The sequence below is a fragment of the Diceros bicornis genome, chromosome 32, assembly GCF_020826845.1.
Source record: "Diceros bicornis minor isolate mBicDic1 chromosome 32, mDicBic1.mat.cur, whole genome shotgun sequence".
Lineage (NCBI taxonomy): Eukaryota > Metazoa > Chordata > Mammalia > Perissodactyla > Rhinocerotidae > Diceros > Diceros bicornis.
The window spans coordinates 9299031-9420623 of record NC_080771.1 but is presented as its reverse complement, the minus strand read 5'-3'; the positions used below and the strand labels follow the sequence as shown (position 1 = coordinate 9420623).

Genomic DNA, 121593 nt, shown 5'->3' with positions numbered 1-121593 from the left:
CTCCTCCCAGTAATGTACGCTCTGCATCCTTACCAGTATTTGATATGGTTAGTTTTTTCTTTTTTCTTTTTAGCCATTTTGGCGAGTATGTAATAGTACTCACTGTGGTTTTGGTCACATTACCCTGATGGCCAATGATATTGAGCACCCTTTGATGTGTTTATTAGCTATTTAGATAGCTTCATTTGTAAACTGCCAGCTCAAGTCTTTTGCCCACTTTTAATTATGTTTTTGTCTTTTTATTGTTGAAGTGTGAGAATTCTTATGTATTCCAGATACGATGCCTTTGTCAGATATAGGTATTGTGGATGTTTTCTTCCAGTCTGTGGCTTGTCTTCTTGCCTTCTTAATGGCGTCTCTTGATGAGCAGATGTTTTTAATTTTGATGAAGTCCAATTTATCAATTTTTTTTCTTTTCTGATTAGTGCCTTTGTATTCTTTCTCAGAAACCTTTGCCTATCCTAATACGGAAATATTCTCCTATGTTTTCTTCTGGAAGCTCTATAGTCTAGTTTTCACATTTAGGTTTTGATCTCTCCTAAATTTACTTTTGTGTATGTAGAGGTAGGGGTCAAGGTACCATTATGGTAAGTATTGATATTTGGTATATAAGACCTCCAACAATTTTCAAGGTCCTTTGGTTTTCTACATAAGTTTTAGAATCAGCATTTCGATTTAAACCAAAAAAAAAAAAAAAGCCTGCTGGAGTTTTCATATGTATTGAATTCATTTTATAGATCAGTTCGTGGAGACTTGATATCATAATAATATTGAGTCCTTGAATCCATGAACATGGTCTATCCCTCCATTTATTTATATCTTCTTTAATTTCTCTTAGGAATGTTTTGTAGTTTTTAAGTCACAGTTCTTCAAATCTTGCATTAAGTGTATCCATGAGTATTTTGTTTTTTGATGCTATTATAATCATTTAAAATCATATTTTCTGTTTTTTTGTTAGTAGAGAAAAATTTATTTTTTCATGTTAGAAATAAACACGTCCTCACAGACTGATTGTTCTGTAGCGATGGTAACAATTAGCCACTAGAGCTGGTTTTAAACTTGTTCATTTGCTCAGTTACAACTTGTTTCAGGGAACATACGTTTGTAAATCACCAAATTAATTCTTAGCCCTTTGCTTCTGAAAATCAGCTCATCAGGGACAAACTCACTTTAATAAACACACTTCTGAGTGCCAACCAAATAATAATAGTCTCACCTGAGTAACCATGCTTCTACAGGTGATGTCAATCCACTTATGTTATCCGCAAGTCCATCAATCTTTTCACTTCAGCCAGAGGAACTCCTTTTAACATTTCTTGTAGAGTAGATATAATAGACAACTTGACTTAGTTTTTATTTTTCTGGGAATGTCTTAATTTTTCTCTCATTTTTGAAGCATAATTTTGTTGGATGTAGAATTCTTAGTTCACAGGTTTCATTTTTGTCTTTCAGTACTTAGAATATGTCATTCCACTGCCTCCATGGTATCTGATAAGAATTCAGAATCAGCGATTAATCTTATGGAACACCGCTTGTATTTAATGAGTTGCTTCTCTCTGGTTGCTTTCAGGATTCTCTCTTTGTGTTTGCCTTGAGTGAATACTTTTTGGGGCTTGTTGAATTTCTTAGATGTGTAGATTCATGTCTTTCATCAAATTCATGAGGTTTTTGGCCATTATTTTTTCAATTATTCTTTCTATCTTTTTCTCTCTCCTTTCTTTCTGAGATTCCTACTATATATTGTATATTGGGATGCTTGATGATATCACACAGTGTAGACTTTGTTTACTTTTTCTTCATTCTTTTTTCTTTCTGCTCCTTGAATTGGGTAATATTAGTTGACCTATACCAAGTTCACTTATTCGTCTGCCTGTTCAAATCTGCTGTTGAACCCGTCTAGTAAATTTTTCATTTCAGTTATTATACTTTTCAACTCCAGAATTTCTATTATATTCTTTGTAAAAATTTCTATCTCTTCATTGCTATTCTGTATTCGATGAGACGTCTTTCTTATGGTCCACTTTAGTGCTTTGTACAGTTGTGCAGAATAGTTTCCTTTAGTTCTTGCCCATATTTAAAATAGTTATTTAAAGTCTTTTTCTAGTAAATCCAATGTCTACACTTCCTCAGGGACAGTTTTTATTAATTCTTTTCTTCCCCCAATATATGGGCCCTACTTTCTTGTTTCTTTTCATGTCTCGTAGTTTTTTGTTGAAAATTGGTGATTTTGAATATTATAATGTGGCAACTCTGGAAATCACATGCATCTCTCTCCCTAGGGTTTGTTGTTGCTTCTTATGGTTGGTATTGTTTGTTTTTGTGACATTTATGAAGTAATTTTTTAAAGTCTGTATTGTTTGTTGTGTGTGGCCACCAAAGTCTTTGGTTAACTTAATGGTCAGCTTGTGATTTGATAGAGATTTCTTTAAATTCCTAGAACAATAAAAACCGCACTCTCTCCACAATGAAACCTCCTAGGTTTTGCTGATGTTCTCTCTTTTGGGGCCTATGTCTTCAACACTCAGCTGGGCAATTTTCAACTCTCTCTTAGCCTTCATATTTGCTTGGACAGAGCCTGAAGGACAGACATATGTGAGAGCTTAGGGTTCTTACAGGTCTCTTCTGAGTATGCTCCCCACCCATGACACGCACATGACCTTTTTAGATTCCCAAGGTGGGAGCTTTCGAAATCCTTATTTTCCAAAGCATCTCACTCACTAGCTTTCCCTCCCAAACTTTTCTGAGTGTCTACTGTTTGCCCCAACTAGTTTCCCTTGTCCTAGGTGACAACAGCTAAAACATTTGTCTTTACATATTTCTGACAAAAGCCCTCTGGTCAGTCACCTCTCCATACTGGGAAAGTTCTGAGTTAGGCTCAATAAGAGCAAGTCTTTTGAGCTCCTCCAGGATCCACCAGATTGCCATGACAATGGGGATGGGGAGAGTGGCAAAGTTGGTTAAAATGCCACAAAGCTCTCCTACCAAGACTCAGGCACCTTTTTCTAGATTCAGTGTTTTCCTGGTTATGTAAAGCTTGGACTCATTTCCAGAGTTCAGATAAAGTTGAGTTTGACAGTTTTTTACCAGTGTATTCACTGTTTTCGTGGAACGATGGGCCCTTGGAATACCCCATGGTGCCATTTTCTCTGATGTCACCCCACATCTTCTGAAGAACATCCTTCAGTCTTTCTTGCAGCATGGGCCTACTAGTAGCATATTCTCTCAGCATATTTTTTTCATGAATATGTCTGCATTTCTTCTTCTTTCTTGAAAGATATTTTCTTGCATAAAACGTTTTGGATGGACAGTGCTTTTTCTTTCATCATTCTGTTATCTTCTGCCTTCCATTGTTTCTAATAAAACTAGCTATCATTTTTATTATTTTCCTCTAAAATCCAATGTGTATTTTACTCTGCAATGACTATTTAGATTTTTTTTTTCAATTTGGTTTTCAGCAATTGATTATGATGTGCTAAGGTGTAATTTTTTTTCTTTGTATTTATCCATTTGGGATTTGTTGAGATTCTGAGATATGTGGGATTATGTTTTTCATCAGTTTTTTAACCAATATTTCTCAATTAGTTCTTCTGCTTCATTCTGCTTCTCCTCTCCTCTGGACTCCAATTATGCATATGTTAGAGCTTTTATATTGTACCTCAGGTTATTGATGCTCATTTTTCTTCCTTTTTTTCCACTTGTGCTTCAGTTTGGATACTTATCATTACTCAGTCTTTATGTTCACTAATTTTTTCTTCAGCTTTCTTCAGTTTTCTGTGGAGACCATTCAATTAATTCTATATTTCATATGCTGCATTTTTCAGCTCTAGGATTTCCATTTCTCTCTTTGTAGAGTTTTCATTTCTCTACTTAAATTCTAAATCTTTTCACTAATTTTGTCCAATTTGTCCTCTAAAATCTTTAATGTATTTATGATATTCATTTACCTTCGATACATTTACTTCCTTCTCAGCTTGATAGAATATATAGAGGAAGCCTAGCATTCTCAGGTGCTTACAGGACCCTCTACAGACTCAGCTTATGCTGCTACCGGAGGCACCCAAATGAATTTCCTTTAGTGAGAGTGATTCTGATTCATTCTCAGCTACAAGGTCACTATGACTTGGTCTTGAGATCGAATTGAAAAGTTCTGTTTGTGAGGAGTTTCCATTTTAAGTCTAGTCCATGAAATCCAATTTAGGCTCTTTATAGTCTTCATAGGAGTCAGATTTGCATATTTTCCTGGGTTTGGGTCATTCTAGGCCACATTTAGTAAAACTCCCCCTTAACTATCAAATTGTAGGAGAAGCACATTTACAATTTTTATATTTAACATTTGTTAAAATCTTACTCTGTCAGCCTCTACACTGGTCATTGAGGGTAAAGATAAATCCAAAATGTCCTTGCTCTCATGCAGTCCATACCCTGGTGGAAGGAAAATATCTGAGCCTATGTAAAAATCTGCAAACCATTGAAAGGAAAGGTGACTGGGTCCCTAGGAAGAAGGCTGTGCAACATTATGGCAAGTATATATTGTGATGATTTCCCTAGTGTTCTTTCAAAAAGATCTATGGATATTTACTTGGGTGATTGTGTACTGAGCAAACATTTCCAGGACTATTGGACACAGAGTTTGAATTGACATTAATGTCTGGAGACCCAAAGTGTCATCATGACCCCCTGTTAGAGTGGGGCCCTGAAGTCACCAGCTGATAAATGGAGTCTTAGCTAAAGTCTAGCTCATAATGGATCCACTGGCTCAACGGATCCCACCCAGTGGTCATTTCTCCAGTGCTCTAGTTCATAAATTGGGATTGATATACTTGGCAATAAGAGCAATCCCTTGTAGGATAAGGTACAGTGTGGAACTTATGTCAAGCTCCAGTGGGAGAATCATGGTATAGGCCCCTGGAATTCTGGAGTAAGGCCATGTTAATTGCAACAGAGAATTGCGTGCCCTCTGAGAAGCATCTCCTAGTATGTTACTGAGTCCTGGTAGAGAAGAAATGCTAGACCATGGACACCAAGTAACCATGCATCTGGAACTTCCCATATGTGTCCTGGCTAGAAACCCCTTTAGGGAAGGTTTAGGGGAATGTTTATCGTATATATTTGTGTAACATTGCATAGTTCTTCCTTCAGGGACCCAGCATCTTTTAATCAATGGACTCAGTAGGTTTGAGACGTGGTTTAGAAAGATCTGGTAAGGGATTGTGATTTTTCATTGTTATGGCTGACACAAAACTTCTGCTCATCAGCTCTTGACTTTTTCTGGTTTTACCAGTTAAACAAAGTTTAAGTTGTCTGCTCACCTATCTTATTTCTAGGAATACCATGGTCCATTGCTCACCGTCATAGATCTCTGTGGACAAGGCACCCTGGTTGCCACTGTTTTTGTTGCTCATTAAGGTAATTATTTCCACCTTATCTCTGAGGGTAAAGTAGCACTACCCAATTTCTGCTATTCCAGATTCATTCACACTGAATCTGAATTAAGCCTATTTTCATGGTAGCATTGTCTACTGTCAACCCTGATGTAACAAGAACTGTCAGCATCGGGATTCTCGAAGATGCTGGTGCCCTCTGCACTAGTGCATTCCTTACTGTCCTTGTGAAGAGACCTCCTGGGACCTCCTGATAAATGTCATCAGGTAGTAGGTTCCCTCACTATAGGAAATAAATTTCTTCTAACAGACCCACATCCCCAAACCTTCTGATCTCTTCATCAACACTCTTCCATGGAGATTCTAGCATCTCTATCTCACTTGCTGTAAGTTTTCATCATGTCCAAGTTTCAAAGAGCCATTCCTGCAGGATTGTTAGACCAGCCCAAGGCGTTCTTTCAGGACAATAAATTATGAGTCATGAGAATGTGCTCTTGTATTCATTAATTCTCTCCTACCCGGTCTTATCTTCTGCCCCAGCCCTCAGGTCCACCACCCTCAGGATTCACTCCCACACATGTTTTCTCAGTTCCTACCAGGACATATTAGCCACATCATGCAATTAATTCAGTGAGAAAGCCATTTTCTCCCAGAGAAGGGACTATATTTCCTTGTTCAGGCTATGCTGAGACCTGACGCTGCTTCTTGGCCTGGGGCAATGCATGGAGTAGGGTGATCTCGATGAGGCAGAGCATTTTCATGTGAGACACATGTCACAGATCAAGTCTGCTCTCCTCTAGTAAGAAGGAGAGGGCTGGTCTTAGAGAGTGTAGGAGAATCTGGGTGTTCATGGTTCTCAAATGCATCCATCTACATGTCTCTACCCCATGTCTCAGGTCCCAGTCATTCCTTCTCTGTGCCCTGACTTTAATATAAGAGATATTTCAGTCTCCTCTGTAGTTCTTCACTCTTGTGGTTAAATCTCGGGTCCAATTTTCAGCATGGTCTACCTACGATTCTAGGAGATAAGATTACCTTTAAAAGCTGCCAGGAGGCCTTCTAATTTTCACAGCATTCTCTGTGTTGAGAGCTGATTGAAATCAGTCTGTCATTTTCTTCCAGGTTCCTGAGGTAGCCAACAAAATCTAGCCAACACCACAATCCTTACAATTACCACTGCCTCTATACCTTAGAGGTGCTGGGTTAACGCATACCTCAGCTCTGCCCCTCCAGTGGGACCACATCCCAACCAACCTCTGAGAGTCTTAGTGACACGATGCTGTCTGACTGGTGGGTGATCCGGTTACAGAAACTCACTGAAGGTCTGCTTTCTAGGTCTCCTTCTAGTACCAATTGACTTAGTTGGTTCCCGGAGAGCAGAGCCTGAGGCAGGGAAAGGAGGAGGAAAAGACAAGAGAAGGGTGTATTATTGAGGCTGCTGCTCTGAGCAGTGAGAGCCCAATTAGGCTGTATGCTTTCCTGCCTCCTGAGCAGCGTACAGAATGCCCCCAGATCTGGAACACATATCTCCCAGGTGTCCTGATCCTTTGTTGATGGTTTATTGTGGGCACTTTGTCCTGTAATTTCAGTCTCACTTGAGCAAAGACAGAGGGGAATTTTGTGATGAGGAGAAGGCCCTGAATCTACAGAAAGTAGATCTAGAGGATATGGGAGGGACAACTGGGGAGTGACTGTTTAATGGTTTGGGGTTTCTGTTTGGGGCGCTGAAAATCTTCTGGATCTAGATAATGGTGATGGTTGCACAATATTCTGAATGTACTGAAAGCCACTGATTTACACACCTCGAAATGGTGAATTTTATGTTATGTGTACTCTACCTAAAAAACCCCAGTGCTGTTAAGAAAATGAAAAGGCAAGACACAAACTGGAAGAAAATATTCACAGTACAATTGTCTGACAAAACCTTCATATCTAGAATGGAAGAACACTTATACTTCAATAATGAAAGACAAACAGTCCCATTACTAATGGGTAGAAGTCTTGAAAAGACACTTCACAAAAGAAGATACGTGAAAGCCTAAAAGCACATGAAAAGGTGCTCAACCTTGTTAGTCAGCAGAGAAAGGCAAAATAAACCCTGAATGAGGAAACCATTTACACCTAGTAGAATGGCTAATGTTAAAAACACAAATCATACTGAGAAGTATTGCCAAGGATGAGGAATGTTCAGAACTATCATGTACTTCTGTGGGGAGGGTAAAATTGTACAACCATTCTGGAAAGCTGTCAATTTCTTATAAGATTAAATGTATACCTACCCTATTACTCAATGATTCTACTCTTACATGTTCACGGAAGAGGAGTGAAAGCATTTGTCCACAGAAAAGACTTGTCTATGGATATCCATAGCAGCTTGATTATAATAGCCTCAAACTAGAAAGAACTCAAATGTCTATCATCAGATGAATGGATAAATAAATTGTAGTATGTTCATGGACTATGTGGAGATAAATGGGAGTCAACTATTGATACATGCAGCAGCATGGATGAATCTCAAAAACATTATGCAAAAGAAGCGAGACACCAAAGAGTCCATATTGTGTTATTCCATTTATGTGGAGGTCAAGAACTGACAAGATTGATCTACGGTGATAGGAATGAAAACAGTGATTATCTCTTGATAGAGTGACTAGAAGGAGACCCAAGGGAACTTTCTGCGGTGATGGAAATGCTCTGTCTCCTGACTGGGGAGGTGGTTACATGAAGGTGTATACATTTGTAAAAACTTATCAAACCGCACACTTAAAATCTGTGCTGTTTATTGTCCATAAATGATACTTGAATTCAAAGAGAGACAGAAAGAATGAGAGGAGAGGAAGGATAGGTAGTGAGTATAAACAGCTGTATTGTGGGGTCTTCCTAGAAGGGATTTAGAGAACTAAGTCAGGAACTGGAGGGGAAGCTGAGACTATGTGTGTTCCCATGTGTGTGCCTGTGTGTATGTTCCCATGTATGTGTAAGTGTATTTGTGTGTGAGGTGTATGTTCGTGTGTGTGCCTTAATGGGAGACTTTGTAAGCACATTTTCTACCGATGGTAGAGGAAAACTGATGATGCAGAATAAGAGAGAGGAAATTACAGGGAAAGACCTTTAGTAAAAGAGAGGTGAAGGAATGCAAGATGCATGGAGCATCTTGGAAGCAGAGAATAGCTTTGTCATGTTTGTCTCCAGACAGCTGAACTGGAGTCAGTGAGAGGAAGACACGAGGAGGTAGATCTTGGCTCAATATGAAAGGTTTCTTAGAGAAGTAGAACTATCGCCCTCTCAGGTTGCCTGAGGGGTTAGCTCTTCATCACCAGGGGTGTGAGTGCTGCTGTAGCAGGAAACAGTAGCCTCAAAGGAGGAAGAAGAAAGTTAGTTTGGTTCGGGTCGCCTCTTGTCTCTGGGCTGTCCTGCCCATGGGTCTGTGAACCCAGGACTAGGTAGATGGGGATGCCAGGCCAGACCCTGCTCCACCCTGCATGCCTGCCAGAGTCCTCTCCTACTTTCTACAGATGCTGGTGCACTTGTCTACTTCTAGGAGTTTCAGCACTGACCCACTGCTTATAGGACGTGAAGCCGGCTTTTGTCGAAGCCGATCACTCTGATGAAAATTTGTTTTATCTTTAGAGGTGACTTCCTGAAGGGCGACATTGTCATGTTCAGTAAGGAACTGGCCTCAGGGGCTCCTGCTCTTGCAGGAACTCGAGCTTGGGATGAGCTGGGGAGAAGACACGACTCCACACTGAGGATGAAGCCCCTCACCCGCCCCAACACTATGCAAGAGCCCAGGAGGACTGTGGGTTGAGATCAAGTCCTGGATAACAGTCACAATCTTTCTCTGGTAAATGCCCCCCACTCACGTTTTTAGAAACAAGATGGAAAAGAGCTGCAGACTTTTCCTTGATGAGTGTTTCTCTACGTACTAAAGCCCACAGGGGTGGGCACTTGGGGGCACTCATGCATCTAATGTTTTTGAAAACTAGAGCCACTTTCTTTCTTCTCTCAGACCACTGGTCTCACCCGCCCTGCACATTTGAGAACTCCCAAGAGGCTACTGCCCAGGGCTTTAAAAGGCAAGAACCATGTTTTTCATAATTCCAGCCCAAAGTGGTCTGGATCCAGATAATCTAACGTAAATGCTGTGAACTGTCACTAGTGAGGTTAGCTCATTTATTCCTGGCTTTATGACCTGTTCTGTGCCTAAAATAGGAAGTCAATCAGTTGGGGTTATCAATAGAAAAATTACAGGAACTGCACACAGGAGAGATCACTAAAATATTTAGCTAAAAAATTACACAAAACGGGCTCTTACACGATTCACGCTGGCCTCTTGATGATGAGGACAGAGCCTCTCACATGGAGTGTGTCTATAGGCTTTTATGCAACAATGTGGAACTATCTCCTAGATACAATTTTAGTAAAAAGAGAAAGAGGCAGAATATGTGTCCATATTATACCCAGTGTGTTAAAAGGTATTTACTTAAACCCTTGCACATGTCTCATCCGCCTGCAGAAGGCACTCACGAAGCTGGTATCAATGGTTGCTTCAGAGGCTGGTAGCTGGGTGTCTGGAGGGAAGCAATGTGAGGGAAACCTTTCCTGCACTATGGATTTTGTACTTTGAGCAAGTATTACTTTTTCAAGTAAAGAAATGCAATAATTAATTAATTGTCTGAGAGAGATGGAGACATGGTCTCTGTCCCAAGGCATTGCAGCCTCATGGGAATGGCCAGAAGAACGTTGGTTGGACAGGGAAGATGTGGGTTCAGCCTCTGCCCTTTGGAAGCCAGGATTCCTTGGGCAAGTCAGGGCTGCTCTGAGCCTCAGTATCCGCATGTACAGAATGAGCACAGTGACTTGGTAGGCTGGTGAGGATCCAAGGGGGGGAGAGTGTGAAAGTGACTCATCAAATGTGAGGCAGCTTGGGGTCTGGGAATCATTGTGAGAGCCGGGTTTTGTGATTATCTCCTTCAGAAGGAACCACAGAGGAGGAGAAAGTGCTGAGCAGGAAGATGAGAAGATACTGGGCTAACTTTGCTCGGACCGGGTAAGTAAACCTCCCAGCTTCCCCCACAACCAGGTATCTGAGGGTGAGAACCTCACCCCTGTTCCTGCTCTCACTTCCAGCGATCCTAACGGGGAAGGTCTGCCTCTGTGGCCGGCCTATAATCAGACCGAGCAGTACCTGCAGCTGGACTTGAACATGAGCGTGGGACAGAATCTGAAGGAGCTGGAGGTGGAGTTTTGGGCGGATACCCTCCCCCTGATAATGTCCACTTCTGGAGCGCTCCTCTGTCCTCTTTCCTCCTTGATTCTCCTTGCTCTGCTCCTGCCTGTCTTTTTCACTTTTTCTCCTTGAGAAGTTATCTCTGTGTGATTGTGGTTTTCCTTCTCCTGCAGCAATTTCTCCTGCAATCATTAGCTTCATTCTGTGTTGGCTACTTCGTGGAATCAGCTGCTTTTGATGTTGTTTAATAGACTTGGGGATGATTTTTAGAGAATTCTTTTCAACATCAAAAAATGCAGTTTGCCTTGGATAGCTACCAGATCTCTTCAATAAATCTGCAGGAGGGCTGGCCTATTGGTGGGCATAATAATGACCTTTTTACTCATATGAAATAAAATCAGAATGTCAAATCTGCACAGGGAACAGAATTTAATTTTGGGCTGAATACTCTCCCACCACGCCATCCCCAACATCCGGGATGAAGTGGACTTTCTATCAGAGAAGGGGTCTGTGTGTTACCTGAAACATGAGTCCTCCAACCCCAATATAGGTGGGTTTCAACCACGAGGCAAGCATGGACATCCTGAACATCACTGGCTTGAGCTGGGTCTCTTCTTGGGCACAGGAGACAGGTGGCAGAGGGGGGCGTGCTGGAGATCCTCCTTCTCAGCAGTAGAAGCCAGATGTCCTCCAAAGTCAGGAACTGAGAAGTAAAACGCCAGGCAGCAAGGTCAGGTCAGGTCAGGGACAAGAAGGAGAAAAGATGTTTCCCTGATGGGGTCAATGTTAATCCATCATTCAATAAATCTACATTGGGTGTCTGATACGTACCAGGCATATCCCCCCTGGGGATACAATGATGAGTAAATAAATATTCTCCACCAAATGGTGAGCAAACAAACAGTGAGGAAACATTCACACAAGTGAATATCTTGTGATGTAAAATTGATAAGTTCACTCAGGAAATGTAAGGTGTTTTGAGAAAGTATAACATGGGAACCTAATTTAGATTGTAGTCTTAGGAGATTCTCTCTGGAGAAACAACATTTATATTTAGAAAGGTTGAACTAAAGTTAAGCAGATGATAGGTAGGGAGAATGTAGTATGTACCATCATTCAAAGGATGCACTTTTACTTCTTATATCCGTAGAATCCTTATTATATCCAAATAATCCCTATTATAACCATATAATCCTTTGTATATCCATACAATCACTATTATATCCATATAATCCCTATTATTTCCATATCATCCCTATCATATCCATATCTTCCCTATTATATCCTTAAAATCCCTATTATATCAATATCATCCATATTATATCCATGTAATATACCAGGGAAATTAGTTTTTCTTTGTGATTGCTTCCAGGTTATACGTGAGGTACATAGAATAGGAGAGTTTGTGAGTTGTTTTGTGGGTCAGAGTTCTCCAACTCATAGCCTGAATCTGGCCCCCAGAAGTGTTTTTTTAGCCCACACAATGTCAAAGAACGCTTTGGAATTAGTTTCCAGCTAATTTTAAATTAGGAGAATTTCATATTATAAGCCATATTTCTAGCTTCTCCAGAGAAAAAAAAAAAGATCTGGCAATATTGGAGCTGCATTCTCACATGGTAACCAGGGCTTCTGACAGCCCATCCAGCACCTTTGTGCGATTAGAAGGTATCTTTTCCTCAAAACTCTCTATAGACATCTTCCAGGAAACTGTCATTGATAAATACCTACATCTATGACGTGAATGACACCTTCTCTGACGTATTGCCCTTGTGCAGTGCACAACCTGCTTAACTGTTCTCAATCACCCTGATGGAACCGTCTGCAGGAACTGAGTGGTGGCTACCCCCTCTACAAAGACATGAGCTCTCAACTTTCCACAGTCCTCACTGTTCCTGTTTGTCTTGTGCCTGGCCTGTTTCACTCACTGATATTTCCTTACCCTGAAGGTGTTTGAGTTTGGACCCCTGACCTCTCATTTTACAGTAATCTGTGGAGTGGTGAAGGAAGCCACCCAACATCACGCGGTGAGTCAGCAGCCAGTCACAGCCAGGCCCTGAGTCTCTTGTCTCTCCAGAGCAGGACTCTTCCTGCTCTGTGGCCTGCCTCACTCAGCAGATGGCCAAGGCTGTTGGGTTGTCTCTGGTTTAGGTGGTTGTGGGAGGTGGGTCACAGTGTGTCGTCACTTTATGGCTCTAGGAAGAGGGACTGAGCCACATGCGAGGAAGCTGGGAATTCAGTTTCTTCTGCAGCTGCGGGAGGCAGATGTCCACATTGATATTTGGCAAAACTAATAGCTAGAAATCACCACTCAACTCATTTTTTAAAATACAGTCATATTAAAATGCATTACATACAATATTTATATACTGCTCGCAGACCCAGCACACTGAAATATGGTTCTAATTTTGGTGGGTGTGTTGCAAGAGAGAGCATATTTCCAAGCCATCCAGATACAGGGCCCTCTTCCCTCCTTGTTCCTGTCCACATGCAATCAGGTGTTTTATCGAGTTTAAGTTGAACTATAAACGCCCTGTGGTATTTTGCTTTTTTTCATTTAATTCAGGATTTTCTATAGGGTGTAAGTAGAAGTCTCACCAGAGGGCTTTTCCTAAATTCCAATGCCCAGGCCACTCCTCAGTCCAGCTGAAGCAGAATCTCTTTGGATCGGACCTGGAAATCTTCCATTTCAGTTTTTAGGCATTTGATGTACACCCCTGATTAAGAACTGCTGAGTGTGAATGGTGTGGCATATGTATTTTCCACTTTGCTGGAGGATCTTTCAAAAAATCAGCTTTCTTATCTGCCTGATGTGGATCCATCACAGTCTCTTTAGCCACCAGCTGCTCCTGGACATTCATGGGCAAAATTTGATGAGCAACTTTGGGAATGAGTACTTTTACTTTTAAAATTATTTCTGGCATCTGGATTTGCAGGAGGAGACAGACCAGGTCAAAGGCCGTGCCCTTTTTAAACTGTCTCCTTGTGATCTACACATTCATTTCCCTAAAGGGTCACATCACCTCATCCTCCTCAGCAACACAGGTACATGTAGTTCACAGTCACCTCTGCTTTTGCATTGTTGTGAAAACATAAAAGATTTAATTACTTTTCTATTGTAAATTAAACAATTTACTTTTTTACAGAAATTACTTTTTTTTCCCCCAATCTTGGACCTAAAGCACAAAATCGATTTGAAACCAAACTTTGGAGACAACACAAATCAATCTTCACCTGTGATTTTTCCCAATGTTTGGCAGAAGGCAGCATTACAACAGGGGAAAAAAACCTGCCCCCCTCCATCTGAGGTTCCTAGGGTGCTGGTGATGTGATGCTGTAGAACTTGGAAGGAAAAGAAAACTAAACAATATAGTTAAATTACAAACCAATACCATTTACTGTTGTTTCTTTTCCCTGTAACATTTGGAAAGGGGAAACACAATCCCTTACCTGAGAAGTCTGACTGAAATGACTAAATTCACAGACAGAACAGAGTTTGGGGCCAGCAGTGTTTTTCTTTCCTAATTTTCTTACCTAATTTCTTTCTGAATTTATCTGCCCAACCCCGAGGCCCAATTCTCCTCCCTCTCAGCCTCTGGCCCTAGCTGCAAGTTAGGGGTTTCCCTCTGGGCTGAAGTGAGGAGAGGTGGGAGGCAGGCTCAGGCCCTGCATCTGGGAAGCTGCTCTGTCTGGCGCTGCCCCAGGCAACACATCTACATGATGAGCCTCCCTTCCCACAGCTGAGACAGATCCATTTGGTCATAGCCCTTGTGCTCTGCTGAAAGTTTGTGCTAAGACTGCACCTCATTTTATCACTCAGGAAAGGAAGCGTGGGGGAGAGAACCTACCTTGTCACTCGATTGTGTCAAAATACAAGAGAATTCTTTGGCAAAGAGATTGCTGTTCCCTATGGAAGGATAGGGGCTCAAGTTGGGACTGAAAGACTGGATAGGAGGATAAAGGCCAGCAAAAACGTGGTGGCAGCATGGCCATGAATGTGCAGTGGTGGCGAGCGGGCCAGCTCAGCAGGCAGCATGGCTGGTATTGGCAAGGTCTCTGGACACACATTGGAGGCCTAAAGGAACAGATTTTATACCTTGACCTGTAGGAAACAGATTTCTTTCTTTACAGGGGATGATTGATAAAAGATGAATTCATCTACCAATCTAGCTATCTGTCCATCCATCCATCCACGCATACATCCACCCATCCATCCACCCATCCATGCATCCATCCATGCATGCATCCATCCATCCATCCATCCATCCATCCATCCATCCATCCATCCATCTATTCATCCGTCTATCTTCTATTGTTCATCAATCCATCCATGCATCTATCATCTATCTATCTATCTATCTATCTATCTATCTATCTATCTATCTATCTATCTATCTATCTATCTATCTATCCATCGATCCATCTATCATCAGTATACCTGGGCCCCTAGTATACCAGTATACCTGGACCTCCTAGACTTATCACATACAAGAGCCAATGTATTCAATATATACTTTAGGTAAGTTTAAGTAGGATTTATGTTAGTACATACAATAGAGTCCTGAGTCAAATAATTGCAGATTTGACTATTTATATCTATTCTATTTCTTATATAGTCCTCAGTAATTTTATCTATAACATCTTCTCTCCTCTATTAAATAATAAATTCTTAAGACCTGGTACAGATTTTTGAGCTTTTAAAGTTAGCATAATATGCAAACAAAAAAAATATATATGTGTATATATCCCCTGTGTTTTTGATTGGAGCATTTAGTCTGTTCACATTTAAAGTAATTATTGATAGGTATGTACTTATGGCCATTTTCTTAGTTGTTTCTTGTTTTTGTAGTTCTTCTCTGTTCCTTTCTTCTTCTCTTGGTCTGTTCCCTTGTGGTTTGTTTTTTTTTAGTGTTATGTTTGAGTTCTTTTCTCTTTATTTTTTGTGTATCTATTATAGGTTTGTGGTTACCATGAAGTTCACATATATTGACCTATATATATATAGCAATCCATTTTAATATAATAGTTGCTTAAGTTTGAATGCATTCTAAAAGCACTACATTTTTACTCCCCCCACCATGTTTTATGTTTTTGATAGCATATTTTACATCATTTTATTTTGTGTCTCCCTTAACTACTCATTGTAGTTATAGTTGGTTTTACTACTTTTGTCTTTTAACCTTCATACTAACTTTTTAAATGGCTGATCCATTGCCTTTACTAAATATTTGCTTTTAACGGTGAGATTTTTTTTCTTTCATATATTTTCTTATTTCTAGTTATGGCCTTTTCTTTTCCACTTAAAGAAGAGCCTTCAACATTTCTGGTAAGACCACTTTAGTAGTGATGAACTCCTTTAGTTTTTGCTTGTTTTGGAAACTCTTTTTCTTTCCTTCAATTCTGAATGTAACTTCACCAGGTAGAGTATTCTTGGTTGTAAGTTTTTTCCTTTCAGCACATTAAATAGATCATGCCACTCCCTTCTAACCTGCAAAGTTGCTGCTTAAAAATCAGCTGATAGTCTTAGGGGGGTTCCATTGTATCCAACTTGTTTTTGTTCTCTTGCTGCCTTTAAGATTCTCTTTAACTTTTGCCATTTTAATGACTATATGTCTTGGTGTGGATCTCTTTGGGTTCATCTTGTTTGGGACTTTCTGTGCTTCCTGGACTTGGACATCTGTTTCCTTCTCCAGGTTAGGGAAATTTTCAGCCATTATTTCTTCAAATATGTTTTCTGTCCCTTTCTCTCTCTTTTCCCTTCTGAGACACCTATTATGCAAACGTTATATGCTTGATATTGTCCCAGAGGTTCCTTAAACTATCATCATTTTTAAAAATTCTATTCTCTTTTTGCATTTTTGATTGAGTGATTCAATTATTTTGTCTTCCAGATCACTGATCTGTTCTTCCGTATCATCCGATCTCCTGTTGATTCCCTCTAGTGTATTTTTCAATTCAGTTATTGTATTCTTCATCTCTCATTGGTTCTTTCTTGTATTTTCTGATTATTTGCTGAAGTTCTCACTCTGTTCCTCCATTCTTCTCGCAAGTTGGTGAGCATCTTTATGACCATTACTTAGAACTCTTTATCAGATAAATTACTTATCTCTGTTTCATTAGGGTTTTTTTTAAATAGGGTTTTATCTTGTTCTTTCATTTGGAACATATTCATTTGTCTCCTCATTTTGTTTAACCTTCTGTGTTTCTTTCTATGAATTAGGCAAAACATCTACCTCTCTCAGTCTTGAAGGAGTGGCCTTGTGTAGGAGCATCGCCTGTGTAGACTAAGTGAGCCAGGTGGCTTTGAAAGGCTACCTGGAGCTGAAGTGGGTGTGGGTTGGGGGGTGTTGGGGTGCGCTGCACCAGAGTCACCCTAATGGGATGGCTGAAGCTGGAATGGGCACAGCTTTGGTGGATCATGGGGTGCAGTGCACCAGGGCCACCTTTGTGGGATGGCTGGAGCTGCGGTGGGAGTGGGTAGGGGAGCCTGAGGCTCGCTGCTTGAGGCTGCCTTGGGAGATGTTGGAGCAGGTGTAGTCAGTGGTCCAGGGCTGGGGAACCCTTAAGTGCCTGCACTTTGCTCCTACTTGTGCTGTCAAGGTGGAGCAGGAATGCAAAAAATTGTGCTAAGATGGGCCTCCATCCCTGGTGAGATTTCTAGCAGTTCCCTTCCAGTTTGGCAGATGCTCTAGAGTTAGAAAATGGATTTCCTTCTCGTATAGTCTAAGTGCCCTTTAAACCGCTGTTTTTCATATGTCTCAAGATGTGCAAGCCTGCACATGGGCCCCTCAGTGATATTTCTCCCTGCTGCAGGTCACTGCATCAGAGGTGGGTGTCCCATTGATTCCTTGTCTCCATCTTTTCTACGCATCTCTATGTGGTCCCTCTGTCGCGTGTTGTGAAGAAGCTGTTCAATCAGCCCTCAGTTCTTCTTGAGGAGCATTTGCTCTATATGTAGCTGTAGATTCAATGTGTCCATGGAAGTAGGTGATTGCAGGGTCTTCCCATGCTACTGTCTCCGACCCTCTGTCCTCATTGCTGTATATTTCTTGGCTTACTTTTACTGTAGGCAACAATTGATTTACAAAATTGCATTCCTGAAAATAAGTTACTCAATGGGAAAAGTGGACCGTTGGCGGTCAGTTAGTACTATAAGTGCAGGGACAACCATGTCCACCATCGTGTCCACTAATTAAGTGACCAGGCATTGGCTTCATCAAGTCTCACTGTCACTACAGCCATTTCCTTGAACTTCAGGAAACTTCTTGTTGGCACTCAGATCTCTGGACAGAAAACACATGATGTTGATGCTGCCAAGGCCCTTCTGATGCTCTGTTGTATTTGGGTGATCATATTCCCCAGATTCATTCCAATTCTAGGACTGGCAGAGGCAGAGCATCTGTGGGGAAATTGGCCTTGCGGCAGATCTCAGAGGGAAGAGCTGCCCTCCTCATGGGCAAAGGTGGGGGATATCTGCATCCCACTTTCACAGGTGCTGCCTTCATTTTGAATCCATGTATCTGGGGGCTCCCTCCTCCCTCTGCATTGACTTTCACTCTCTCTGCTCAACAGGCAGTTGTCATTGCTCTGTCCATCTTCAGCTTCCAAAATGCTTCCATTCTATTTATCCATGTGGGCTTGTGCCTTTAAAGACTTTATTTTACTGCCCTTTTAGAATAATTTGGGGAGGGAGTGGAAATAATGAAAGTGTCTAATCCTTCTTCCTTAATAGGAAGTGGCAAACTGTTTTTTTTAACGAACATTAAAAAACAATGTTATATACGTTTCTTCATTTTTGAAAGCTACATAGCATCCCATAGTAGGAATACTTAACAAATTATTTAACCATTTACTATTGTTGGTCACTGAGGTTTTTTCATAGATTTTACTAGTGTCAATATCACTGAGGTGAACCATCTGGTACATAAATCTTTCAGAATTAGTCTTAGAAAGAGAATAGCTAGGACAACAGAGATACCCTTCTTAAGTGTTTGGATAGATTTGCCCAATTGTCCCCACAAAATTTGTACCAGTTTATCTCCACATCAGTGGTGAAAGTTATTGTTTTTCCATACTCTTGCCAATACTTGGCATGACCACTAAAATAATAATTGTACAAATCATTGCCAATTTGATAGGATAGGTGCATTGAGCATCTGGTTTTAATTTCTGCCTCTTAATGTTCTGTCTTATTGGTATGTTGAAATGACATTTTATATGTGTGTAGCTTGAAAGGCCCTTGAACCTGGGTGATGGGATTGGGGGACAATGGACTGACTTGTCCTCCCACACACACTCCTGTGCCCTCCCCCAATGTGCTGCTTCCACAGAAGGACACGTAGGCACAGAACAATGACTGAGGGGATCTCAGAGGGGTACAACTTCCTGGTGGCTTCCGTGACCTTCTAAGGTGAGAACCGGGGGCCGGCATCAATAGATCCTGGGACTTAGCAAACCTTTATTCAGTCCGGCTTTTTGAAAATGCTGATGTCATTATTCTTGCTGAGGCCTGTGGGAGCCCAAAAGGCCAAGCTTTCACATGCAGAGAACTTAGTCGTCTTTGGAAAGGAGAGCTCACCTTCCACCCTTGCAGTGAGTGCTTGGGAGTTTCCTTTTCAGAGTAACCCTCTTGGCTTCTCCAGTGGTTTGCCCGCTTCTGCCAGATTCTACTTTCAGAAATGCCCTTTTAATCTCATATTTATGTTATTCCCAGGATTAAGCCTTTCAATGGCTCCCCATTGTCTGGGGTGAAAGCAGGCTCTCCTTAGCTTGGCATTCACACCCTCCATCCTCTATTCATCCTTCCAGATCAGATGACTTCCCCAAGAAGCCCCCAAACCCACCTTGTACCACTGCTAATGTCCTCTCTTCTCTGTTCCTCTGAATCCTGCTCACCTGTTAATGCCCAGTACAATCAAGAGAAGTCACAGAGAGTTTGGGACATTAATATATATAAATTTTCAGGGTAAGAGAACACACAAACAAAATCTAGTTGAGGTCCCTGTATTCACCCAGATGTCTATAACAATAATTTGAGTTTGCTTAGCCCTTTCCAGAATATAATTCAATCTTAACTTTTTTGGGCCTAAATTTTTACCTGTATTTCTGATTCACCCATTTATGTTTTTTTCTCATAAAAACCTGAATAAAACCTTTAGAGAGTAGCCCTAGCAAATAGAGACTGGGTTTACAATCAGGCTCAGAATTTAAATCAAGAAATACAAAAGCTCAGTGTTTACCAAAATGTAGTACACTTATTCCCAGAGTTTTGCAAGATCATTTTAGATGGTGTGAAAACCAACTTTAAAGCATTTATATAGTGGTTTTGCATTTGTATTGCTGTGTATTAGAAAAAAAATCCCTAATATCAAATCCATGATTTAATGGGTATTATTTGTGACAGGAGCTGCTAGCTTTCCATTAGAGTATGTCCTACCTTCTTTGAGAAACACATTTCCCAGCCTTCCTTGCAATTAGATTGGCCGTGTGGCTAAGTTCTTTCCAGTGGAATGTGAGTGGAAGTGAGGAGTGCCACATCCAGGGCTGGTCCAAAATGCTACCCCCCTCCCCAGCCCCACCACGTTCACTTCTTTATGCTCCTCCCCACTGGAGCTGACTGGAATCAACACCCATAATAACATTAGAAACCATGAGTTAAAGTCAGCAAAGCTGCCACGGTCTAGACCAGTGGTCTGCAAACTCTGTCCTATGGGTCATATCTGGCCTGCCATCTGTTTTTCAAATGAAGTTTTATTGAAACACAGCCATGCCCGTTTGCGTAGGCATTGTCTATGCTGCTTTTGCTACAGCAGCAGAGTTGAGAAGGTGCCACAGAGACCATATGACTCTTAAAGCCTAAAATATTTAGTATCTGGCCCTTTACAGAATAAATTTGCTACCCCCTGGTTAGATCCCTGAATAAGCATATAGAGGACAGCCACTCTGTTGACCTGAACAGCAACCCAGTTCTTTACATAAGCAAGAAATAAGCCCCTGAAATTGTGGGCCCATTTGCTACCATAGTTTTCCCTTCTCTCACAATACATTCTTACTCAGCAGGAGATAAACTAGGCAGTCCCACGTGATTGCCTGATGTAGATGACCCGATTGCCAGGTGTTAGTGCCATGCAGGATGACCACTATGACCATGGGACAGCACTCCCCTCTAGGCCCCACCCCCAGGCCAAAATTTCCCCCAGGTGCTCTCCCTCACTCTGTCCTAGGACCAGATTGACCCCAGGGAGTGTGACCACCTAATTACAGCCCAGCATCAAGGGCCTTGACAGGGGTAAATATAATGAGATTTCTGCTCAATGATCTGAGTGTCCAAAGGAAGAAGGTCCTTGAAGCTCAAGGAAATGGCTGCAGTAATGATGACCCTTCATGAAACCAATTCCTGGTTACCTAACTTGTAGTCATGATGGTAGACAAGGTTATCACTGCCCTTATATTGCTAAGTGACCATCAGTGGTCCACTTTTCCTGTTGAGCTACTTGTTTTTGGTTATATGCTTTTTTAAATCAGTTAGAGAGTTTATTACTTATATTTCTTTATTTACCTCTTATTTTTACCATCATTTTAATTTTTAAAAATATGACACATTTTCCATGTTTGCCTTTAATTCATGGTAAGTAATATCAATCATCCATTTATGGATATGGTGTAAAATTTCCTTTTTGAATGAGTGTGTTAAAGTAAGAAGACTTAACCCATTTAAGAAAAACTGCTAATAATAGTACAGATGGTATGCTGATATGGTGAAAAACATGATGTTAGTATGAGAATAAATGAGGTCTCAGAAATGCTGTTTATGTCTAGGCTGCATTGGGAAATTTCATAGGATTCTAGATTCAGAGAATATTGATCCAGGGTGGATTTTGCAGGAGAAATCACCAACCCATAGCCACTCCTGCCTCTCACCTCCCCATTTCCAGAAAGGACTCCCAGAAGTCACCCAGTGGGGTTCCCAGACCTCTGGTCTCCCAGTGCCGTGTTCCCCACCATGAAGGCTCTGCCTGATTAATCCCATGATTAATAGACGAAGTCAAGTGAGGGGCCCAGTAGGAGAGGGGCTCCTACTAGCTCAGTGCTTGTTCTAGCATGTGCTCTCCTTATATCTGTGGCGTAAATTGATAGAGAGGGAGAGGTTTGGGGTGCTAATTTGGAGCCCCCAGAGGTGTCTTCTTTCCTAAGACCTGCCCAACCACTTGGGAGTTAAGGCCAGTTCCTAGGAGTTTACTCTTCAGACCATCTAGTTCCACACGGGAAACCTCAGGGAGTTCTCCGAGGGAAAAGCGATAATCCCAGTCAACTGCCACTGAAGGAAGAAGAGCTGTATCTCTTATGGCTAATGTGATGCAGGGATATTATACACATTAACCAAAACTGAGGTCTGACTTTAGGCTTCATAGACTCCAGCCTCACCCATCACTTCTGCAGAGTCCTCATGAGCCAGGAATGGGCTTCCCAGCTGCAGCCAGACATGTCAAGGTCTGGGAGTGGATGCCTCTGTTTGTGGAATTGGTTGATGTCACAAGGGGGTGTGTGATTGAACAAGGGAATTGGGAGAATAATTCATCCGTGCCTTTTTTATTTTGCTAAGTCAGCACCCTGCAATCTTCATAGTCTAAGAGTCAGGGCTGTGCTCCCAGGTTGCAAAGGCCAGCTTGTGAGGGTAAAAGGCAGGATGGTTATGCCTTAACAGGTGTGTGTGTGAGTGTGCTTGTGTGTGTGTGTGTGGTGTGCTAAATGATTAGAAGCAGTCTTGTTGTTTCTTATGCTGCTTATGAGACCACCCAGATTGTCCCCTGTCGATAGAGATAGGAGTGCTTTTTATTAGGGTGCTGTTTATGACTTGGGTTTCTTTCCTGGATAAAAGTAAGAGAGAAACTCCAGCTCAGGTCAATCTTTGCAGAAGCAATCACCTCTGGGGACTGACTCTAACAGTGTCACAAAGTCCTCACCCTGCCATAAGGCTCCTCCTCTTTGGCCTGTCACAGTGTCTAGAATTAGTATCAGTGAGCATCCATTTTTGAATTCGGGTCTCCAGAAACTTTGTTTCAGCTTTTAATAAACAAAATTCAACTGAGTATATTTTAATGTTCTTATTGGCTTTATTCAACAGTCCATGAATTGAGCAGCATCTCAGGTAGCAGATAGAAAGTAGCTCTGAAGAGCTGTACAAAACCAAAGACTTTTATAGGCAGAAGGGTGTGGGACAAGTAAGTTACTAGCAAAGAGCAGATCATTTGGAGCAAGTTCACCTTTCTTTAGGGGAAGGCTGGGGTCTGTCAGGCAAATTACCTGGCTAGTGCTGACCAGGTGATTCCTGATTGACTGGTTTATGATACCACCCCTGGGAGAGGTTGTAACTGTAATTAAGTTAGATATTAAGTCTTGGTCAATTTGATGACTTGGGCTTGGCACAAGTGATTTCATTTTGTGCCTGTCGTGTCTTTTTTAGCAATGCTCCCCTTTCGGTCAGACTCTCAGCCTAAATGAGAGATGTGATCAATATCTAAGGCTTTGGCACGACTCTCAGCTACTGCTCTCAAGTTCTCCATTTTTTGCAGTTCTCTGTGTGGTGGTTACAGGTCATGATGTCTTTTTACTGAATCTCTGCATTATTTACAGGTCACGACTTTAGGTTCACATTTTTTTTAAGTTGGTCATTATTTTCATTTATTTTCTGATATTCCCATCTTAGGGAGAGCATTTGCCTGGTGGTGAGCAGCTGCAAACATGCATTTAAAGCCTTTGAGAAATCTGGTACACCAGGGAGACTACTATGTTTATCATAAGCAGCATAATTCCTAGGGGTGGAGTGCACTTCAAAGCCATGGTCCCCAAGACCCAAACCAATCAAAATCAAATAAATGAAAGAAAGACCCCATTGAAGGAGATGTGTTCTTAAACCAAATGCCTTCTTCAGTAATCCTATGTAGCTGAGTTCCAGCTTCTCCAGAAGTGGAATCCAGGGACAGCAAATGGTGTTGTACATAGCACAGACACCTCCTTGTTCAGCTTAAAAACAATCAAGGCTATTCCGTTATCAAGAACAATCTTGGCCAGTGAGTCCAAGGATTTTTTTTTTTTTGTAGAACTATTGCTTTAGCAGCAGATTCTGCAATAGTTTCAATAGTTAATGAAAAGTTTCTGATCATGGCTTCATTTTCACTCACTCCTAACCAGAGAAGTAGGGCTCTGACAAAGGAAGTGAATGTTGAATCATGAATGCCTCCTGGTAGGTCCTTCTTAACTCGACGATGTAAACGCAGGGGAGTTGACCAGCGAGGTGTCTCAGTTGGTTTGTAAACAGTTAGGGGCGCAGTTAGACAACCTAAGAGGCATTGTCTGGTTATGCACCAGCCATCTAGGCATTCTTAGGACCAAGGAGAATGATAACCATGACAAAGAAATACCTGTCAGGGTCAAACCACTCTTGATAAGGTGGCACTGTTAATGATTCCATTCAAAGGGATTGTTGCATTTGCCTGTTCAAACCTGGGGTAAGTTAGGTTTGTGGTGCATTTAGGAAGTAAATCTCCTAGGCTGAAATAAAAGATTTTTCTAAATTCCTTGTCAATTTAGGTATTGCTGGTGAGACTTTTTCATGATTGAGGGCAGATCTGATTTAGATAATGATAAGAATGTGGCAGTGCAAATGTCATGACAGATTGGAGTTTTTGTTGACCAATCCAGCAGTCTGATAGGTTATCTCCCTTCACAATGGCAATGGAGGTATGGATGATGGTGTTATCTTTCCAGCCAATGTCCGAGTAAAGGAAAGAAAGACAAGAAGAAAGGGTTTCATGTTTAATTAAAGTAAGAAGTCTTGATTGATTGTCTTGGGTGGAAGCAGTCTACCTCAATGTCAGACACTTCTCTTCCAAAGAGAAGAGTGACTTAGCCAGTGTGACTTGGAGGTCTCCGGAATTTGCACAGGACCAGTGTCAGGTGCAGCCCTCTTCAGCTGTGAGATGTGTACCCAAGGTTCGATGTCTTCTAGTTTTGTGGCAGTGTCAGTGGTCAGGAGCACTTGGTAAGTTCCTTTCAATGAGCCTCAATTTTGTGAAAACATCAGAGAGAAATAATAGCTGTCTGTAAATGATGGAAGACTTAAAAAATGCCCATTGTTAAAGATCAGATGAGAGCTCGTTCGATAAGGAAATGTAGTTATTTCTGTGACATGCAATATTTTAAGATAATAACTGGAGTTATGATTGATACAATTATACCAGGACATATCAGATTTCTAGATATGTAGAACATACACTTTCTAGAACATTTATATTAATAGCATGTATTCATATAAATATAACATAGTTATCATTTCCTATTTGACAGTGCTTCCATGTAATTTAACATATCAAATAAGTCTAATAGTTTAATGTCTCTCTTTTCATAAGGAGAGAAAATAAATCTTTTGAGATGTTCCAGGGGTCCTCTGGAAAAATCCCAAATTTACTTTCAGGTCAAAAAGACATCATTTAGAATTTGATTTTTGGGAATTTTGTCAAAAATATCAAAAAAATTTTAAACACTTGGTCAAATAGGATCATAAGTCACTGTAAAACAATACTTAGTTATCTGTTTAACCCTAGAGACAGTTAAAGACTTTAGGCAAATATAGAAAGCTAAATAGTTTTAAAATCCCTTAGCTCTATTAATAGAGATGACTTAGTGTCTTAAATAATCAGGGACCTGATAAAGACAACGTAAAACACAAGAAATTATTTTTATAAAACACAGAATCTTTGTTTTCTAGGCAGATTAATTTAAAAGGAAAACAAAAACCTTTCTCAATCTCTTATTAAGAGTAGACCAATAGTCCCAGAAAACTTTGTTCTTTTATCAGAGAGAAGACCAATTCTAATTTTGTCCAGTGTACTTTTGATATTAAAATTCATTCATTCTTTTTTTAAAGAAAGTTAGATATATTCCAATCTTAGCCAGCTTGACCACACATAAAATTCTTTTCCCAAGATTATTTTTCCACAAACCTTCTATAATTTTGTCCTATATATTTTTTTTTCATTTTCCTCATTTTGAAATAACCAGCCTCACTTTAGGAGAAAATCACTTTCTTTTACCTCAACAAAAATGCATCTTCATTCCTCACACTTTCTCTTACTGAAAACACACATCTTACTTTCTTTGCATACAGAGATGTTTCCCTGATTATTTCTAGTAGGTTTAATTACATATATGAAAATTCTTAATCCTTAGAAACCTTAATTTCTAGTGAAAATTAAGAAGTAAATAATTGTGGACTGTCTGTTCCACCCCCAATTGTTAGATTGGCAAATTTATTAATACAGTTCTGTGATGCATCACAACATTTTATTCAATGACAGACTGCATATATGATGGTGGCCCCATAAGATTATGATGGTGCTGAAAAATTCCTCTTCCTAGTGACATCATAGTCATTGTAATGTCATAGCACAATGCATTACTCATGTGTTTGTGGTGATGCTGGTTTAAACAAACCTACTGTGCTGCCAGTCATATAAAAGTAAGGCACATACAATTATATACAGTACATAATATTTTATAATGATAATAAATGACTATGTTACTAGTTTATGAATTTACTGTTCTATAATTTTTATCATTATTTTAGAGTGTACTCTTTCTACTTATTAAAAAAATTACTATAAAATAGTATGCCGTGTTATGCCAGCAGCACCTTCATATGTCTTGTGTTTACCGCATCTCTTGTTTGCATCATTCCTCTTGTGCTTGATTTTGTCTCATGCTTTTTGCTTATCAAGACCCCTAAGCATACAAAATCCATAGCTAATGTTTCAAGTAAGAGGCCACACTGAGTGACTGACCTGAAAACCAAATTAAAAGTAATTATGGACTAGAAAGGTAGAAAATTATTGATAGTTATTGTTCGCCAGTCAGGCATGTCCCATTCCACCACAGCTATGATTTTGAAGAAGAAGAACAAAGTGATGGAAGCTGTTAAAGGATCTGCTTCACTGAAGGCAATGAGAGTAACACAATTTCAAGAAGGGCCTGTATCCGACATGGAGAAACTTCTGCCTGATGAATTGAAAACCAGATACAGAAGCGTATCCCTTTCAGCACAATGATGATCACAGCCAAGGCAAAAAATCTATTCAAATAGTGAAAGAAAAGGCCGGACCTGATGTATATTAAATTAACTGCTAGCTCTGAGTGGTTTAAACAATTCAAGAATTGGTATTCCTTACAAAATGTGAAAGTGAGTGATGAGTCTGCAAATGATGATGTGAAGGCAGCTGAAGAATTTTGGGAAATTCTTGATAAGATGATTATGGAGGAAAATTACTTGTCACAGCAAATATTCAATATGGATGAAAGCTCCCTGTTGTGGAAATGGGTACCTGAAAGGACCTTCTTCCATAAGGAGGCCAAGTCAATGCCAGATTTCAAGGCTTTTAGGAGAGGATAATAATCCTGCTTGAGGGCAATGTTTCAGGCTACAAATTGAGACCCTTTGTGATCTGGCACAGTGAGAACCCAGGGCATTCAAGCATATTAGTAAGCACACACTGCCAGTGTACTACAGGAGCAGCAAGAAGTCAAGTAACCAAAAAAATTTGGGGAGACTATTTGTTACTATTTAAGTATTATATGGTATACTTAAGTATTAAGTATTAAGTATATCATATAACATAATTATTGCTGAGAAGTTCTCCTAAAAACTCTTATCCCCCTTACATGTATCTAAATCACTTGCTCCCAGAAATTATGTTTGGAGTAACCACAAAAACTTCATGAGATATTAGACAAAGTAAGCCATCATCCTAAGTTATTTTTCCTGATGAAGAATTTTGTAACAGAGATAACGCGAGCTTATTTGACTAGTAAACCCAGGTAGAATAAAAGTTGTATGTCTGCATTATATTTAATGCTGATAACTCTGCAGACATGTCTATTTTAATTAAACCAACAAACTTAAAATAGCTTTAATACCCAATATTTTCCCAGATCAAATGACCTCAAAAGCCCTTGGGTTAATTCCTATTGTATTTCTGTGAACATAGGGAATACTTAATTTATATAAGTACTTGTTTGTTTTTAAGCCAATTAAATAGAGCTCTTTTACAAATTAATTTTAGGAATACCATCTGGAGTTAGAAAAATATCACACATCTATAACAGACATAGACATACATAAACATTCAGACCTTATAGCTTTTGTCTTAAAATTTTATCCATGATACAGGTATGATAATACAAAACTCACTAGTTATAAAGGAGGTTGGATCCAAATTTTGTTTCTGGCAGATGGAATAAATTAAGTTTTCCTGCTCAAATAGCTAAAGCTTTTTACAAATATCTGTGGAGAAGATATTTAACATTTTTCATTTTTCTAAGTTCCACATAACTTTTCCCCTTTTTGTTTTCTTTCTGACAAGAATCTCCCCCCTGAAGTTTGTATTTCAAAAACATGGTCTAGATAAGAGTTCCTGGAGAACACCAGGTAGAATATTTATATCTCCAAGGCACAGGAAAAGAAAACAAGTTCCTCCAAGAAGGATTACTGCAATAAACAAAAAATTAAAAAAAAATAAAAATAAAAAACAAAAAAATAAAAATTAAAAAAAAGAAGGACTTTTGTTTTCTGAGGCCAGAATTTTTACACTACTTCAAGCCTTTTGAGATAAATAGGGGAGGTTTTGGGATTGGTAAAAAGGATAAGTAGACTTTGAATTGTTCCTAGAGCTGCATTTCTGGTTTTGCAAAGATTTGTAAGAGAAGAACAGTTGCTTTTAATTCCTCAAAGAATTGGGTTGCAGCCTCAAAGATATCAAGGGGCTGATCTACCTGTCCAACCACCTTATCTTCAAATTCCTTTTTTTTTTAATATCTGAAAGAAGATTTCCAAGAAAGATGAATATCAAAAGATTTTTATGATCTGGATTTAGAACTTTGTTTTTGGAATGCTTTTCTTTCCCTTTTGGTACTTTTAGCTTAGGAGATGAATCCTAGAAAAAATTTCTATCAGGTTCCGAATATCAACTTTAGTTTTGGCCAACTTCTGATGTTAGAGATACTTAAAAAATCCTTTCAAATATCTTACCAATTTTCAGCTGGGACAAACAGTAAGTGTTTCTGGCTGTATTGAAAAACCCCAGGGTCCAAGAGGCATGCCCATAGAGGGTGCAAAAGAACCAATGGGTCGGTATTTGGACAAGAAAGTGCAACATGAAATTTTATTTTTCTCTCTCGACTGGGCACTACAGACAGAGATTCAGGAGAGCTGACCCTGGTAAGAATTCTTGCCCTTTATTGGCTTCTGTCAGTTTTCCCAGGATCCCATCTGCAGGCTCTGGTATCTACTAGAATTTAGCAAAGTTTTCTACAATTTTAATTTTAGTTTCCCTTGGCTGTTTAAGGGAATAATGTAGCAGTTTACCAGAAAATCCGTGAGAGTTCCGTCAACTCTGGGAGGCATCCTTATGGAGGCCTTCCTACAAGGGTAGATATAGGGTTGTCTATAAGGCCACTAACTTGGTGGACTTTCATTTATGGTCGTATAGTCTCTTCAGAGTGGAAAGAAAGTTCAGAGAGAGGATTAGTAGACTCTCAGTAGTAGAGTGCTCAGTTGAAGGAGGATAGAGGCGAGCGTAGGAGCCACACCTGTCTTACTATTTTGTTTTATGTACCCCTCGTGTCTTTAATTTTTCATAAGTCTTTTGTAATGAATCTTTCAATGAAATTTTTTTGGAATCTTGAGGCCTTTTGGGTGCTTCTGTATACCAATTAAAATAGTTATCCAATTTTGTTTTTTGATTTGAGAGCACGTGCTTTCAAATGCACTTCTTAAGTGAACAATCTTGTCTAATTGCAACCTTCCCCATAATGGTCATTGTAATTTTAGGTTGAGGGCTGGCAGCAATTTGGTAGGACCCTAGCTACAAGTGAAGTTCAACCCGCATTTCTGTCTGCAAATATATCTGGCTATATTTTGGGCCCCCAACTTGACAGTTATCAAGCAAAGTTCTCTGGACATAAAACAAGCTTAGTAATATTTTGCCATTTTTATAGATATCTACAGCTTCCAGGAAGGCAGTTCTTAGACATAAAATCAGCAGTTGTCCTGGAAGGTGGTGTACTCAAGTCTTTAAAACTAAAAGGTCCTATTTATTTAGCTAAGGCTAGGGTCCCTCAGAGCCAAAATGAACACCTAAGAGTGATGAGCTCCTGTGTTGGAGATTGTGTGGTGTTTTACAGCATATTTCGTTGCATGGAAATTTTCTTGAGGTTGGCAGGTGACCCAGTATCAATATAACCATTCATGACTGACTTATCCTAACAAGGGAGTCTTAGCGTTAGGTGGCAAGTGCTCTAACAGCTTTTACATGCTTGACCCATACCCACCAATTTTGTAGCTTTTGGCCTCCAAGATTCCCATTAGCAATAGACTTTACCTACACAAAAGAAGACAAAGAAATATGTGCATATTAACACACCAGTGGTAAACCAAAGAGATATTCCTGATGACTGGCCAAAATAAAAGAGAAGAGTTCTTAGGTGCACACCATCAGTTCTCTATATGGAACTAAGAACTGAAGCAGGAGACAACAACAAATGAAGACCGTGGACTTAACCAAGGTCTAAACTCTCAGGTTCTGGGTAGAACAATTTACCAACTCAAGATGACTCACTGAACACTGGACTGGGATCATCAACTATCCAGAAGAGTCTAACAAATGGGGACTGCAGAATAAACAAGGGCTACGGACTCAGGTTCCAGGTGGAACCACTTGCGAGCTCAAGCTGATCTACTAAACCCTGAACTGGAAAGCCAATTAGATCTGAAGCTTGATGCAAAGAGAGCAGAGCTCAGAACCAAAAGGAACTTGTAGCCTTTGGAAACGATGTGAGAGACAGAGAACTCAAATGATTTGTGGGCACCAGGACAGTGTTTCTCATTGTCCACAAAGCTGTCAAAAGGGTCATTTGCGTCCCATTACTGCCACCAAATCTGTGAAAAAACAAAATTCAACTGAGTAAATTTTACAGACCTTATTGGCTTCATTCAAAGAGTCATGAATTGGGCAGCATCCCATCTAGCAGACAGAAATGAGCTCTGAAGAGCTGTACAAAATGAAAGGCTTTTATTGGCAGAAGGGTGAGTGGGACAAAGAAGTTACTAGCAAAGAGTGGATTGTTGGTGGCAAAGTCACCTTCCTTTAAGGGACAGCAAGGGTCTATCAGGCAGATCACCTCAGTAGTGCTGACCACGTAATTTCAGATTAACTAGTTTAAGATTCCACTCCCAGGAGAGGTTGAAACTGTAATTAAGTTAGGTATTAGGTCCTGGTTTGGCCATGTGGTCTTAGCACAGGTGACTCCATTTTGGGCCTGTTGTCCCTTTTTTTTACACAGATATAACCTACGGCCTTGGCTTTTCTAGGATTGTTATGAGTTTTATGGCTGCTGGTTGCCCAGTTCTCCCTGGCGTCAATATTGGTCTGGTCTGGACAAGGGCAGGCTTGCCAATGACACTGGGAGAACAGTGTGAGCGTGGAGAAGGCACAACTGCCTCTTCACTGCCCTGGCCTGGAGACAACCCTGCTTCACGTCTGCCCCCTCTGCACTGACAAGAATGAATCTCATGACTCCAGTTAATGCGAGGGGGATGGGGGCATGCGTTCCTGGCTAGGCAGCACCTTCTCAGTGACAGGTCCACACTGGGAGAGGGGACCACGAAGTTAGAGCCATCAGTGAGCACCTCCGCCACCTGGTCAATACCTCTCTCAGGAACCCCAGCACCCCTGTTTCCAACCATCCTTCCAGACAGCCCAAGGACCCAGGAGGGGTCAGCAGGAAAGCACAGCACATAGGGGCAGGGGTGGAGGAGATCTCAGAAGAGAGAGGCCACCTGAGCTCACCCACAGGGGAACCAAGCATGTGCTTAGAGCACCAACAAAGTCAGTTTTTCAAAAAGTTTTTGACACCACAGCAGACTGGTTGAGAGTATGGGCTGTAATGTTATGCAGCTTTTGTTCAATCCTCAGTTCTTCCTCATGCTTGATGTGTGATTGTGTGCCAGTTCCTGACCCAGCTGAGCCCTGGGAGATAATAGTATCCATTTTTGGGGTTATTTGAGGTCTAAGTGAGATCCTACAAACAAAACACTCAGCACAGCGTTTGCCACACAGTGAACTCTCAGTAAATATTTGTCAAATGAAAGTCTGAATGAATAAAAGTGGAAAATACAATAAGTATAACCCTTACTATACTACAGCCGAGAAATTGTTGTTATAATACTTACCAGATGTATAACCTTCCAGAATTTTTCCTGTGGAACTAAAGATATATATTTTCACTGAAGTGGGATATTATACATGGCTGAATTTTTTAAAGAACATTTCATTATTTTTTTGAAATATAATTCATGTATCATAAAATTCATCTTTTGAAAATGTACAATTCAGTGGTATTAGTATATTCTCAAAGTTGTGTTACCATCACCACTATCTAATCCCAGAACATTTCCATCACTCCTAAAAGAAACCTCATGACCGTTTCTGTCTTTTCTCATTCTCTCCTTCCCCAGCCCCCAGCAACCTCTAATCTACTTTCTATCTCTGGATTTGCTTATTCTGGACATGTCATATAAACAGAATCATACCATATGTGGCCTTTTGTGTCTGGCCTCTTTCATTAGCATAATATTGTCAAGGTTCATCAATGTTATAGCAAGTATCTAAATTCATTTCTTTTTATGGCTGCATAATATTCCATCATTTGGATAGATCACATTTTATTTGTTGATTCACTAGTTGATGGTTATTTAGGTTGCTTCCACTTTGGGTTTTTATGAATAACACTGCTATTTGTGTACAAGTTTTTGTATGGATGTGTTTTCTTTGTTTTCTTGGGAAGATTTGCCCTGAGCTAACATCTGTGCCAATCTTCCTCTATTTTGTATGTGGTTTGCTGCCACCGATGAGTGGTGTAGGTCTGTGCCCTGGGAACCGAACCCAGCTTGCTGAAGCAGAGCGCACCGAACTTAACCACTAGGCCATGGGGCCAGCCCCCAGATGTGTTTTCAATTATCTTGGGTACACACCTAGGAGTGATTGCTACAAAATATGGCAATTCTAACTTTAATTTTTTTGAGAAACTGTCAAACTGTTTGCCAAAGCAGCCATAACTATTGTATACTCTGTTTTTTTTTTCCCTTCACAACAGGTCATGACTGTCTTTCCTTGTGAATAAATAGAGATGTGCATCCCTAGTTTTAGTGAATGCACAGTATTTCCTTAGCCAGCTGTACCAGAGTGTATTTAATGAATACCCCGTTGTTGGATATTTAATGAATCTATGAAACAGGCTTTGAGCATCTTCCTTGTGTTCCCAGCAGGTAAAGGACACTTTTCCAGGTGTACCCAGAGCACTTTGTATCCCTCTATTTTGGTGTTTGCACATTGCTTTGCAATTCACACACCTCAACACACACCATCTATCTTACCTACTACACAGTAAGCTCCTTGAGGAGATGGAACATGTCCTGTAACCACCTTTGTAACCTTAACACCTAGCATAATGCCAGGCATTTGGTAAATGTTTGGAGAATGAATGAATAAATGGAATAATGAATAAATGGAAGGATGGATGGATGATTAGAGCCAGGGACCATGGAGAGCTGGAGTTCATTACTGTAGGAACGTTCTATCCAAAGATTCCTGTCTGGACAAGTAGTGAGTTCCCTGACTCTTGAGGTGTGCAACAGGAATTTGAGTCACTTGGCAGGAATATTGTAAAGTTACTTTAGGCATCAGAAGGGAGACTGGATGAAATTTAAGATCCTTCCAAACTGGACAGCATAGAGCTCTATGAAATAGAAGCCCGGGGAAGCTAAGAGATTTGTCCTCAGTTCCCCAATTGAGCAGCTGTTGGGGGGAATTGCTCTAAAAGTTTCTGAAAGAGAAAGCTTGTTCTCAGGACCCCAGATCAAAGCCTCCCCTTGTGTAAGGGCACCTGTCTGCTTGTGCCTCCCTTTGGGAAGCTCTCAGTGCACTCAGGTTAGAGTCCAGGAAGGGAGAAATCTTTGTGTAACAGGTTGTTTAAAAAGTATGTGGCTATCTGCAATCAGAGAGTTTGGTCCAGTCTGTTTACATAAAAGAGGATAATTCTGGGTGAGCATGGCTTAGACGCCCCAACAGACACCCAGAGTGATCTTTGGAAGGGAAAGAGCTTTTCTGTTGTCTCTTGATTAGGCTATATGGCAGCAGGCAGGTGGGGGAGCTGGGAGGGCAGGAGCTGGGGCTCCGGGGCGGAACCACCCAGCTCCTCAGAGAGGCACGTGGGACCTGCAGGCCCAGGAGCTGCTGTCCTTCCATAATGTGGCTTTTTGCTCTGGCCCTGACCTCTCTAGCCACTTCCACAGCTTGGGGTGAGTATTTCTGAAATACAAATAGTGGGGGCACATTTGAAAATCCTTGTCCAGGGATGATGTGGGGAAGAGGCTTATAGGGAACGAAAGGTCTTGTTCCACAGAAGTGTGCTTCCTCCAGACTTGGAGCGTCGGAACCTACCCAGCTCAGGGCTTGACAGAGACAGGGAGGATAAACACCCAGAGGCCTCAGCTGCCTGCCACACGCGCAAGAGGACAACCAGCTAACCTCATGCCTCCAGATGAGGACTTTGGAAGTCTCAGTTTATTTTCCCCCTGATCATTAGTCCGCTTATGGCCAAATCATCAAGAGTAGGTTAGCAGAATATGAATATCGACTCTGGGGCCAAAGTGTGTGGGTTCGAGTCCCAGCTCAGCACTTACTAGCTGTGTGCCCTTAGGCAAGTTGCTTCACTTTTCTGTGCCTCAGTTTCCCCCTCTAAAATGTGGATGAGGACAGTACCTACCTCACTGAGCTGTTGTGAGGAGGAAACGGGTTGTTGTTTCTAAAGAACATAGCTCCTGATATGGAGGAAGTGCAAAAAAATAAAAACATTCATAAGTAAAGGGATTGTTTTAAAATATAGTGTATTAATAGAAATTTGAGATATGGTAAGACCAACAGATCATCAGCTGACTGCCGTTGAAAAGGTAGTCTGTTACTCACAGCTCCCAACGTGGGGGGCACGTCACCCCCATGGTGGGCCACAAGATGAAGCACTGCGGGGTCAGGAGGCAGTGGGAGGAGGAGGAATTGTGGGCGAGAGTCTTTATCATGGTTGCTGGGGGGCAGGAAAAGGTGAGGCAGGATAAGCAGGTTTAGGGTTGGCAAACTAAACAATTTCAACAGGCTCTGGGGCCTTGGGGCTGTCGGCAGTTGGCAGGTACCTGGCCCTGGAGTGCCTAGAGCAGGATGACAGTGACCTGGTGACAGTGACCATGAAGAAGGTGGTTGGGGTATGGGCCCTGGCATGCTGGAAGGACAAACTGATTCCCACCTCTAGGAATGGCTGCCTCTGAGAGGGGCAGTCCCTCCAGGGTCAGCAAGGCCCTGGATGTCAAAGCATCAAGTACAGACACTAAAAGACATGGTTAATACAAGGGTGCAGCAGGGGCCCTCAGAACGCATCTGTGCCATTTGATGGATGGAGAAACTGAGACTCAGACAGGGAAATGTACTTGTCCAGGGTCAACTGGAAAATCATGCTTTGGAATCTCTCTGTGACTCTTGAATCCAGAGCCAGTGCTCTGGCCATCAGTGTCCTGGCAGCCCAGGCCGGATGTGGGTTCTATCTTGTTTCTGGTGGTATGACATTGTGGGAGGCCTGGAACTGAGTGTAAGCGCTGAGTAAGAACAAAATTAGGAGGGATCATTCGTGTGCAGAAGCACACCACTTCAGTAGACATGCTGTGATGGTGGCTCTCATAGAAGAACTAGAAGGACTTACAACTAGAAGACACAACTAAGTACTGGGGCTTTGGAGAGGAAAGAAAAAAGAGAGGAATATTGGCAACAGTTAGAACTTTACTGGTGCCTCTCTCAGGACACTGACCACTTTCTTCCCAGCAGGAGGGTCAAGTATGTGTGTGGCTCATTCTCCCTACAGGGTTCAGAGCTTCTGAGAGGAGGGGCCGCTCTTGTTCATCCTCCCATCCAGCATGCAGCTCAGCGCCAGGATCCTAGTGGATAGTTGTTTCCAGAGGCTCCTGAGAGTGGAAACTCAGTGTCTGTTCACTCCCAGCAGCCCTCCTTCTTGCATTTACATTTACTTGATGCTGTTTTACCTCCAATTCCAATTTGCTCCTTGAGATAGCCCTATGAGTTAGGAAGGATAGTTAACGTCATCTCCCTTTTACATAAGAAGAAACTGAGGCCTAGAGACTTGAGGTCACTCATTCAAGGTCACATGCTTAAAGTGGCAAGACCCACTTGGAATCTAAGTGACCTTCTACCTCTGACACATCCTCATTTCCTCTCGATGTCCAGCATGGCTCCCATCCTTGCTGCCTGTTGTGGACACCATGGAAGGTAAGGTCCTGGGGAAGTAGGTCAGCTTAGAAGGATTTGCACAGCCCGTGGCCGTCTTCCTGGGTGTCCCTTTCGCCAAACCCCCTCTTGGACCCCTGAGGTTTGCTCCACCGCAGCCTACAGAACCATGGCACCTCGTGAAGAACACCACTTCCTAGCCTCCTATGTAAGCCGGGGGGGGCGAGTTTTGGCATCTTAGAGTGGGACGTTTGCCTCAAAGTGGTGCAGGAAGGAGCCAAGGCAATCCTCGGGGTGGCTTATACTGTGTTCTGGAATCCTCAAGATACTGTACATCCTTAAAGACATTCCAGAACTCTCACAGCGTTCTAGAGCCCTTTATTCAACACATAGTTATTGAGCACCTACTCTGTGCCAGGCATGTTCTAGGTTCCTGGGATCAATTAGATAATGGAACTAAGATCCCATCTTCATGAAGCTTACATTCTAGCAGGGGAGACAGATAATACACAACATGCAAATTAATAAATGAATTATGTAATATGTTAGAATATGATAAGTGCTTTGGAAAAAAAGAAAAAGTTGAGCAGATGAAAGGGATCAGAAGTAGTGCTTCTGTTTATAATCCTGTCTTGAACTTTCCATAGTTGGCGTGTGAGGTGAACCAGGCAGTGTGTGGGTGGGGAGTGCTGTGGGGTGTTGGCCAGGCAAGTTCTCAACTCCCAGGTGTGTCTTGCCTGGGAGTTGCTCCTGAGCCCCTGGCCACCCCAAGCTGCCCTGGCTCTGGTTCTGCGCCCACCACACCCCCGACCGTGTGAGCACCCTCCCCCGATCCCAGAGCTACTTCTCTTTGGACTGATTTTAGCCAAAGTTGGCTTCTGTCTCTTGAACATGAAAACCCAGCCTGATACTCTGGTCATAGGCACGTTCCCAGCTGCCACCCATCTGAGACAAACGCAGAGCCAGGGCAGGCTGCCCAGCCTCAAAGGCCTGCGAGATTCATACAGGGCTTGGAGATTTACACTGGGTGGGGCGGGACACCAATGAAAGGGAGTCACTTGCAGAGCAATGGTTGGTGTGTGCTAGTCACCCTGACCAAGTCAGGCAAAGGAGCCTCACAGGCCCTCCCCAAGTCATCTGGATGCCTACGTGCATCCATTCAGACCTTATTCTTCTCAGGAAGGCATTTTTGGGAATTTCTGGGGTCCTGCCTCATGCTGCCTTCTTTTCTTTTCTTTTCTCTACTCTTCTCTCCTTCTTTCTTTCTTTTCTTTTTAAAATAATATCACTTTTTGTCTCCTGATTGAAAGTGTGATACATACTTACTACAGAAAAGTGAGGACATACAGGTAAGTAAAGGTAAGAAAATGAAAATCATATACTATCCCATCCCCTGGAGAGAACTGCCATTCATATTTTAGCTTCTGTTGTTCCAGCTTTTTATTTGTTGCATATTTTCTCCCTTAAAAATAGAATCATATAAGATTCTGCACCCAATTCACGTGTATCTTTCTTTTCCCTCACCAACAAGCAATTCTCTGACACCAACGGAGCCTCCTACAATTCAACTAATTCTGACATAATCCATTCAGAGACAGCAGCAGATTTTACAGGTTGAGGGTTCAGTCTCATAATACTGCCATCTGCTTCAGACGCCAATTGCAAGTCCAAGTTGTTATTTGTGTGACTGACTGACTGATTATATATCAGAATTTCCCATGACCTCTTCTTTGGGTTCCATTAATTTGCTAGAGTGGTTCAGAGAACTGAAGAAACTAGTTTACTCACTAGATGACCAGTTTATTACAAAGGATGTTAAAGGATACGAACCAACAGCCAGATGAAGAGGTACATAGGGTGAGGTCTTGAAGAAAAGAGCTTCTGTCCTTGTGGAGTTCAGGGCCCACACGCTGGCATGTGGAAACACGATTGTTTACCAAACTGGAAGCTCTCTGGACTCCATCCTTCTGGGTTTGTTAAAAAAGAAAATCCACTGAGTAAATTTTAAAGATCTTATTGGCTTTACTGAATGATTCACGAATTGGGCAGCATCTCATCTAGCAGATAGAAAGGAGCTCCAAAGAGCTGTACAGAAGGAAAGACTTTTATAGGCAGAAGGGAGCAGGACAAAGAAGTTACTAGCAAAGATTGTTTGTAGCAAGGCCTCTTCGTTTAGTGGCAGGCAAGGGTCAATCAGGGAAATTACCTCACTAAACCTGACCTGGTAATTCCAGATTGACTGGTTTCAGATTTCACTTGTGGGAGAGGTTGAAACTGTAATTCAGTTAGGCATTAAATCTCACTTTGATGATATAGGTTTAGCACATGTCACTCCAATTTGGGCTGGTTGTCTCTTTTGAACAATTCCCTCCTTTTGATCAGCCTTTGAGCTTAGTTGGGAGATGTAATCAAAACATAAGGCATTAGTGCCACTCCCAGCTCCTGCTCTGAAGTTCTCACAGTTTTTGCTGATCCTCTGTGTGCTATTCGTAGGTCATGATGTTTTTTGCTGAATCTCTATGATATTCACGGGTCCCGACTTTAAGTTCACATTTTTTAAGTCAGTCATTCTCTTCATTCTTTTTCCGACCTTCAAGTGTCAGGGAGATCATCTGTTTGGTGATTAGCAGATGTGAACACGCATTTAAAGCTTTTCAGAGAATACAGCGCACTAGGGAGACTACTATGATTATGAGAAGCAGGATAATTCTCAACGTCTGCAGTGCATTTCAGACCCATGGTCCCCAAGACCCCAACCAATAAAAATCAAGTAAGTTAAAGAAAGACCTCATTGAAGGAGTCACTTTCATAAGCTAGGTGGCTTGTTCAGTGATCTTATGAAGCTGTGTCAACTTTCCCAGAAGAGTTAATTCAGGTGCAGCAAGCAGTGTTTACCAAATCACAGACACCGCCTTGTTCAGCTAAAGGATAATCAAAGGCTATTCTATTCTCAAGAACAATCTTGGTCAGAGAGTCTAGGGGATTTTCTTGGGCAGTTATTGCTTTAGCAGCAGATGCTACAATATCTTCAAGAATTTAGTAGAGGTTCCTGATCATAGCCTCATTTGCTCTTACTCCTAGCCAGGGGAGCAGTGATCTACTAAAGGAAGCTAATTTTGATTCATGAATGCCTCCTGGTAATTCCTGTTTGAATCTGTAGCTCAGGACTGAAAAAGGTGACAGCTATGAAAGCAGTAATATTTAAGGGTCTGTAGACCACACAGGTGATTTTATTCTGATTACCCTTGCTTTGTGTCCCTTTCTTTGGGTAGAGCCTGGACACAAGGTTCCCAAGTTTGGGGTTGTTAACCAGAGACACGGAAAAGGACTCCCAGGCTTAGGAAGTCTGATACAATAGAAAAGGGGCTGATTTTTTTTCAGAGAACATGCACTGGAAATCAGGGGGAATTTTGTGACAGGCAGAACTATAGAATTACCAGAATTGTGGCAAGTCCAACAGTCATTTGGAGGTTGGATTATCCCCCTTTGTAATGATATCATTATCTTTCTAGGCCAGAGCAAGACAAAAGGTTGATGCAAGACTCACAAGGACCTTCATGGTCTAAGAATTAGGAAGAAGATGGTCAGAGAGGGAAGGAGGAAGGGAAGGAATATTCCTGATCTGTAGCCTTGGGGGGAAGTCGTCTACCTTGATATCAGCTACTTCTCTTCCTAGTCAATTTGACTTTGAGTTCTCCAGCTGGTGTGCAGTTCCTAGAGGAAGAGGCCTTTTTTAACTGGGAGATGTGGAGCCCTTTTAATTGGGAGATGTGGACCCAAGGTTCGAGACTCTGAAATTTGGCTGCCATCTGTGTAATAAGGTGGGCCTGGTATAGTCCCTTCCAAGGAGATACAAGGCCAGACTACATTCTTAGTGATTCCAAATAAGAAGGGTGGGAGAAAACTGGAAATATTAGTTTGGAGAGTTGTAGCCAGATAGCTGAGGAAACTAGAAGAATTCAGGATATAGTCCAGCTTACAGGTATATAACAAAAACTCAAAGACTCTATAATCCCCCCAATTTTTTTTTACCAAAGATAATCACAGTAATACTTTTTTTTTTTTTGCATCAAACTTGGTCTGATTATTTACATAACTGCATCAAGAATAGTGATTGACCATATAAGCTCTTTTTAAGACTGCTTTGCTGGAACTTTTCATAAGAAATCTCAGATTTAACTCTTAAAAGCCTCTGTGGTCAGGAAGCCAAACCAAAGACTTGTCATCAGATTTTACCTGCGATGCCTATAGTTTGGGTGAATTCCTCTCTTCTGAGGGTCCTCAAAAATATCGCAAGGGTCCTAGGCCTGCCAGGAAGTGACCTTCCTTACTCACCTGGTAAGGCTGCAGGGACCCCTGTAAGCAAGATATAAGGCCAAATTTTCCAGGAAGTTGCGTGAAGATGTCTGGTCATATCTGAGTCTATGTACATCTGTTTGAAATATGACATTTCAGTAAAAGCCTTGGTAAAAATGCCAATGTTTCCAACCATGTTCTGTTACAGGGAGAACAGATTCTTATTGAACTTATGCAATTAACTGAGTATATTGTTATGAAAAGAATACTCAAGAGTTCCCAAATTCTGGAGGGATCAGGTAGAGAGAAAGTAAATGTTTCATCTTTGTTTACAAAGGTATAGTTTACCAAATTGCTATAAATCATAGATAGCTTAAGAGAAAAGGTTTCCTTAAACCTTAGAAAACAAAGCATTAAGCAACTGGCAATGTTTCAAACAAAAAGTTACAAAAAATTATAATCTTCTTCTTCAATTCATTCAGTCCTGTGTAATTAACACTTGTTCTATTTGAATACTAGTGATGTTGAACTATTTTTCCTTTTTTTGGCTTCCTGTGTGTTGTCTCTCTCACGCTCTGAGTTCTGCTGAACCCGTTTGCAGCATATGGGCCTGGAGTGGTTCCTCCCTGAGGGCCTGTGACTGAGAGTGGTTCCTGGAGAATTCATACATTCATTCTCTCAGCAAATAATTTTGATATAGCCAGACATCTAGCAACCTCCTGATGCTTCTTCTAATGGAGCAGACAGATTAATAATTACATAATCATGTAAATTATAAAATTATAAATGTCAACTGCAAAAAGAACAATAAAGGAGAGGTACCTGACGTCATAACAGAATCCAACAGGAGCAGTTAGTCCAGTGAGGAGGGGGAGGTTATCAGGAAAGGCTTCCTGAAAAAATGATCAATGAGTTGAGATCAGAAGGGTGAAGAGTAATTTATTTAGTGAGAAAGGACCATTCCAGAAAGAGGGAACAGCATGTGCAAATTTCCTGTGGCAGGTGGAAGTAGACAGTAAGTGAGAGAGAATGAGACAGGCGGAAGTGGCCAGAGCAGAAGGAACAGAGGGCACCTGGAGTGAGCTGAGGATGGGAACATTGCAGGGGCCGTGCTGCACAGGACCCTGGTGAGGACTTTGTCTTTATCTGGAGACTGTTAGGAAGCCAAGGAAGAGTGAGCAACAGGAGGCTCTGCTGAGGAGCACCCATTGGAGTCACTGATGTGGAGTGTTTGGTAGGGCTGTGAGAGCTGGTTTCCTGGAGTGGTGGGGGCAGCAGCCAGACTTAAAGGCGCTGGAAAGTAGGGGGAGAGGAAAGGAGGACACAGGAATTTTTACAATTTTTGAGAATGTTTTTCAGAATTCTTTGGTTGTAAACAACAGAAGCCCACTTGACCAGGGTTAAGTGGAGAAGGGGAAATTATTTAAAGGAAACAAAGGTGGCAGAGACGGGGCTGGATTTTACTGTCAAACAGGAACCAGAAATTGGGAAAATGAAGTGTATCCAAGACTCTCATTCTTGTTCTGTCTCTCTCTCTCCCCTCTACTTTTCTCTGTGCCTTTTTATTCATTCAACAAATACATACTGAGCACTGGTTCTGTGTCAGGCACTGGGCTAGGCTCTGGGGAGCCCTGCACACTCTTCACGGCCCCACCGTCATGGAGCCTGCCTTCTGTCCATCTGCGTCTTCTCTTCTGGTCACTTTGTAAGTGACGTGCCTGAGGCCAAACGGCTAGTAAGTGGATGAGCTGAGATTTGAAACCACAGTGTGACTCTCGACTCCATGCTCTTAAGCCCCACTCCATGCTGCCTCTCCTTAGAGATTCAGCTCTGAGATCACTGTGCTCATTTTAACAGAGATAAGTTAACAGGGACGGGGTTGTGTAATTGGCATGACTGGGACCAGGACCCACACCTGCTGGTCTAGAGTATTTTCTGCCACCTCCCTGCTGCCTTTAGAAATTGAGGTCGGGATGGAACACCTCTTTATTGACTGAAGGAAGGAACGGGATTCTTTAATTCTGCCGTCGCCTGTGATCTCTGCACCAAATTGCCATGTTTGCTGGGTATAAAACCATGACCTCTGCTGTCCTTGTTCACTGCCTGCGCCAGAAGACAGGGTACGAGCTCCTGGAGATGTCACAGAAGATGGTAGGTGCATCTGTTCTTGTGGCCTCACAAACCCCCGACACTGTAAACTTGGCGGTAGGCTTCATCATTTCAGCTGTCTCTTTGCCCCAGAAAAACTACCTGGGACAGTGTCTCACCTCTCAGGTGCAGTGTCAGCCTCTGGGTCTGAATGAAGGATTTCTTTTTTTCTTTTTCACTATGAAATATGTAAAATGTTAGCAAACTCCAAAAATAACTTAATGAACAACTGTGTAATAATCCCCTAGCTCTATCAAAACTTACTATTATGCCATTATTGTTTTCAGGTATATTTTTAAGAAATTAAACATTACATATTCCTGAGGTAACTACCATTTTGATGCTAGAGATATTAAGAACAAAGATTTTCAGAAAGATTGCCACAATTTATCTTGGCTAACTTAGAAACTACCTCAATAATAACCAGGGTGTCTCAGTTTTCTGGATTTTCTGAGACTCTGCCTCCATTGTGATTCTAGGATAACCGCACATCCATCCATTCATCCATCCATTTATCATCTTATTTTCCATCTATCCATCCACCAATCTATGAAATTCATCAATATCATTTCATCAATTTAGTATCATTCTATCTATAATTTTCATTCATCTATTATCAATCATCCATGCATCATCCAAACACCATATATCTTCACTCCATCATCCATCCCTCTAAAGTCAATGATCCATCCATCACTGATATGCTAGTTGTCATCCTTCTATTCACTTATCCATCCAATTCACCTGTACTCCATGTATTAACAAACTCCATCCATCCACCCATTCATCCACCCATCCATTCATCTGTGCTAAGTGTATGGATGGGGAAACGGAGAGTTATGCAGACGTGAATTGGATACAGTCCCTGCTCACAAGGAACTATTTAAGGAGAAACACAATCATATATGTCATGGGTTAAGTGTAATGGGAATACAGAGAGGGGAAGCATTCATTATAGTCACAAGTGACTTCATTCACAGTGAAGATGACATTTGAAGATTGGTGGATGGCTATGGCAGTAGGTCATCACAAGGACAGATGCCCAGAGAATACAGCATCTAGGGCTATAGAAACTATTACCTTCGTGAGGGAAGGGTGTGAATGCAAGTCCAGCTGTAACCTGAGCCCCTGGACTCTCTGTCTGGACCCTGGGCTCCTGAGGATACTCCTGGATGCGCAGGGAAAGGTTTCTAGCACTGAACTCTGCTCTATTTCCATGGATTGACTCCACTGTGGCCTTGGGGCTTGGATCCTGGTTTCCCAGGCACAAATAAGGTGACCAATGTGTTCAAAGACTTAAAACACCACTGTTTTCTGATGCCTGGAAAGAGGCAAATTTATTTCAGCAATTCTCCCTGTGGCACAAGAGGAACCAGCTTTTCAGGGGATAGTTGTGACTTTGAGAAAACCCAGAGAACCTAAGGGCCCATGTTATCCTTCTGAGATTGTCTGAGATCATGTGGAAGTGTTTCCATGATTATCCAATCTTCCCAATACACACACACACCCTAAACACATGACTAGTAGGGCTACAACCCATAATAGAGGGACACTTACTGGTCACTTGCTGCATGCTGATCAGCCCTATTACCTACAGTGTAACATTACAATCAGTGTAATGTTGGTGAACACACAATATAGAGAAACGTAGGGTGGCGTGAATTTCCATGAGCTTGTATGACTCAGGACTTTCTAATGCAAGATGAGAAAACTCATTTCAAAGTGCCCAGTAACTAACTGAAAACTAAACTACAGTTAGGAGTAGATGGCTTCAGGCACAGCTGAATCCAGATGCACATATGATACTATTAAGAATCTTCAGCTTTTTACCTCTCCATGTCGGCTTCACTCTTAGGCAGGTTTGTCTCCTGAGAAGCTAAAGACAACAACAGCACTCTAGACTTACATCCCATTGGCTTAGAAACCCTCTTTCCCAATAATTCCAGCAAAAATTTTGGGACAAACTCTATTGGACTGACATGGGCAGGTGCTCATTCCTGAACTAATCTCCATGGTCAGGGAGATGGGGCACAAGGTCACATACAGATGCCTGGATTCATGGAGTAAGAGTGGGGAAGAAGGAGGTCCCCAAAAGGAAAATTAGGGTGTTTTTAGCTGGGGGGAAGAAGAAAGGGAAATGGATGGAGGGCGGGGCAGGCACAAAAACAGACATCCTCTCCAGAGCTCCCCTCCCTGTCCTATACCCACACCCTGTGCTCAGACCCATGGGAGCCAGTGTCCAGCTTTTCTCCCAGGAAGCTTCTCACCCACATCCTCTGCCTTTGTCTTCACAGAAATTTCTCACTGTTGATTTATCTGGAGAACCCAGAGAGGTAAGGACCTTTGGTTTCTTGATTACAGGATTTAAGTCTTGGCATGTTAAGCTGAGGTTAAATATGAATGAAAGAATTCTCCCTGTGGATTCATGGTAACTCCCTGTGCTCATATTGCAGAAGCCCAGAGAGGGGAGATGACTTGTTTGGATAACACAGCCAGGAGGACCAGACATACGACTGAAACCCATTCTCCTGACTCCCAGTCCAGTGCTCCCAGTCCTCAACTCTGTGTCCTCACAGCCCAGCCTATCCCTTCTTCTTGTTTACATCTCTTGCTCCCAAAAATGCCCACAAGGGAGAAGGCTGGGCAAGAAACTTCCACTATGGAGAGGTGGAGATAACTGGATGAGGGGTTTCCTCAGGAGTCTTCCTTGAGGAGCCCAGATCTTCTCCTGGAGGCTGCAGGGTTGATTATCTGTATATGCTGCACTGTCTGCAGGGCTGTCAGGAAGGGAGCCAAGAATCTCAGTCCTGAGGACACCGACCTCCTCCCAGCCACGCAGGAAACTCCAGCGGCTTCCTCTCCATCTCCTTCCTCCTCCCCTCTACCTTCCAAGGTGTTGCCAGATTCAGATGACAGTACCTCTTGAACGTCTACAATCTGTCCCCTCTGCTCTCTCCCTGGGGATAGTAGCACTTACTTTGAAAGGTGTCTTGAGGATTAAATGAGATTCATTCCGTCATTTAGCAAAGATTTAATTAGCACTTACTGTGTGCCAGGACCTGATTCAGGAGCTGGGCATATAGCAGTGAAACAGGCAAAACAGACACTATGCCCTGCCCTCCTGGAGTGAGGGAAGAGTCAATAAACAGACAAGTAAAATACGTAGTGTGTGTGATGATGGTCAGCCTGAGGGAGAAAATTAATTGGGATATGGGTCTAGAGTTTGCTGATGGTATGAATTTACATGGCAGGGTCGGGAACGGTCCATGAGAAGGTCACATTTGAGACGAGTTCTGGAGGAGGAGAGGAAGCCAGCCGTCAGGAACACTGCAGGAAGAGTGTTCCAGGAGGAGGGAAGAGCAACTGCTAAGGCCCTGAGGCAGGAGGCCAGCGTGGCTGGAGTACAGGGAGTGAGGAATAGGTTGAGGCTGAAAAGAGAATGGGAGATGGAGTGTGGTCCTGTAAAGGACTTGGATTCTTACTCCAACTGTGATGGGAAGTCTTGCAAGGGTTTTGAACAGAGTAATAACCTAACATTGGATTTTACAAAGGGGCTGTTTGACCGCTGTGGTGAAACAGAAGGTAGAGGAGGGACAGGGCAGCGCAGATGTCACCAGCTGGGAACCCTCTGGACTGCAATCATCCAGGCAAAGAATCATGGCAGCTTGGACTAGCCCACAGCAGAGAGGGTGGTGAGTTGGGGTTGGCGCCTGGATATTCTTGAAGTGACAGCTGACAGGATTTGCTAATGGACAGGGTGTGGGGTGTAAGGAAAAGAGAAGGGGTGAAGCAGGCCCCTGGGTATATGACCTGAGCCAGGTGATGCACGAGGCCCACCCGGCGCAGCCACTGGCACCCACTCTGGACAGCGGCGATTCCTGCCATTCTCATGGGTGCTGGTGTCACTCAGCCCCCACTGGACACAGCCCTGATCGGGCCCTCGTTGTCTCTCCTGGACTTTCACCTTCCACCTCTACTGTCCCTCCCACTCCCATGCCCCACGGTGCTGCCAGACTCACCCTTGTTGACCCAGGTCAGGGCATGTCCCCCCTTCTTAAAAGGCTGATCTTCCTGACAAGACAAACCCCCTCACCTCCATGGAGCTATCCTTCAAAACACATCTGAGTCCCTGCTCTGTGCAGACATTGTGCAGAGAACATGCTGCACCATCTGCTCTCTCTCTAGTCCACGCCCCACAGCTTCCTCCAAGCCCAGGACTCTCGGGGTCTGAGGTTCCTGGGATTAGTGCTGCACAGTGACACCTCTGTCTCTCTGTTCATGCTGTTCCCACTGTCTGGAATACTGTTCATTCCCCAGAGCCACTGCATATGGCAGGCACCTCCTCCATGTGGCCTGCCCTGTCTCTTCCTTCCAGAAGGAGTTGATCCTCTAGCTGTGTTCCCACAACAACCCTTTCTGAACTTCAGAGCATTTTGAAGAGAGCAGTGGTGGCACTCACATCCTTTGTCCCTATCGTCAGCCATATTGCATTAGGATTTGGGCCTTTGTTCTGCTGAGTCAGATTCACTACTATGAACAGTGAGAACTGACTGTAGATAGAGAGATATATGAAGATATACAAACACTTCAAATTAAAATAAATATACATAGGTATGTATGTGTATATATCTCAATATTTAAATATAAATACATATATATTTATACATATATAAACATATTTAAATATGTGTATATATTTTCCAATTTGAGGGAGACTTGCCCCCATCACCCTACTACTGCTACTCCTGTTCAAAGTTCTGCCCTCTAGGGCCACACGTACTTAGTCTCCTTTGTTGGGACCCTGAATTCTGTGGTTACCACCACAGCCACACAGGCCTATGGTACTGGCCTCTTGCTCAGACAGGTAGAGGGGGGAGGCGGGTGTTTCCTCGAGAGGGGAAGCGCGGACACTATGCTCCCTCTTCCCCAGAGTCATCCCTTCCTGCCCACTGTGGTTGATGGAGTGCTGCTGCCAAAGATGCCTGAAGAGATTCTGGCTGAAAAGACATTCAACACTGTTCTCTATATCGTCGAAATCAACAAGCAAGAGTTTGGCTGGTTTCTTCCAAGGGTGAGAATGTCAGGGCCTTTCAGACTCACCTCCCCTGCCCATCACATCACCGCTCCCATCTCTGCTCACAGGATCTCCTCCTTCTCCTGACCCCCCTCAGGGTCCAGGGCAACTGTCCTTTCCACACAAGTTGACATTTCCATGGAAACCTTCTCTGCGATGGCCCAACTGTCACCTGGGTGTGCTGTCCTGGGGTCACCTGTCCCCAAACTCTCTGTTCTCTATCCGGTAATCCTGAAATGTTGACACTGGGACAGCCAGTAGAGATAATCCCTGGGCAGTTGAGAAAACTGAGGCCTGGAAAGGGGAAGGAGCTGGGGAGTTAAGAGAGGGAGGCCTGGGTTCCTGCAGCCTCTCCCCTTGGGCAGGTGTTTTCATAGTTTCTCCATAAATCCCACACATTCTCCTAGTCATCTAAGTGGAAAGATTCAGAGGAGCTTGCTTCCTCTTGAGTTAACATTGACTGCTAAAAGCTAGGAAGGGATTTCCCTTCTGCCAAATAGAGATAAAATTGATATGAGTTAAGTGGTGAGGACAGGTTTTATTCAGTTATACCACTGCAGTAGGGGAAAGACTCCAGTGTGAACTGCACTCCAGTTTGTGAAACTAAGGTCTGGAGCCTATTTAAAGTCTAGGTGTGCTCAGGGAAAGGCTGCAGGGTGGGAGGGGGTTTGTCCATGTGCCTGGTCCACCTGGATTAGTTAATTGTTAATTGTTTCTCCAGAGGAGAAACAAACTCTCTTGTCTTTATGACAGGAGGCAGTGGTATAAATTGAACCAAGATTTTCACTGCATGTTAGGCCTTTATACTCCCACAGGGACTGAGAGAGCAAGAGTCATCTCCTGAAGGTTTGAATTTCAAATAGATGGAGCTCAGGTCGTTGAGGAAACAGTTTGGGGTGGTTGATTTACATGTCAAAGGACAGAGAAAGGATTTGTAATTGCAAGTTTTCTAAAGGAACTGCTCTGTGAGGGGGTTCAGTGATCCATCAACCTGTCACCAGGTTTTGGCTGAACAAACAGTAAATTCTCCTGGCAGCAGGGAGCTTTTTCAGGAAGGCAATGTAAGGGAAGCTGGGTCTTCCTAAAGACAGGGCCTTTTTAGAAGCCTTTTTTAGAAGTCTGCTAGAAGCCTTGTTAGAGTTTGGTCGAGTCTCTTAGTGCAGAGGTTTGGATGGAGTTATGAGCAGAGTTCTGCAGTTCTCAGTTCAGAACAATTTCAGAGGTTATATTTGTCGATGCAAGTGATCCATAACCAATCTATAAGTCAAAATTGGGGTGAGTTTATTATGAGCCAAATCTGAGGACTAGCCTGGGGCCTTCCTTCCCCAAGGAAGGAAGGGCACGGAAGAAGTGGGGTGTATAGAGTGGTTATATACCATCTCAGAAAAAAGAGCATACTTCACATGTGATAGGAATGTCCCTTTTCCAATTGTCAGGAGATGCTTAGCTAGCACAGGATTTCACACAGCAATTGATGAACACAGCAGGTAGTAGGTCTGTGGTCCCAAGCTTAGCAGGTCAGCAATCAATCCCTAGCCTAGGGAAAGATGCCTATCCTTAAGGAAATGCAGATGTGGGGGAAGTTACATCTTTATCTTAAAGGGCATTGCTCTTTTCTTTGGGACATAGTAAATGCTTAAAGGAGATATACAATGCATGCTCAATAGCCATGTCAGGCCCTTTTGGAAAACAAGGTCAGGCCAAATTAGTCTTACACCAAACAGCTTCCTCATATACTCCAATATATCCTATTGCTTGTCACTTATATATCATACTGAAGGACCAAAGCCATAGTGGCAGGATTTGAGGCTTCTGCAGTCAGCTGAGGCAGGGAGGGTATTTGTGAATCTCTGTCCTCTTCCCAGAGCCCTCCACTTCAACACTAGCCTGGCTTAAACCTTCCCTCTCTGTCTTGATGACCATTGTGGGGACTCTAGCCTGACATATATATGTACACATACATACTGCAAAGGACTGGGACAGCTTCTCATAACACTTACTTCATCCTCTTTGCACTCTGAGTTTCTGGATATAATAAGTCCATTTGATTCATTGATTTTGCCCAACTCAGCAAAGACCCATGCCCATCAAGACACGCCAAGGTGACCTTCAGCCCGCACTGGTTTGGTCAGTTGGTCTGTTTAGTTTTTCTTGCTAATTCCCAATGATTCACAATTGCTTAATCATTGTTGTAACAGATGATGGGCTACCCACTCTCTGAAGGCAATCTGGACGGGAAGACGGCCACGTCACTCTTGTGGAAGTCCTACCCCATGGCTGTAAGAGTTTAGGGAATCACAGGAACTGGCTGAGACCTAGAGAGGGGAGGAGCTTGCCCCAAATCACAGCCCAATTAAATGGCAGAATGAAGACTGGGGCCAGAGGGTTATACTCCCATTTTTCTACCTTTCTCACCCACCACCCAAGGTGGGGGGTGGTTGCACAGAAATCAAGAGGTTCACCATTAACACAAGAACAGAAGCTGTGTCACTCACCACAGGGTGGTGGTCACTTTCACTCTTGATCCATTTCAGAACATCCCTGAGGAACTGACTCCAGTGGCCACTGAGAAGTATTTAGGAGGGACAGACGACCCTGTCAAAAAGAAAGACCTGTTCCTGGATTTGATGGGAGATGTGATGTTTTGTGTCCCATCTGTGGCTGTGGCCCTTCTCCACAGAGGTGAGTCCAAGATGTTGGACAGGAAAGGGTCACTTTCACCACCAGCTTCGCTGTCTATCATGCCCACCCCTCAACGTAGACAGATATGTAGAAACTGATGAGAGTCGAGCCTACAAGGCTGGTTCCATACGGCCTAGGGGGGGATGTTGTCCTATTTTGGTTTCTGCCAGAAGATGACTCTGAGAAAAGGATCTGAATGCAAGTAGTTTATTTGGGAGATGATCCCAGAAAATACCAGTAGAGGAGTGGAGAAGTGAGAGGGGAAGGAGAAGGAAGCCAATCCATGCTCCCTGTCAAGCGAGTATCCACCGTGGATACTGGAGCTGGGGAGCTCTGGGAAACCAGCAGAAGACAGTCTCAGGGTTATCCTGGGTGAGAGGGATGGGAGCTCTGTTATTTATGCTCTAACTCCCATGAGTCATTGATGAAGGCTGCTCTCAAGGAAATGTTAATGCTCTGGTGCTTTGACCTGCTGCACATGTGGACAGAGTGGTCTCTGGTGGCCAAAGACCTCAGGCAAAGAGCTACAGATGCCAGAGATGGAAGTCAGGCTGGCATGCTGAGAAGTAGAGGATATGGTGAGGCAACACAGCATCTGCTACAGGGACTCCTCACCTGAAATTTTTGTGGTGGTGGGGCTAGAGAGCAAATCTTAGAAGACGTGTCTTGGAAGGTTTCTAAGGTCCAGAGCTTCAAATTAATTTAGCTGCTGGAACTGGGGGTAGAGTGAAGCCAAGCAGAAAATCAGGAGGGCTGTCTGGGACCGCGAAAGCCAAAAGAAATGAGTAGTGGGAGGTGAGAAGGTCTGGGGAACGTCCACGTCTGCTGCTGGTTTTTGTCCATCCCGATGTGTGCTGTCAACCACGTGACTCTATGCTTTGACCCAAAGCTGTGTGGGTGGGGTGTGAGATCAGGGTGGATGAGCTCGCCTAGAGAGGATGTGTCCCTTCTGGGTGCCTTTTTGAGGTCCTCATAGGACCCCTCCTTTTCTAGGAGCCCTCCTTCACCTAGTCTGCAAGCCAGGAAATGGTTCTCTGGTCCAGACCTCTCTCTTAACTGTGTGGGAAGGGTTGTAAATTCAGGATGTTATAAGAATGATAAAAAGTATCTACAGCTGACCTACTATGCGCCCAAGCACTCAGGACAGTAATGTACAGGTGCTGGTTACCACTTCCTCCTCCCCAGACCCCTGATGAAATTCCTCAGCCAGGGGCCGCCTGGGGTCAAATCTGTTCTTTCATTAACTCGGCCTTGCCCCTTGCTAGGTGTCTGATTTGTGGTATCCCTTTCTGCGTCATCTCCTGGTCCAGCCACACTGGACTTGAATATTTTATCTGATATCTCATGACTTTGAGTTCAGGGTCTTTTGACAGGATTACCCAGATTTTATCAATGTTATTCTTTCACTTTTGTGTTTGTTTCACTCTCTTCTTCATAAAAAAGATCTTCTCTGAATATAAAATTAATATATAATAATATATAATATCAGAGTTGTAGAAAGTTTTGAAAATATGGGAACACATAAAGAAGAAACCAGGTATCACTCATAACTCCTCCACCTAGAGGTATCTTCTATAAATTTGTGATGTAGTTTCTCCTAATAATCTTTTTATTTCTTACATAGAATTTAAAAATTAAGATTATATTGTGTTTTTGTTCATAGAACACTATATTGTAGCATTTCCTCAATATCAATAAAAACTCATTGAAAACATCCATTATTTCATGGATTAAAATTTAGTTTGGAGCCAGCCTTGAAGGCGTAGTAGTTAAAGTTCAGCGCACTCCACTTTGGCGGCCTGGGTTTGTTTCTTGGGCATGGAACCATACCACTCATCTGTCCATAGCCGTGCTGTGGTGGCAGCTCACATAGAGCTAGAAGCACCTACCGCTAGAACATACAACTAGTACTGGGGCTTTAGGAAGGAAAAAGAAAACAGGAAGATTGGCAACAGATGTTAGCTCAGGGTGAATCTTTCCCAGCCAAAAAAAAAAAAAGGTTCATATCTAAAAAAAAAAAATTTATTTTAGTATTCTTGTCCTATTGGATATTTAGGCTGGCTGCTCATATTTTGATGTAACAAAAAACATTATGCTCAGCCTTGTTTGCATTATATTTAACCTAGTCTCTAATAATTTTCTTAGGATTGGTTTTTAGAAGTGAAATTACTAGGCTGGGACATAGGAGCGTTTTAAAGTTCTCGATGCAGGAGGTGAAATTGGTTTCCAGTGTATGATAGTGTGGATTTCTTAACTCTTTCACCTGAGATATTCAGATTAAAACATAAAAAATAATTCTGCCAATTTCATAAGCCCTTCTTCACCAAAAAAAAAAAACAAAACAAAAACATCACTGTTTTAATTTGCATATTTTTGATTACTAGCTCTCTCTTTGGCTCCGCTTCTCTTGTAATTCCTAATTGTTATTATCCAAATCTGTGCCCTACTTAACTTGGAAGACTTGTGTTGTGATTGTAGAAATTTTATGGTGGTTTAAGGCAGTGGTTTAAGGCAGAAAGTTAAGAAAGGAAAAAAGAAGAATATGTTTTGGGCAGCATCGTGCCAAAAATAAGTTCTCTCATTTGCAAAAGGTCTTTCCTCTGTGGTTGTGTTCTGAACTCTTCTAAAACTTTTGAGTGGGAGAGACAAGATGAAACACCCTCCTTTCAGTGAGTTCTGCTTGACTTTGAAACAGCTGTTTAATAAGTGGATTAAGGAACTACAGAGGATTGCTTCTTGCAAACAACTAGTCTTGCTAAACCAAGGGTACAATGATGGGAGTGAGGGAGGCAGTTAAATAAATTATTCTACTTCCTCATATCAGGATGGAATATATTGTTAAATCATTTTGTGCATGAATATGTAATGATGGGAAGAAATGATTATAATCATTACAAAATAACATATACAACATGGTTCTAATTTTATATACATAAAAGGGACATGTGCTAAAATATTAACAGGTTTCTCCAAGTGGTGGGATTATAAGTGATCTTTTTGTTCATTTTCCTTTTTTCTGCATTTTCTAAATTTGTTACTGTACCCAAGGGGTGAAAAAGTTGTAAAGTTTCTCCACCAGCTGACTTGGGACATGACCCTTAACTCCTCTGTGGGTCTTATGATCCACACAAAGTGCCGATCTCCGTGGCCGGGTGGCCCAGGAGTTAGCCCTGAAGGAGCAGGGACGGCAGCTCTGGGGAAGCATCAGCAGGAAAGCTGACATCTCTGGGGCTTGGAGTGGAGGTGGTGACAGAGGAGGCAGGGGCAGGAGGAGAGGGGCAGGAGAGAGGCAACTTCATCCTTCCTCAGCCCCTCTTCTCTGTTCACCACCTCAACACTCCCCAGGCCAAGCAAGAGGCAAGACTTGTGAGGTGGCAGAGAAATAGGAAAGGCTGAGTTTGTGGTTTCCTGAAACAAAAGAGACAGATTGTCCCCTTACTGCATATGTTTGTATTAAAATATTCATGCTTTCGGACAAGCAACTTGAATTTGCTTCACTCTTCTCAGAATAGTGAGATAAACAGTGGGAACACTCAAAACTGGGAAGGAGAGAAGACACCAATTGGGCTGCAGTGATTCTCCAAAGGAATGAAAACTAGCCTGTTATCAATGAAATACAGTAGTTTAAACTGTATGAATGTAGATGCTCCTGAGTATGAATGCATCAGTAGGCAAAGGAGTTTATGTGAATTGAACCAGTGTCCCTGTAATGATCGTTATTTTGAATGGAGTTACCAAAGGTTTCAAAATTCATTCATTCATTCAATATTCATTCATTCATTCAGCAAACAGCTGGCTCAAATCCAGTTCTGCCTCCAGCAGCTATGAGCCCAAGCAAGTCACGGAACTTTTCTGAAACATTATTTCTCTCTTATGCTGATAACCAGGGGTTTCCTGCAGGACAACACAGTGTCTAGCACACAGTTGGCACTTACAATGGCAGCTGTTATTAATATTGTTGTTGTTGTGTACTCAGGACACAGGTGTGCCACCAATTCCCTGAGTGTTCAGGTCTCCAGAGACTTTGATACTATCCAGGTGTGCGTCAGGTAAAATGAACTGTGCATGAATCCATGTCTTCTCGGATGCCGGAGCCCCCACCTACATGTATGAGTTTCAGTATCGCCCAAGATTCTCATCAGACATGAAACCCAAGACGGTGATAGGAGACCATGGAGATGAGCTCTTCTCAGTCTTCAGGCCCAGCTTCTAAAAGGTGATGGCCCTTTGGTGACTACACACTTGTGATTAGGAGACCTGGGTTCATGTCTTCGTTTGGTGGCTCCTTGTCAAGCTCCTCCTTTTTTCCAGGTCTTAGTTTCTAGAGTTCACCACAACAGGGTTGAATTACAAACATTCCCAACCTTTCTCTTGCTCTCACATGCATGATGGAGAATGTGTATCCATCTGCCCTCATTCACGGTCGCTCTAAATATCCAGGCCTGGCTGTCAATAAGGCAGCTGTGGGGTCACCTGTCAGGCCCTGCTCAAGGGCTAGAACACCACCACCACTTCCACTCACAAGAGCATATCAGAATGTGAGTGAGAGTAAGGTTATAATGGGTGTTGATCTTGAATCAGGGCTAATGTGTGTCTCTCTGAATATCTGCCCAACCATCTATCTATCTTTCTAAGTCACATATCTTTTTAAACTTAATATATTTAACAATACAAAATTTTAAAGAAAACCTTTCACAGATGTCTTCAGTGCCTTAACTATCAACAGTTACAGGGACTTGCGTGTAACCCAGCTCAGGGCTATTTGTGACACTCCAGTGCCTCTAGGCTTTTCCTGGTTGGGTGCCTCCTTAGCACCACGGCAGCTCAGTTATTTTTCAGATTCTATGTATATGTGGGTGGGTGAAGGAGATTGAGAAAAGACCCAAAGGAGAGCAATCTTGGGAGATGGGGTTGCTGTAGTGGAAACCCTGGAGTGTGGCAATGCCACCCTGAAGGGGAGCGGGGCAGGGCTGGTGGGCACCGAAGACAAAGACAGCCCACTCATGGATTGACTGCAGCCCTTCGCTGAGTCCTAGGTCAGTAACTCTCAAGCTTAAAGTGGACATACATTACCCAGGATCTTCTTAAAAGACAGGTTTTGACTCAGGGGGTCTGGGGTAAGGGATCAGATTCTAAATTTCCAACAAGCTCTCAAGTGGTGCTGCTGCTGCGGGCCCATGACCCACACTTTGAGTAGCAAAGGCTTTTTGTCTTCTTCCCCACAGAGGGTGCCTCAGAAGGGGAGCTCAAACTCAGCAGATGGTGATGAAATTCTGGGCCAACTTTCTCTCAATGGGTGAGCTTGATTGCAAAGATGCAACAGGGTTGGGAAGGGGTAGCTTCTAATGTTTGATGGTCAAACTCCTGGTCCTGTGACCTCTGATATAAGCACTCTCTAAAAATGGACAGGCTTCCAAGGAGATGGGAGCTCCTTGTCTCTGAAGTTATATGAACCTCTTGGTAGAGATAATGCCAAGGGGTCCCTGAAAATCTCAGAGGGTCGTTGGGACCACACAGTAGCTTTGGGAAATTTCTGTTTGATTCTGTTCCCGGGAACCCCAGTGGGGAGGGGCTGCCCCATTGGCCAGCATATGACCAGAAGGAAGGGTACCTGCAGATTGGCATCATCACCCAGGCAGCCCAGAAGCTGAAAGACTAGGAAGTGGCTTTGTGGACCGAGTTCCTGGCCAAAGAGGCAGTGGAGAAGCAACATCAGACAGAATATGTTGAGTTCCGAATGGGTGGCCCAGATGGCCTCAGGGGCCTTGGGGAGCTAGTAAGGGGGTATTCAACAGATAGTGTTTATGGACCAAAGAGGCATCTTATTGTGGAGGCTGGGGAATTGTCTGGTGGGAGTAGGCAGGGGCCAGGGTGGGGGAATTTCTGTATATGTGGCCTCAATTTTGGGAGTAAATGTTCTTTTGGAGACCAAGTCAGTGTCTGTGTCTTGGGCTGGAGGTTAAGCCATCATCCTTAGAGAGAGAAGGATCAAGAGAGAGGGCACCATCAGCAGGAAGATGCCTCTGCCCGGTCTGGCTTAGCCTCTAGACCAAGCAGGGTGGGCCCTGGGAGATGTCAGTGGGGACTCTGCATCTGTTCGATATCTCTGGGCCCTCAACAACTTCCAACAACAGGATGTGGGCTGGCCAGCGTGTAATGTCCCTCTCCTCCATGTGGAGCTAAATATAGAGATGGAGGTAGTACAGATTGCGGATGTACCTGGAGTAGGAGAGAGGGAGAGGTGCTCTCGTGACCCTGTGGCACTGTCGTATGGCCCTTACACTTCCACAGGTCGCCAATTCTTTATTCAACATGCACAGTGTCCTCCCAGGTCCTTCCCTGAGGCTGTCTCTTCCAACAACTCATCTGAGCCCCCTCTGCAGCCTGCACCACTTCAGGTCCAAGCAGTGACCAGTTTGGAGTGAGTCCCTGAAGTGTCACCCTAAAACTGCCTCTTTCAGAATCCCTGGGGTGACTTCTGGGTTCTGCTGGGTTGTAGAAAGCTCTAGGGAGTGTCACTCCCACCCTAACAGCAATAAAAAGCTGGATTATCCTCAAAATCATGACTTTAGTGAACCATTCAAGGAGCTGAGGTTGCAGGTGAACAATTCCCCTGAAGTCTCAGGAAGACACGCACTTTGGAAAAGAGATGGGATGTGGAGGCTGACTTATTGTCCGCTACAAGCAGAAGATGGGGTCACCACGGGGGTGAGTAGAATTACCGTAAAATTTCTAATCAAGTGCTAAAGGCCAAGTGCGGGCTAGTAGGAGGGTATAAAATCCTCAGGGGCCTCAGACCCATGGGGGAGTTTACACAGACTCTTCTCCATGGACCTCCATCAGGGGCTCCTGAGAAAGATCGGGAGCAGGAGTAAGACCAGAGAAAGCCTGCCTCAGGGGTGCAGGCATGAAGCCCTGCTCAGACACTTCTCCATTAAGAAACAAAATCCCTAAACCTTTGAGAAAAGGGCAGCAAACCCACCTCCCTCGGGATCCTGGGGAAGACTACTTGACACTGAGGAAAAGAAAAATTTAAAAACCCTCGGCCCCTGGGATTGGGACAGGAGACTGTCCTGAGTCCTGGTCATTAGAGGTATTTTACTGCTGGGCAGGGGCAAAATCACTGAGAAAGTCCCCTCTCCATGACCAAGGGAGACAGGGTCTGCCTAAGGCTGAGGCTGGACCAGGACAGGAGAAACCACTCCTGGATGCACCCTCGAGTTAGCACACACCAAGTACTGCAGAGCGTAAATGTACCACTAGGGGAGGGGAAAGTGTGGACAGAGATCTCTCTGAGGGGCAGGGGCACAGGGCAGGGCTAAAGCTGAGGATGGAACAGGAACATTCAGGGAAAACACTCAGCAAGCAAGCCTTTGCCCAAAGCACAAGGTAACATTAGATTTTTGAAGCAGCTGGTTCACTGAAGATAACCATAGCAACAATGAAACCCAAGCTTTGCCTGACTCCTGATAAATTAACTCAATTCTCCCAACACACACACACACACACACACACACACACACGCACACACCTGTACACACACACACACACATTATCAGTCTAGCAGAAGAAGAGGCATGCCCATTTCCAGTCATAAATATTATTTACTTCAGTTTCTATTCACCTACACATGCTGCTGAGGGGGACTCTGGATCCTTCATCCAAAATTACAAACACACAAAAGCAAGAAAAAAAAATCCCACTAACAAAGTTAGAGAAAATCCAATCGATAGAACTAGAGTCAGAGATAGCCCAGTTGTTAGAACTACCAGACTACGAATCTAAAACAAGTATATGGAAAACTTACGAACAGATGGGTAATTTCAGCAGAGAGATAGAAATGGAAATGTTAGAAATTTTTTTAGACTAGTAGCAGAGATGAGGAACATCTCCAATGGGTTGATCAGTACACTTGACACGGCTGAGGAAAGATTGAGCGAACTTGAAGAGATGTCAATGTAAATTACCCAACTTAAATAAAAAGAGAAAAAGGAGTGGGGAAAAAAAAAACAGTACAGAGGATCTAAGGGATGTGGGACAATATGTCATGGTCCAACATACGCATAACTGGAATCCCAGAAGGAGAATAGAAAAAGAATAAGCAGAAAAAACATTTGTAAAGATAATGGCTGAGAATTTTCCAAAATTAATTAAACACATCAAAGCATAAAGCAAAGAAGATCAGAAAACCCCAAGCAGGATTAAACAACAACATACATGTCTAGACACACAATGAGAAAATATTGAAGGCAACCAGAGGAAAAAGACATGACATGACATAGAAGGGCACCAGGAAGGACACTTGACCACCCCTACATGTGGACAAAGGGAGGCCCAGAGAGGGGAAGGAACAGGCTCAAAGTCATCCAGAGGACATTGAGAAACTACTGGAGACAAACTGAGGCCTCCTTGCCTCAAAGCGGGGGTCTTTCAGCTGCACTGTCTGGCCACTCCCAGACTGACCCCCTCCACACAGGAAGCGCCTTTCCCTCTTGACCACACTCTCCACTCCTTGTCCCTCTGCATCTGCCTACAGCTGCTCCCCCTCCTCGCCCAGCTCCAGGGTGTGAAACTGACTCTGTCAAACACACATTTCTCCCCACCTGGGCAGCTGTAAGAGGCCTGAGGCTTTGTAAGTTCCATCATGGACATTTTTCTTGAAAAATATGACTAACTAATCTTTGTGGGAAATGGTGGCATGAGCTGGTATCTCTTGTAGACCAAATCTTGACCTAAAATAGAGACAGGCCAAGCAGAAAAAGAAAGGAGAAGAAAACTTGAAAAAGAAAGACAAGAGATGAAAAAATGCAAGAAGGACTAAAGAAGCAAAACCTGCAGTGGCTGAAAGAAATCCATTAGATAAGAGTTTCTCCAACCTGGCTGCCCATTGGAATCACCTGCACAGCTTTTAAAAAATGCCATTGCCCAGACCCCATCCTGATTCTGATGCCTTTCATCTGGGGAGATGCCTGGGCATAAGGACTTTTTAAAAGCTCCCTTGGTGAAGATGGTGTGCAGGCAGAGCTGAGAACCACTGATATGCTCAGTTTGTTCCTGAAGGCACAGACCCTTTCTATATGTCTCTGCATATCCAGGGCCCTGTACAGAGGGTGTGCTGAATGCATGCATGCCTGCATGGCTGAATGCATGAGCAGGTGAGTAAAGGAGTTGTTTGCCAGGTTCCTGGAGATTGCAAAAAATGTAGGCCCACCCAGGATTTCTTTAGTGGGTGGGGGTTTGTGGTAAGAATGCAGGAAACAAGAAGGAAAGCAGCTCATTGACTAGGCCTTGTGGAGACAGGAATGTTGTCTGGGAGATGAACCTGAGGAACCTATGACAACAGGGTCATTGTGTCAATTCCCCTGCAGTGGCCCCCACCACCTGCTGACCTGGACATCCCCCTTCATGGCCACTCAGCCCCTCGGATCCTCTGCTTCTACAGCTTCTGCCAATGTCCTCTGGGTCTGTTTGCTCAGGGCTTCTGCTCACTGTCACCTTGCATTACACTCTGTCCCCTCTCCTGACCTCGGGCTTTCTCTGCACAGTTTCAGTTCAAACTTCCTGAGAGAGGAGGTCTGATGGGTTGTCTCAGTCACCCTCCAGTAGAGATCCTCCCTGACCAGGGTGTGGATCCACCCACTAGTCCTTCTTGGTCTGGGGCCTGCCCTGGACTCCTCAGCTGTGCCCACACCCATGGGGTCCAGCAGATCAACCTACATCTCACCCTTCAGAAGGGCACTGTGGGAAGGGTAGCCTTCTGAAGTTGGTCCCTCATAACTGCAGGCCCTGCCCAGAGCTTCACCTGGTCAGTTCAGGAGGTGAGAGGCTAATAAGGGAGTGGACAGTTAGCCTAGGATCAGCAAACGTGGTCCTGTCCATTTAGTCCTTGTGGCCATGAAGTCATTTGTGCTCGTCTGTATATTGGTACCAGGAATAAATACGAAGGCAAGGAAGCTAGTGACCAGAGGATTTCCTGTTAGACTGTGGGCTCTTTGGGGTCAGAACCAAGGTCAGATTCATTCTTATGGTACCCTAGCAAGTGCTTGGCAATGTGTCTAGATGGATGGACTGATAGATGGCCACGCCAATGGATCTTTACAAGATGGAAGTGGACATCAGCCTTCAGTGACTTGTTGATTACATCTTTGAAAAATATAATAACAATAGTAACTAAAAGATATTGAATATTTATTATGTGTCTTCATAATAAAGTACTTTTCATTTTAATTCAAATAATCTTCACAGCAACTCTATGAGGTTAACACAAGACCCAAGTAAACTCAACTAGTAAGTGACAGATGGGACCAGCTAGATAATTAGTTAGGCAAAATAAAAATGTGTAGTTTGCATTATTTTGTTGTGCAGAATAAAAATAATCCTTCATTTTAAAAATTATTAAGAGTTTCAAGATGACGGCAGCGGAGCTGTCCATGGAGGTTAAAGGCCGTCAGAGAGCCGGGCTCTGTGTGACTGCACAGGTCTCATGCCCATGAAGCCGGCCCTGGTGACAGAGCTGGATATGAACCTCTGCAGTCTGGCTTCAGAGACTGAGTACCTAAGTACAAAGCAGTCCTTCCTCATACACAGGACAGTGTTTAGAATCCATGTCTGGGCCTGTCCTCGTCTCCAACTGCATCTCTTGAATCTGGCCAAAGACACTCATTTGGCTGGTGACTCTTTCTGCCCTCTGGTGGGCAGTGTCCATCCAGCCACACCTGCTTAAGGGATGAAGCCAGGACTGCAACATGAGGATAAGACTCACTACCAAGACTCAGTGTGGTGACAATGCCTGAGTTGACACATGCAGACTCAGCATTCAGACTGGTCCCCTGGCTCTTGCAGCCTCTAGATCCTATCCATGCATTGGTGCTTGGGTGGGATGTTCCCAAGTCTTATTCCTCCTTCAAACTGAGATTAAATGCCTTCTGGTCCAGGTGGTCTCTCCAGCCTCCAACACAGAACTAATCCAGTTCCCGGCACCTCAGAAGTGCTCAGGAAGCTCCACTCGCATAGCATTTCTCTGCATAGGATCTATCCTTTGCCTCTCACTGGGGCTGGTCTAAGACTCCTAACTAGTCTCCCTGCCACTATTCTCCACCCTGCAGAGCCAGAGTAATGCATCTGAATGGCCACAACTGTTTTCACCTCTTTGTACATGCACCCTTTTCCACGCGATTCTGCAGGTCCACTCATTCAGAGTCTGGGCTGGCCTCTTGACTTGCTTTGACAGTAAAATAAGGTAGAAGTGATGGTCTGCCAATTCTCAGCTCGGGACTCAAGAAGCCTGGCACATGTCCTCTTGCTCTCTTGAGCCCACTCTCTTGAGTGCCATGTGAACAAGCCCAGGCTAGCCTGCTGGAGAATGAGACACTACATGGAGGGGAGACATCCCAGGACAGGCTATCTAAGACCAGCCAGCCTCCACTGACCCACAGCTGCAGACACATGAGTGAGCCTGATCAAGATCAGCTGAGCCTGGTCCAGATCAGCAGAACTGTGGGAGACAGTTGGACCCCAGACCATGAGCTACATACGTGGTTGTTGTTTTAAGATCTGGGGTGTTGTGTTACCCAGCATTCACTCACTGATACACCATATAACACCTAAGTATGATCACCTCACTGCACCAATCTAAAACTTCTCATGGCTCCCCAGGACCCGTGGAAAAAATTCCATCTCCTTGTCCCAGCATAGGAGGGCCCTCATCTTCTGTATTTTACTTTCGTCTGCAACCCGTCCACTTGGACCTGGCAAATTTCAGCAGACCCTTGTACTGCGCGATCATGCTATTCTCATGACCTGGAATTTCCCTCAAGATCAACTCAAGGGCCATCTGTGACGGGGAGCCCATTCTTATGTCCCTAGGGGGGTTCTGTGCATGATTTCTCTGCCAGGCTGTGAGATGCCCTTGTCTCAATTATCTCTGTAACCCAACTATCCACTGGGCCTGTCCCAAATACTTGTCCAGACACTGGAGATATAAACAGAAGTAAGTGATTGTGTCTCTGGTCCAAAAAGTTGCTGGTTCCCTGAAAGATCATTTCGACAAACTGTGGTAAGTGCAGTGATGGGGGAAGGTTAGGAAAGGCTTTTTTAGGGTGACATTGTGAGGGACAGATAAGAGTTGGCCAATTTCAGAGAGACGGGGAAAAGCCCAGTGATGAGGCCCAAGGGGAGAGGGTGTGCTTGGGGACACAACTGCAGCTAGTCTATGGTGACTGGGGCAGAGAGGTGGGGTGAGATGAGGACGGGGAGGCTGAGGAACTTGGATTCACACTGAAGGCAAAGGGGAGCCACTAGAAGGCTTCAAACAAGCATGCAGTAGGTGCTCAATATATGTTTCCTGATCAGCACACCAGCTGCCTCCTCCATCAGACTGAGAGTTCCTTGAGGAGAGGGTTATTTGATCTTTGTGTTCTCTAGTTCCTGCTTCATAGTAGGACTGGGTATGACTCTGAGCAATGATTGAGTGAATGAGTGAATGAATCCACCCAGGATATAACAGTATGAAACCAAATTGATCTTTTCATCCAGACAAGAACTGCTTTTCTCTCCCTGGTTCAGGGAAGTGTTGAGGGTTCAAATAGGCTCTGAGACTGGTCCAGAGACAAAGATCCCTAGTCTTTCTGTCTTCCCTCAGCTTCTGCTTGGCAGCAGGAGTGTGTGTTATGCCACCTGGCGGCCACAGTACCCATATGCTATTTTAATCAGCTTCCTCTGTTGCTAAGGTGTCCTGTCAGGCCAGAGAAGGGGAGAGGATCTGGAGCGGGGAGAAATGCTCTGCTCAGCATACATACCCATCCATTCAGCCAGCTTAGAGGTGCATCTGTGAATGCCAACCCCAGGTCTATCTGTCCTCACCCTGCAAGACCTGAGTCCTGAGTCCCTGTAACAGGCCCAAGAGAATAATGATGTCAGCCCACGGGACAGAGAAGCCCTTCTCTATGGCTGCTCAGACCACATATTTTCCACATGCCTCCCCGCCCTACCCTCACCTTTCTCAGCAGATGATGGAATCCAGGGTGAGGAAGCCGTGGGAAGAGAGGCAATGACCAGCATCCTCCTTATATCCTTCTTGTCCTCTTCCTAAGAGAACCCAGATTCTGTCCAGAGGAGCAATGTACTCAGTTACAAATTCTTATGCTGCCCCCCAGACTCCCTTACAGCTAGGAGGTGCCATGTTACTTGGATCTGTCCAGTGAAATGTAGACAGACATCCAGGTGGGGTTCTAGAAAAATCTACTCTTCTTCAGTGTCAAGAGGCACAGACTCAGCTGGCCTCTGCCTTTTGCCCTCTCTCTGTGTTTCCCTTCCTCCTGCCTGAAAGGTGGGCAAGATGTCTGCAGGTGGATTAGCCATTTTTTATCCATGAGCATGAGAACCACATGCTACGGATGCTGGAACAGGAAGCTAGAAGGAATCCAAATTCTTGGTGACTTTCTTAAGCATCTTCAGAACCATCCCATGTTTCTGGGTATCTCTAGGGAGAGGCCCTCACTAAAGTCCTTCTCCAGAACCAAGCACACTTCTTCCTCTTCTCCCTAGGAAGAACTCGTCTCTCCCTGACCCATTGCCTCTTTGTTACAAGATAGTAAGAAAACCCCATTTGTTAAGACACCACAGTTAGATCTGTCACATGCTGCCACTCGTCATCCTAACACACATACACTGTATGTGTAATCTTTTTGCTTCTTGACAGTGAGCCCAGATGGAACCTGTGTCTGGCATAAAGAACCAGAGAACACGGACCGGGGTGTGCTTGGAGAAAGCCAGCAAAGGTATTTTCCCTGGGAGACAGGAGAACTCTGTTCAAGATGAACTCTCTCTTACTATGTGACCTACAGTAAGTCATTTCTTCCTATTGTATTATAGACACTTAAATATATACACATTTATATAAAAATTATATACACTTGAATATTTATATATATATAAATTACATATATGTGTACGATTACAAATATGTATATATAAATAAATATATTTATTTTTATATGTATTATATATTTGTAACAAAGAAAGTGTTGGAACCAGTTGAGTGCCCATGTCCCTACCAGCTGGACCATTTTACACCTGTATGGCTGGGGACCAGTGGAGATGGCATATCAGAGTGGTTAAGAGTATAGACTGGAGCCCGACTTCCTGGGTTCAAACCCCAGTCTCACCAACTAGTAAGTTATTTCATCTCTTTATGCCTCAGTTTCCTCCACTCGTAAATGGGGTTAATAATACTACCCCATGGACTCACTAGGAGGATTCGGTGAACTGCAATTTGCAAAGCAATGGGAACAGTAACTGGCCCAGGATAAGCCAACCTGTTTGATACTTAAACTTCAGCTCAGTGCATTGACCTTGTCCACGGTCTGATGCTCCTAAGGTCTCAGTCCTCCTGGGAATCCATGGCTTGTGAGTCTGGGATGGACCCAATTCTCTCTTTTAACAAAGCCAGGTACTCCTTGTGCCATGTTTCCCTTCCAATTCCAAAAGTTCAGTGAGGGGCTCTGTGAGTCTAATTGCCTAGCTAATAATTCTAATCTTGGCTCTGACGCTCCCTGATCTGACTCTGCATCTCATTTGAAATGTCAGAGTTGCAATGTCATTCCTTATCTGTGAAGTGGATGTACATCAAGTATCAGCCCTACCTTCTCACTCTTCTCCGTTGCTGGAGTATTGTTACTACTAAGTGACTGGAGATGGGGGTCAGGGTTCAATGGCAGCTACCAGGGCAGTTTGCAGGGTTGTGGTGCAAGAAAGAATTTTGGCAGGGACCCTGGAATGGGCTCAGGGTGGGAAGCAGGCAGGTGCCCTGTTGTTGGGCTGACCGTGGCCTTCACGTCTGCAACAGGCCCACTGCGGCCAGGGGCTGGGCGTGCCTCAGGTCTCTGCTCTTCTGACTCTGAGTCGGCGCATCTTATGTTGGGACTCTGGACTTGAGCCTGAAGCTGCAGGAGGTGTGGAGGCTGCTCCCAGTGTAATAGCCATTCTTTGCTGCAGAAACAATGGATCTGTGGCTCCTGGATATGTCCATGCCATGGCCCTTGCTGGGGCCTTCTCTGGAGACAGAAGTGGTCTTCTTTGATTTCCTGAAGCCCAGCCCCTTACCTTCATACCCCACTAGTCTGTCCCAGCTGAGCCCCTTCCAGGCCTGAGGCTGACAGAGCTGGTAGCTGATAAGCAGGACACCAGAAGACAGTTAGTTGCCAGCTCTTTCAGGAATCTCTGGTCACCACACTTCTGACTTGAGCATTCACAGATTTTGGTATTCATGAGGAGTCCTGGAACCCATCCCCCATGGATACTGAGGGATGATTGTATTTGAATAGATTTTACAAATTGCCCCCAAGAAAGTGTGCTAGTTTATCTCCCACATCAGTTGTGAAAGTTCCTGTTTTTCCATACTCATTCCAATACTTGGCGTGACCACTAAAACAGCAGTGGTACAAATCCTTGCCAATTTGATAGGGGCAACTTGAGTATCTGTTTTTATTTTGCATGTCTTGATGTTCATAGTTATAGGTATGTTGAAATCACATTTTATATATGTGTATCCTGAAAGGCCCTTGGGACCTGGGTGATGGGACTGGGAGACTGAGGACTGACTCGTCCTCTCACGCACACTCCTGTGCCCTCCCCAATGTGCTCCCGATCTGCTTCCACAGAAGGACATGTAGGCACGGGACAGACAATGATTTGGGGATCTCAGAGGGTTACAACTTTCCCCGTGTTTTGGTGACCTTCTAAAGTGAGAACTGGGGGCCAGCATCAATGGATTATGGGATTTGGTAAAGCTTTGTGCAGTCCAGTATTTTCGAGATGCTTACGTCATTATTCTTGCTGAGGCCTGTGGGAGCCCAAAAGGTCAAGCTTTCACACACAGAAAGCTTAGCCATCTTTGGAAAGGAGAGCTCACCTTCAAATCTCCCAGTGAGTGCTTGGAAGGTTGCTCTTTTGGCCTCTCCAATGGCTTGCCTGCTCTGCCAGATTCTACATTCCAAAAACGCCATTGTTATCTTGTCAGTCCCTGGATTAAATCCTTTCAGTGGCTCCCCATTGTCTGGGGTGAAAGCCGGGTCTCCTTAATTTGGCATTCAAGCCCTCTCTCCTTATTCACCCTTCCTGCCCAAATGACCTCCCCAAGAAGCCTCAAAATACACATTGTAGTACTGCTAATGTCCTGTCTTCTCTGCTCCTCCAAATCCTGCTCACCTGTTAATGCCCAGTATAATCAGGAGAAGTCATCGACAGTTTGGGGCACTAATTATATACAAACTTTCAGGGTAAGAAAACACACAAACAAACTCTAGTTGAGGTCCCTGTATTCACCCAGATGGCTATAATAAAATCTGTAGCAGTAATTTGAGTTTGCTGACCCCTTTCCAGTATATGATTCAATCATAACTTTTCTGGGCCTAAATTTTACCTGTCTTTCTAATTCATCCATTTACATTCTTTACTTGTAAAAGGCTGAAGGAAATCTTTAGAGAGTAGCCCTAGCAAGCAGAGACTGGGTTTATAATCAAGGTTTTAGAATTTAAATCAAAGAAATGCAAAAGCTCAGCAGTTACCAAAGTGTAGTACACTTCTTCCCAGAGTTAAGCAAGATCATTTCAGATGGCATGCAAACAAACTTTAAAGCATTTATATAGTGGTTACATATTTGCTTTGCTGTGTTTTAGAAAAAAAGTCTCTAATATCAAATCCATAATTTAATGGATATTATTTGTGGCAGGAATTGCTAGCTGTCCATTAAAGTATGTCCCACCTTCTTTGCGGCACAACCAGACCACATATCCCAGCCTTCCTTGCAATTAGATCTGCCGTCTGGCTAAGTTCTTTCCAGTGGAATGTGAGTGGAAGTGAGGAGTGCCACATCCAGGGCTGGTCCACAGTGACTCCCCTGCACCATGTTCTCTTCTTCGTGCTCCTCCCCACTGGAGCTGACTGGAATCAACACCCATAACAACATTAGAGACCATGAGTTAAAGATGACAAAGTTGTCATGGTCTAGATCAGTGGTCTGCAAACTCTGCCCTATGGGCCAAATCTGGCCCGCTTTATTTTTAAAATAAAGTTTTATTGAAACACAGCCATGTCCATTTGTCTAGGCATTGTTTATACTGCTTTTGCTACAACAGCAGAGTTGAGTCATTGCCACAGAGACCATATGATGTGCAACGCCTAATGTTTTTACTCTCTGGCCCTTTAGAGAACAGGTTTGCTGACCTCTTGGTTAGATCCCTGAGTGACCATATGGAGGACAGCCACTTTGTTGACCTGAACAGCACCTCAGTTATCTACATAATCAAGAAATAAGCCCCTGTAATTCTGGGCCTATTTGCTCCCATAATTTACTCTACTCTCACAATACATTCTTACTCAGCAGGAGGTGAACTAGGCAGTCACACGAGATTGCCTGATGTAGGTGACCTGACCGCCAGGTGTTAGTGCCATGCAGGATGACCACTTATGCCCATGGGGCAGCACTCCTCTCCAAGACTCACCCCCAGACCAAAATTGCCCCCAGGTGCTCTCCCTCACTCAGTCCTAGGACCAGATTAACCCCAGGGAGTCTGACCCCCTAATTGCAGCTCAGCATCGAGAGCCGTGAGAGGTGTGAACATAATGTCATTTCTCTGCTATGATCTGAGTGCCAAAAGGAAGAAGTTCCCTGAAGTTCAAGGAAATGGCTACAGTAATAATGACCTTTGATGAAGCCAATTCCTGCTCACCTACGTAGTGGTCATGATGGTGGACAAAGTTGTCCCTGCCCTTATGTTACTAATGACCATCAATGGTCCACTTTTCCCATTGAGTGACTTATTTTTGAGTATAAAGTTTTGTATATCAATTGAAGATGTTATTACTTATGTTTCTGTCTTCACTTTTTTTTTTCTTGCTGAGGAAGATTTGCCCTGAGCTAACACCTGTGCCCATCTTCCTCTATTTTGTGTGTGGGTCATCACCACAAGATGGCCGCCGACGAGTGACGTAGGTCTGCCCCCGGGATCCAAACCCCAGCCGCCGGAGCGGAGTGCTCCGAACTTAACCACTAGACTGTGTGGCCAGCCCCTTATATTTCCTTATTGACTTTTTATTTTACCATCATTTTAATTTTGAAAAATACAATGATACATTTTCCATACTTTAATTCACAGCAGGTTATACAGGCCTTCCATTTATGGAAATGATGCAAAATTTCCTTTTTGAATGATTGTATTAAAGTAAAAGTAACTAATCCACTTCAGGAAAACTGCTGATAATAGTACAGATGGTATGCTGGTATGGCAAAAAACGTGGTGTTATTAGGAGAATAACTGAGGTTCCAGAAACACTTCATATGTCTAGGCTGCATTGGAAAAATTCCATATTCACAGAATGTTGATCTAGGTTGGATGGTGCATTAGAGGTTACCACACCCATAGCCACCCCTGCCTCTCATCTCCTCGTTTCTAGAAAGGATCCCTGAATATCACCCAGTGAGGTTCCCAGACCTCTGGTCTCCCAGTGCCGTGTTCCCCACCATGAAGGCTCTGCCTGATTAATCCCGTGATTAATAGACAAAGTCTAGTGAGGGGCCCAGTAGGAGAGGGGCTCCTACTAGCTCAGTGCTTGTTCTAGCATGTGCTCTCCTTATATCTGTGGCGTAAATTGATAGAGAGGGAGAGGTTTGGGGTGCTAATTTGGAGCCCCCAGAGGTGTCTTCTTTCCTAAGACCTGCCCAACCACTTGGGAGTTAAGGCCAGTTCCTAGGAGTTTCCTCTTCAGACCATCTAGTTCCACACGGGAAACCTCAGGGAGTTCTCCGAGGGAAAAGCGATAATCCCAGTCAACTGCCACTGAAGGAAGAAGAGCTGTATCTCTTATGGCTAATGTGATGCAGGGATATTATACACATTAACCAAAACTGAGGTCTGACTTTAGGCTTCATAGACTCCAGCCTCACCCATCACTTCTGCAGAGTCCTCATGAGCCAGGAATGGGCTTCCCAGCTGCAGCCAGACATGTCAAGGTCTGGGAGTGGATGCCTCTGTTTGTGGAATTGGTTGATGTCACAAGGGGGTGTGTGATTGAACAAGGGAATTGGGAGAATAATTCATCCGTGCCTTTTTTATTTTGCTAAGTCAGCACCCTGCAATCTTCATAGTCTAAGAGTCAGGGCTGTGCTCCCAGGTTGCAAAGGCCAGCTTGTGAGGGTAAAAGGCAGGATGGTTATGCCTTAACAGGTGTGTGTGTGAGTGTGCTTGTGTGTGTGTGTGTGGTGTGCTAAATGATTAGAAGCAGTCTTGTTGTTTCTTATGCTGCTTATGAGACCACCCAGATTGTCCCCTGTCGATAGAGATAGGAGTGCTTTTTATTAGGGTGCTGTTTATGACTTGGGTTTCTTTCCTGGATAAAAGTAAGAGAGAAACTCCAGCTCAGGTCAATCTTTGCAGAAGCAATCACCTCTGCGGACTGACTCTAACAGTGTCACAAAGTCCTCACCCTGCCATAAGGCTCCTCCTCTTTGGCCTGTCACAGTGTCTAGAATTAGTATCAGTGAGCATCCATTTTTGAATTCGGGTCTCCAGAAACTTTGTTTCAGCTTTTAATAAACAAAATTCAACTGAGTATATTTTAATGTTCTTATTGGCTTTATTCAACAGTCCTCTTTATTCAACTGGGAGTCCTCTGGTCTCCCAGTGCCGTGTTCCCCACCATGAAGGCTCTGCCTGATTAATCCCGTGATTAATAGACAAAGTCTAGTGAAGGGCCCAATAGGACAGGGGCTCCTACTAGTTCAGAGATTGTTCTAGCATGTGCTCTCCATATATCTATTGAGTGAATTGAATGAGATGTTTGGGGGGGCTAATCTGGAGCCCCCAAAGGTGTCTTCTCTCCTGAGACCTGCCCAACCACTTAGGAGTTAAGGCCAGTTCCTAGGAGTTTACTCTTCAGACCACCTAGTTCCACATGGGAAACCTCAGGCAGTTCCCCGAGGGAACAGCGATAATCCCAGTCAACCGCCACTGAAGGAAGAAGAGCTGGATGGCTTACAGCTAATGTGACGCAGGGAGATTGTACACGATAAGTGAAACTGAGGTCTGGCTTTAGGCTTCATGGACTCCAGCCTCACCCGTCACTTCTGCGGAGTCATCACGAGCCAGGAAGGGGCTTCCAGGCTGCAGCCAGACACGGCGAGGTCCAGGGGTGGCTGCCTCTGTTTGTGGAATTGGTTGGTGTAACAAGCGGGCATGGGATTGAACAGTGGGGCTGGGAGAATAATTCATCCCTGCCTTCCTTATTTTGCTAAGTCAGCATCCTACAGTCTTCATAGGCTAAGAGCCGGTGCTGTGTTCCCAAGTTGTAAAGGCCAGCTGACTGGAGCACAGAGCAGGATGGTTATGCCTTAACGGGGACTGTGCCTGTGTGTTTGAGTGAGTGTGTTTTTGTGTGTGTGTGGTGTGCTAAGTGATTAGAACCAGCCTTGTTGTCTGCTTATGAGGACCACCTATATTGTCCAATGTGGATAGAGATAAGGGTGCTCTTCATTAGGGTGGTCTTCATGACCTGTGTTTCTTTCCTGGATTCAAGGGAGGAAACCCAGGCCAGGTCAGTCTTTGCAGAAGCAATCACCTCTGGGGACTGACTGTAATGCTGTCACAAAGTCCTCGCCCCACCACAGACTCCCTTTACCAGCCTGCAACAGTGTCTAGAACTAGTGCAAATGAGCATCCCTTTTTGAGTTTTGGGTCTCCAGAAGCTTCGTTTCAGCTATAACCTATGGCCATGGCCAAGAACCCTTGAGCTTTTCTAGGATTTTCATGTATTTTATGGCTGCTGGTTGCCCAGTTCTCCCTGATGTCAATATTGGTCTGGCCTGGACAAGGGCAGGCTTGCCAATGACACTGGGAAAACAGTGTGAGCGTGGAGAAGGCACAGCTGTCTCTTTATTGCGCTGACCTGGAGACAACTCTGCTTCATGTCTTCCCCCTCTGCATTGACAAGAACGGATCTCATGACTCCAGCTAATGTGAGGGGGACTGGGGCATGTGTTCCTGGATGGGTAGCACCTTCTCAGCAACAAGTATGCACTGCGAGAGGAGACCATGAAGTGTGAGCCATCAGCGAGCACCTCCACCATGTGGTCCCTACCCCTCCAGGAGCCCCAGCACCCCTGTTTCCAACCATCATTCCAGGCAGCCTAAGGATCCAGGAGGGGTCAGCAGGAAGGTGCGGCACTTTGATGAGGTGGAGGTGGAGGAGATCTTAGAAGAGAGAGGCCACCTGAGCTCACCCTCAGGGGAACCAAGCATGTGCTTAGGGCACCAACAAGCTCAGTTTGTCAAAAAGTTTTTGACATCATAGCAGAGTGGTTGAGAGTATGGGCTGTAATATTATGCACCTTTTGTTCAATCCTCAGCTCTTCCTCGTACTTGATGTGTGACCGTGGGCCAGTTCCTGGACCACGCCAAGCCCTGGGAGATAATAGTATCAATTCACAGGGTTATTTTGAGAACCAAATGAGATCCTGCAAACAAAACAATCAGCACTATGTTTGCCACACAGTTAAATGAACATCTGAAATAATAAAAGTAGAAAATTAAAGAAGTATAAACACTCACAATACTACAGCCAGCAATTGGCTGTTGTGATACTAATTAGATGGATAACTATCCGGACGTTTTCCTATTCAAATAAAGATATATATTTTTACTAAAGTGGGATATTATAGATGACTGGATTTTTTAAAAAATATTTCTTTATTTTACTGAAATATAATTCACAAACCATAAAATTAACCTTTTTAAAGTGTACAGTTCAGTGGTACTATTATATTCACAAAGTTGTGTAGCCATCACCACTATCTAATCCCAGAACATCTCCATCACTCCATAAAGAAACGTCACGCCCATTAGCAGTCATTCCTCATTCTGTCCTCCTGCAGCCCCTAGAAATGCCTAATGTACTTTCTGTCTCTGTGGGTTTGCTTATTCTGGAGATTTCTTATAAATAGAATCATAGAATCTGTGGCCTTTTGTGTCTGGATTCTTCCATTAGCATAATGTTTTCAAGATTCTTCCTGGAAATGAGTGAAACATTCATGTTGTAGTAAGTATCCATATTTCATTACCTTTTATAGCTGAATAATATTGCATTGTGTCGATAGATCACATTTTATTTGCCCATTCATCAGATGATGGACATTTGGGTTGTATCTACTTTTGTCTATTACGAATAATGCTGCTATTTATGTACAAGTTTTTATATGGGTATGTTTTCAATTATCTTGGGTATATACCTAGGAGTGGAATTTCTGGGAAATATTGTAACTCTACGTTTAATTTTCGAGGAACTGCCAAACTGTTTCCCAAAGCAGCCATAACTATTTTATAACCTGTTTTCTTCCCTTCACAACAGATCATGACTGTCTTTCCTTGTTAATAAACAGAGATGTGCATCACTAGTTTGAGTGAATCCATAGTATTTCCTTAGCCAGCTGTACCAGAGTGTATTTAATGAATTCCCTGTTGTTGGACATTTAATGATTCTATGAAACAGGCTTTGAGCATCTTCCTTGTGTCCCCAGCAGGTAAATGACACATTCCCAGGTGTACCCAGAGCATTTTGTATCCCTCTATTTCAGTGCTTTCACATTGCATGTGCAAACCAATCCCCACTCCTACCCCATCTGTCTTGTCTACCACATAGTGAGTTCCTTGAGGAGATGGGTCATGTCTCAAATTCATCTTTGAATTTCTAATGCCTAGCATAGTGCCAGACATTTGGTAAATGTTTCAAAAATGAATGAATAAATGGAATAATGAATAAATGGAAGGATGGATGGAAGATGGGTGAATGGATAGATGAATGAATGAGTAGAGCCAGGGACTATGGAGGGATGCAGTTAGTTATTGTAAGAACTTTCTGCCCAAAGATCCCTGCCTCTAGAGGTAGTGAGTTCCCTGACCTGGGAGGTGTGCGATAGGAAGCTGAGTCACTTGGCAGGAATATTGTAATGTTAATTTACGTATCAGAAGGGAGACTGGATGAAATTTAAGGTGCTTCCTATCCTGACAGCATAGAACTCTATGAAACAGAAGAGCAGAGAAGGTGAGAGATTTGTCCTAGTTCCCCAGCTGAACAGCTTTGCTCTAAAAGTTTTCAAGCATGTTCTGGGGACGCCAGACCAAAGTCTCTCCTTGTCTAAAGGCATCTGTCTGCCTGTGCCTGCCTTTGGGAAGCTCACTCACAGTACTAAGGTTAGAGTCCAGGAAGAGAGAAACCCTTATGTAACAAGTTGTTTAAAGAGTATGTGACTATCTTAACCGGAGAGTTTAGTCCCTGCTTCTCAAATAGAAGAGGGTACACTCTGCGAGGTGTGGCTTAGAGGCTCTGAAAAAGCCCAGAGTGATCTTTGGAAGGGAGAGAGCTTTTCTGCCTGATTGGGCTATTGGCTGGGGGGTTGGGAGCTGGGGGTGGGGCGAGAGCTGGGGCTCTGGGGCCTGACTGCACAGCCCCTCCCAGCGGCTCTGAGATCTGCAGGCCCAGGAGTTGCTGTCCTTCCACGATGTGGCTCTTCACTCTGGTCCTGGTCTCCCTGGCCACTTCCACAGTTTGGGGTGAGTCCTTCTGAAATACAAATAGTGCGGGACATTGGAAATCCTTGTCCAAGGGTGAGGTGAGGGAGACACATTTAGGACAAAGGCGTGACAGTTCTGGTTCCTCAGCAGCGTGCCCTCCAGACTTGGAGCACCCAGCCCAGCCAGCCCCGTCCAGGGGAGAATAAACACCCTGAGACCTCAGCTGCCTCAGCCACGCACAGGAGGGCGCCAGCCAACCTCATGCCTCCAGATGAGGACTTTGGAGAACTCAGTTTATTTCTCCTTGATATTAGTCCAGATACGGCCAAATCCGGGGGAGTGGCTTAGCAGAATATTAATATTGACTCTGGGGCCAGAGTGCGTGGATTCAAGTCCCAGCTCAGCCCTTACTTGCTGTATCCTAGGGCAAGGAACTTCACTTTTCTGTGCCTCGGTTTCCCTCTCTCTGAAATGGGGATGACAACAGTACCTACCTCACTGGGCTGTTGTGAGGAGGAAATGGGTTGTTGTTTATAAAAAGCATAGTGCCTAGTATGAACAGAGGGCAAAATAAGAATTCATGAAAAAAAGGATTGTTTTAAATTATAGCATATTAGTAGAAATTTGAGGCACGGTAAGAACAACAGACCAGGAGCCGACTGCCATTGGAAAGATAGTCTGTTACTCACAGTTCCCAAGGGAAGGGGTCATGTCACCACCATGGTGGGCCACAAGGTGATGCACTGGAGTCAAGAGGCAGAGGGAGGAGGAGGAATTGTGGGACACAGTCTTTATCCTGGTTTCTGGAGGAAGGAAGGGGTGGGGCAGGATAAGCAAGTTTAGGGTGGGCAAACTAAATGATTTCAAGGGGCTCTGGAGCCTCGGGGCTGTCTTCAGATGTCAGCTACCTGGCCCTGGAGGGATAGGGCAGGATCCTGATAAAGAAGGTGATTGGGCTGTGGGCTGTGGCATGCTGGAAGGACAAGCTGATTACAGCTCTAGCAATGGCTGCCTCTGGGAGGGGCAGTCCCTCCAGGGTCAGCAAGGCCCCAGATGTCAGAGCATCAAATATAGACACTAAAAAACATGGTTACTACAAGGGTGCAACAAGGGACCTCAGAACGCATCTGTGCCATTTGATGGATGGAGAAACTGAGACTCAGAGAGGGAAATGGCCTTGTCCAAGGTCAGCTGGAAAATCATGCTCTGGACTCTCTCTGTGACTCTTGAATCCAGAGCCAGTGCTCTGGCCATCACTGTCCCGACAGCCCAGGCCCATCTGTATTCTATCTTCTTTCTGGTGGCATGACACTGTGAGAAGCTTGGAACTGAGTGTAAGGGCCGAATAAGAACCAAATTAGGAGGTATCATTCCTTTACCATTGTTCACCTCCTGGCAAATCCATACCGTTTCCATCTTCAGAAAGTCCATACTGGCTGCCTCCATTTCCTCAGGTTCCACATCTGTAAAATGGGCATATGAACTATTACCTACCAAGGTTTTGTGAAGATTAATTTAACTGACCTGGAATGCATATCTGGCACATAGGAAATGCTCAGTGTATAAACATTTCCTATAACATAAGTGGTAACTGCTGCTCTTACCATTATTGCTGATGCCTTTCATCCCATCACCACTTTTCCACTCTTGACAACCTGGCTTCTGTCCACTTCATCTCTCTTGAAAGATATCCTTGGATATTCTTGTATAAGAAGAAATTTGGATTATTCTTTTCTGTTCTGGCCTCACACTTGGAGGGAGATGTTGACGTTTTGTCTACAGCAAAAGGAGAGCAATTGGGAGGACGAGAGGCTAGAAGTCATTTCCTATGAGGAAGGATTGAACAAACTGAGGATGCACAAGTAAAGACTTGAGGGATGGGCATGATCAAGTGTCTGAAAGGCCACCTGTCCCATGACAGCTCAGGATGGTCCCACAGCAGGTAGAACCAGGGCTGATGGGGAAGCTGCAGGGAGGTGAATTTCAGCTCAGTGAGGAAGCACTGTCTGCTCCACAAGAATGGAACAGAGAGGAATCTGAGCCCCCGTCTCGCCTGCTCTGGATGACCCTGCTCAGAGCCACCGGAAGAACCCTCTTCAAGCTGGTTGTGTCACTCTCTCGCACTCCAGAACTGTTCCCTGCTGCTCATTTACCCGCTAAATAAAGCCCAAACCCTTAGCCTGGCATTCGAGGCCCTCCCAGACATGAACCTCTCTCGTCCCAGGATTCTTTTCCCCTCCCCACAGACTCCCTCTGGCTCAAATGGTCCATCACTCTTCCTCGGGCAGGCCTTGCATTTTGCTGTCTCAGAGCCTCCGCACATTCTCTTCTCTGCTTTATACCTTTATGCCCCCTCTTCCGTCTCCCCTTGCTCAGTCCTCCTTCTGCTGCAAGTCCCAGCTCCAAGGTCACGACCTCCATGATGCCACCAATAGAAGCCCTCGCTCCCTCTTCTAACTCCCGCAGGACCTTACTGGTACCTCTCTCAGGACACTGACCACTTTCTTCCCAGGAGTAGAGTCAAGTATGTGTGTGGCTCGTTCTCTGTGCAAGGTTCAGAGCTTCTGATAAGAGGGGCCGCCTCTTGTTCATCCTCCCATCCAGCATGCAGCTCAGCACAAGGATCCTAGTGGATAATTGTTTCCAGAGGCTCCTGAGAGTAGAAACCCAGTGTCTGTTCACTCCCAGCAGCCCTCCTTCTTGCATTTACTTTTCACTTGATGTTGTTTTACCTCCAATTCCGATTTGCTCCTTAAGATAGCCCGATGAGTTAGGAAGGACAGTTAACCTCATCTCTCTTTTACATAATAAGACATTGAGGCCTAAAGAGTTGAGGTCAGTCATTCAAGGTCACATGCTTAAAGTGGCAAGAGCCATCTAGAATCCAGGTCAAACCTGCCACCCCTCCTTGATGTGTCCTCATTTCCTCTTGATGTCCAGCAGGGCACCCATCCTCGCCACCTGTTGTGGACACTGTGCAGGGCAAGGTCCTGGGGAAGTATGTCAGCTTAGAAGGATTTGCACAGCCCATGGCCGTCTTCCTGGGTGTCCCTTTTGCCAAGCCCCCTCTTGGACCCCTGAGGTTTGCTCCGCCGCAGCCTGCAGAACCATGGCACTTCGTGAAGAACACCACCTCCTACCCTCCCATGTAAGCCGGTGGGCGGGGGGGGCTTGGGCATCTTTCAGTGGGACGTTTGCCTCAAAGTGGTGCAGGAGGGAGCCAAGGCAATCCTCTGAGTGGCTTATACTGTGTTCTGGAATCCTCAAGATATTGTAGATCCCTAAAGACATTCCAGAACTCTCATAGCATTCTAGAGTCCTGTATTCAACAAATATTTATTGAGCACCTACTGTGTGTCAGGCATGTTCTAGGTTCCTGGGAGCCACTAGTGAACAGAACAAAGATATTGTCTTCATGGAGCTTGCATTCTAGGAGCAGAGACAGATAATAAACAGCATCCAAATTAATAAATGAATTATGTAATGTGTTAGAATATGATAACTGCTTTGGGAAAAAAAGAAGTTGACCAGTGAGGGGGATGGGAAGTAATGATTCTATTTATTCTTCTCTCTTGACCTTTGCCAAAGTTAGAAGGTAGGGTGAGCTAGGTAGTGTGTGGGTGGGGAGTGTTTTATGATATTGACTAGGTGGGTCCTCAACTCCCAGGTGTGTCTAGCCACCTAGTGATGAGCAGAGCAGTGGTTGGTGTGTCCTAGTCACTCTGGCCAAGTCGAGCAAAGAAGCCCCTCAGCCTCACCCCACAGGGCGCCTGGATGCCTATGTGCATCAGACCTTATTCATCCCAGCAAGCCATTTCTGGGAATTTCCAGGGTCCTGCCTCTTGCTGCCTTCTTTTCTTTTCTTTCTGTTTTTTTTCCTCTTTTCTACTCTTCTCTCTTTCCTTTATACCTTCCTTTCTTCCTTCTTTAAGGATAATATTCAGTGTTTTTATTTCCTGATTGCATGTGTAATATATATTTATAGAAAAGTGAGGAAGCACAGGTAAGGAAAGGTAAGAAAATGAAATCAAGTATGATTTCATTTAAATCGTATATATCATCTGGAGAGAACCGCTGCTCATAAGTTAGATTGTGTTTTTCTAGTATTTTCTGTCTTCCATATTTTCTCCTTTAGAAATAGAACCAAATAAGATTCTGCACACAATTCAACCTTATGATTTTTTCCCATGCCAGCAAGCAATTCTCAGACACCAGTTGAGTGTGCTACACGTCAACTCAATTCTGACACTATTTACCAGGAGATGGAATCAGATGCCGTAGGTTAAGAGCTCGATCCCACAAGACTGTCTTCTGCTTCAGATGTCAATCACAAGCCCAGGTTGTCACATGTGCATCTGAGGAACCGGCTATAAATCAAAGGTTTCCATGACCCCCTCCTTGGGTTCCATTGCTTTGCTAGAGCAGTTCACAGAACTCAGGAAATTAGTTAACTCACTAGATGGTGGGTTTATTATGAAGAATATTAAGGGATACGAATTAGCAGCCAGATGAGGAGATATGTAGCGAGGTCCTGAAGAAAGGAGCTTCTGCCCTCGTGGAGTTTGGGACCAGGCAAGGTGGCACGTGGAAGCGTTCTGGTTCACCAACCTGGAAGCTCTCTGAATCCCTGTCTTTTTGTGTTTTTATGGAGGTTTCATTATACAGGCATGATCGATTATATCGTTGACCATTGACCATTGATTCAACCTCCAGCCCCTCTCCCTTCCCCAGAGGTGAGGGGGGGAGGGACTGAAAGTTCCAACCCTCTAATCACTGATTGGTTCTCCTGACAACCAGCCCATATCAATTCCAAAAGTCACTTCATCAATATAACAAAAGACACCTTTATAGCTCTCATCGCTTATAAAGTTCCGAGGGTTTTAGGAGCTGTGTGGCAGAAACTGGAGGAAGACCAAATCTTTGTTTCTTATTATCAATACAGTATCACATCACAGGATACAGAAAGTTTGCATACTGCTTTGCTCCCTTATCAGTATGAGCATCATCCTCTGTCATGAAATATCACAGCCTAACATTTAATAACTACATTACCTTCAGTGTGGAATCACAATTTATTTACCCAATCTCTTGTTTGGACTCATTATTTTTGATGTTTTTGATAATAAAAATAGCACCCTGATGAACATCAGGTAGCTAAATCTTTATGCACCTTCACGATAATTTTTGGATGGTTTTAAGAAACGACATTTCTCAGTCAAAGAGTATGTACCTTTTGCTGAATTTCCCTCCAGAAATGTTCCAACTACACTCCTTTCATTAATATACGAAAACCTCCATTCGCCGGCCCTTGGCAATGCTTGGGGTTATTAAAAAATGTTTTTTGGCTAATGGGTTGGCAAAATAATAATTATTATCATCATCATAATTATATACATATATATAATTATGCTATTTATTCTGCATTATTTGAATACTAGCATTGTTCTTTTTTTTTCTTTTTTTCTTTTGTTTTGTGAGGAAGTTCAGCCCTGAGCTAACATCTGATGCTCACCTTCCTCCACTTTATATGGGACGCTGCCACAGCATGGCTTTGAAAAGCAGTGCGTCGGTGCTCGCCCGGGATCCAAACCTGGGAACCCGGCGCCGGCAAAGCGGAGCGCACACACTTAACTGCTTGCGCCACTGGGCCAGCCCCTATTATTCCCTTTTTTGACATCTGAATTTCTTCTTTTATGGATGTTATGCCCCTTGCTCTTAGCGATCCAGCAAAATTTCCCACAGGATGGAGATCAGGAAGTCGTCTTTGCAGGCTCTGTCTCTGACACTTGACAGCTGTGTCATTCAAGCACCTTAGTGCCTCAGTTCCCTCATCTACACACTGGAGCAGTGACGCCTGCCTTCTGGGTACATTGACATCAGGAAATGTTGCTTATAGTGTCCTTGGAAGCATAAGCACTCCACAGTATGAATCTTTCTGGCTGTGTGAAGGAAGGATTTCTAACCTCTCTTTGCCTGTATTTTCTTGTCTATAAACTCTGTACAATAAGAGAACCTATGTCATGGGGCTGGCTTGAGGATTAAATGAGTTAGCCACATAAGGAGTATTTAAAATAACAACTGGCATGCTGGAGGACTCAGCAAATGTTACCAATCATAATCTGTTTTGAATCTTTAAGATCTGTTATTAAGGCAACCAACAGCTGTGGCCTGGGATGAGTGATGATAGAATCTTAGTATGTCAGGACTGCAAGACCCTTATAGAAATAACTCCACTCACCAGGCCCTGGAAGATTGAGGCCCAGAGCAGGGAAAGGATTCAACCAAGGTCACCCAGTATACTAATGGCTAATGCAGGACTAGAACACAGTTCTTTTAATTTTGCCCCACAAATATTTCATCCCTCACCTGTTGTATGCCCTAAATGTCTGCCATTTGAATGACTTCTCCTGGTTTACGGAAGTCTCGCATGGACTAGGACACCTGGTTTACGTGGTGTGAACATGGTCACCCTGCAGCCCACCATACGGAGCCCAGGGGAGCCAGGCTGTGTCCAAGGTATGCAGGAAATGGCCCTCTCCCAGGTGTATTTGCAGCCTCCTCTCCTTGACCCAGGGCATCCTGAAGGTTCCAGAAAGGTGACAGGTGCTAGGCCTTCTCCCTATACACAGTCCTGGAAGACCTTAGTGAGCTCCAGGGCCCCTCACCCAGATTCCCAGACAGCCTCCTGCCCATTCCGGTGTCTGCACTCTGGTAAGAGCAACTCTATTACAGGCCTAACCTCCCGGTCTAAGGTCCAGCCTTACTGCAGGAGACATCTCCTTGCTTAGCTCTGATTGAACTTCAGGAGTTCTTCTTTTCCCTCCTCTCCCAGGTGCTCTCAAATCCCAGTGGTGGGGCAGAAGTCCTCAGGCGTCGATACCAATAGAAAGGCGAACGTTCCTCTCAAGTTTTCTGAAGACTGTCTTTACCTAAATGTTTACACTCCTGCTGACTTGACAAGAAAAGCAGGCTGCCGGTAAACAGGGGGACCCACTGGTCAAGGCTGATGAGTTCCAGCCTCCAGGATCTTCTCGTGGAGACTGGAAGAGGATGAAGGCAGTTTGGGGTGAAGACATCACCTGCCATGGCTGTCTCAGGGGCCCCAGGGCTTTCTTTACCCACCACAGCCAGACCACCTGACCGCAGGAAACGGCAGAGGATAAAAACTTTTCCCTTCTAGGTTCTTTGGCTGGCCTAATAATTAAATTCACATAAGACAGATTAAGAGGAGAAATACAAATTTAATTTTGTACATACAGCAGCTCATAAAAATATGAGACTCAAAAAAGTGACCAAAGCAAGCAGCATTTATACATTTTCGACAAAGAAACAATTATTTGTGAAGATTTGACAAAGCAAATTGGTTTGGGTTGGGGTAACAAGTTAAAGAGGAAGTAACAAAAGTTGTTTATACAGCCTTCTCAGCCTTGAATTCCCTATCTTTGGTGATAAGGATGCCTTTTACCCTCCAGGTGCAGGGAGGGTACCCTTCACATGGGAGACGTATTTCCTGCTTTCAGGAGACAAAAGAGGGTTAGAGTGCCCTTCTTGCATTTGCTGTTTCCTAAGTAATTTTCTTAAGTAAGTTTATTTCAAAATAATCAGTATACCAAAATGGCATATTTTGGGGTGGCATGTTCTGTTCCCTTTCAACCTCAATTTCCCCTGTAACAGACATAGGATCTTCTGGGGAGTTTGCTGTACATTTGTAGTGTATCTTTCAATTTTTCCAAGTTCTCTTCTGCTAATAGAGGAAGAAGTTTGATTATTCTTGGTTCTAGATTAGGGATCTGATACCCAGAGCAGCTAAGACATAATTTCCAGTAAAGTTAGAACTGGAAGGTATCTTAGAACTGGGCCAACAACCTAAATCTTCCTTTACAGATAGAGAAACTGAGGCCCAGAGAGGGGAAGGTGAGGTCACATATAGGGTTGGAAGAACAAGAGTGCGAGTTGTCTGATCTTCACACTAGTGCTCTTTGACACAGACTGGGAAATTAAGCCTGTGTGTGGCCTGTCCTCAGCACACAAAGATCCCTCTCTGAGGTGTCCAGTGAGGGAAGTGTGGGGGCAGAATGTGGGTCAATCCAAGAAACACTTTCCTTTGCCTCTGACCAACTATCTGGGACTTTGCTGTAGGTAATTTCCCTCCCTAACTGTCTTTGGCATGGGCTGATGACCCAGTGAGTCAGCATTTCCTGAACAAAAGGAGGCCCAGAGATGGGGCAGGCTTCCAGACCTGGCTGGAGGGAGAAGGTCTGTTGGAAAAGGAAGGGATCCTGGGGTGGAGAAGGGAGGGTTGTGAGCACCAGCCATCCTCCAGGACACACCTGGCATGATGCCCAGGAGTGGAGGTGGCATCTGTGAACTTGTGACTAGAAGTGGCACTGCGCAAGGTGGGGACAAATGTTCACTCATTCATTCATTTATTCATTCTTCCCTTATGTACTCAGTGCCCCCATATACATAGCTACACTTGCGGGTTAGGAGAAAGGAGGAATATTATACCATTACCACGGATCCTCTGCCTTTGAGGAACTTACTATCTGGGCTCCACAGACAGAGACTAACTTCAGCAAATCACTGCTGACTGGACTTTGGCTCAGCCTTCACTCAGAGATGACTCAAACTCAGTCCCTCCACCTGGAGGTAGGGAGGCATCAGAGGTATGGGAGGAATAGAGACTCTGGGAACCTGGAGGCAGAGAGACCTCACTTATGGACACAGGATCTGGAACAAGAGGCTCCATTTAAATCCTGGTTCTGCCTTTTACTAGCTGAGAGACGTGGCTCTGTTTCTTCAAAATGGGAATAATCACATATGATTATTGAGTGGTGAATATCAAGCTTTATATCAGTGCCTGACAAAGTACACAAGGTGAGCACTCCTGATATGTTAGTTAGAGTTGAAAGTGTTCAAATAAAATAAACAGCCAGTTGTTTTACAAGCAGAACGGGTTTATGCAGCAACAGCAAATAATTGCAATTCAGGACATGCAGTCTATGGCTACCCTTGTGCAAATCTAGAGAAACAAAAGAGAGAAACTTTGTTTTGTGAAGTTGGGAGGGCCTGTTGTAAACACAGAGTCCATTGGAAGAGACTGGGAATTTGAAGTGTAGTGTCTTTCATTGTCTGAGTTATAGCAGTCTTTCATTGGCTGGCTGAGCTCTTGTTGAACAAGGAGTAATTTCTTCTTTTCTTCTGCTGGGGTAGTAAGCAATATCACTTGGTGTCAGAAATGCAAGGTCTGCCTCTTCCTGTTGGGATCTGTAGGGTGGGTTGAGTGGCATGTGCATGAGAGTTCTTTCTTCTGGCCTCCTGGTTCAATTTTAAGTGAGGTTCTTGTTTATTAATTTTCATATTTCCCCTTTGGATCAAGATCTTTCTCTGAAAGCATTTTTGATCAAGAGTCAGGTTTTTCTGGTTTTAATGGCCTTCTGTCCCTTGATGCCAGGAAGGAACTTTCCTGGGTGTAGTGTCCCTCATCAGAGGGAAAGTGAACAGACTGGAAACCTATTGTGGTCTCATTCAAGTAACAAGGAGGTGTGGGAGGGAGACTTCTCAGGCATTTCCCGTCTAAGTCTATATCCTTCTGATAGGCCTGGTCCGGACATCTTGAGAAAGCTGTCTCATCAGAAGTCATCTCCTTCAATTCTGGGAAATCTTTATCTTTAGGTTACCAGACAATATGCAGATTCACTCAGGACTCGGTGCTTTCTTTAGATGTCACACGAATCCAAGAGTCTATTCCCTGGAGTTTGGCAGCACAAGGATTAGTCAGCAGTACCTGATAGGAGCCTTTCCAGCAAGGTTGAAGAGAGTTTCTGGAGTAGTCTTCTCCAACAAACGAAATCTCCAGATTGCAAGGTGTGATGCTTAAGGTCTTCATCTGTGAAAAGACTGCTCTGACAGAACACAGTTATTTTTGATAAAAGCAATTAGGCCTTTACAATATTGAAGTATATCTCCTTTTATCAGCTCCAGATCAAAAGAGTCTGCGACGAGGTGCATTGGGCATCCTGTGACTCTCTCAAAGTGTGAGAGTTTGAATTCCAAAGCCGATGGATCTGAGATTTAGAAGGACCAATGGCAATGCTTTTAGCCAAAGTATTTGGAGGGTCTCTAAAAATTTTGCCAATTGAATCTTAATAATGCTGTTAATGCATTCAACTACACCAGAGGATTCAGGGTATAGTAAGCACAGTGAAAGTGTTGTAAAACCAGCCAAAAAGCAATGACTTGTCAGAGCACCTGACTAGTGAAATGGATTCTCATTCACTATGAAGTTCAAGAGGGGTTCCCCAGGTAGGAATAATATTGTCCAAAAGGACTTTAGCCACAGAAGAGGCAGTAGCCTGTCTACAAGGGAAGGCTTCAGTCCAGTCAGAAAACATGCAGACCATGACTAAAAATATTTATATCCATGAGACAGGAGCAACTGTATGAAATCCAATTACCAAGCCTTGAATGGCCCATTAGGCAATTTAAATTTCTGGGAGCAGTGCAAACAGACTTCTCTGGGTTGTGTTTTGGACAGTGGGACAAGTGAGATAGGTACTTTTTGAAGACTTACTAAGATTTTCCCACCCATATTGATTTGGGAATACTATCATCTTGTCGGTGGAACAATGATTTAATGCATGTACAGTGGTTAGGGATGGGAATTTTAGAGTCTCTGATAGGACTGTGTTGTTATTTGGCCCAAACCAGAGCTTTCTCTTTTTATTAAATGAACAATTGTTGAATTTCCAACCTTGTTTTTCGTTTCCTGGCGCTGATTGTTGGGCTTCTCTGCAGAAAAGAGAGAGGTCCCCAACAAGGCCTGGAGAGCATCAAAACACAGAGAGATACAGCTCAAGATCCAGGAGAAAACTCACCTTCAAACTCCAGGGTAGGTGAGAAAGCAGTAAGCTGAAAGGGCTTTGTGGGTACTGCACCTGTTTACCCACCAGCATCAGAGCTTTTAGGTGTCTTCTCTGGATGCCCATATGGGTCACCAAATACTGTTGACCATAAAAAAATAAACAGCCAGTTATTGTACCAGCAGAATAGGTTTATTCAGGAAGAGCAAAGAATTGCAATTTGGGACATGCGGTCTACGGCAAACTATGTGCGTGACCAAAGAATGAAAGAGGAGAAATGTTCCTTTATGAAGTTGGGAAGGGCTGTTGTAAACTAAGTGTCCATTGTTGGAGACTGGGAGTTTGAAGTGTAGTGGCTTTTTATTGATTGCATTATGGCACTCTTATTGGCTGAGCTGTTGCTGGGCAAGGAGGATTTCTTTCTTTCAGCTGGGCTATTAAGAAATATCACTTACCATTGGAGATGCAAAGTATGTCTCTTCCTGTTGGGGTTTGTAGTGTGAATAGAGTGGCACGTGCATGAGAGTTCTCTCTTCTGGCCTCCCAACTCCATTTTAAATCTAGGTTCTGTTTATTAATTTTCATAAAGGGAAGATCTTACCTCTACCCTAACAGTAGACCTACTGTACCGTGGCCATTGGCTGCCGTGTGCTGGGCGACTCCCCCTGTGGACCCTGGAGCCAGACTGCCTGGGTTCATGTCCTGCTTCTACCACTTATTAGCTGTGTGACCTTCGGCAGATTAAGTGCTTCAGTTTCTCTACCTGTTAAACAGGACAATAGTATTCCCTACTTCATGGGTGGTTTATTTTAGAACTGTACTTGGCACACAGTTCATGTAATGAGTTCTCATTTTTAATTAACAAAATTATTATAATATTATTATTTTAGGTACTCTTCACTTCCCTGCCGCATGAACTCTTTAAATGCAAGAGCCATGAGTCATCAGTTGTTTTGTGCACACTCATCCTCAATTTTTATCACAGTCCCTGGACCTGGTTCTCAGATCATGTTAGTCAAATGATTGAATAATTCTTGGAGGAGGTGGTTTTTAGGCTGGGCTTTGGGAGACCAGTGGGATTTGGTGAAACAGAGGAGGCAGAGGGAAAGAATATAAGAAAGAGTTAACACTGGGGGTATGTGTGCTTCTTGAGATAATCATTCACACACAAGAGAAGTTCAATTCACCATACAAGAGGTAAAAAAGATGAAGCTGATATACAAGGACTGCCCCACGCAGAGAATGCTGCGGTGGGTGAGGGGTCCATGCATATGGATGATGGGAGTGTTGGGGAGAAGATGACACTTTTAGCCTTGGCTGTCCCCATGATAGTGTTCTCAGCATACCCCTCTCAAACAGCATACTCCTAGAAGGAGGTGGCACTGGAGCTGGAGAGATAGGCAGGGCCAGCCAGGGTGCATTGAATGTGGTGGTGGCCTGAGCCCCAGCTGGGAGAGTGGGGGAGGAGAGCCACTGCCTGATCCAACTTTGCTGGGGACTGGTGGACTTCGGGCCTCCTTGAGTCATGGCCAAGAGGCAGGCTACCAAACCACACAACCTCTTGACGTCCTTCCCAGCTCTGCTTCCTACATCCAGTATGTTTTCTTTCTCCCTGTCCAGGTGATGGTGTGGATCCATGGAGGTGGTCTGGTGATAGGCAGGGCATCAAGCAATAATGCGCTGCCCCTCTCTGCTCATGAAAACGTGGTGGTGGTGACCATTCAGTACTGCCTGGGCATCTGGGGATTCTTCAGGTAAGATATTGGACTCCCCTCACTGCACATTGGTACTCAAAGTGAGGGTGCTAGGACCCTGCTCTGTCAGCCCTCAAGGGGATCTTTACTGAATTCTCTAGTGAGGCACCCAAGTCCCTTCATAATTTGGCTCCAGCTACCTTCTCATTCCCCAGCCACATTGGTCTGTTTGCTTGTTTTGCATGTGCTGTTCCTTCTGCCTGGGATGCCCATTCTACCTGATAAACTGCTATTCATTCTGCAAGGTCCAACTCAAATGTTACCTTCTCTGAAATAGTCATCTCCTCCTTTTTACCTGTGCTGCCCCAGCACATTGCACACCTGTAAAATGACAGTTAGCATGCAGCAGTGTAGTTAGAGCAGCCGTTTATACATCTTACCTCTCATGAGAAATAAGGAAAAGCAGACTCATGGCAGGAGGTTGGTAAATGCTAAGGGTGAAGGAATGGCTGGCTGGAACTGGGAGGTTTGTGGGGCATCTGACCCCGGTGGAGAACCCTCCCAGGAGGTATGTCAGATCCACTCACCCCATTTTCTTCTGCACTTGGCACATGCATGAGTCAAGACTAGAGTCTTCTCCATCAAGTCTCCGTGGAAACAGGAACCAGGTTTCCTGCAGGACATAGTTACTGTGAGCCTTTTCTGAATGCACCAGCCCCTGCACCCCTGACTCTAAGATGACTGATGGGTGGGCTAGGGGAGGGATGGGCTTCTCCCTAGAAAGACCAATGGAGCTGTAGGAGGGTTATCACAAGTGAGTAAAGACCCAGGATGTATTGCCTTGGTTAAGACTCTTCATCCCTTTCACCTATTGCCTGTTTTGCTGCTCCTCGTTACAGTAAAACTGCTACATTAGCTCTCCCCAGTTCCTCTCTTCTCAGTCTCTCCTCTACCCATGCAAGTCAAGTATTCACCCCGATGACACCACCAGAGTGTTCTGGTTGAGTTCACCAATGACCCACCCTCTCTTAACCCAACTTTAGAAAACATCCACACATCATCTTTGCAGCATCCACACATGACGTTTCACAACTTTTTGAAATGCTTCCTCTCTTGGCTCCTGGCCGTCTCCTACCTCACAGACTGCTCCTTCTGAGCCCCTTCACTGGATCCTCCTTCTTCTTGTCCTTGGGCCTCTGTGTGTCTCTCCCTCTCCATCTCCACTGCTGCCCTGAGTGACCTCAGGGGGCACTTTCACAGCTGCCTATTTTTAGCCCCAACTTCTCCTTGTACACCCAGATGCACATCATTAACTTCGTCCTTCTACCTCCTGCTGTCTCCCCTGGGCATATGAACGACAGCTTACACCTCACAGGGACAAACTTAACCCTTGACTCCCACTGCCCCTCGCCCAAATTACACTCCTACTTTCCCCACGGTGCCCTCTGCTCAGCTGCTGGCAGCTCCAACCTTCCTGTTGCTCAGGATAAAAGCCTTGTGGTCAGCCTTGACTCTTCTCTTTTTCTCACACCCCACATCTAGTCGACCAGAAAATCCTCTTGGCTCCACCTTTAAGATTCATTCAGAATCCAGACCCTTCTCACCTCCTCCCTTGCACCCACCCTAATCAAAGCTCTCTGTGTCTCTTTCCTGCATTATTGTAACAATAATTTTTATACTTTTATAACTCGGCAACTTTTGTACTGTGTCTGATCTGTAGAGTAGCCAGAGTGATCACATAAGATATAAACGGAGTCATGTCCTTCCCCTGCAGTGACTTCCCTCCTTACTTACAGTGACATCGACATCCTTACCAAGGCCCACAGGGCCCTCTCTAGCTGCATGTCCTACACTCACACTTTGTTCACTGGACTCAGGGGCCTTTGCACTTGCTGTTTCTTTTGCTTGGAATTCCCTTCTTCGGATGTTTAAAAGGCTCTGTGCTCACTCATTCAGGTCTCTACTCAAATGCCACAGCCTCAGAGAGGGCTTCTCTGGTCATGTGATCTGAAATAGGACCCCATGGCCCCACCTCTGCTTTTTCCCTTAGCAGGTTTTATTTTTCCTGAAAGCACTTTCACTACCTGACATTATATTCTATCTGTTTATTTGTTTATGTTCTGTAGAGTGAGCTCTGTGTATACAGAGGTTTGCCTATTTTGTTCTCAGATGTGCTCCTGGCTGTTAGAACAGTGTTTTCACGTGGTAGATGTTCAATAGATAGATGGGGATGAAGGACTTTACAGCCCACAACAGAACAATGCTGCAGGAGAGGAAGGCAGGTGAAGACCCCTGTGTCAGGGCTGTGGAAGCCCTGTCTCATTCCAGAAGGCTCACCTAGAGCCCCATCTATGGTCCTGAGAGCCCTGTCATGACGTCTCTGCTCCCACCCCACCCTGTTCTCTTACTCACAGCACAGGGGATAAGCACAGCCGGGGAAACTGGGGTCACTTGGACCAGGTGGCTGCACTGCGCTGGGTCCAGGAGAACATTGCCAACTTTGGAGGGAACTCAGGCTCCGTGACCATCTTTGGAGTGTCAGCGGGAGGGGAAAGTGTCTCTGTTCTTGTAAGTATTCCTGGCCCTGATGTGGAGACCAGACAATCTAGCGATAGGCACTCTGATTTACAAGACCTGGATTCAAGGCTGACCCCACTCTGCACCCCATCAGATGGTGGAGAGCTAATGGCCAAATTCTCCTAGGCCCCCAGGAAGCTCAGAGCTCAGCTTAGCATCCTGGGACCATAAGAATCTCCAGCTGTGGCTGCAACAATGACATTTCTCCTCTTCTCAATTTGTTGAGCTCTCTCACTCATTCCTAATCATTTTGACATTAGGACTCACATCACTTCTCTTGGGAAGTAGGTATGGGTATCATTTATGAATAAGAAGAGGCAACCATGAGAGTTGGGCAGAGTGTCCTGGTTTGGCTTGAAGCCAGATCTTCATGTCGGGGGACATGAGCACTAGGAGCAAGTCAGGGGCCTCCTCTGAGGTGGTCTGATGACTTGTCCATGTCCAAGAGGGAGGGCAGCAGTCTATGGACTGAGGGATGGAGCTGGGCTGGGGAAGGTGCGTGAGACGGAGTAGGGGTCAGAAGGTGGGATTGAGAGGGATGGGAAAGGGACGTGGGACACAGACATGACCTGGGAGCCTGGTATGGGGAATGGGGCTGGGGGAGACACTGAGGGAAGCAAAGATGGAAAACCAGATTAGAAGGCGTTCGGAGCTGTGGGGAACCCTGCAAGTGCCTCACAGTTGAGCAGAGGGTCAGCACTATTACTGTATTTTTAAAATATGTATTGGTTTCATAGTTGAATACTCAGAGGGAAACGTTTTTGTATCTTATAAAGTGGTGAAAAAAGAAAAGTATAGATAATCCTAAAGAAGAAAAGAGCCATCCATAATCTCATTATACAGGGATACTCATCATGGACATTTTGAGACATATAACATGACTTTTGTCATGTTTGACATGACTCACTCTATCTATCTATCCATCCATCTGTCTATCATCATCTGTCTATCTATCTATCTATCTATCTATCTATCTATCTATCTATCTATCTATCTACCTACCTACCTACCTATCTACCTATCTCTCTGCCTACCTATCTATCTATCCATCTAATTATCTCGGATTTCTTTAAACAAAAAAACCTTCCTTAACATTATAATACAACATAAATATTTCCCTACCCATTAAGCATTCTACCATAATTTTATTTTTTGAAGTTGTGTAGTATTCCATGGTAAGAATGAAAAGTAGCTTATTTACCCCAACTCATAATATTTGATCCTTGGATTATTTCCAATTTTTACTCTTTTAAACAGCAAGAGCATTCTTAGAAACCATTGTGTGCCTCCATGATTATTTGTCTTAGGATATATTCTGAATAATGGAAATACAGAATCAGAACTGTGTCTCTAAAGTGTGGCTGGGAATTGCTAAGTGTGATTCAGATACTTTTATTGTTAAAATTAGTGTGTGCCACATGTGTCCTGTTCTGCCCCTCACTCTGTGCACCTAGGTTCCTCCAGTTCATCCAGGTTTTCTTGTGGAAGCTGGGTCCCAGGGTCAGCCAGGGGAACAGGCCAGGCCCGGTGAGGACGTGTCTTGTCCACTGAGCCCCAGGGTCTCCAGGGGAATGGTCCAGGGCAGAGCTGTGGATGGGGGTAGCCCTTGAAGACCCCTTCCCGTGAGCATAAACTCTCTTCCTCTCCCTCCACTCCCAGGTGTTATCTCCACTGGCCAAGAACCTCTTCCACTGGGCCATCTCTGAGAGTGACGTGGCCCTCATTCCTACCCTGTTTAAGAAGGACTCGAAGGCTGCAGCGCAGGTAGGTCTCACACTGGACCACCCCTGCACCCTTTGCTCTGCTCTCCTGGAGTCTTCAGGGGCCTTTCCTGCCATTGGATCCAGCTGACATCCTCAAAGAATCACAGAAGTGAGAGTGGCTGAGCAGGAAGGACAAGGAGACCCCTCATCCAGTCTCCCAGCTATCCAGCTGAGCAAACTGGGCAGAGAGTGGCAGCAGCTTGTCAAGGTCAGAGAGTGGTGAGGGCAGAGCTGGAACTCAGGGTCATGACTCTGCACTGCCAGCGCAGGGCACTGTCCACTGACCATACTTCCCAACGTGTGCCAAGGGGGGTGCTGGGCCAGACAGTGGGCAGTGGAGTGTCACTGTGTCTTGTCTCGTTCAGGGTCTGAGTTCTGGTGAACCCGCCTCCAGCCTGTGGGCCTGGAGTGGTCCCTCTCTGAGGACCTTGTGACGGGGTGGTTCCTGGAGAATTCATTCACTGGTTCATTTATTTATTCATTCATTCACTCAGCAAATAATTTTGATATAGCCAGACATCTAGCAACCTCATGAAGCTTCCATCCTAATGGAAGAGACAGGTTAATGCTTACATAATCACACAAATTATAAAATTATAAAATGTAGACAGTGACAAGAGCAATAAGGCTGAGGTACCTGAGGTCATAACAGAATCCAAAAGGAACACTTAGTCTAATGAGTAGGGGAAGGTTATCAGGAAAGGCTTCCTGAAAACATGATCAATGAGTTGAAGTCATGGGTATGAACAGTTATTTACTTGGTGAGAAAAGAATATTCTAGAAAGAGGGAACAGCATGTGCATATGTTCTGTGGCAGAAGGAAGTACAGAGTTAGCAAGAGAGAGAAACGCTGATGTGGCCAGAGCAGAAGGAACAGAGGGAACCTGGAGTGAGCTGAGGATGGGGACACTGCAGGGGCCATGCTGCACAGGACCTTGTGAGGACTTTGTCTTTATCTGGAGGCTGTTAGGAAGCCAAGGAAGAGTGAGCAACAGGCGGCTCTGCTGAGGAGCGCCCACTGGAGTCAGTGATGTGGAGTGTTTGGTAGGGCTGTGAGAGCTGGTTTCCTGGAGTGGTGGGGGCATCAGCCAGACTTAGAGCGGCTGGAAAGTAGGAGAGGAAAGGAAGACACCAGCAATTTTTAGAACTTTTGAGAGGGATTTGCAGAATTCTTTGGTTGTAAACAACAAAAGCCCACTTGACAAGACTTAGTTGAGAAGAGGTAATTTATTTAAAGGAAACAGAGGTGGAAGAGATGGGCCTGGATTTCACTATCAAACTGGAACCAGAAATTGCCAAAATTAAGGGAATCTAAGACTCTTATTCTTGCTCCTTCTCTCTCTCTCTCTCCTCTACTTCTCTCTGTGCCTTTCTTTTTTATTCAACAAATACATACTGGGCACTGATTCTGTGTCAGACACTGTCCTAGGCTCTGGGGAGCCCTACACACTCTCCATGGCCCCACCATCATGGAGCCTGCCTTCTCTCCATCTGCATCTTCTCCTCTGGTCACTTTGTAAGTGACTTTCCAGATGCCAAATGGCGAGGAAGTGGATGAGCTGAGATTTGAAACCAGACAGTGTGATTCTGGACTCCATGATTTTAAGCCCCACTCCATGCTGCCTCTCCTTATACGTTCAGCTCTGAGATCACTGTGCCCATTTTAAGAGAAATAAAGTAACAGAGACAGAGGATGTGTAATTGGCATGACCGGGACCAGGACCCACACCTGCTGGTCTAGCACATTTTCTGTCACCTACTCTGCTGCTGTTAGAAATTGAGGTTGGGATGGAACACCTCTTATTGACCAAGGGAAGGGACATGGCTCTTGAATTCTGCTGTCACCTGTGATCTCTGCAGAAAATTGCCATCATTGCTGGGTGTAAAACCACCACTTCGGCTGTCCTTGTTCACTGCCTGCGTCAGAAGACAGAGGAGGAGCTCCTGGAGACAACGCGGAAGATGGTAGGTGCTTCCACTCTCCTGGCCACACAAGACCCCACCCTATAAACTTGGCCCCAGGCTTCATCATTTCAAACTACCTGTGACAGTGTCTCCCCTTGGGAGCACTGTCAGCCTCTGGATCTGAATGGAGAATTTGTTTTGTTGTTGTTATGAAATATCTCAAATGTTAGCTAAGTCAAAAAATAACGTAGTGAACAGTGATGTAATAATCCCCCAGCTCCTCAAAACTTAGTTTTCTCCATTCTTTTTTTCAGAGATTTTTTTTTTTTTTTTGGTGAGGAAGACCAGCCCTGAGCTAACATTCAATGCTAATCTTCCTCTTTTTGCTGACGAAGATTGGCCCTGGGCTAACATCCGTGCCCATCTTACTCCACTTTATATGGGATGCCGCCACAGCATGGCTTGGCAAGCGGTGCATCGGTGCGCGCCCAGGATATGAACCTGCGAACCCCGGGGTGCTGCATGGGAGCGCGCGCACTTTGCTGCGCGCACTTTGCTGCGCTACTGGCCCCTCAGAGATATTTTTAAGAAATTAAAAATTAAAACATTACGTATTCCCAAAGGTAACTACCATACTGAATTTTAGGGATAGGGATATTATGAACAAAGATTTTCAGGACAGTTGTCACAATTTGTCTTAGCTAATTTAGAAACTACCTCGATTATAACCCATGGTGGCTCCATTTTCTAGATTTTCTGAGACTCTACCTCAAGTGTGCTAGAATAACTATATGTCCACCCACTTGTCCATTCAACCAACCATCCATCCATTCATCCATCCTTTCATCATCTTATTATCCCTCTATCCATCTACTTATCCATCCAATTCATCTATATCCTTTCATCAATCTAATGTCAATTCATCCATAACTTTCATTCCTCAACAATCATTCTTGCATCATCCACCCATCATATATTTACTCTGTCATTCATCCTTTCAAATACAATGATCCATCCATCACCTATATGCTAGTTATCATCTACCTATCCATTTATGCATCCAATTCACTCATACTCCATATATTGACCAACTCCATCCATCCGTCCTTTCATCCATCCACCCACCATCCCTCCATACACCATCCATCCATCCATGCTATGTATATGGGGCGGATAACAGGGAAGGTGATGCAGACATGAATTGGATGTAGTCCTTGTGCAAAAAGACCCATCCAAGGAGAAAAACACTATATGCTTAAATGGGCTAAGTGTGGTGGGAGTATAGAGAGGAGAAACAATTATTATAGTCAGCAGGGATGCTTCACACAGAAGGTATCATTTGAGGATTGATGGATGGCTGTGGCAGTGGGTCATCACAGGGACAGACACCCAGAGAATACAGCATCTATGGCCAACAGGAAGTATTCCCTTTGTGGGAGAAGGGTTTGAATGTGAACCCAGGAGTAGCTTGAGCCCCTGGACTCTCTATCTGGACCCTGGGCTCCTGAGGACACTCCTGGATGCCCATGGAAAGGCCTTTAGAAGTGGACTCTGCTCTATTTCCATGGGGTGACTCCAATGTGGCCTGGGGGCTTGGATCCTGGTTTCTCTGGCTCAAATAAAGTGACTAACGTGTTCAAAGAATAAAAACATGACTGTTTTCTGATGCCTGGAAGTGGCAAATTTATTTCACCAATTCTCCATGTGGCACAAGAGGAACCAGCATTTAAGGGGAGAGCTGGTGATTTTGAGAAAACCCAGAGAACATAAGAGCCCATGTTATCCTTCTGAGATTTTCTGAGAACATGTGGAACTGTTTTCATGATTACCCACTGTCCTCAAAACACGCACACACACACACACTGGCTGGTATGGCTGCAACATATAACAGAGGGACCCTTACTGGTCACTTGCTGCATGCTGGTCCGACCTGTTAGCCACAGTGTAACATTGCAATCAGGACAATCTTTGTGAACATACAACATAGAGAAACATAGTGTTGGGTGAACTTCCATGAGCTTGTATGAGTCAGGACTTTCTAATGCAAGAGGATAAAACTCATCTCAAATTGCTTTGAGTAGAAAGAGGAATGCGTTGTAACAGACTCTTCAGGTAACTAAATGAAAACTAAACTACAGTTCAGGAGTAGATGGCTTCAGGCACGGCTAGATCCAGATGTACATATGATATTTTTAAAAATCTGTCTGGCCCCTAGGGAAGTTAAAGACAGCATCAGCCCTCTATATTTAGATCCTATCTGCTTAGTAACGCTGCTTCCCCTAATCCCAGCAAAAGTTTTGGGGTAAAATCTATTGAACTGACATAGGCACATGCTCATCCCTGAACTAATCTCTGTGGTCAGGAGATGGAGCACCCCAGGTCACACATAGATGCCTGGATTCATGGAGTAAGAAGGGAGAAGAGGGAGATCCCCCAAGGAAAATTGGGGTGTCATTACCTGAGGGGAACAAGAAGGGGAGATGGATGGAGGGCAGGGCAGGCACACCCATAAACATCTTCTCCAGAGCTCTCTCACCCGTCCTACATCCACACCCTGTGCTCAGGCCCAGGGGAGCCAGTGTCCAGCTTTTCTGCCAGGAAGCCTTCTCATCACATCCTCTGCCTTTGTCTTCAAAGAAATTTTTCACTCTTGATTTACTTGGAGACCCCAGAGAGGTAAGGACCTTTGGTTTCTGTTTTTGATTTTTGCTGAAGAAGATTCCCTCTGAGCTAACATCTGTGCCAGTCCTCCTCTATTTTGTATGTGGCTCACGGCCACAGCATGGCTGCCTGTGAGTAGTGTAGGTCCATGCCCCAGAATGGCATCCAGGCTGCCGAAGGAGAGCTCGCTAAACTTAACCACTAGGCCACAGGCCCGTCTTAGGACATTTGGTTTCTTGATTACAGGCTTTAAGTCTTGACAACTTTAAGCTCCATTTACATGTGAATGAAAGAATTCCCCCTGTGGACTCACAGTAACTCCCTGTGTTAACATTGCTGAGGCCCAGAGGCGGGCAGTGACTTCCTTGGGTAACACAGCCAAAAGCATCAGACATAGGACTGGAACTCCTTTCCCTGACTCCCAGTCCAGTGCTTCCTGTCACTAACTCTGTGTCCCTGGGCCCAGCCTACTTTGCCCACTTCTTATATACCTTTCCTGCTCCCTAAAATGCCCCAAAGGGAAAAGTCTCGAGTGAAACTTCCACTATCGGGAGGTGGAGATAACTTGATAAGGGGTTTCTTCAGGAGCCTTCATTGAGGGGCCCAGATCTTCCCCTGGAGACTGCAGGGTTGATTATCTGTATAAGCTGCACGGTCTGCAGGGCTGTCAGGAAGGGAGCCCAGAATCTCAGTCCTGAGGACACCACCCTCCTCTCAGCCACGCAGGAAACTCCAGCAGTATCCTCCCTATCTCCTTCCTCCTCCCCTCCTACCTTCCAACACATTTCCACATGCCAATGGCATTACCATCCTACATTCCTGTCCCCTCCCATCTCTCCCTGGAGATGGTAGCACTTATCTTAAGAGGTGTTGTGAGGATTAAGTGAGATTCATTCAGTCATTCATCAAAGATTTAATTAGCACCTACTATGTGCCAGGACCTGATTCAGGAGCTGGGGATATAGCAGCGAAACAGGCTAAACAGAGGCCATCCCTGCCTCCTGGAGTGAGGGAAGGGTCAATAAACAGACAAGTGAAATACGTAGTGTGTGTTGACAGTCAGCATTAAGGAGAAAAAGTAATTGGGAAATGGTGCTAGAGTTAGCCAGTTGTTTGAATTTACATGGCAGGGTCGGGAACGGTCCACGAGAAGGTGACATTTGAGATGAGTTCTGGAGGTGGAGAGGAAGCCAGCTGTCAGGGACACTGCAGGAAGAGTGTTCCAGGCAGAGGGAAGAGAAACTGCAAAGGCCCTGAGGCAGGAGGCCAGCGTGGCTGGAGTGGAGGGAGTGAGGAACAGGCCTAGGGCTGAAAAGGGAACAGGAAGTGGAGGGTGGTCCTTTATAGGATTAGGATTTTTATTCCAAGTGTGATGGGAAATCTTGGGAGGGTTCTGAAGAGAGGAGTGGGTGACCTTGGATTTCACAAATGGGCTGTTTGACTGCTGTGTTGAAATAGAAGGTAGGGAAGGGGCAGAGCAGATGCAGGGACACCAGCTGGGAATCCACTGCACTGCAGTAATCCAGGCAAAGGATCATGGCGGCTTGGACTAGCCCACAGCAGAGGGGGTGGAGAGAAGGGGTTGGTGCCTGGATATTCTTGAAGTGACATTTGAGAGAATTTACTAATGGACAGGATGTGGGGTGTAAGGAAAAGAGAAGGGGTGAAGCAGGCCCCTGGGCTTTTTGTCCTGAGCCAGGTGATGCACGAGGCCCACCCGGGGCAGCCACTGGCACCCACTCTGGACAGAGGCAATTCCTGCCATTCGCACGGGTGCTGGTGTCACTCAGTCCCCACTGGACACAGCCCTGATCGGGCCCTCGTTGTCTCTCCTGGACTTTCACCATCTTCCACCTCTACTGTCCCTCCCACTCCCGTGCCCCACGGTGCTGCCAGACTCACCCTTGTTGACCCAGGTCAGGGAGTGTCCCCCCTTCTTAAAAGGCTGATCTTCTTGACAAGACAAACCCCCTCACCTCCATGGAGTTATCCTTCAATACACATCTGAGTCCCTGCTCTGTGCAGACATTGTGCAGAGAACGTGCTGCACCATCTGCTGTCTCTCTAGTCCACGCCCCACAGCTTCCTCCAAGCCCAGGACTCTCGGGGTCTGAGGTTGCTGGGATTAGTCCTGCACAGTGACACCTCTGTCTCTCTGTTCACACTGTTCCCACTGTCTGGAACACTGTTCACTCCCCAGAGCCCACGGGATGGCAGGCACCTCCTCCATGTGGTCTTCCCTGTGTCCTCCTTCCAGAAGGATTTGTTCCTCTTGCTGGCCTCCTGGAACCCCCCTTTCTGAACTGCACAGCCTTTTGAAGAGAACAGTGGTGGCACCCACATCCTTTGCCCCTATTTTCAGTCACGTTGTGTTAGGATTTGGGCCCTTGTCCTGCTGAGTCAGATCACTTGACAGAACTTCCCCTGTGCAGCCAGAACGGGCTTGTCGTTCACTGATCCTTGGAGAGCAGATGCAGGTCCTGGAATTCACAGGGTCTCAAAGCCTGTGGGTTGCCCAGTTTCACCTGCCATCCAGGTGGGGAACATGGCACATGGAGCTGGTGGCCGTGTGAGGAATCTGTAACAACACTGCTAATGAACAACATCCAATGTTTATCCACCCCTTTCCACCTACCAGGTACTGTGCTGAGCATTTTGCGTGTGTTCAATCATTTAAGCCCCACAGCACTCTATCTTATAGATGAGGAAACTGAGGTACAAACAGGTGAAATTACTTTTCCAAGATACCAGCTAGTAAGTGGCAGAGCCAGGTCTCAAGGCCAGAGAATCTTGCTCCAAAATCCATGCTCTTAACAACTTCTGTGACCAAATATGAAACTTATCTGCCCAGAACCAGCTTCCCAGATGGTGACACATGGGTCAGACTCTGCTGAATCTCTGACATGTAAACATTTTTCATCAAAGGTAAAACCTGAAATGAAGACATTTATCAACACAACGTGAGCCCATCCCTGATTCTTTTTCTCCTGCTCTTCCTCTCTGATGGGGAGTCAGGTCTCGGTTTAAGCCCCTTGAGTGATGAGGAGCTCACGACCTCCTGGAAGCAAACCCCTCATCAAGAATAGCTCATGTTTAAATGCAGATACACAAATATAGTCAGTTGTTTTTAATTGTGATTCTGCATGTGTGAATTCACCTACTCACTGAAGTTTATTTGTTACCCAAAATCAATACTCGGGGCACTTCTGTGGTCATTCGCGGAGGTGTACCGAGGGGCAGAAAGTTTCAGTCGCGCAGTGACACTAACGTTCCCATCTGAGATCAAAGACGGCAATGCTCTGTCTTCCTGCTTCATTTCCCATACTATTAACAAGTTTCCTTTTCACGGTCTACTTAGTGCTACATTTTTCACACTTTTATGCTTTCAGTTGGTAATTTTGCTGTTTAAAATGGCCCCCAGCACAGTGCTGAAGTGCTCTCTAGTGTTCCTCAGCACGAGAAGGCTGTGATGTGCCCAACATGTGAGAAAATCGTGTGTTAGATGAGCTTCATTCAGGCGTGGGTTACAGCGCTGTTGGCTGTGAGTTCAGTGTTAATGCATCAACTGTGCAGCACATCCAGAAAAGGAGGAGGAAATTTGCCCTGAGGCCCCTCTGGAAATGCTGAAGTAACATCTGTAGCTGTGATGAGGCTGTGGAAAAGCGGCTACAGTTGTGGTTTCATGAGATGATGATGATGATAAAAATCGCAGTGGACGGCACTGTCACAAGGCTGAAGGACAGGGAATTCACGGTCACTTCACCCGAGGATGGAAAGTGTGAGCCCTTCTTGGCCAGTGTTTTCTTATAAATAAGAACTACAGATGACTAATTATTTGTAAGGAAGGTGTGTTACGTAAGGAATCTTTAAACACACATAAAACAGGGTTGTTGAAAATGTGACCAGAGGCTCCCAGGAACCTAAGCCTGTATTTCCCCTGGGGACAATGGCTCAGTGTCACTGATTGAAAGTCACAGAGACTTTACAGAACTAAACCACCACGAATAATGAGAAATGACTGTAGAGAGAGAGATACACATAGACATACATGTACTTCAATTTGAAATATACATAAATATGTACATATGTTTATATATCTGAATACTTAAATACATACTTATAAACATATGAAAATATGTATGTATACATATACATATTATGTATGTATGTATGTATATATATTCTGATTTGTTAGAGACTTGCCCCCATCTCCTGACCACTGCTCGCCCTGGGTGAAGTTCTGTCCTCTGGGATTACACAGACTTAGTCCCCTTTGTTGGGACCCTGAGTTCTGTGGTCACCACCCTGGGCACACAGGTCTATGGTTCTGGCCTCTCGCTCAGACAGGTGGAGATAGGGAGGCAGGTGTTCCCTCAAGAGAGCATAGCACAGACACTATGCTTCCTCTTCCCCAGAGTCATCCCTTCCTGCCCACTGTGGTTGATGGAGTGCTGCTGCCAAAGATGCCTGAAGAGATTCTGGCTGAAAAGACATTCAGTACTGTTCCCTACATCGTCGGAATCAACAAGCAAGAGTTTGGCTGGCTTCTTCCAACGGTGAGAGTGTCAGGACCTCTTAGACTCGCCTCCCCTGCCCTTCCTATCACCCTTCCCATCTCTGGTCACAAGAATTCCTCCTTCTCCAGACCCCCTCAGGGTCCAGGGCCGCTGTCCCCTTCACACAAGTTGATGTTTACACAGAAACGTTCTCCGGGATGGCCCGACTGTCACCTGGGTGTGTGGCCCTGGGGACCCCTCTCCCCAAACACTCTTTGATTGTTCTCTATCCAATCATCCTGAAATATTGATGCTGGGGGCCCTGTAGAGACAATCCCTGGGCAGTTAAGAAAACCGAGGCCTGGAAAGGGGAAGGAGCTCGGGTGTTAAGGAGAGTGAGGCCTGGGATCCTGCAGCCTCTCCCCTTGGGCTGGTGCTTTCACAGTTTCTCCATAAATCCCACACATGCTCCTAGTCATCTAAGTGGAAAGATTCAGAGGGGCTTGCTTCCTCTTGAGTTAAAATTGACTGCTAAAAGCTAGGAAGGGCTTTCCCTTCTGCCAAAGATAGACAAAGCTGACACTAGTTGATGTGGTGAGGACAGCTTTTATTCAGTTAACCACTGCAGTAGGGAAAAGAGTCCAGCGTGAACTGAACTCTAGTCCCTGAAACAGATGCTGGAGCCAATTTAAAGGCTGGATGTGATCAGGGAAAGGCTGTGGGGTGGGAGGAGGGTTTGTCCCTGTGACTGGTCCACCTGGATTTGTTAACTGGCACCTATTCAGAGGAGAAATAGACTCCCCTGTCTTCACGACAGGAGGCAGAAGTATAAGTTGAAGCAAGATGTCCAATGAAGTTAGGTCTTTATCCTCCCACAGGAACCGAGGGTGGGGGCGGAAAGAGAGAGAGAGATAGAGAGAGAGAGAGTCATCTCCTGAAGGTTTGCACTTCAAAGAGATGGCTCTCAGGTCCTTGAGGAAACAGTTGGGTGTTGATTTACATATCAAAGGGCAGAGAAAGGATTTGTAATTACAAGATTTCTAAAGGAACTGCTCTAACATGGGGTTCAGGGATCCATCAACCTATCTAGGTTTTGGCTAAAACAAACAGTAAATTCTCCTGGCAGCAGGGACCTTCTCAGGCAGGCAATTTAAAGGAAGCTGGGGGACAGGGTCTTAAGCTGCTAGAAGCCTTGTCAGAGTTTGGATGAGTCCCTTAGTGCAGAGGTTTGGATGGAGTTGTTATGTGCAGAGTTCTGCAGGTCTCACTTCAGAACAATTTCAGAGGTTATACTGAAGGACAAAAGCCATAGGGAAGGATTTGGGATTTCCTCAGTCAGCTGAGACTGGGAGGGCATTTGTGAGTCTGTGTCGTCTGCCCAGAGCCCTCCACTTCCACACTAGTCTGCCTTAAACCTTCCCTCTCTGTCTTGATGACCATTGTGGGGACTCTAGCCCGACACATATATATATACACATACATACTGCAAAGGACTGGGACAGCTTCTCTTAACATTTACTTCATCATCTTTGTACTCCTTGAGTTTCTGGATATAATAAGTCCTTTGATGCACTGATATTGCCCAGCTTATCAAAGACCCAAGACATGACAAGGGGACCTTCAGCCTGCATTGGTTTGGTCGGTAGGTCAGTTTTATTCTTTCTGCTAATTCCCAATGATTCACAATTGATTAACCATTGTTTTAACAGACGATGGGCTACCCGCTCTCTGAAGGCAAGCTGGACGAGAAGACGGCCACGTCACTCTTTTGGAAGTCCTACCCCATGACTGTAAGAATCTACGGAATCACAGCAACTGGCTGAGAACCAAAGAGGAAAGAGGCTTGCCCCAAATCACAGACAATTAAATAGAAGAAAGAAGACTGTTGCTGGTGGGTTGTACCCCCATTTTTCTGTCTTTCTCACTCACCTCCCGAGGTGAGGGGTGGTTGCATGGAATAAGAGGTTCACCATTAACACAAGAACAGAAGCTGTGTCGCTCACCAGAGGGTGGTGGTCACTTTCACTTTTGATCCATTTCAGGACATCCCTGAGGAACTGACTCCAGCAGCCACTGAGAAGTATTTAGGAGGGACCAATGACCCTGTCAAAAAGAAAGACCTGTTCCTGGATTTGATGGGAGATGTGATGTTTTGTGTCCCATCTGTGATTGTGGCCTGCTTCCACAGAGGTGAGTCCCAGAGGTTGGACAACAGACGCTGACCACACCAGCTTTCCTGTTAGTCCTGCCTACCCCTCAGCATAGACAGATATGTGGAAACTGCCAAGATTTAGACCTCTGAGTTCAATTCCATATGGCCTGGAGTGGGACACTGTCCTATTTTCTTTCCCCTGGTAGCAGACTCTGAGAAAAGGATCTGAAAGCAAGTAGTTTATTTGGTAGACAATCCCAGAAAACATCAGTAGAGGAGTGGAGAAGTGACATAGGAAGGAGAATGAAGCCAATCCATGCTGCCCTGTCAAGCTAGTATCCACAGTGGACATTGGAGCTGGGGAACTCTGAGAAACGAGCAGAAGACAGTCTCAGGGTTATCCTGGGTGAGCTGTATGGGAACTGGGGTACTTATCCTCCAACTCCCACTTGTCATTGGTTGAAGACTGTTCCCAAGGTTAACTTGTTCACAGGTCAATTTCCTGGAGCTTTGACCTGCTGCACACACGAGCAGAGTAGTCTTTGGTGGCCAAAGACCTCAAGCAAATAGTTATCAATGCCAGAGACAGCAGTCAGCTTGCCATTTGCACAAGTAGGGGATATGGTGAGGCACAGATAGCATGTGCTACAGGTACTCCTCATCTGAAATTATGATTACAAGGCAAATCTTGGAATGTGTGTCTTGGAAGGTGTTCAAAGTCAGAGCTAGCTGTAAACTAGTCTGTTAACCAGTGGAACTGGGGACAGAGTGAAGCAAAGCATAGGATCAGGAGGGTTGTTGTGGACCAAGAAAGTCAAGAAGAGTGAGCAATGGGAGGGGAGAAGACAGGTGGGCTGGAGAATGTCAGTGTCTCCAGCTGGCTTTTGTCCATCCTGATGTGTGCTGGGTCTACCACAGGACCTTCCACTTTGACCCAAGGGATGTGAGGTCAGGGCTGGATGAGCTCACCTAGAGAGGAGTTGTCCCTTCTGGGTGCCTTTTTGAGGTCCTCACAGGACCGTTCCTTTTCTACAAGCCCTCCTTCTTCTAGTCTGTAAGTCAGGAAATGGTTCTCTAGTCCAGACCTCTCCCTCTAACTGTGCTGGGACAGTTTTAAATTCAGGACCTTATAAGCCTGATAAAAATTAGCTATAGCTGACCTACTATGTGCCCAAGCACTCAGTACAGTAATGTATAGGTGCTGGTTACTGGTTCCTCCTCCCAAGGGTCCTGATGAAACTCTTCAGCCAGGGGCCCCCTGGGGTCAAATCTGTTCTTTCATAAACTTGGTCTTGTTTCTTACTATGTGCCTGAATTGTGGTATCCCTGTCTGCATCATCTCCTGGTCCAGCCGCACTGGAGTTGTGTGTTTTATCTGATATTTCATGACTTTGAGTTCAGGGTCTTTTGACAGGACTACCCAGATTTTATCAATGTTATTCTTTCATTTTTGTGTTTATCTCCCTTTTTGATAAAAAAGAACTTTTCTGAATGTAAAATTAGTATATAATAATATGTAATATCTTACAGTTGTAGAAAGTTTTGAAAATATGGGAACACATAAAGGGAACATAGATATCACTCATAACTCCTCCACCTAGAAGTATCTACTTAAATTTTTTTTTTTTTGAGAAAGACTGGCCCTGCGCTAATATCTGTTGTCAATCTTCCTCTTGTTTTTCTTTTCTTTTTTTATCCCCAAAGCCCCAGTACATAGTTGTGTATCATAGTTGTAGAGTTTTAGCTCTTCTATGTGGGACGCTGCCTCAGCCTGGCTGGATGAGTGGTGAGTACGTCGCGCCCAGGATCCGAACTGGTGAACCCTGGGCCGCAGAAGCGGAATGCGCAAACTTAACACGACACCACCAGGCCGGCCCTGCTATAAATTTTTGATATCTTTTCTTCTAATAATATTTCCATGTCTTACATATAATGTAAATATTAATTTTATATTATGTTTTTATTCCTATAGGCATTTCCTAGCTGTCAATAAAAACTCGTTGGCAAAAGCCATTATTTCATGGATTAAAATTTACTTTCGCATTTCTGTCCTGTTGGATATTTAGGCTGGCAGCTCATGTTTTGATGCCACAAAAACATTATGCTCAACCTTATGTGCATAAATCTTTAACCATGTCTCTAGTAATTTTCTTAGGATTGGTTTTTAGAAGTGAAATTACTAGGCTGTACTGCAGGAGCATTTTAAAGTTTTAAAGCATTTACAGATTGCAAAATTGGTTTCCAGTGTATAAGAGTGTGAGTTTCTTAACCCTTTCACTTGGGATAGTCTGTTTAAAAAATAAAAATAATGCTGCCAATTTCATAAGCCCTACCTCACCAAAAAAAAAAAAAGAACATCACGTTGTTTCAGTTTGCATATTTTTGATTACTGGCTCTCTCTTTGACTCTGCTTCTCTTATTGTTCCCAATTGTCATTGTCCAAGTCTGCGCCCTACTTAACTTTGAAGACTTGTGTTTGATTGTAGGAAGTTTATATATCTCAGAAGTTTAAGGCAGAGAGTTTTTAAAAAAACTTTAAAACATCCTAATGGGCAGCATCCTACACAAAAATAAGTTCTCTCATTCACAAAAGGTCTTTCCTCTATGGTTGTGTTCTGAATTCCTTTCTAAAACTTTTGGGTGGCAGAGGCAAAGATAATCTCATCCTTTTGGTGATTTCTGCTTGCCCTTGAAGCAGCTGTTTAACAAGTGGATTACAGAACCACAGGGGTTTGCTTCTTCCAAACAACTCCTCTTGCTAAACCAAGGGTACAGTGATGGGAGTGAGGGAGGCAATTAAGTAAATTACTCTGCATCTTCATGTCAGGATGGAATATATTGTTAAATCATTCTGTTGATGAATATTGAATCATGTGAAGAAATGATTATAATCATTACAAAATCACATATACAACATTGTCCCTATTTTATATACATAAAAGGGATATGTGCTAAAATATTAACAGATTTCTCTGCGTGGTGGGATTATATGTGATCTTTTTGTTCATTTTCCTTTTCTCTGCATTTTCTGCATTTGTTACTGTACCCAAGGGGTGAAAAAGGTGTCAAATTTCTCCACCACCCTGACTTGGGGCGTGATCATTAACTCCTCTGTGGGTCTTATGATCCACACAAAGTACCCATCTCCATGGCTGGGTAGCCCAGGAGTTAGCCCTGAAGCAGCAGCGATGGCAGCTCTGGGGAAGCATCAGCAGGAAAGCTCACATCTCTGGGGCTTGGAGAGGGAGGTGAGAGAGGAGGCAGGGGGAGGAGGAGAGGGGCAGGAGAGAGGCAGCTTCCTCCTTCCTCAGCCCCTCTTCTCTCTTCACCACCCCAACACTCCCCAGGCCAAGCAGGAGGCAAGACACGTGAGGTGACAGGGAAATAGGAAAGGCTGAGTTTGTGGTTTCCTGAGACACAAGAGACAGATTGTCCCCTTTCTGCATATGTTTGTATTTAAATATCCGCAGTTTCAGACCAGAAACTTGGATTTGCTTCACTCTTCTCAAAATAGTGGGAGAAACGCTGGAAATACTCAAAACTGAGCAGAATAGAAGACCCCAATTGGACTACAGATATTCTCCAAAGGAATGAAAACTAGTTCTCAATGAAATACAATAGTGTAAACTATGTATATAGATGTTGTTGAGCGTCAATGCATCTCTAGGCAAAGTGGTTAATGTGAATTGACCTGGTGCCCTTATAATAGTTATTTTGAACATATCCACCCAGAGTTTCAACATTCATTCATTCATTCATTCAATTTTCATTCATTCATGCAACAAATACCTGGCTCAAATCCAGATCCACCTCCAGCAGCTATACACTCTTAAGAAAGTCACAGAAATTTTCAAAATTATGTCTCTATTATGTTGATAACCCAGAGTTTCCCTCAGTGCCACATGTGTCCAGCACACAGCTGACACTCACAATGGGCAGCTGTTATTAATACTGCTGTTGTTGTGTACTCAGGACCCAGGTGTGCCACCAATTCCCTGAGTGCTCAGGGGACCCGGAGACCTTGATACCATCCAGGTGTGCGTCAGGTAAAATGAACTGTGCATGAATCCATGTCTTCTCAGATGCCGGGGCTGCCACCTACATGTATGAGTTTCAGTATCACCCAAGCTTCTCATCAGACATGAAACCCAAGACGGTGATAGGGGACCATGTGGATGAGGTCTTCTCGGTCTTCGGGGCCCCACTTCTAAAAGGTGATGGCCCTTTCGTGACTACAAACTTGGACTTTTGAGATCTGGGTTCAACTTTTGGTTTGGTGGTCTTGGGAAAGCTCTTCCTTCTCTCCAGGTCTTAGTTTCTGGAATTCGCGATAACAAGCTTGAACTGCAAAAGTTCTCAACCTTTCTCTTGCTCTAAGATGCATGATAGAGAATGTATATCCATGTGCCCTCATTCATGGTAACTCCAAGAATCCCGACCTAGGGGGTCAATGTGACAGGTGGTGGGTCACTAGCTGGCTCTGCTCAAGGGCTAGAATGCCCCCACCCACTTACCACTCACAAGAGCATATCAGAACTTGAGCTTGAATCAGGGCTAACCTGCATCTGTCTGTTTCCAAACATCTATCTATCTATCTATCTATCTATCTATCTATCTATCTATCTATCTATCTATCTATCTACCTACCTACCTACCTACATACCTATCTATCTATCTATCTATCTAAACTCATATCTTATTAAATTTCAAATATTTAGGAATATATTTAAAAAAAAAAACCTTTCACACATGTTTTCAATACCTTAACTATCAACAGTTACAGATGACTTGTACACACCTTGGGGCTATTTGTGACACACCAGTGTCTCTGGTCATTTCTTACCTAGGTGACTCCTGTTTCATTTTTTTTTATTGATATTTTAATGGTTTCTAACATTGTGAAATTTTGGGTTGTACATTTTTGTTTGTCCATCACTAGGTGACTCCTTAGTGCTATTGCAGCTCCATTATTTTTCAGATTCTATGTGTATGTGGGTGGGTGAAAGGGATTGTAAAAAGACCCAAAGGAAAGCAATCCTGGGAGGTTGGGTTGCTATATTTGAAACACCAGGGCGTGGCATTGTGACCCTGAAGACAGCTCATGGATTGACTACAGCCCTTTGCTGAGTTCTACATCAGCAGCTCTCAAGCTTAAAGTGCACATAAATTACATAGACTCTTCTTAAAATATAGCGGTTCACTCAGTAAGTCTGGAGTAAGTGTTCAGATTCTGAATTTCTATTAGGCTCTCAAGAGATGCTATTGCTGCAGGCCCATGAACCACACTTTGAATAGCAAAGACTTTTGTTTTCTTCCCCACAGAGGGTGCCTCAGAAGAGGAGATCAAACTCAGCAAGATAGTGATGAAATTCTGGGCCAACTTTGCTCGCAATGGATAAGTTTGATGGCAAAGATGGAGCAGGGCTGGGAAGGCATAGGGCAGATCTGTTGGGAAGGAGTAGCTTATAATGTTTGATGGTAATAATCCTGGCCCCGTGACCTCTGACATAGGAGCTCTCTAACAATGGACAGGCTGCCAGGAGATGGTGAGCTTCCTATCTCTTACGAGACTCTTGGCCCAGATGACACCAAGGGTTCCCTGAAACTTCAGAGGGTTGTGGGGACCACACAGTAACTTTGGAGAATTTCTATTTGATTCTGTTCCCAGGAACCCCAATGGGGAGGGGCTGCCCCACTGGCCAGCATATGACCAGAAGGAAGGGTACCTGCAGATTGATGTTACCACCCAGGCAGCCCAGAAGCTGAAAGACAAGGAAGTGGCTTTCTGGACCGAACTCCTGGCCAAGGCGGCAGTGGAGAAGCAACACCAGATAGAACATGTTGAGCTTTGAATGGGTGGCCCAGTCGGCCTCAGGTCCTCAGGGAGCCAGCATGGAGGTATTCTATAAAAGGTGTTTATGGGCCAAAGAGGCATCTTAATGAAGAATCTGGGGAATTGTCTGGTGAGAGTGGGCAGAGTCTGGTCAGGGGGAGTTTCTGTATCAGTGGCCTCAATTTTGGGAATAAATGTTCTTTTGGAGACCAAGTTAGTGTCTGTCTCATGGGCTGGAGAATAAGCCATCTTCCTTAAGAGAGAAAGATGAAGAGAGAGGGCACCATCAGCAGGAACGTGCCTCTGGTTGGTCTAGTGTGGCCTCTGGACAAGCAGAGTCCAGCAGGCTGGGCCCTGGGAGCTGCCAAGGGGGACTCTGGATCTGCTCCATGTCTAGGGGCCCACAACAACTTCCAACAACAGGATTTGGGGTGGCCAGAGTACGGTGTCCCTCTCCTCCACGTAGAGCTAAGTGTAGAGAAAGAGGTGGTACAGACTGTGATGTAGCTGGAAACTCAGAGAGGGGGAGGTGCCTCGGTGACCCAGTGGCACTGTTGTGTGGCCATTACTGACCCTTCCACAGGTCTACAATTCTTTCTTCAACTTACACAGTATTCTCCCAGGCCCTTCCCTGATGCCATCTCTTCCAACATCTCATTGGAGCCCATTCTGTAGCCTGGACCACTTCAGGTCCAAGGATTGACCACCTTGGGGTGAGTCCCTGAAGAGTTAGCCTAAAACTGCCTGTTTCAGAATCTCTGGGGTGACTTCTGGGTTCTGCTGGGTTGTAGACAGCTCTAAGAAGTGTCACTCCCACCCTAATAGCAAGAAAAAGCTAGATTATCCTCAAAATCATGACTTTTCCTGCACCATTCAAAGAGCTGAGATTTCAGGTGAACAATTACCCTGAAGTCTCAGGACTACAGGCACTTTGGAGAAAGATGAGCTGTGGATGCTGACTTACTGTCTGCTACAGGTGGAAGATGGAGTCACTACATATGTGCGTACAATTACTCTAAAATTGCCAATCCAGTGCTCAAGGCCACGTTTGGGATAATATGAGGGTATAAAGCCCTCGGGAGCCAGGGACCCGTGGGAGAGTTTACATAGACTCATCTCCATGGACCTCCATCAGGGGCTCTTGTGAAAGATCGGGAACAGGTAGAAAGACGAGAGAACACCTGCTGTAGGCAGACTGTAGGCATAAAGCACTGCTCAGACACTTCTCCCTTAATGCACAAAATCCCTAAACCGTTGAGAAAAGGGCCGCAAACCCACCTCCCTCGGGGCCCTGGGGAAGACCTGCTGAGGGTGAGGAAAGGAGGAAAATTTAAAAATTCTCTCCCACTGGAGACCGTCCTGGGTCCTGGTCTTCAGAGGTCTTTTACTGCTGGGGACGGGCAGAATCACTGAGGAAGCCCCCTCTCCATGACCAAGGGACACAGGGTCTGCCTAAGGCTGCGACTGGACCAGGACAAGAGAAATGACTCTTGGATGCCAGCACCCAGTTTTACAAAGTTGTGTGACCATTTTAACTCCTCCCAGCAATGTACACTCTGCATCTTTGCCAATACTTGATATAGTTAGATTTTTTTATTTTTAGCACTTTTGGTGAGTATGTAATGGTAGTCACTGTGGTTTTAGTCACAGTACCCTGAGGGCTAATGATTGAGCACCCTTTGACATGTTCATTAGCTATTTGGATAGCTTCATTTGTAAAATGCCTGCTGAAGTCTTTTGCCCATTTTTAATTAGATTTTTGTTTTTTTATTATTGAAGTGTGAGAATTCTTTTATATTCCAAATATGATTCCTTTGTGACATATGCATATTCTGAATATTTTTTCCAGTCTGTGGCTTATCTTCTTGCCTTCTTAATGGTGTCTCTTGATGAGCAGATGTTTTTAATTTTGATGAGGTCCAATTTATCAACTTTTTTTCTTTTCTGATTAGTGCCTTTGCATCTTCTCTCAGAAACCTCTGCACATCCTAAAATCGTGAAAATATTCTCCTATCTTTTCTTCTAGAAGCTTTATAGTTTAGTTTTCACGTTTAAATGTATGATCTGTTCTAAATTAATTTTTGTGTATGATGAGGTAGGGGTCAAGGTACCTTTATGGTAAGTGTCAATATTTGGTATGTAAGTCCTCCAATATTTTTCAAGGTCCCTTCATTTTCCATATAAGTTTTATAATCAGATTTTAAATTTATATCAAAAAAAAGATTTGGATTGAATTCACTCTGTTGATCAGTTTGGGGAGAATCGATATCTTAATAATATTGAGTCCTCAAATCCATGAACATGGTTTATCTCTCCATTTATTTAGATCTTCTTTAATTTCTCTTAGCAGTGTTTTGTAGTTTTTAAGTCAGAGGTTTTCACATCTTTCATTAAATGTATCCTTTAGTATTTGATGTGTTTGATACTATTATAATTAGCATTTAAATATTTTATTTTCTCATTTTTTGGTTGGTAGAAACAAATTGATTTTTTCATATTGAAAATAAATGTTTCCACGAACTGAGTAACAGACTGATTGTTCTGTATCCCTGGTAACAAGTAGCCACCAGAACTGGTTCTAAAGTTGTTCAGTTGATCCATGACAAATTGCTTCAGTGAACATACTTTTGAAAATCACCAAATCATTCTTAGCCCCTTGCTTCTGAAAATCAGCTCATCAGAGGCAAACTCCTTTTAATAAACGCACTTCTGAGTGCCAACCAAATAACAACAGTGTCACCTGAGTAACCATGCTCCTACACGTGATGTCAATCCACTTAACTTATCCACAAGTCCACCAATCCCTGAGCTCCGCTGTCTAATTTCCCTTGTGATTTTTTTTTTTTTTTGATCCATGGGTACTTTGAAAGTATATTGCTTAATTTTCAAATGTTTGGAAATTTTCTAATGGTCTATTTGTCATTGATTTCTGCATTGTGATCAGAGAATATATTCTATATTATTTTAATACTTTGCAATTTGTTAAAACTTGTTATATTGTTTATAAGAAACAATATAACATCAGTCCCTTTACCCTGTTTATTGCTATTTTGCCAAATATTTTACTTCTGTGCATCTTAGAACCCCATAAGACATTTGCATTATATTTTATTTATTATTTTCTTTCAGCCTGAAGAACATCCTGTAAAATTGGTAGTAATGTTCCCACTTTCATTACTGATTTTAGTATTTTGAGTCTTTTTTTGTCTTGATCAACCTGGAAAAAGATTTTTTCAATTTTGTTAATCTTTTCAAACAACCAGCTTTTGGTTTCATTGATTCTCTTTATAGCTTTTCTATTCTTTATTTTGTTTTTTTCACACTCCAATATTTGTTACTTCCTTCCTTCTGCTTATTTTGGATTTTGTTTGCCCTTCTTTTTATAGTTCCTTAAAGTGGAAGATTAGGTTATTTACTTGAGATCTTTCTTCTTTTTTAATGTAGGCATTTATAGCCATAAATTTCTCTCTGAGCACTGCTTTCACTGAATCCCATAAGATGTGATATGTTGTGTTTTGGTTTCATTCATCTCAAAGTATTTCTCAATTCTCTTGTTATTTCTTCTTTGACCTATTGGTTGTTTAAGAGTGTCATGTGTAGATTTCACATATTTGTCAATTTTCTGAATTTCCTTTTGTTATTGATTTCTACTTTCATTTAATTATGGTAGACGAAGCTACTTTGTATGCTTTCAAATTTTTAAAATTTTTTAAGACTTGTTTTGTAACCTAACATATGATATACTTTGCAAAATATCCCATGTACACTTGAGAAGAATGTGTATTCTGTTGTTGGATAGAGTGTGCTATATATGTCTGTTAGATCTAGTTGGTTATAGTGTTTTTCAAGTCTTTTATTTCCTTTCCAATCTTCTCTCTAGATGTTCTATCCATTATTGAAAGAGGGATATTGAAGTCTCCGACTATTATTGTGAAACTGTCTCTTTCTCCCTTAAATCCTGTGAGTTTCTGCTTCATATATTTTGGGACTCTGTTGTTAGGTGCAAATATGTTTATAATTGTCATATCTTCCTGGAGAGTTGACCCCTTTATCATTAGATAATGTCCTTCTCTGTCTATTGTAACAATTTTTTACTTCAAGTTCATTTTGTCTGATATTAGTACAAGCACTCAGCTCTGTTTTGGTTACTGTTTGCATAGACTACCTTGTTCCATACTTTTACTTTCCACCTGTTTGTATCCTTGTTTATAACTTGAGTCTCTTGTAGACAGCATGCAGTTGGATCGTGTGTTTTTATCTACTTTACTGATCTTTGTTTTTCACTGCACAGTTTAATATTTTATATAATGTAATATATATTTTATATTATGCATTTAATTTAAAATATTTTATATTTATATTTAATGTAACAACCTACAGGGAAGGATAGACTTCTGCCATTTTGCTATTTGTTTTCTATATGTCTTGAATCTTTTTGATGCTGAATTATTCATTACAAATTCTTTTGTGTGAGAGGTTTCTAGCATATCATTTTTATCCCGTTCTTATTTCTTTTACTATACAGGCATACCTTACAGATATTGTGGGTTTGGCTCCACACCACTACAATAAAATGAATATCAGAATACAGCCAATCACACAACTTTTTTGGTTTCCCACTGCATATAAAAGTTATGTTTACATTATACTGATGTCGATAAAGTGTGCAATAGCATTATGTCTAAAAAAACAATGTACATACCTTAATTAAAAATACTTTATTGCTAAAAAATGCATAACATCATCTGACCCTTCAGTGAGTCATAATTTTTTGGCTAGTGGGTCTTGCCTCAATGTTGATCTGGGTGGTGGTTGTTGAAGGTTGAGGTGCCTGTCACAATTTCTTAAAATAAATCAACAACTAAGTTCGCCTCATCAATTGATTCTTCCTTTCACAAACAATTTCTCTGTAGTGTGCAATGCTGTTTGGTAGCATTCTACTCACAATAGAACTTCCTTCAAAATTGGAGTCAATGCTCTCAAACTCTGTGCTGCTTTATCAAATAAATTTCTATAATATTCTAAATCTTTTGTTGTAATTTCAACAATCTTCAAAGCATCTTCACCAGGAGTAGATTCTGTCTCAAGAAACCACTTTCTTTGCTTGTTCATAAGAAGTAACCCCCTCACCCATTAAAGTTTTATCATGAGATTTCAGCAATTCATTCACATTTTCAGGCTCCACTTCTAATTCTAGTTCCTTTGCTATTTCCACCACATCTACAGTTACTTCCTCCAGTAAGTCTTCAACTCATCAAAGTAATCCATGAAGTTTGGAATCAAATTCTTCCAAACTCTTCCCATGATATTTTGATCTCTTCTCATTAATGTTTTTAATGGCATCTAGAACAGTGAATACTTTCTAGAAGGTTTTCAATTTACTTTGCACAGGTTCATTAGAGGAGCCACCATCAATGGCAGTGATAGCCTTACAAAATGTATATCTTAAATAATAAGACTTGAAAGTCAAAATTACTCCTTGACCCATGGGCTGCAGAATGGATGTTGTGTTAGCAGGCTTGAAAACAACATTAATCTCGTTGTACATCTCCATCAGAGCTCTTGGGTGACCAGGTGTATTGTCAATGAGAAGCAATTTTGAAAGGAATTTTTTTGATCTTTTTGATTAAAAGGAAGGAATCTTTTTCTCTGAGCAGTAAGATCATCAGTGGACTTAAAGTATTTAGTATATCATGTTCTAAACAGATGAGCTGTCATCCAGGCCTTGTTCCGTTTATATGGCAGAAGCATAGTAGATATAGCATAAATCTTAAAGTCCCTAAGGTTTTTGGAATGGTAAATGAGCGTTGGCTTCAACTTAATGTCACCAGCTGCATTAGCCCCTAACAAGAGTCAGCCTGTCCAAGAGTCAGCCTGTCCCTGAAGCTTTGAAGCCAGTCATTGTCTTCTCTCTAGCTATGAAAGTCCTAGATGGCAACTTCTTCCAATATAAGGCTATTTCATCTACATCGAAAATCTCTTGTTTAGTGTAGCCTCTTTCATTAATTATTCTAGCTAGATCTTCTGGGCAATTTGCTGCAGCTTCTACATGGGCACTTGTTGCTTCACCTTGCACTTCTATGTTTTAGCGATGGCTTCTTTCCTTAAACTTCATGAATCAACCTCTGCTAGCTTCACGTTTTTCTTCTGAAGCTTCCTCACCTATCTCAGCCTTCACAGAATTGAAGAGAGTTAGGGCTCTGCTCTGGATTAAGCTTTGCCTTAATGGGAATATTGTGGCTCCTTTGGTCTTCTTTCCAGACCACTAAAACTTTCTCCATTTCAGCAATAAGGCTGTTTGACTTTCTTATCATTCATGTGTTCGCTTGAGTAGCACTTTTAATTTCCTTCAAGAACTTTTCCTTTGCATTCACTACTTGGCTAACTACTTGGTGCAGGAGGCCTAGCTTTCACCCTATCTCAGCTTTTGACATATCTTTGTCACTAAGATTAATCATTTCTAGCTTTTGATTTAAAGTGAGAGATATGTGACTCTTTTTTTCACTTGAACACTTAGAGGTCATTGTAGAGTTATAATTGGCCTAATTTCCATATTGCTGTCTCGCAGGGAGCAGGGAGGGCGAGGAGAAGGAGAGGGACATGGGAACAGCTTGTCAGTGGAGCAGTCAGAACATACATAACATTTATTGATTAAATTCACCATCTTATATGGGGACTGTTCATGACACCCCAAAACAATTACAATAGAAACATCAAACATCACTGATCAGAGATCACCATAACAAATATAGTGATAATGAAAATCTTGAAATATTGCAAGAATTACAAAAATGTGACACAGAGACATGAAGTGAACAAATGCTGTTGGAAAAACCGTGCCAATAGACTTGCTCGATGCAGGGTTGCCACAAACCTTCAATTTGCAAAAAATACAATATCTACAACGTGCAATAAAGCAAAGCACAATAAAATGAGGTAAGCCTGTATATTTTCCCATTAGTTTTTTACTGGTTCCTTTGGGAATTACACTTATTGTCTCAATTTATAACAATTTAGTTTGGATTAATACCAACTTAGTTGCAACAGTATAGGAAACCTTTGCTTCTCTATACCTCCACCTCCCTTTACTTCATTTTTGTCAAAAATTACATCATTATACATTTTGTGTCCATCAATATCAACTATAATTAGTTTTATGTGGTTTTATTTTAAATCATATAAGAAAGAGGCATTACAAACCGAAAGTACATTAATACTGACTTTTAAACTTACCTATGTAGTCACCTTTGCTAGGGTTGTTTATTTCTTCACGTGGGTTCATGTTACTGTCTGTTGTCCTTTCATTTCAGCCAGAAGGACTCCTTTTACCATCTCTTGTAGTGCAAATAGTTTAGTGACAAACTGTCTTATTTTCTGTTTTTCTGGGAATGTCTTAATTTCTCTCTCATTTTTCAAGCTTAATTTTATTGGATGTAGAATTCTTAACTCACAGTTTTTTTTGTTTTTTTCTTTCAGTACTTCAAATATGTCATGTCACTGCTTCCATGGTATCTGATGAGAAATCAGCTACTAATCTTATTGGGGACACCTTGTATGTGAAGAGTCATTTCTCTCTGGTTTCTTTCAGGTTTCTCTCTTTGTCTTTGACTTGAGTTAATACTTCTTGTGGCATGTTGAATTTCTTAGATGTGGAGATTCATGACTTTCATCAAATTTGTGAAGTTTTTTGACATTATTTCTCCAACTATTCCTTCTATCTTTCTCTCTCCTCTCCTTCTGAAACTCCTATTACATATTGTATATTGGGATGCTTGATGATATCCCACAGGGAGACTTCTTTTATTTTTCTTAATTCTTTTTTATTTCTGCTTCGTGAATTAGGTAATCTCAGTTGACTCATTTCCAAGTTCATTTATTCTTTTAAAAACTCAAGTCTACAGTTGAATCTCTCTAGTAAATTTTCCATGTCAGTTACTGTTGTTTTAACTTCAGAATTTCTATGATATTCTTTGTAAAAATTTCTGTCTCTTCATTGCTATATTTGATGAGACATCATTCTCATGGTTTACTTTAGTTCTTTGTACATAGTTTCCTTTAGTTCTGGGACATATTTAACCCAGTTATTTGAAGTCTTTTTTCTAGTAAATAAGATGTCTATACTTCCTCAGGGACAGTTTCATTAATTGCTTTTTCCCCTTGCATATGAGCCATACATACTCATTTCTTTGCACACCTCATATCTTTTTTCTTTGGAAACTGGTGATTTTGAATATTATAATGTGGCAACTCTGTAAATTACGTACATCCTCCTCCCTAGGGTTTGTTGTTGCTGCTTGTGGTTGATGCTGTTTGTTTTACTGACTTTTTATGAACTAATTTTATAAAGTCTGTATTGTTTGTTGGGTGTAGCCACTGAAATCTTTGTTTGTTTAACTTAGTGGCTAGCTAGTGATTTCTTTAAATTCCTTGAAGAACAACACCAACCTCCACTACAAGAATAAAACCTCCTAGTTTTTGCAGATGTGCTCTCTTTGTTGGGGTATGTCTTCAACAATTAGCTGGGTAATTCACAACTCTGTCTTAGCCTTCATATTTGCTTGGATGGAGCCTGAAAGTCAGAAATATGTGAGATCTTAGGGTCCTTAGATGTCTCCTCTGAGTATGCTCCCCACCCTTGGCATGTACATGGCCTTTTGAGATTCCCAAGGTGGGAGCTTTCAAAGCTTTTATTTTCCAAAGCATCTCACTGCCCAGCTTTCCCTCTCAAGCTTTTCTATGTGTCTATTGTTTGCCCCAACTAGTATCCCTTGTCCCATGTGGCAGCAGCTAGTACATTTGTCTTTAAATATTTTTGACAAAAGCCCTCTAGTTAGTCATCTCTCTATTTTGGGAATGTTCTGAGTTAGGCTCAATAAGAGCAAGCCTTTAGAGCTAGTCCTTCAGGAGCCACTGGACTGCCACGGAGATGGGTTTGGGGACAGTGGCAAAGTAGATTAAAATGCCACAAAGCTTTCCTACCAAGATTCAGCCACCTTTTCCTAGATTCAGTGTTTTCCTGGTTATGTAAAGCTTTGACTCATTTCCAGAGTTCACATAAAGTTGATTCTGACAGTTTTTTTTTTTAACCAATGTTTTCATTGTTTTTGTGCAGTGATGGTCCTTTGGGATTCTCTATGGCATCATTTTCTCCCATGCCAGCATGCATCTCCTGAAGAACATCCTTTAGTCTTTCTTACAGTATGAGCCTACCAGTAGCATATTCTCTCAGCAATTCTTTTCTGTATATGTCTGTATTTCTTCTTCCTTCTTGAAGAATACTTTTGACAGATAAAAAGTTTTGGATGGACAGTGCTTTTTCTTTCATCCTTCTGTTATCTTCTGCTTTCCATTGTTCCTAATAAAAGTAGCTATCATTCTTATTGTTTTCCTCTAAAATCCAATATGTATTTTATTCTGTGGCAGTTGGTTAGATTTTTTTAGCTTGGGTTTTCAACAATTGATTATGATGTGCAAAGGTGTGATTTTTTTTTCTTTGAATTTATCCATTTGGGATTTGTTGAGATGCTTAGATATGTGGGTTGATGTCTTTCATCAGTTTTTTAACCAATATCTCTCAAATAGTTCTTCTGCTTCATTCTCCTTCTCCTCTCCTCTGGACTCCAATTATGCATATGTTAAACCTTTTATATTGTACCTCAGGTTATTGATGCTCTTTCTTTAGCTGAAGATGGCATTTAAGATAAGAACCTCTGCCATTTTGTCGAGTTGCTCAGTTTTTCCTGAGTTTCTCCCATGTATACATGTTATTTAACTTTGTTTTATTTTCTCTCACTAACCTGCCTTTTTAATTATTTGACCAGCGATAAGAACCTTAAGGGACAGGTCGGGGGTGGGGTGGATTCTCCCTCTTCCCCTACACCAGTTTCAGGTTTTCATGAATAGAGTTCCCTTTAATATTCTAGAACATGTCTTTTAGTGATTATATGCATGCATTTCTCTTGGATAATTACTTACAAGTGGCTTTGCTGTGTCACAGGATTTGCATATGTCAACTGTATAGTGGACACTCCAAAAAATTTTTCCAAGGTGGTTGTACAAATTTGTCCTCCTCTCAGCAGAGTAAGAGATTTCCAGATGCTCTCTATTGATGTCAACACTCGATATTTTCTGAAAGACTCTACACTTTTATTCTTATTAGTTACTGTACATTTCTTTGCTTAGTTTTACTATACGCAACAAATGATTTACAAAATTGCGTTCCTGAAAATAAGTTTCTCAATGGGAAAAGTGGACCATTTGATGGTCAGTTAGTAGTATAGGGGCAGGGACAATCTTGTGCACCGTCATGACCACTTGTTAGGTACCAGGCATTGGCTTCGTCAAGAGTCATTGTTACTGCACCATTTCCTGGACCTTCAGGGAATTTCTTGTTGATGCTCATATCTCTGGACAGAAATCACATGATGTTGATGCTGCCAAGGCCCCTCTGATGCTCTGTTCTAATCAGGTGATCAGATTCCCCAGATTCAATCCAATTCTAGGACTGGCAGAGTTAAAGCACTTGTGGGGAACTCTGGCCTGGGAGTGGATCACAGAGGGGAGAGCTGCACTAGCCATGTGCATAGGTGGGGGATATCTGCACTCCGCTTTCACAGGTATGTGATCACTCTAAATCCAGAGAGTTTTCTCCTGCCTCCGTCTCGAATCCAGTGTGTCTGGGGGCTCCCTCCTCCCTGTGCACTGACTTTCACTTTCTCTGCTCAAAAAGCAGTTGTTGTTGCTCTGTCCATCTTCCAACTTCCAAAATGCTTCCATCCCATTTGTCCATGTGGGCTTGTGCCTTTAAAGACTTTATTTTACTGTCCTTTTAGATGAATTTGGGGAGAGAGTGAAAATACATGCAAGTTCTGATCCTTTTTCTTTAATGGGAGGTGGCAAACTGCTGTTTCAATGAATATTTAGAAACAATATATATGTTTCTACTTTGACAGCTACATAACATCCCATAGTATGAATGTGTAATAAATTATTTAAACATTTAGTATTATTGATCACTAGGTTATTTCATAGTTCTTACTATTCTCAGTATCACTGAGGTGAACCATCCCTGGTACATACATCTTTAGGCTCATTCAGAATTATTCCTAGAGAGACAATAGCTAGGGCAATGGAGATGCCCCTGTTAAGTACAGTAAGCCCTCCATATCCATGGGTTCCACATCCATGGATTCAACCAACTGCGGATGGTGTAGTATGTTTATGATCCATGGTTGGTTGAATCTGGGGTTGCAGAACCTGCAGATACAACGGGCCTTCTAAAGGACATGAGCATCCGCGGATTTTGGTATCCACAGGGAGTCCTGGAACCAATCCCCCGCAGATACCCAGGGATGCCTGTTTGGGTAGATATTTTCCAATTGCCTCCCAAAAATGCCTGTACTAGTTTATCTCTCACATCAGTGGTGAAATTTCCTGTTTTCCATATATTTCCAATACTTGGCATGGCCACTAAAATAATAATGGTACAAACCCTTGCCAATTTGATAGGGGCAATTTGAGCATATACTTTTAATTTGCAAGTCTTAATGATTATGCTTATTGGGATGTTGAAATAACATTTTATATGTATGAGCTTGAAAGGCCCTTGGGACCTGGGTGATGAGACTGGGGCACCACAGACTGACTCATCCTCTTGCACACAATCCTGTGCCCTCCCTCAATGTGTTCCGGACCTGCTTCCATAGAAAGACTTAGGCGCAGAACGCACAATTGATTTGGGGATCTCAGAGGGTTAGAACATCCCTGTGCTTCTGTGATGTTCTAAAATGAGAACTGAGAACCAGCATCAATAGATCCTGGGACTTGGCAAAACTTTGTGCAGTCCAGCATTTTGGAGACGCTTATGTCATTATTTTTGCTGAGGCCTGTGGGACCCCAAAAGGCCAAGCTTTCACATGCAGAGAGCATAGCCATCTTTGGAAAGGAGAGCTCACCATCCACCCTCCCAGTGAGTGCTTGGCAGAGTGCTTTTCAGACTACCCCTCTTGGCCTCTCCAATGGCTTGCCTGCTTCTGCCAGATTCTACTTTTGGAAATGCCCTTTTCATCTTGTCATCCCCTGGATTAAAGCCTTTCAAAGGCTTCCTTTTGTCTGAGGTGAAAGCCAGCTCTCCTTAACTTGGCATTCAAGACTTCCATCCTCTATTCACCCTTCCATCCCAAATGACATCCCCAAGAAACCCCCAAACTCATCTTGCACCTCCAATAATGTCCTGTCTTCTCTGCTCCTCCAAATCCTGCTTCCCTGTTAATACCCAGTATAATCAGGAGAAGTCATGAACAGTTTGGGGCATTGATACATATAAACTTTCAGGATAAGAAAACACACAAACGAACTCTAGTTGAGGTTCCTATATTTATCATATGTCTATAATAACAATTTGAGTTTGCTGAGCTCTTTCCAGAGTATAATTCAATCTAAATGTTTACCTCTTTTTCTAATTCACCCATTTGCATTCTTTACTTGTAAAGGCCTAAGGAAATCTTTAGAGAGTAGCCCTAGCAAGCAAGAACTGGGTTTACAATCAGGCTTTTAGGATTTAAATCAAGAAATACAAAAGCTCAGTGTTCACCAAAGTGCAGTACACTTCTTCCCAGAGTTATGCAAGATCATTTCACATGACATGCAAACAAACTTTAAAGCATTTATATAGAGGTTACATATTTACTTTGCTGTGTTTTAGGAAAAAAATCTCTAATATCAAATCCATAATTTAATGGATATTATTTGTCACAGGAATTGCTAGCTGTCCATTAAAGTCCTACCTTCTTTGGTGCGTAGCCAGACCACATCTCCCAACCTTCCTTGCAATTAGATTGGCTGTGTGTCTAAGTTCTTTCCAGTGGAATGTGAGTGGGAGTGAGGAGTGCCACATCCAGGGCTGGTCCACAATGCCCCACTTCTGCTCCCACCCGCACTGTCTTCACTTCTTTATGCTCCTCCCCACTGGAGCTTACTGGAGTCAACACCCATAATAACATTAGAAACCATGACATAAAGATGGCAAAGCTCTCACGATCTAGATCACTGGCCAGCAGACTATGGCCCGTGTTCCATATCTGGCCTGCCATCTGTTTTTAAAATAAAGTTTTATTGAAACACAGCTATACCCATTTGCCTAGGTATTGTCTATGCTGCTCTTGCTACAACAACAGAGTTGAGTAGTTGCCACAGAGACCATATGACACACAAAGCCTGAAATATTTACTCTCTGGCCCTTTAGAGAATAGGTTTGCTGACCCCTTGGTTAGATGCCTGAGTGACCATATAGTGGACAACCACTTTGTTGACCCGAACATCACCCAAGTCCATTACAAAAGCAAGAAATAAGCCCCTGAAATTCTGAGACTATTTGCTCCCGTAGTTTACCCTACTGTGACAGTACATTCTTACTCAGCAGGAGCTAAACTAGGCAGTCCCACATGATTGCCTGATGTAAATGACCTGACCACCAGGTGTTAGTGCCATGCAGGATGACCACTTATGCCCATGGGGCAGCACTCCCCTCCAGGACTCACCCCCAGACCAAAATTTCCCATAGGTGCTCTCTCTCACTCTGTCCTAGGACCAGATTAACCCCCGGGAGTCTGACCCCCTAATTGCAGCTCAGCATCAAGAGCCTTGAGAGGTGTGAACATAATGTCATTTCTCTGCAATGATCTGAATGCCAAAATGAAGAAGTTCCCTGAAACTCAAGGCAATGTCTACAGTAGTAATGACCTTTGATGAAGCCAATTCCTGCTCACCTACGTAGTGGTCATGATGGTGGACAAGGTTGTCCCTGCCCTTATTTTACTAATGACCATCAGTGGTCCACTTTTCCCATTGAGTAGCTTATTTTGAGTGTAAACTTTTGTAAATCAATTG

The 121593-nt window shown here is 43.6% G+C and overlaps 1 pseudogene; it reads left to right on the top strand.

The window, feature by feature from the left end:
- Positions 1-73720: 73720 nt before the first annotated feature.
- LOC131396011 (liver carboxylesterase 1-like) lies at positions 73721-107908 on the top strand (annotated as a pseudogene).
- Positions 107909-121593: the final 13685 nt, after the last annotated feature.